This window comes from Mus caroli, unplaced genomic scaffold, assembly GCF_978045245.1.
Source record: "Mus caroli unplaced genomic scaffold, Mus_caroli_1 scaffold_2, whole genome shotgun sequence".
In the NCBI taxonomy this organism is placed as follows: domain Eukaryota; kingdom Metazoa; phylum Chordata; class Mammalia; order Rodentia; family Muridae; genus Mus; species Mus caroli.
The window spans coordinates 14,452,686-14,574,581 of NW_028227257.1; the positions used below are offsets into that span (position 1 = coordinate 14,452,686).

Here is a 121,896-nt window from a genome sequence, read left to right on the forward strand (position 1 = left end):
AACAGACTTCACAAGATTGTCCTGACCTCCACATGTTCGCATGCATGCACACACATGATTGCCCTCTGACCTCCACATGTTCGCATGCATGCACACACATGATTGTCCTGACCTCCACATGTTCGCATGCATGCACACACATGATAATGAGTGAATGAATACTCCACTGGCTTCTACCTGTTAGGCCTAGGGAATGGCAAGGCCAAGAGAAGGCTGAGGTCAGCAGGGCTGGATCTGCAGCCGTGAGCCGTGTGGCCTTCAGCAAACCCTTTTTTAGCCCAGCACTGGGAGCCTGAGGGATGGACAGTTCCAGCCTCTCCAAGGTGTTGGGAGGATTATACCACAAGTGGGCGGGGTCACCACTTAGGCTTGGCAGATGTGTGCTCTGTCTCTGTACCCTGCTACCTCAGTCCTCTCAAGGCCCTCATGAGTCAATCCTTGTTGTTCCTTTCTCTTCCCCACTGCCTCCTGAGTTCTGGCTGCTGCACCCCTGGAGTGCAGGTAAGCCCCTCCACACCTGATGCTTCCTAATCAAGAGGCCAGGGCCCACATGCTGCCCTGGCCCCCTACAGGGTCCCGGGAGGCTCCTAGCTAATTCCTTCCTCAATCAGAAGCTCTTGTAGCCTCTCTGCTGATTACCCCTTTGTTCCCTGCAGGGCTGGCTCCTCTGGAAGATGCCCAGACCCACCCAGCTCTCCCTGGGACTGGGAGCCTGGTCATTCCATCCAGCAGGTGTGTCTGTGCCATGGGTCTCTAGGTGAGCAGGGCCTAAGCACAGAAAGCCATCAGGAGTATGTGGAGACACACAGCTCAAGAAACACACACACACACACATGCATGCACTTGAGCAATTCCCGCAACATAGACTCCCCAAAGAGAAATATCAACACACAGGAGCAGCAAACTGAGCCTTTCTACGCATGCTCCAGTAAAGGGCACATACACCCACCAGGAGACACATACATTCCTGAAAACAAGATTTCACACATCATCCAGAAATATGCACACACAGAGGGACACACAGACACATAGACACACACATGAACACACATACTCAAAAAAGCACACACATATAAACATACATACATACACATAAACACAGACAGACAAACATACACAGGCACACAGAAGATACATACATGCACAAATACATGCACACACACTCAAATATAAGCACACATGCATACGCACACACACAGACATTCTAGCAGATGCTAAACCAAAGCCAGGGCCTCAGTCCTCCTCTCCCTCCTCTCAGCTCCTCGGAGGAGTCGGTTGATACCCAAGGCCCTGGGCCTGGACAAGAACAGATAATACAGAACATCTTATTTGCAGAGCTTCCAAGTCTGGCTCCCACCCTGACCCAGTAAGCCAGGGGCTGCACTCAGATATCAACCTCCCCCCGCCCCCCAGCCTTCAATTGCAGTGGGTACTAATGATCCGGTCCCTATCACCCCTAATGCCACAGTGACCTCCTGAGGCCAGCAGTGGAGGCGGGGAGGGCACCCCACCCAGTGATGCTGCCGCGCATGCCTGAGAAACCTCACTGCTTCTCCACGGGATGGCCTTGCCTGGGAAGATGAGTGATGTATCCCAACTGGCTTCCAGCTTCTGGGAGAAGGGGTTCCCTAGGAACTGTGGGTGGAAGGTCAGACAGACAGGCTCAGTGCTCTGGGCCCCACAAGTGAACTGAGGGCTTCAGCTCTAGACCACTCTCTGACTCAGTAGCCTAAAGCCAGTCTTCAGGGACCGGCAAGGGGGAGGGGCGGGGCTTTGGCACAGACTGCCTCAACCCTTACCCTGCCCCAAGACTGGGACTCAGTTGTGCTTACTGTGCTCTGTGCAGCCACACAATGGCATCTGAGAACCAGAAACTGAAGAATTAACACTAAACCCAGCTGGGATCTCCAAGAACCACAATCCACCATAGCCACCCGCCCTCTCACTTCCCTGTAGGCCATTGATCACTAATTAACTGGTGGCCGTGATCATATGGAACAGTTACAGATGGACATCACACAGGAGCCCAGTTCTGGCTCTGTCCCCTTTCTAACTTCTATCTCCTGGTCCAGGAGCTCTGCCAGGACACCCGGGTGACTCGGGCGGGACTCCATCAGAAGCCCAGTGGTCTTATTTCGAACCCTTGAGATGACAGCCCTATTAACTCCAGGGACTCCAGAGAAAGTTGAAGACCAAGGCACAGATCTGTCCCAAACCCTGACCTCCGAGGGAGGGTTACAGCCAAGTTCCTTCTCTGAACTCAGTGGAGTGGCAGGAGTGCCTTGCACCTAGATCCCAGCTTCCTCCGCTGCCCGCCCCCTTCTGGCCGGCCTGCCTGTCCCTCCACCATCTGCATGGATTTATTTCACGATAATTTCATTTTATCCCTGGCTTCAGAAAGATGGATTGGCCAGCAAGGTGACAGAATCAACATCAGGCTCATAAATCTGCTGCCCCCCTGTGAAGCTCACATGACGCCCTACTCGACGGGGGGAGGGGTAATGAGGCAACAGTCCATCTCCCTCTCTCCTGCACTGGGGGCAGGAGCAGCTGGAATGCTGAGAAGGGAGGAGGACCCCCCTGCCCTAAAGCCCAGTGGTGGTGGTCACCTCTGTTACTAACTAACCTGGGCTTCTTTTCACTTGGCTGGCAGGACACATCTTCCTGCCCCTCCCCAGCCCCCAGACACAGGAGAGGGAACCATGGACTGAATGGGCACTGGACAGGGCAGCTCTTCGATTCTCCTCTAGACAGTCAGCAGGAGGCATCCTGCTGCACTAGAATAGGGGATTTGTGGACAGCCAGCTCGTTTCAGGAGGAAACACACGCACGCACACAAACCCACAGGCAGACACACAGGCGGCCATCTAACCACTATGCACACACAGAATGCCAGCCCACTCACATTAACACCTGCTGGAGAAGCGATGACAGGCTCAATCCCAGAAGTGTAGCAGCATCAGACGAATAGAGAGATTGGGTCTCTGCTAAAGCTTGAAATGGTACACACCCACTTCTGTGTGACCTGGGGTCACTTGCTCAACCTCTCTGAACTGACCTGACTCTCCCAGGATAACCACACATAGTCAAAGGATGGCTGATAAGACTGAATGAGGTAATGTAGAAGATGATTCTGAGGCAAACCGGCTTCTGGAGTCACAGTTACTGAACCAATCACACACAGCACCCCCTCACCCCCTCTCTAGTCTGTAACCCCCCTCCCCAAGCCTGATTCATCTCTTTTCCATATCTGGGCAGTCCCTGGTGCCCCCCAAGCGCAGCCCAAAGGAATGTAGCCCAGAGCCCCTCAGGTTTGAGGTCCCACCTCCCCGACTCCCTGTGAGGTTGCTCCTTACAGTCCCGAATCAGAGCAGAGTTGAGGTCACTGGGTCTGTGTTAGCTGAGAGCTTGGACCCCACGGGCCCATGTGTCAGAGCAGAGATCCCAACGGGGTGATCAAGTCTTCACCCAGGACAATTCTAGGGCCAAGCTGCAGCTACCCAGAACTGAGCCCCCAGCTTGACCCTAGTGGGATGACCATGTCCTCCAGATATTAGAGCTCTCCAGTATTGCAGACTTCTGACCTTGAGTACAGAGCCTGCACTTGGCAACCATGGGGACCAGAGAGGCATCTTCCTAGTCAGCTGGGTCTCCTGGGACCAACAGCACCTCTGCCCCACTCACTCCCCCTCAGTTCCACACACTTAGCCTGCACCCAGCTCAGGCTCCATCCACTCACACAGTAATGCTGTCCCGCGATCCTCCACACTGGCATCCCTTCCCCTCCAGACCCCTGAAATCCTACTGAAGGCAGAACCCAAAAGAGGTGTCTCTGCCTTCCCGCCTGCCTTCATCACTCCTGCCCTAATTAGTATTCCGAGGAGAGGCCTCTCTGCAGGCCCCAGGATTTGTTTGCCAGCCGGCCAGTTCCCTGTCTCCCCAGTTCGGAGTGAGTAATTCCGTCCCTCCCAGGCCCATTTAAGGGAGTGAATAATTAGTTACATTCAATTAGGCCTCTTGCTGCTACAGTGGCTCCTGCCTGCCTCACTTGGGGGGACAGGCTAGCTAATGAGATGGCACACGTCTGACACAGGGGAGCGGGTGTTAAACACAGACGACCCCCTCAGCCCTCGGCGGGGTGCAGAGAGCTGGAAGAGAACAACCGGGGCCAGAGAAGTCAAGGATGGAGGCAAGAAAGTAGTAGAGGGAGTGAGTGGATGGAAAGAAAATGGATGATGGAGAGAGAGAGAGAGAGAGCCCCCCTCAGGAGGCTCCAGAGGAAGACCAGAAGAGAGTATGCCTCTAGTCCAGCAATATCAGGGTTCCCTAACTAGTCAGGAGCCTGCCATTACAAATGGAACCTGGAGTGATTAAAACCATGTTGTGGCTCTATATATTTATTGGCACGGAGAGACATCTGGTGTATCCCACTAAGCAAAGAAAGCTGCTTACAAAACAGTGCATGTAATAATATCTCAAGTTTAAAAACTATTTGTGGCACACAGAAAGCAATTCTGAAAGGACCGTACCTTATGATTGGCAGGATGGTGGGAGGCGCACAGGTGGCCTTGTTTTCCTGGCCCTGTGCATCGCTCCGATGGGGGTGTGATTCTGGAGTATGGCTTTTATAATTAGCCAAAACAATAACACTTGTTTGAGAGAGAACCCGGGTGTGGTGAAGGGGCTGGAGATGAAGGAGGTGGGCAGGAAGTGGGAAGGAGAGAGAGAGGGCCAGACGGTCCCTGAAGGAAGTGGGAGGGAGGCCTGGTGTGAGGAGGAGGAGGAGGCAGGGGCTAGCTGAGTGCCAAGGCCCAGCGGGACAGACAGACAGACCGGCACATCTGCAGAGCAAGAGACAGAAGGCCTGGTGCTGGAGAAGAGGAAGCACAGACCCCAGCCCACTGCCCCTGGGGCAACACCTGCTGGGTGATCTTTCTAGAATCCCTGTTTTACCACCCGACTAGTTTCAGAAAAGCCTCCTTCAGGAAGGACCTCCCCACCCCAAACTGCAGCACGATTCCCCACCCCCTTTTTAAATTAAAACTGCATCTCCCCACCCCGGCGGGTGGGTTTGTAATTTTCTATGCCCGGCTGACTCCAGGGGAGAGCAATCCTCCGGGGCACAGCCTTTAATAACTTCTGCTGCCCAAGGAAACTACTGCAAGCCTGAGTCTGCAAGAGGGCATCTGTGTGCGCCCTCCCTGAAGAAGGACCACCTCAGGGTACATTGTACCTAGTAGGGCTGCCCAAAAGCAGTGAAACCCAAGTCTTGGGTTTCAGTGCCTTGGGCCCAGGTCATTGTGTGACAAGTTCAGCCAAAGCCCCTAGGGCTTCATCCAACCTCCTGAATGGCAGAGGATGAAGAGAGTGTGCTTAGAGCACTCTACCTGACCTGTTCATGTTCCTATCAGAATTACACACACACACACACACACACACACACACACACACACACACACTTGTGTGCCAAAGGATTGACTACATTGAGATTCCCTGTCTTTCCATCCTAAACCCTCCATATCATGATGTCTTTCGCAATTAACAAGACCTTAAAACTATAAAATTAACTGCATTTGCGTGTTGGGAAACAACGCAGAACCCTCTCATTCCTCCTGAGAAGCACCCTTAAGAGCCAATAGACTCTGCCCCAGGGAAGGGATCTTGGCCCAGGTGGCCTCATCTTTTCTAGTCTCCAGCCCTACGTCCTCTACTGCTTGGTTGCCCAGCTCAGACTCCCCTTTGTCCCAGTCTTGATGGGAGAGAACTTAGATCTCAGCTCTAATCCGAACAAGTTGTTTGGCCTCTAAGCCCCATCTGTGAAATGGGTGCAGTACGCTCCCACACCTCAGAATGAGTGTACAGACTGAGACTGCCTGTTAAGTTCTAATCAGAGCTGAGGAGTGAGGAAGGCAGGAGGACAGGCCTCATTTCCAAAGCGTGGGCCCTGTGCAGAGCCAGCTCAAAGCAGAGGACTGCCTAGCAGCCAGCAAGGACTTTAGAGTGTTACCTTGCTGCCACCTGCTGGTCACTATCAGCATCACAGGCACCCCTCCATCTCTGCCACCCCAACACTTGCTGGTCCTCCCTTTAACATTCAGGCTGGACAGGACCCTTAGAAAACCAGTCATTCATTCATCAGGGATGTGTGACAGAAGCCCATACTGTAGGGAACTCCCAGCATCACAGACAGCTCAAGGCTAAGCTGCTGTAGAAACAGAGCTTGCCCACCTCTTCCCTCTGGGAGAGATGCTAAAAGATACAAAAGTTACTTTGCTATGCTTGGCTCTGCAGACTTTCCAAAGAAACTTCCAGAAGCCGACCAGACACATGAATGTAAGCAGACAGTGAGTCAGGGAGTTGAGCCAGGGAACACGTTGAACGGAGAAAGTGACAGACAGAAAGCAGCAGGACCATGCGCAGGCTGTGGGCGTGTGAGGTTACATCACTCTAGGGAAACGGGGTGTGGTCACCCCTCAGGGATAGGAGGCAGCTCAGCTGACATAGTGTTTGCCTGACATGCATAAAGCCTCAGGTTTAGTCCCTTGAACTGCACTGAACTGTTTATGGTGGCTCATGCTGATAACCCCAGCACTGGAGGGTCAGCTTGCCCTCCTCTGCCGTGTGGTGAGTTTCAGGCCAGCCTGGCATGCATAAGACACTATCTCAAATAGCTGGACTGATAGTGTGTGCTCCTGGGCACTAACTAACTCCTAACTGTTCCCAGCCTGGCCTGCAGCCACCACAGCCACAAAAGTATCCAGTACGGGGGAAGCCCCAAGCATCAATCCCAAAGCCAACAGGAAACCCACTGCTTACTCAGCAATGTGAGCCAAGGGCAGCTGTACTCAGAGTGTGTTCTCTGATCAGGCAGTATCAGGACCACCTGGGGAACTTGCTGGAAATGCAAATTCTTGGTCCTGGTCCCAGATCTGAGCCAGAAACATGGGAGGTGCGGCCCAGCAATCTGTCTCTCAGCAACCCTCACAGTTGGTCACTTTGTTCCTTCAAATCCAAGAACCTGTAACCTGGAGGAGAGTCTGGAAGCAACCACCGCCACCAGCACCTGCCATGAGGGTGTGACAGCTGCCCTCTAACAGAGGCAAAGGTGGCAGTGACTGGCCCAAGATCACTCAGGTAACAGGTGGGAGATGAGTCTTTTGCCTCTATCCAACACACATGCACGTGTACGTGCGCACACGCACGCGCACACACACACACACACACACACACACACACACACACCCTGCCATGGAAGTTAGCGCCACCAACATTTGGGCTCTAGGCAGGGGATGAGTATTAGACCCTAAAGTTCCCCTCCCCCTCTGTCATACTTCCCTCTGCTTTCTAAACTGAAGCTTCCACCTGGTGCCACCAAATGGCTCTAGAAGCTCTTCTGGGAAGACTGCCAAAGCCAGGTGCCCTTCTCTTGGCTTTCAGCTGCACCCTCGTCCCCCAGCATCCCCAGCCTCCATCAGGACCAGCCACTGCCAGCTCCACCCTCTAAGCAGTGGGATCCAAACAGTCTGAGACCCACTGGTTAAACCGCAGTAGGAGTCTGCGGGAACCCTCTTTAAAGCATGTCTCCTCCTTCCCCTCCTTGTCCCCCGGCCTTCCTTCCCTCCCCTCTGCTCCCACTCCATCTGCTGCTCCTCCTGGCTAGGCTCCCCTACAGTTGGCACAGCAGGAAAAGAGAACAGGATGGTCTATTTTTATCCCGAGATGTTGTCGTGGGGCAGGAGAGGGCACCATCTGACTGGGAAGCATTGGGGAGGTCAGAAGGCAGTGGGGGACCCAGGATCTCCCTGAAAGCTGTCGCCCACCATGCCTAGGTTCTGGAAAGCAGAGAGCCAGATCTTGGAGCAGCTTGGAGCCGAGAGTTCATGGGCCACTGCACAGCCCTGTGTCACCGATGGCAAGTCACTCCATCTCTCTCTACCCATTTGCGCCCCTGCAAAACAGGGGGGCACACCAACCCTGCCTGCCCTGCAAGGCTGCTTCTGTGTACCTGAAGCCTTGCAAGCTTGCTGCTGGTTGTGACCACACAGGCAAAACTCCCTGGAGACACAGCAGTCTGGGGACACTCTTACTTAAGCTCAGAAAAGACCCTAATTCTTTCAACCTAACAGCAAACAAGACAGCAAGCCCAGCATGTCCACCCTTCATCTCCTTTGTACGTGTTTGATGGTTTTTTTTAAATTATATAATCATTATATGAATCTTCTGTTCTCTTGGAAAAATAATGAAGCATTATTGGAAACACAACACTCCCACCCGCCCACCTCAGACCACACCATTCTTTTTTTTAAAAAGGTAGTTCGTTTATATTATGTGTACAAGTGTTCTGCCTGTGTGGCATACGTGTATCACATGTGTGCACTGTCCATAGATGTCAGAAGATGTCAGATCCCCTGAAACTGGATGGCTGTGAGCCCTGTGTGAGGGCTGGAAACTAAACCCAGAGCCTTCACAGGAGCTGCTGCTCCTAGCCCTGACCCATCTTGCTAGACCTCTGTCGAAGCTGGGATTTTCAATGCTTCGTTTTACCCACACAGGCATTCACGGTATCTTAGCTTTCCTTCCATATCTATACACACTGTGTTCAAATATAATATGCAGCCTGCTTACATACTGTTACATCGTATATAGAAACCATTTGAAGGATGTGTGGCTTTGTGTGTATGGTTCGGTTTGTTGGGAGAAGTTGTTGCTCTTTAATGTTTGTTTTTGAGACAGTATCATTGTGATGGTTTGTAAATGCTAGGCGCCCAGGGAGTGCCACTATTAGGAGGTGTGGCCTTGTTAGAGTAGGTGTGTCACTGTGGGTGTGGGCTTTAAGACCCTCACCCTAGCTGTCTGGAAGTCAGCTTCAGCCTAGCAGCCTTCAGATGAAGATGTAGAACCCTCAGGTCCTCCTGCGCCATGCCTGCCTGGATGCTGCCATGTTCCTGCCTTGATGATAATGGACTGAACCTCTGAACCTGTAAGCCATCCTCAATTAAACGTTGTCATTTATAAGATTTGCCTTGGTCATGATGTCTGTTCACAGCAGTAAAACCCTAACTAAAACAATCATGTAGCCCAGGCTGACCTTGAATTCACTATATATCCAAGGCTAGCCTTGAACTCCTAGTCCTCCTCCTCCTCCTGAGTGCTAGGGTTACAGGCATGCACCACTGTTGGGGTTTGATCTTGCTGTGTATTGTAATGGGTTTGTGGCCCCAAGACCTGGCGTCTGTACTGTAGACAACCCCCCAAGTGACCCCAAGTTATTTCTGATTGGTAAATAAAGATGCCAGCAGCCAATAGTTGGGCAGAAGAGACATAGGTGGGGCTTAGTATTCCTGGGCTTGGCGTTAGAAGAGAACCAAGAGGGAGAAGAGGTGAATGGAGGAAAGAGAAGCCACCATGGATTAGGAGAGTTTAAGAGAACATGGACCTGGGGCTGGCCAATCGGAGATAAGAGCAGCCCCAATGAAACATATTAAGTAGTAAGCAATAACTGGGGGTTATCGATAGGAAAGTAGATTCTAATAGCATACAGGGTAGGCAGGTGCCCAGTTCTTGTGCTGTTTAAGGTTTATTGTAAATATAAAGGTTGAGTGTGTCTTTTATCCAAGAACTAAATGGTAACACACAGGTAGAAACCCCAGGGCGGGATTAAATAATTTCTACAATACACCGCCACATCCATCTTAGGATATGTGCACATGTGCACACACGGGGTACATGTACCACAGAGCACACATGGAAGTCAAATGACAACCCTCTGGATTTGGTCCTCTCCCATGAAGTCCCAGGGATCAAAATCAGGTAATCAGGTTTGGGCAGCAAGCTCCTTTACCCACAAAAGCCATCTTACCTGCCTTGGAATGTGTTTTAAAAGCTGTTTCTCTACCCATCATTCCACTACCTGTTTTCTGCCCCACCTGCTAGAGTTTCTGAGATGCCATTGTATAAATAATTACAGATTTATTTAGCCAGTGCCCTGCTGATGGGCAACCAGGTGCCCTCTAGCAGCATAAGCTGCGGGCCACGGACTCCTGTGTCCATAACTCCTTACAGTGTAAGCCACAGCAAGACGTCTCTGGGTCCTGCACTGCTGCACTTGGTAGGTATCACTGTGGACCCCCGATGCCCGAGCTTTCCCTCCATCCTTAAAAAGCAAGTTGAGAAATGATACGGGGCAGGCATGAGAGTTAGCTGCACTGGGCTCTGTCTTGGCTCATCTCAAACTTCAAAGGTTAGCAAGCAGTCCTCAGAACCAGGCCCCTGCTCCCGAGCCATCGCCATCGCCATCGCCTCCAAAGCGGTTCCAGAGTTCAGACCAGGGGTCTCAAGGCTATGCTGTCTGTCAGCTGCCGCTCCTGCACTGAGATGCGACTCTCTTTACCATCCTCCTGTGTGACAGGCTGACACCCGTGCAGCGTCTCCTGCACTGGAGCAGCGGTGTTATGACCGGGATAATCTTCTATCTCCACGGGATCTTGCCGTACAGCCGCAGGGGGTAAGATCTGGGGAGTCAAGGTATAAGATCCAATGTCACCTCTAGCCACAGAGCCATCCTGCCTCTGAGGAATAGAATCCCTCCTTCAAGTCCTTTCCAATGGGGTGGGAGGATGGGGGGTGTACCAAAGCTGATTTCTTGGATGCCTTCTGCCCCCTGCTGGACACATGAAATTTGGCAGGAAATTTCCAGAGCCACTGCCGACCAGCAGGAGAAACTGCCCCTTTGGTTCCACCTACTGGCCCCTGAAGGCGGGATCCGCCCCCCTCCCCCACCGCCGCCCCCCATCCCCAGCATTCAAGGCTGGAGGAAAGCACAGCCAGACTTTCTCTGCCAGTGGTGCCCAGCTCTGCCCTAAGGGGAAGTGACTGTGTAGGAGGAAGGGATGGAGACTGAGAGCAGGGCTGGGTGGGGGTGTGAGTAGCCTACCTATATGTTCCAGGGAACGGACCCTAAACCTGTTTAGGCATGTGTGCGCGCGTGTGCTTTCGCGGAGTGTGGCGTGGTATTGGGTGTATGCTCATGGCGTAGAGGGTCCACACACCCATGTACACATTATTAGAGGCTAGAGGTTGACATCTTGTGTCTTCTTGCACTCTTAACCCTTATTTTCCGAGTCAGGGTTTCTCTTGGAACCTGGAGTAGCCCATGGTTGGCTAGCAAGCTCCTAAGATCCCTGTGTCCATCCCCCCTCCGCCCCCCCCCCCCGCCAGCGTGGGCATGACGGGCCTTTTCCATGGGTCCAACTCAGGGATCCAATACAAGCTCTCTGCTCACTGAGTCTGTCTCCCTACACCGTGAGCCTCCCCCACTGCCCACCAATCACTCTTTCCAGCATCTCTCCCTTGGGGATGGCTTACCTCATTATCCTTTGGTTTCTTGACCACCTTTTCTAGTGAGAAGAAGAAGGGGTGTGGGGCATTGCGAGGGTGAGTCAGGAGGCTGGTTCGACAGGGCTGAACCCTCCCTCCCTTTCCTCTCCTGAGCACTCACTGATATAGAGAAACACCCCGAAAATGGTGATGAGGATGCCCATCACGACGGGAATGACCAGCAGGGCTCGCATCCGGGACTTTAAACCTGGAGAAACAGACTTGAGTGGACCCCACTGGCAGATGCTCCCACTCCGTGGCCAAAGCATCTGTACACTCCCAGAATCCAAGTCAGAGCTTTTAAGCAGTAGCATTGTGGGTAATGTGGTCACTAGGGGAACTTTTAAAACGCTTTATGGTATGTGCCAGTGTTTATAAATTGAAAGAGTCCATCTTTGTGTGGTGGGGGGGTACGGTGTATGTGGACCTGGTATGTGTTTAGATGTGTGCATCTGTGCACACATGCAGAGGCCAAAGGAGGATGCGGGTGTCCTGATCCACCATATTGCACCTTCTGCTGAGACAGAGTCTCTTGAGCCTGGAGCTAGTCTGGGAGGCAACAACCTACAATTCTCCTTCTAGTGCCACCCCCCCACACACACACACGTGGTATTAAGGTCACAGTCACATGTGGTGTGGCCACACCTAGCTCGTGCTTGCATAGTAAATACTCCTACCCGTTGAGCAGTCTCTAGCCCTGGGAGATTGCAGTTGGAATGAGAAGCCCCCAGTGAGCCAACTTTCCATCTGGTGTGTTCGTCAGCTGTGTGGTGAAGGGACAGCCTGCCTGCCTGCTTTACCCCTCCCTACACTGTGCTGTGCAGCACTAGCCCCAAATTGTTAGTTACATCGGCTATGGAAGTATGGCAGACAGAAACAAAGTATCTCTTGTGTCTGCACTGCTATTTTAAGTGACAAATGAAAAGGGGTGCATACACACACACTGTCATAAAGGTAAGTCCTCTTTGAGACAGGGTCTCACTAAGTGGTTCAGGCTGGCCTTAAACTTGAGGCTCTCATGCCTGTACCACCACACCCAGCTCATGGGTCGGGAGGCAGACACCAGTGAAACTAACACAGGTTCATAGGTGGCTACCTGGCTTTTAGATAAACTTGTATTGGAACCAAGGCCAAGGTTAGGATGAAGAAGGTAGGCAGGGTCTCGAGTCTGGCAAGGTCAGCTCTTACTTTTTTTCTTTTTAAAGATTTATTATTATTATATGTGAGTACACTGTAGCTGACTTCAGATGCACCAGAAGAGGGCATCAGATCTCATTATGGGTGGTTGTGAGCCACCATGTGGTTGCTGGGATTTGAACTCAGGACCTCTGGAAGAACAGTCAGTGCTCTTACCTGCTGAGCCATCTCACCAGCCCAGCTCTTACTTAATTTAAAATTTTGCTATGTTGTGCATCAACATGTTTTTTGGTTCCAGATTTTTTAAAACATGTTTTTGGTTTTTCTAGCATCATCTCAAAATGTTTTCTCTTGCTTACTGTCCCTTCTCGATGTCTTCTTAAATGTTACACATGAACTCGAGTGCTTTTCACACTCCATCCAGTCACGCCTTTCCAAGACAAAAAGGCAATCTTGAGAAAAAGCAAAGAGACTGCACTTTTATTTTCTTTTTTACTTTGTGGCACTGGTCTAACCCAGGACCTCACACATGCTGGGCAAGTGTGGGGGTCTAATCCAGGACCTCACACATGCTGGGCAAGTGTGGGGGTCTAACCCAGGACCTCACACATGCTGGGCAAGTGTGGGGGTCTAACCCAGGACCTCACATATGCTGGACAAGTGTGGGGGGTCTAACCCAGGATCTTACATATGCTAGGCAAGTGTGGGAGTCTAACCCAGGACCTCACATATGCTGGGCAAGTGTGGGGGTCTAACCCAGGACCTCACATATGCTGGACAAGTGTGGGGGGTCTAACCCAGGACCTCACACATGCTGGGCAAGTGTGGGGGTCTAACTCAGGACCTCGGCATGCTGGACAACTGCTCCACTACTGAGCCCCACCCCCAGCTATCTTCTTACTTTTTTTTGATGTCTTTTAATTTGTATCTATTTTTATTTATGTATATCAGAAAGTGCTAGAGTGCATCATGTATGTGCCTAGCGCCAGCAGAAACATCAGATCACCAGGAGCTGGAGTCATGGACAGTTTTATACTGCAATGACATGGGCTCAGGAAACTGAACCCAGGTCCTCTGTAAGAACAGCAAGTGCCACCTCCCCAGCCCTAGAAACATATTTAAACTTTTATTTATCATTATTGTGGGTGTGCATGTACATGATGTGTGTATGGTGTGTACACATAATGTGTGTGCATGATATGTGCACGATATGTGTATGATGTGTGTGCATGATGTATGCGCACTCACATGTGCTGTGCTGTGCTGCTCTGCGCTGTGCTGCACTGCGCTGCGTTGCACTGTGCTGTGCTGTGCTGTGCTGTATATGCAGCGGTCAGAGGACAACTTTTAGGAGCTGATCCTCTCCTTCCACCTTTCCATGGATGCTGGGGATGAAAGCTGGGCCATCAGGCAAGAGCGTAACTTACTGACCCATCTCAGCAGCCCTTTTCTATGTTGAACCAGTGTCTTTCTAAGCTGCCCAGGCTAGCCTTGAACTTACAAAGCTCTTGCCTCTAGTTAGCTGTGCTGACAGGCCCGCTCATCAGACCTAGCTCTCTTACCCTTCTCTGTCTTCACTCATTCAAAGGTGGCCTGGTCTCTATTGTTATCTGAGGCTGTGATCAATTAGGGGATGGTCAAGTTTTACGTCCTAGCATCCAAACTGAGGTTACCAGGCGACACTGTCACAGTGAACCTGAACCTCAAGCCAGGGGCAGCAGCTTCCAAACTGCAAAATTCCATTGCCACTTACACCACCCAGGTAACGGAGGAAGGAGCTGCTGTCCGCCTATTTCACAATTGAAGAAACTGAGGCTCAGACAAGGGATGTGACTTACCCAGCTCCCAAGACAGAAGCTAAGGTACTGTACCCCAAACTGCCTCTTGGTCTCACTCCTACCCCCAGTCAGTGTTCCTGCGTGCCTCAGTCTCTCCCCAGTTCCCTGCTTCCCAAACACTTGGCAAGGCCATTCTCCCCTGGACTCACCACAGATGACATTAGTCTGACTCGTTCCTTTCTGTAGGACCTCCAAGTTCTTATCTTCACAGCTGCACAAAGACACATGTGTACACATGTATGTGCATGTACACACACACATGCAGACAGACAGACAGAAACAGGGCTCCCCACCATAAGACTTCCAAGCCCAGGGGAGTCACCCAGCAAGTAGTAAGTCCTTGTTCACTGAGCACGTGACTTAGAGTGCAGCATCCCAAGATGATCATTAAGTGAAGAAGAAGAAGAAGAAGAAGAAGAAGAAGAAGAAGAAGAAGAAGAAGAAGAAGAAGAAGAAGAAGAAGAAGAAGAAGAAGAAGAAGGGAAACCCACAGAAAGGAAAGGTTATGGTCATATTGAAATGGAAATGGCCAGGAGTGTAGATGGTTAGAAGGCAGCAAGGGGAGGGCATGAGTTTGGTCTCAGGTGGGGCTTCTCAGCCTTGGCATCTGCAGGTATTTTGTGCTGGGAAATGGCCTTTGTTTCACAGACTATTTAACAGCACCTTTGCCTCCACTAACCAAATGCCAGAAACAGCCTCCTCGCCAAGTACAGCATCCAAAAGATGACCAGATGTGGCCAACGCCCCACAGAGAGCCAAACTGGTCCCTGTTAAGAAGCTCTGCTTTCAGGGTCTTCTGGGAAGACTTCCCCATGAAGGGGGGCATCAGAAGGCATTGAAGGATGGGAAAGTGGGACCCAGCTAAGTAGGAACAGTGTGACAGGAGGGGAGTCACATGGTGACAAGTGCGGTGATGAGCAGCTCCAGGGAGGGCAGCTGCAGGCAGGCAGCTAGGGAGTGACCTGACTGGTGAGAGGACCTGCTCCCACACAGCTCCTGAGGGAGATGTTGCAGCAGAGTGGGCAGCCAGAGGCAGGACAGGAGTGGAGATGTGTGGTGTGGATGGAAGGTCCTAGGAGGAGGGGACAGAGGGGACATGGCAAGGGACATGGCGAAGGAAAACCGGAATGTGGTGGAAGAGAGGCTTCAGAGAAAACGCGTACGTGCTCTAGCCTTGTGTGAGAAAGAAAAGGCCCTCAGCACCTTTACAAGTCGGCTGAAGCCTCCCGAGATTAGGGGCATCCCTGAGGGTCTCACACAAACTGAGGCAGATTTGGGGGTCCCCAGAGAAGATCAGAAGGGTCCCCAAAGGGTATAAAAGTTGAAACAGCAGCATGCACCAGCTAAGTGGGACAGTGCAGCGGTTGCACATTTGACTCCGGGACGGGAACCTCTATGAACAACTAAACCCACCAGTGAGGACGGTGAGTGTGAGCTGCAAGCAGGCACTATTTCAACCACAAGAGAAACCAGTGTGGGGTGTGTGTATGTGCATGCGTGCGGGTGTGTGTGTGTGTGTGTGTGTGTGTGTGTGTGTGCATGTGTGTATCATGGCAGAGGGGAGTGGTATGTCAATGTGTTTGTTTGTTTGTTTGTTTGTTTATTAGCAGTCTCTCTGTCCTTCTGTCTCTCTGTCCCTCTGTCTCTCTGTCCCTCTGTCTCCCCCTCTCCCCTCCCCTCACCTCTCTCTCTGTCTCTCTCTGTCTCTTTCTGTCTCTCTGTCTCTGTCTCTCTGTCTCTCTCTGATTGTCTCTTTCTCTGTCTCTATCTTTGTCTCTCTGACTGTCTCTGAGTCTCTGTCTGTCTTTGTCTCTCTGTCTCTCTGTCTCTCTGTCTCTCTCTCTCTCTCTCTCTCTCTCTCTCTCTCTCTCTCTCTCTCTCTCTCTCTGTGTCTCTCTCTCTCTCTGAAGGAGTAGTGAGGAAATAGCCTGAGGTGACACATGCATCCATGCACACACATGCATTGCACATGCATATATATGCTCATACATGCATGCACACACACATGCATGCATGCACATGCATACACATGCACACATACACATACCCACCAAGAAAGTGAACTGAAAAGGGGAGTACGAGTGTCAGGATGACGAGTGTCATCACGAGTGTCAGGATGACGAGTGTCATCACGAGTGTCAGGATGCTTTAAGAAGAGACTTCAAGAGGATATGGAGATCAACAGGCTTCTATTAACTAAGCAGAAGCAGGCTAAAAGGACGGCACAAAGTGTCCCTTAAGCCAGCCACAAGGTCACATTCACCAGTAAGTGACCCACCATGGGGGTGGGGAAAGTCAGGGACTGAACAGCAGGTGGCTAAAGAGACTGAGACAAGACCCACCCTATCATTGGTTAGGGAGAGGTGACCCTTATACCTTGTCCAAGGATGACACTTTTCGAAAAGTGATGACTGATTGGAGAAGAAGCCGACTGGGCAGGGATGACAGACGGTATCATTGGTCTCGGTGGCTGGGAGGATGCGGGAAGACGCATGAGCAGACACCTGGGCCACGGTGTCTGACTCCCAAGGGAGCCAGCAGACAAGCAGGGCAGGACAGGGCACCCCAAGGTAACACAGCCCCTGAAGGCCACAACCCCGCAGGAAGCTGCCCACAGCCCAGGTCCGAATCCAAATGAAAGATCCCAGCCCAGGTGGGACTTTCTCTACCCTCAGCTTCTGGAGGCCAGAGACCCAAAGCTCACCCCAGCTCTCCCACCCACAGAGCTGTTTCCCCAGGCAGGCCACTCACCCATCTCTATAACTCCAAAGCCAGGGATACAGGGCGTGTGCTGAGCACATGCCTCACAATCCTTGCTGGTGCAGTGTTGGCCTTCCTTACAGGCACAGACAGTGTCTGATTCTGAGGTGCCCTCCTTCTTAACCCGAAGCCCTTGATCTGAGCGGAGATGAGAAGGAAGAATGGGAAAACCCGCTGGGCTGCAGCCAGGACCCCACTTCTCACATCATCTGCTGGTTTTCTCACTCGTCCTAGTACAGATGTCAGTCAACTAGCCCCTTCAACCCAGACTCCTGCTCACAGGCAAGACCCTGGCCACTGACAACAGAGGGATTTCAGCATTAGGAACATCAACCCAGTTCTCAAGTACCCCTTCCCAGGCAGCCCCACGCACTGGGTTCGCAGTGTCTGTGCTGGTGACAGCGGATCTCCCTGTTCCACTGAGCTGAGAATTCGCCTGAGTCACATGGGTGGCATTGGGTCTTCTCAAAAGCTGTGCAGTGGCTTGTCAGTCGGCTTCCTGAAAAACAGGAGGATATGAGGCAGGTGGGTACAAGCAGGGCAGGACAGGGCACCCCAAGGTAACACAGCCCCTGTTACAAGCCCCAGTCGGCTTCTTCTCCAATCAGTCATCACTTTTCGAAAAGTGTCATCCTTGGACAAGGTATAAGGGTCACCTCTCCCTAACCAATGATAGGGTGGGTCTTGTCTCAGTCTCTTTAGCCACCTGCTGTTCAGTCCCTGACTTTCCCCACCCCCATGGTGGGTCACTTACTGGTGAATGTGACCTTGTGGCTGGCTTAAGGGACACTTTGTGCCGTCCTGTGACAGACTGTGTCACAACCCAGTGAGCCAGGACTGGAGGTGAGGGGGTTGGAGCTTGGGAATGGATATCTCAGACCCTACATGAGTAAGGAAGATGGAAGGGACGGGACAGCTTGGGGTATTCTGGCATCAAAGAAGAGGGAGAAACGGGTCATTTTAGACTTGAGTTCACAGTCTATATATGGGGTCTGCATCCACCAGCAAGCCAAGAGGGAAAGGGTCTTGGTACAGGGCAGGAGGGCTAGCATCTCACCCGGCTGGCACAAATCGCAGCACTGGCCATCATGGAGGTACTGTTTGTCACTGCACATAAGACACTGCCCCAGATGGACCTAAAAACAGAAGTGGGCAGCTGGAAGGGATCTTCCACGGGCATGTTGAAAGTTAACCAAGACACAGGCTGTAGCTGATGTGGAAATCCAAAGCAGAAAAGTGAGCCCCCACAATGTGAGGTCTATTTGTTTTTGTTTGTTTTTGTTTTTGTTTTTTACTCTGCTGTCACATTGTCTTACTGCCATCTCCCAAAGCAAGAACTCAGAACCCTCTAATCCGAACAGATGCACAGGACTCTTCAGTGCTCCCAAAGACACAGCAGGTAGGGAGAACTCCAGTTCTTCCTCAAGAGTCCCGAGACTGCTGGCTCAAGCTGGCCTAAGCCCTTCTCCCAGTTTCTGTCCCCAGCTCCCTGCCACCAAAGGGATAAGAATCACCCCACAGAGGGCAACACTGAACAGAGTCCACAGGGGCGGGACTCCCAACATTTGTTTCTACAACATCCGGGGACCACCCATGCTATGAGCTGCTTCTTGCTAATTTAAATACACTTCTTTTAACTGTAAATCTTCTACTGTTGCCTCAAGAGGACAGCCAGTATCACTTCCTATAAATTAAAAGAAACCCTAAAAATACACTCAACAGATTCATAACAGGGTTATTAAGCCTCGACACGTAGCTTTCTTTGCTGAGATCCTTCGCTCTGTCTGCTCTTGATTTTACTTTTAAGCCTGGGGTGGGTTGGTAGCAAGTCTTTCAAAGGTGTTAACTAGCCAACGGTGGTGGCATAAGCCTCTAATCCCAGCACTCAGGAGGCAGAGGCAGGCAGATCTCTGTGAGTCCAGCCTGGTCTACAGAGTGAGTTCCAAGACAGCCAAAGCTACACAGAGAAACCCTGTCTCAAAAAGAGAAAAAAGGGGAAAAGGCATTAACTATGATCTAGCGCCAGAGACTTACTCCTTGAAGAACCAAGGAGCGAGATAGCTCAGCCAATCAAGGCGCTTGATCCCAAGACTGATAACCAGAAGTTCAATGCCCAGAAATGGAAGGAGAGAACCAACTCTCAAAAGTTAGCATCTAACCTCCGTGTGTGTGTGTGTGTGTGTGTGTGTGTGCACATACATACAAACATACGTGCATACATACATACATACATGTAATTTTTTAAATGAATAAGAAAAGGATTGGGAGGACCTGGAAAGATGGCTCAATGGCTAAGAGCACTGGTTACTCTTTCAGAGGCCGCAAGTTCAGTTCCCAGCATCCACATGGCAGCTCACAACCAGCTGTAACTCCAGATTCAGGGGATCTGACACAGACAAACATGCAGGACAAAACACCAATTCACATGAAATAAAAACAAAATTATGTTTAAAAAAAAAAACAATGAAACTCTAGGAGGAAAGGTCTGAGCCCACTTCCTAGTTGGGGAAAAAAAAAAAAAACTATGAGAACCCACCAATCCTGAGCATGAAATCTCACAAATCCCCGCCCTGGAGGACTCAACCCTGGAGAACTCCTCCCCCAGGAAACCCTGCCTAAGCAGCCTGCAGCTCAGCTCTCTGCTGCTTCGCCCCTGGGCGGAGGCAGCCACTCTTGTGTGAGGTTTGTCACGCTGTGGGACTTTGTGATACTCCGTATCCCCTGGCTGCCAGGATGCTTTTCCCTTCAGAGCTGCAACACCTCCACAGGGAAGCCTTTCGGGATTTCTCCTCACATCTACGACACTCAGAGAAAAGTTTCCCTCAGAGCGGAGCTGTAACACTTCCAGAAAGAGTCAGCTGAGCAGTGGTGGCACACACCTTTGATCCCAGCACTCAGGAGGCAGAGGCGGGTGGATCTCTGAGTTCGAGGCCAGTCTGGTCTACAGAGCAAGTTCTAGGACGGCCAGGGCTACACAGAGAAACCTTGTGTTGAAAAATACAAACAGGGCTGGAGAGATGGGTCAGCAGTTAAGAACACTGACCAAAGGTCCTGAGTTTAAATCCCAGCAAGCACAGGGTAGCTCACAACCATCTGTAATGGGATCTGATGCCCTCTTCTGGTGTGTCTGAAGACAGTGACAGTGTAATCACATAAAATAAATAAATCTTTTTAAAAAAAAACTTGAAAAAATATTTTTAAAAAAGAAAAATACAAACAAGAGAGAGAGGTGCCGGAGAGATGGCTCAGCTGGTTAAGGTTCTTGCTGCCAAGCCTGACAGCCTGAGTTCAGTTCCTAAGAATCACATGGTAGGAAGAGTTAGCTTCCCTAACTTGTCCTCTGACCTCCACACACACACTGTGGTACTCAAGCATGCATGCATGCACACAAATAATATATAAATAAATAAGTATAACGAAAACTACTTTTTTTTAAGTGTAGAAACTTTTTTTAAGAACCATAAAGTGTTTTGGTGTGTGTGCACATGCAATGCCCACTGCCCTGTCTGTGACTTAGAGCGTGCTCTTGCCATAACTGGAAGTATACGGAGGTCAGTGGCTAACACTGCTGTCAGTGCTATCTCCTACTGTGCTTAAAACACCATCTTTTTGTTTGTTTGTTTGTTTTGTTTTTTGAGACAGGGTTTCTCTGTGTAGCCCTGGCTGTCCTGGAACTCACTTTGTAGACTAGGCTGACCTCGAACTCAGAAATCCACCTGCCTCTGCCTCCTGAGTGCTGGGATTAAAGGCGTGTGCCACCACGCCCTGCAAAACTGCATATGCCCAGCTGGCTGGCTGAAAGCTTCTGGGGTTCTCCTGTCTCACAGTAGGAGCCTTAGGATGTCAGACTTGGACTTCTGCCACCACACACTACCTTACATGGGTTCCAGGAAATGAACCCAGGTCCTCAGGCTTATATGACAAGTGCTTCAGTCACAACCCTCTCCTTGAGGTTTTAGGCGACGGTGTTTTGGGGTTTTTTTAAGACTTTAAAAATAATTAGATTTATTTATTTTATGTGTACAAGTGTAGTCTGAATATGTTCCACATGCGTGCCCGGTGCCCTTGAAGGTCAGAAGAGGGCACCGGATTTCCTGGAACCAGTGTTGAGGATGACTGTGGGCCACACGTGGGTGCTAGAAAACTGAACCTGGGTCCTCTCCCAGAGCAACAATATTCTGAGCATCTCTCTAGCCACAAGATTTATTTCATTTTTGATTATAGGTAGATATAGGAATATGAACATGTGTGGGTGTAAGTACCCTCAGAAGAGGGGATCAGATATCTCTTGGGGCTGTGGAATGTGGGAGCTGGGAATCGGATTCCAGCTCTCTGCAAGGGCAGCACATGCTCTTAACTGCAGAGCTAGCCCTCCGGCTTGCTCGTGTGCTCCTTGAAGCCAGGTTACATTTTAGAAACAACCACAGTTACCGATTGTGTGGAGTCCACGTTTGAGAACGGGACAAATCACTCCTTATCCCATCTGTCTTAGTCAGGGTTTCTATTCCTGCACAAACATCATGACCAAGAAGCACTTGGGGAGGAAAGGGCTTATTCAGCTTACTCTTCCACATTGCTGTTCATCACTGAAAGAAGTCAGGACTGGAACTCAAGCAGGTTAGGGAGCAGGAGCTGATGCAGAGACCATGAAGGGATGTTCCTAACTGGCTTGCTTCCCCTGGTTTGCTCAGCCTGCTCTTATAGAACCCAAGACTACCAGCCTAGAGATGGCACCATCCACAAGGGGACCCCCCCCCCTTGATCACTATTTGAGAAAATGCCTTACAGCTGGATCTCATGGAGGCATTTCCCCAACTGAAGCTCCTTTCTTTGTGATAACTTCAGCCTGTGTCAAGTTGACACACAAAACCAGCCAGTACACCATTCTAATTATTTTTCTTCTCTAAGACTATGTTTCCTTTGTTTTTATTATTCTTGTTGAATTTATGTACCAGCCCAATGTGGCTATGGCAGCCAGCGTGCACTCTTACCCACTAAGCCATCTCTCTAGCCCTGTGTTCTCATCTTTAAAATGAGATTGTAACACTTGCCCTGGAGGCTGACCCGTGAAGGGTGAGAGAACACAGGTGTGTGGCCTGGCAGTATAGCAAAGGTAGTATTCAGAAAATGGCAGCTTTAATCAGCACACATAGATGATGGGGGTCTGCCCTGGTGTCCTGCACCCTGGTAGCTGTCTAACTGTCCAGAATCCAGCAAACTGAGAACTCTCACTCAAACTGGGTATCTGAGCAAATCACTTAATGAAATGTACCTGAAAGCACCTGCCCCCAACAGGGCATCATCCCTGGGTTTTATCTTCTCTGAGACTTCCCACCTCCCTCCCTCCCTCCCTTCCTTCCTTCCTCCCTTCCTTCTAGAACAGTGGACATCCTCAATGGCACCTTTGGAAAAGACACTTTCCCTCTGATGGCCAGTCAGCCCCAGTTTCCAGCCCCCAGAGCATTGTACCTTCCTCCACAAAAGGTCTCAGGGCCACAGCTTGAAGACCCCTTGCCGCGTGAGTGGCAGGCTCAGAAGTCAGGCAGACATAGCTTCATATCCATGTCGAGAGGCTTTGGGTAAAACCCCTCCCCTTTCTGAGCCTCATCTTGGTCATCCGTGTAACAGAGACGTTGGGAGACATCAAATGAAGGTGACATGCAGTCTCCCTCACAGCCCCCTGCACAGGAAGAGGTCAGTAAAGAGCACCTGCTATTTCTCTCAGGGCCCAGCCCCTCCCTGGAGCCCAGATTGGGACTCACAAGGGCAGACTTTGTTCTTGAGTGGTCCAGACTAGCCTTCATCACACCTGTTTCTTCCTCCATCTCTCCCAAAGGCCCTCATCCACTTCTCGCTCACCTCACCGTCTTCCTGCGTCCAGTCTCCCTAAAAGTCTTATTTAGAGCAGTGGTTCTCAACTGTCCTAACGCTGGGGCCCATTACAGTTCCTCATGTGGTGCCCCCAACCATAACATTATTTTTGTTGCTACTTCATAATTGTAATTTTGTTACTGATCTGAATCCTAATGTAAATAGCTGTGTTTTCTGATGGTCTTAGACCACCTCTGTGAAAGGAACCACTGGCTTGGGGTAAAAATTGAAAGCTAGTAAGGCAACTCTCTCGCTTCTGCTCCTTTCCTGTGGCTAACCTCACGGTGATTCTTGGCAGGCCACATGTCAGAGTCTATGTCCTCTGACTGGAGATGTGGCTCAGTTGGTATAGCCTAGCATGCATGAAGCTCTAGGTTCTATTCTAAGTGCCACATAAAACAGGGCATGGTGGTGTATGCACTAGGGAGGTGAAGGCAGGAGGATCAGAGATTCAAGGACAAGAGAGATGGCTGAGCTCTCAAGGTGTTTGCCATATAAATGCATGGGCCAGAGTTCAGATTTCCAGAAACACGCGCAAACACCAGGTCTTTGTAGTGGCCTCCCTGTAACTCCAGCTTCAGAAGGCAGAAGCACAGGGTCCCCAGAGCCCTATGGGGAGCTCTGGGTTTGCTTGAGACCCTGTGTGGATGACTAAGAAGGAACCATGTCCAAGGATGACTCATGAGATGAACTTCAGGCTACCGCATGCAAGCACACGTGTGTTCCCACACCGATGTACGCATATATACAAACCATGCGTGAACAGAAGAATGTGAAAAGTCATTCTCAACTAGACCAACCTGGGATAGGTGGCATTGGCTGATGGACAGGGATGTGCTTAGGCCACTGACTGTCCCAGCTGCAGAAAACCAGTCCTGAACCATGACACCTTCAGAACCCCTGAAGTTACCGAAGTCCCTGTCTCCAACCAGAACGAATCTACCCTGCTTGAAAGCTAGGGGAGCCTCGCCAGAGGAGAGGGGCCGAGACTCGGGTGGTCAGGGGATTCCCAGGCTCCAGAATGAGGAACTGCAGAAGTGCATGTAAACCAAAAGCGAATCAAGTGCCGGCTTCTAGAAATCCCCAAGATGTGCTTGATTGGGTCTGAGCCCTGCTGGTGCCTGGGGAAACCTAGTCTGGTCTCTTATGCTTCCTTGGGCTCTAAAGCTATTCCCCCTCCTCCTCCCCCTCCTCCTCCTCTCCCTCCTCAGTGTCTCCTGTACCACCTTAAGTTCATGAGGCAGAGGCACAAACTTGGGGATTTCTCTAGATTGGCTCAGCTATGATACAGGTATGGTGGTTAGTAAATTACCTCTTACCTAAAAAGTTCCTGGGGTCTTGTTTGCACAAGATTCCCTAGACAAAGTGGCCCCAACTGGCAAGGAGAAGATAACCACAGGTGGCAGACATCTGTCCACAATGGGAAAGTGACAGGAAACAGGCCAGACCCGCCCTTCCCCCTAGCCAGGCTTTCCTGTCTGCTAACCCTTTCCAGTCTCTGCAGTCAGCTCCTGAGCCAAGTCTTGGGTCAGACAAAGCTGTCCAGGCACCGCTGTGGAGGAATGCTCTCCCTAAACTTCCCCTGTGGGCTTCGTGGAACAGAACCCCGACCTTCTGGAAGGAAAGAGGAGCAGCCCGCCTCATTTTTTTTTTTTTTGTCAAGACTCGAGAGATCTTGCCCATCCTACTCACCGCTTCCCGCCTTTCCCAAATCAAGTAGGAAGATCTCTCATCTCCAAAGTCTTGTCTCCCCTTTCCATCTCTCACTCTCCAAGCCCTAATTCCCTTGGAGGTTAGAACAGAAGCCACTCACCGCTGTCAACAAGCAGCCCCAGAGCGCGCACAGCCGAGGCAAAGACAGCATCGCAGGGCAAGATCAGAAGAGCCAGATAACAGGGCTCCTGCTGAAGCCACAAGTCACTCCAAAGTCCCTGCTAGGAGTCCCGCCCAGGAAGAGGGCGGGGTCTTCGGGCACCAATCGAGGTGGGCCTTTAGCTAGTCACTGAGCAGGGATTTCCCCAGGACCTTCCCAAGAGTCTGATTGTCCCCAGGAGTTTAAGGGATGGGCACCAAGGTGGCTGGAGGAGGCAGGGTCCCAAAAGGAGCCCTTTTCTTACATTACCCGACACCCCCGCCCCAGTCCTCCTCCTCGCATCCAGGACCTCAAAAGCCACCTATAGCAGGGCTAAGGACTCTCCTGATTGCAAGATAGCAGAGGGGTGAAGGATTACTATAGGGACTGGGGAGCGCCACAGGGACACTATTGTTACCCCACCCTACCCCCAATACCCCTGGGAATCTCTGCAGAACCGAAAGCATCTCCAGAGAGGTCTAAGGAAGTCCCCAGTGTCACCGCAAAGTCAGAAAACGGGAAAGACCACAGCTGAAGGGCCAGGAGGCGATTCAAGGAAATGAGTTCCCGACCCAGTTTCTCTTTCTTGAGAAGGAAATTCCCATGAGTAGGGGACAGCATCCCATCCTCTTAGCCATGCGTGCCACCCACGTGTCTCCACCAACTTCTATCCCATCCCAGCTCCATCCAGAGGCTGGAGACAGGCATTTAGTGTACGGACCAGCCTTTCATAGGGTCAAAGGCCCCTTGAGAAATGATAGAAAACTAGAGACCCTCCCTACTCCTCCATTAACTTTCGGGGGGCGGGGGTTGGAGGCTGAGGGGTGTTCCGGAAAAAGGATCTGAACTCTCATGCTTGTATGTCGGGCATTTTACCCTGAGTGTCATCTCTCCCAGTACCACCCACTATTCATCATTCATATTTATCCCCTCCCCCTCCTCCCCTCTTCCTTCTCCTCCTCTCTTCCTCCTCCTCATACCCCCTCCCCTCTTAGAGTGTATGGGTGTCAGAGAACATCTTAGGGGAGTTAGTTGTCTCCCCCCATCATGTGGGATCCTATATCAAACTTAGGTTGTTCTGTTGTCTTTATACCCCATGCCTCCCGCACCACCACCACCATTTTTGAACCAGAGTTCACATCTGCTCTGCAGCTAGGATGGCTTGGGTTCTGGTCCAAGCTCTAGGTCTGATGCATCAAGTTCACTTGAGTGGGACTCTCCTTCTCAGTTCCCTCCCAGGAACTTGAACTAGCTAATGCTTGAGATACTGATCCTGCAAACTGAACATCCAAGCCATGCTGAGGGAGCAGGCTGCAAGAAAAAGGAAGCCGGGGAAGGCAGGCATGCTACATTAACCCCAGGCTTGGAGGCTGTCTTCCATGCTGCTCAATTGCTATGAAGACACCATGACCAAAGTAACTCTTACAGAGGAAGCGTTTAACTGGGGGCTTGCTTACAGTTTTAGAAGGCTAGCCCATGATCATCATGGCAGGAAGCAGACAGGCATGGCATTGGAGCAGTAGCGGAGAGCTTTACACCCTGAGCCACAGGCTGTAGGAGAGGGTGGAGGGAGATTGGACCTAGCATAGCCCTTTGAAACCTCAAAACCCTAGCGACACACCTCCTCCAAGACAGTCACACCTCCTCTAAGAAGGCCACACCTCCTCCAAGACGGCCACACCTTCTCCAAGACAGCCACACCTCCTGCAAGATGGCCACACCTCCTCCAAGACGGCCATACCTCCTAATCTTCCAAAACAGTTCCACTAATTGGGAACAAACATTCAAACATAGGAGACTATAGTTCCATCCTCAATCAAGCCACCACACAGCCTTTGCTGCAAAGGCACAGTAATAGCTTCATTTATCTTCATTCCATACCCAAAAGTCTCAGAAGAATTTGCCTTTGTGAGGCGCACAGGGCCAGATGATTGACTGTGGAGCATACCTGGGGTGTCAGGTTCCTCTACACTGTCTGCTGCTTGATCCGGAGTCCCCTGTCCTGTCACCTCTGCAGCTGTCCTAACTCAGAGCCTCACAGTTAGTGTGTGAATAGGTTGTCAATCCTCACGCCAGGAAAAACCTCTGTCACAAAGAAGATGGCCAGACAGACACGCCTCCGGTGGTCTCAGTACTGACCTTAAGCTATGGCGGCCTCCTATGTAGAAAGCATTGCTGGCCACATTCAAAAAGGCCAGAAACACTCAAATCAGGGCCCAGGAGTCTCCATTAAAGCCACCCGAAGACATCCAGGATGAGGAGAAAATGACGCTGTCCTTCTCTATGTTTCATCCCCTTTGGACAACAAGTCTGGTTTTCATTCCTGGAAGCTGGGGTGGGGGTGGGAGTGGAGGTGGGGCGAGCATTGCTAGATAACTTCAGCTTTTGCTTATTTCTTATTTGCTTGATTCCAAAATTGGGCCCTTCGCAAAACTGCCTGGGGGAAGCCAGTCCAACAGAATTAAAACATTAATTATATTACATAAAACATATCATAGCGGCAATTAAAGCATCTTAAATTAATGTGTGAAAGAATAAATAGTAGCCTTCGGGTTGCCCCATGGGGTGCAGACCAGACAAGATAAAAGGAAGATATTTCAGTTCATACACATCCCTAGGAGACGCTTGTGGTGAAGCCCAGGGAAGGAACGGGAAGGGTGTGGGGCCGAGAGGAGTGCGAGGAGGGGGAGAGGTAGTGAGCTGCTTCGAGGGGAGGGGGCAATGGTCAGCTTTCCATGGAGAGAAGGGTCCAGCAATAGAGGTAGGATGAGGGATGCCAAGAAGAACAGTGAACCAGGATTCCAGATCCTGGAGGAAATGGCCTTTGTGAGAAGCAAGGGTGGGGGTTTGGGGGCTGGGGAGGAGGCACAGGTGCACGCCTGGAGGTCAGAGTTCACAGCTTCTGGTATCCAAAGGACAGGCTCCATTGAGGAGTCTTTAGCCTGCATCCTGCCGCTCCTCATCACTTAATGGCACCGTTCCCTCTTCCTTTTCCTACATACTATACTGTACTCATGTGCACATTTGCATGTGTGCGCTTGTGTATGTATGCATATGTATGTGTGTATGTGCATAGGTCTATATGTGTGTGGGGTGTGTTTGTATACATTGTATGCATGTTTAATGAAAAAAATGATATAGAGCTAATCTTTTTTTCAGTTTTTAACTCTGTCGTGTATTTATCAGGGGTTTTGTGGTAGATAAGTTCATAAAAATATAATTAATAGGCCAGGAGATGGTGATAGACACAGGCCTTTAATCCCAGCACTTGAGAGGCAGAGGCAGGCGGATCTCTGAGTTTGAAGCCAGCCTGGTCCAGGCTTGAGTTCCAGGACAGCCAGGGCTACAGAAACCCTCTGTGTGTGTGTGTGTGTGTGTGTGTGTGTGTGTGTGTGTGTGTGTATGTAAAATCCAATGTGAACCCCACCACTTCAGAATGGCTATTCCAACTGTTAACTGTCCATGGAGATGCATAGACTTCGGTTCTGATTAATCTCACTACATGACTTTTTTTTATGTGCAAGTTCATTACAATAAAGTTTTATTTAAGAAAAAGAAAAAGAATATTAGCTATACTGTGGCTCATGCCTTTGACCTCAGCACTCGGGAGGCAGAAGCAGGTGACTTTCTGTGAGTTTGAGGCTAGCCTGGGCTTCACAATGAGTTTGCATCGGCTCCCTGGAACCGTCCCAGCCCTGGGCTTCCAAGTCTGCACCTCTAACCAGCCTTCCAATTCATGTTCCATGTTGTCACCTCCACCTAACAATACCCTTACCTCCTGTCACCTCATTTTTCAGAGCTGGGTTCAGTGTGCCTCCTCCAGGAACTCCTCCCCTACCACAGCCCACTGGAGCAAACATACCCACCTCCCCAAGCTTGCGCTCCAAGTCAGCCCCACCCCGTTGTACTTCAATTATTCTGTTTATTTGTGGAACCTGTGTGTTGAGGCAGCTCGACTCAGTCGGGGCACGATAATGAAGCGCTCACCCTAATCTCTCCCTCCAGCCATGCTCAGCCCAGTTTCCCGTTTCTGTCCCTTAATGACATTTTGGGCAGATTGCATTACTTTTGGATCTTTCTGTGTTGTTAAACCTCCGTCCTTTGATGCTTTATTCTCAAACTCAATTTAAATCTCATTTCATCTTCCCCGCTCAGCCAAGGATTGACTTGAGCCAGAAAGAATCTTGTCAGCTAGAAATACAAAGCAGGCAGGCAGAAAAGCCTGGCTGGGTGATGAGCCTTAGCTCACGCAAAGGAAGAGGCAGAAGAGGCCAGATATCTCTGATGGAGTGTCTGGCCTCCGCAAAGCACTCTCTCCCTGCAGGTTGACCCTCCTTGTCTGCAGCGGCCAAGTGCTGGTTTCCCGAGGGACAATGAGTGACTTTCATGGATCTCCCTCTAGACAGTTCTCTGACAGGACATCCAGCTTAGATTCTAACAGTCCTCTCTTGCCATGCTACCACCCGGAAGCTGCAGTGGAGCCCTCTTACCCAGAAGTCAGCCTGCTTAGATGAAAGCTCAGAAAAGCACTCGGGCCTGGCTACTGTGGCATTCACTTGGCTCCCAGGAACGTAAGCGTCTGGGCCAGCCGCCCTGCCATGTCTGCTCTATCCAAGTCTCTCTGCCCAGATAGGCCCTGTCCACTGCCAGGAAGACCTCAGGGGGATAGCATCCCACACCCTTTTCTACAGTGGCCCTCGATCTCCACAAGGTCCTTTGAGCCTCCTCCACTCTCGACTCTCAGCCTCCCCTCTGTTGATTCCTTTCCCTTCTACTGAACACCCTGCTGTACTCAGCAAAACAGAAGACCCCGCCCTCCCCAGGATTATTAATTAAAGTGGGCAGAGATGATAAACCGAGGTTGTGGCTAGTGGGTGTGGAGTCAGCTCCGCCTCTTTTAGTAAAGCCTGTTGGAGAGACCTGGCTCCCCACAACACAGAACCTGGCGGATTTCCCTGCTGATTCCTAACAGAACTTCCGCTCCATAACCTTGGTAATGGCGACTCCTCACATCGGACTTGATTCATAGAGAGAAGGAGGTCCGTGTCTTAGTCACCTCCTTAGTCAGGGTTCCTGCTGCTCTGGTGAAACAGCATGACTGGAATAGCACATTGGGGAGGAAAGGGTTTATTCGGCTTACACCTCCACAACATTGTACATCATCGAAGGAAGCCAGGACAGGAACTGGAACAGGGCAGGAACCGGGAAGCAGGAGCTGCTAAAGACGCCATGGAGGGGCGCTGCTTACTGGCTTGCTCCTCATGGCTTGTTCAGCCTGCTTTCTTACAGAACCCAGAACCACCAGCCCAGGGATGGCACCACCCACCCTAGGCTGGGCCCTTCTCCATCAATCACTAATTAAGAAAATGCCCAAGCCGGGTGTGGTGGCGCACACTTTTAATCCCAGCACTCGGGAGGCAGAGGCAGGCGGAATTTTGAGTTCGAGACCAGCCTGGTCTACAAAGTGAGTTCCAAAACAGACAGGGCTATACAGAGAAACGGTGTCTCGAAAAACCAAAAGAGAGAAAGAAAGAAAGAAAGAAAGAAAGAAAGAAAGAAAGAAAGAAAGAAAGAAAGAAAGAAAGAAAGTGCCCTACAGGCTTGGCTTGGCTACAGCCCCATCATACGGAAGCATTTTCCTAATTGGGGTCCCCTTCTTTCACAGACTTTAGCATGTGTCAAGTTGACATTAAAAAAAAACAAAACAAAAACAAAAACAACAACAGTGGCTGGAGAGATGGCTCAGGAGTCAAGAGCACTGGCTGTTCTTCCAGAGGTCCTGAGTTCAATTCCCAGCAACCATCTGTAATGGGATCTGATGCTCACTTCTGATGTCTGAAGACAGCACAGTGTACTCACATACATAAAATAAGCAGATCAATCTTTAAAAACAAGCAACAGAAATAAAACTAGCCAGCACAGCCATCTGTTGCCATCTAGACGGCAGGCCCAGGCCGCAAAAGCAAAAGCGTACTGAATAAGTACTTATTAAGTAAACGCAGGCTGTTGAAACTAAAGGAGTCCCTCAGCGCCTACCTGCCTGGGCCCCAGGGCTCATAGCTGGCCATCCCCTCTGGATGACCGTGCTCTCTAGCTGGGATTCCCACATATTTCCCTGTAACTCACCAGTGTTGAGCTGGGATCTGCCAAGAGGAACTGGGGCGCCTAGGAAAGCACACAGCGAGAAATCTGGAAAACCCAAAGAGTCAACAAAGCAGAAGGATGCTTTGACAAAAATGTCGTCGGGCTCTGGTTAAAATGACTTACTGGCCGGCCTGGCTGGTTCTGACTCCCAGACATGGACCGCAGCCTTCTCAGACTGTGGGGTCTGCTACAAGGGATGGATGTGATGGTAGAAGAAGTGCTTCAGATTTCCTGCTATGATCTCCAGGCCTTCTGCACCCTGGCTTCGGTGGGCCTTCACCTCTGGTGCCTGCTCACTAGGGACCTGCAAGTGTCAGGCTTTCTTTGTTCTTAGCTTCGAGCTTTGTCTCTGTCCCTCTCCAACCCATCAGCCTCCTCTTCCCTAGCCTGGTCTGACAGATGGTATCTCCCAGGGAGGCCTATTTTGAGACCCTCATCTAAAAGGGAGTTCCTACTGCCCAGCCCCCTCCCACTCCCCACGCCGTCCTCGTGTAAAAGACAGAACTCTCAACATAGACAGAAGATAATGTTTTTGGAAAGGGACTGAGCAAGAGGCTGGTTTTCCAGACTCGGGAGTTGGAAATAAAGAAGTCCTTTCAGCCATCCCTGCACTGGCCAGTACTCAAGACAGTCCTGTGTTCCCACCTCCTGATCTTTACACCCATGTTTGATCCCCTCCCTCAGTAGACCAACAGAAACTAGTGAGTCACAGGAGGTCACAAGGAGTATAAACCCCGACGTTAGGCTGGAAAGATGGATCAGTCAGTGACATACTTGCTCCCAACACAGGAGAACTTGAGTCCAGATCCCCAAGTAACCCTAGGACTGGGGAAGCAAAAACAAGTGGATCTCTGTGAGTTCGAGGCCAGCCAGGGATACACAGCTAGACTCTATATCAGAACAATCAAACAAAACAAAACAAAACAAAAATGAGGTAGTGTGTGTCTGTAATTCCTGTGCTGGAAGTCAGAGACAGGAGACTCCCCCAGACTTGCAGTCTAGTCAAATTGGCAAGCTCCAAGTTCAGTGAGAAACCCCTGTCTCAGGAAGAAACTAAGGTACAGGGCCGGCAAGATGGTTTAATGGGTAGCGGTGCTTGCTGCCAAATCTGACAACATGAGTTCGATTCCCAGGACTCGCATAGTGGAAAAAGAGAGAGCCAACTCCTGAAAGTTGTCCTCTAAACTCCACAGCCATGTAGCGTCACTCTTGTTGAGTGACATACACACATAAGTAAATATATAAATATGATAACAAAAACGTAACGTGCAGAGTGACTGAGGGAGATACTGAAGATACATAATCCGAGTCTTCTTATTCAGCAATCTTTATGCTGAAGAACACTCAGTTCTGTGTTTTTATGTGGCTGCATAAAATGTGTCTAGTGTTGCATGGCAAACACTTTACCCACTGAGCCATCTCCTCTGGCTCAGAGTCATGTATCTTGATTCTCTAGTGTCCCTGCAGGACATGTTAGTTCTCTAAAGATATTATATTAAACAGGCACTTCATATGGGTATGAACTATTGCAAACCAAAAATAATCCATTGTCCTATCCCAAAATTAAGTCAATATTTTCATTTGTACATTTATGTACACATTTTCATCCTAGCCTGTTGGTATTGTTAGAGTTCTCTCTCCCAGGGAAAGCGTGTAGTCCCTGTGTTGTAAGATTTATAATATATAATTTATTTGTTTTTATCTTATGTGCATTAGGGGTTTGCCTGCATGTGTGTCTATGTGAAGGTGTCAGATCTTCTGGAACCAACTTTACAGACAGTTGTGAGTGCCACGTGGGTGCTGAGAATTGAACCCAGGTCCTCTGTAAAAGCAGCCAGGGCCCTCAACCTTTGAGCCATCTCTACAATTGATGGTGGTGGTGGTGGTGGTGGTGGTGGTGGTTTTCTGTGTAGCCCTGGCTATCCTCAAGCTTGCTCTGTAAACCAGGTTGGCCATGGACTCAGAGACCCTCCTCCTCTGCCTCCAGAGTGCTGGGATTAAAGATGTGCTGTGTGCCACCACCGACCGACTATAAGATGTATTTTTAATTGTGTGTGTCTGTATATGGTATGCACTCATGAGTGTAGCGCCCAAAGGGATCAAAAGAGAACACTGAATCCCCGTGTAGCTGGAGTTACAGGTGGCTAGGAGCCCACTGACCTGCTGGGAACCAAACTTGGGTCTTCTGCAAGAGCGAGCAGTCTGTGCTCAGGGATCCATCTCTAGCCCCACATCTTTCTTCCTTTATCTATCGCTACTCTCCCCTCTTCATGACATCCCATTAGGTATCATTCTACACGTTAAAGAATGTTCTTATTCATTTCCTAAGAAAATGAGTCTATCATTTTCTGAAACCATTTCCCACTAAATAACACACCACAGAAATTGTTCTAAGTCAGGAGACACAGATCTGAAGTGCCTGTTTGAAATAGTTCTGTAATGCTCTGTGTGGTGAACTTGTCACAGCTGGTTCAGCTGCTCTGCTGTGGACTGGAGCCCAGGTTGCCTCTCCTGCAGTGGGCACTGCACAACACAGGACCCTTGATCACGCATGCTTGGGCCCTTGTATTCTGTTATCTGCACAACTGATTTCTAGAAAGAACCTGCTGTGTATGCAAAGTGCCAACAAGCATTTCCAAAACGCTTTGCAAGGGAAAAAAGTTGGAAAATTTACATTTAAAAAGTAAAAAAGGCTGCCAGGTGTGGCTGTACACATCTTTAGTCCCAGCGTTCCAGAGGCAGAGGCAGGTGGATATCTGTGAGTTCAAGGCCAGCCTAGTATACATAACCAGTTCCAAGATAGCAAGGGCTACATAGGGATTCTCTGTCTCGAGTAATAAATAAATAAATAAATAAATAAATAAATAAATAAATAAATAAATAAATAAATAAATATTTTTAAAAGGATCAGGGTGGGGGGCTGGAGAGACGACTCAGAAGATAAGAGCACTGACTGGTTTTCCAGAGGTCCTGGGTTCACTTCCCAGTAACCATGAGGTGACTCACAACCATCTGTAATGGGATCCAGTGCCCTCTTCTGGTGTGTCTGAAGACAGCAACAGTGTACTCACATACATAAAATAAATATATCTTTAAAAAAAAAAAAGAAGAAGAAGAAGAACAATCTTGGACTCTCTCCATTACTAAATGTTATTGTCCATTTAGTATTTGAAAGCTCAGTGGGTATCAAACACTATTGCTTTGATTCATATTTCTCAAAAGTTATACTTCTGCTTTATCAGTGGAATTAATGTTTTTCCTTTTGTGGGTCTAGGGCTTGAGCTTAGGGCCTTGCCCCATATTCTCAGACTCCTTTCTAAAGAGAAGCAGTTACTCAGGCTGCCCTGCAGCTCACTCTGGAGCCCAGGAAGGTCTTGACCTCATGATCTCGAGGAGCTGGGCTCACAGGCCCGCACTACCAGACCCGGTGATGGAGGAGAGTGGCTTATGTCTTACCGCGTCTGCATCTATGAACTAATGATCCTTTTGGAGATGGTTGCCATTTGACCTCAATCATGGGCTCATTCAATCGCTTCATGGAACGGTTGATGTGGGTCACACGTTAGCACTGTAGTACTGCGCTAGACAAAGTCCCAGCACTGATGGGTTCTTCGGAGGAGACCCATACTAACCTCTTCCCCTGTCACTGTATCAGAATTATCCCTGATGTCTAACTGTGGTCTCTGGCAGCCAGTGACCACCTTGGCTTGGTTTTGGGGTGTAAAACAGTATTGAGCACTTAGCCACCGCTTTGTTAAAGTGTGTGTGTGTGTGTGTGTGTGTGTGTGTGTGTGTGTGTGTTCAGTCCAACACCCTACCTTGCAGGCCCCCCCATCCACAGTCAGCACTCTTGAACATATCTTGAGCCACTATGACAACCTGTTCTGGGGCCATTAAGGGCTTCCGGGGCATCTTTCGCAAGCTCTGAACAGGGGTAGAACTGCCAGAGTTAAATGCCCATGAGAACAGCCTTTTACCATTGGCTGAGGAGGCGCTCTAGGTGGGTGCCTTCATTCCTCACCCCCTGAGGAAGGCTAAGGAGTAGGTTCTGCAGCAACCCCTCAGGCAGGGAGAAACTCCAGGTCCCCATGGTGTGATCTCCGCATTGGCCCCACAACCTGGAATTACTTCCTTCTGTTTGCCCAGGTCTCCAATCAAGGCTTTCTGGCTGTCATCTCTATTGTGCCACAAAACGTATCCCAGGAAGACACAACACAAGTCTACCTGCCCGACGACAGACCAGAGTACAGATACCACCAAAGTCCAACTTGGTGAGCCATGAGTTTTATTGGGATTATTTATCGGAATGTGGGGGAGGGGTTACTCACAGGAGCAGAAATGACTCAAAGACAGCAGTGTCACCAAAGCCCATGCCAGTACCAGTGAGTGACAGCTCACAAAGCTGGGAACCTGGAGCACCCTGCATAGCCTGCAGGCAGGCCAGCATGTCAGAAGGTGTCCTTTCTAGGTGCCACAGTAGCTCTGAACCTCATCCAGGAAGCTTGGCTGCTTTCTGCTTCTTCCGGGCAGCTGTTTTGGTCTTGGTCTTGGTCTTGGTCTTCTTTAGAGCTTTTCCCCTTTGGAGAATTTTCTTGGCAGTTCAGCTTCACTTTGAGGATCTCAGGACTCAGCTTTTATTTTGACTTTGGCAGGGGAAGAACCTAGCGAATCTGGTCGGTTTCAGGGACTTCCTCGTGCTACTTTTATTTGTTTGTTTTTCCTTTGGTTCTTTTGAGACAAGGTTTTTCGCTGTAACAAGCCTTGGCTGTCCTGGACTCCCTTTGTAGACCAGGCTGGCCTCAAACTCACAGAGATCCGCCTGCCTCCACCTCCTGAGTGCTGGGATTAAAGGCGTGTGGCTCCACAACCAGCTCTTCTGAGTGCTTAAGGAGTTTCTCTGGAGGATGGAATGTTTCAATCTCAGCTGAAACCACTACACAACCACCTCCTGCATCCCTGGGAGAACTCTGAGCTTCATCTCACTTTCCACTTGGAGAGGCAGCTGCTAAGATCCTTCAGAGATGCATGAAGAGACAAGAATCAGATGACAGAGCCCATAGTCATCTCTGTGACCTCTGACCCTCGAGTGAGTTCAAAACCACAGTGCTACCGTGTGGCCCCACCCTAACCTCTGTTTCTCCTCTGTGAAGAGAGAGAGAACACTGCACAGTTATCGGACAGGCTGGATTGCGTACTTTTATCATCATAGTATCTAGCACAAATGGTATAAACCATTGATGATAAACATCCATTTCAGGGGAATCAGATAGCTCCCCCATGGTCCTGGGCATGGAGTGTTCTCATATCCATGTCAGAAGACTGTATCAAGCTCTCTAGGGTCCGGGGATATTGAAGCCTTAGGGCTTCTGTAGTCTTGGGGGTTAAATATTCCTATGTATACTAGTGCTTTGGCCCATCTGTGATGGCAGACACATTCCACATCTATGCCATCCAATATGGACACTTGAATGTGGACATTACAATTAAGCAAATGGATGTCTTTGTACTTACTTTGTGCCTGTGTGTGTGCATATATGTGTGTGTGTGTGTGTATGAGCATGCATGTGTGCATGCATCTCCCCATATATAGAGGACAGAGGACAGCTTTTGATGTCACCCTCAGGAAACCAATCTACCTCCCTTAGGACAGGGTCTCTCCCTGGCCTGGAGCTCACTAATTGGGCCAGGCTGGCTGGCCAGTGAGCCCCAGACACTGGCCTGACTCTGCCTCCCCAGCCCAGGATTCCAAGTATGTGCCACCACCACCAGCTTTTTCAAGTGTGTATTGGGGACTGAACTAAGGCTCTTGAACATTTAAGGCAAGTGCTTTACCAATGGGAGCATCCCAGGTAGCCCAGTCCTTGCTTTAATAAGGGTAAGCAGCCACAGATAGCTAGCAGGTACCATCTTATGTGACAACTCCAGGCTAGTTGGGCAGTGGTGGGCAAACCCCTTAGCTCTTTCTTCCCCTGCTCCCCCCCACCTCTTCTTTCAGCCAGAGCTATTCATTCCCTGCTCTGGAGGACTCTGCCTCTCTCTCTCTCTCTCTCTCTCTCTCTCTCTCTCTCTTTCTCTTTCTCTCTCTCTCTCTCCTTTGTATGTGACAGGTTCTGCAGAAGGAAGCAGTCGGGACTGTGACAAGCGCTGTATTTTCATATACTCGGCAAGGTGAGACAAGCGCCCCCCGTGACCTCTGAACTGAAAGAGAAGATGAATGGCGCTATAAATACGGCTGAATAGAGAATTGCTTCCAGACGGTCCCATTGTTCAGCTTCCTGGTAGTAGTCATTCACGCTGAGATAATTCCCAGCTCCTCAGATCCTCTATCGTTATAAAACATCACATTACCTCATCTTCATCTCATTACACTCACGGGTCACAAGACGACTTTCATCTCGGGTAGCTCATCACTAACTGTTGTGAAACAGAGCCGCTTCTTTCTGTTTCAGTGGGAGCCCAACAGAGAACTCCTTCCTTGTGAGCTCTTTTATCTCCTGCTTCTTACTTTTGACTCTTCTGTCTAAACAATGGGGGCTAATGGAGTTCTCCTTATGATAGTGTGTATTTCTCACCTGCTCGCATGTGACTCCACAACAGGAATGAGAAAAGTAGTTATTTCTTTCCACATCATCTAATCCTGAGGGATGACACAGCCACACTTGCTGCAGCCATACTCATGGCCAACCATCAACTCACCCAGGCTACGCTTCCATGGTACTCCCATTTAAAAAAAAAAGGCCACAAGGTACAGTAGAACAAAAGGGCTTTGAAGTCTCAATGACATGGGTTCAAATCCGGACTGTGACACTTAATGATGTTGCGCCGTGAGAGGGAGCAGAATGAATTCACATCTTTTGAGTCTCAGTTTACCCATCTGTAAAATGGAAGGAAGAATCACTGTTTTTATATGGGACATATTGAGAGCAAGGATCCCACCACAAGCAGACTGCCTTATGCCCTGGGTAATTATCTGCTCCTCTGAGACACAGTATTCTCATCCAGAAACTGGGAGAGCAATATCTGTGTTTCAGGTAGTTAAAGAGTATGTATACAGTGCTCGGCAAAATTCCTGTCTCAAAGAGCACCCTCAGTCTCTCATCTACCCCAAGAGAGGTCGCCATTAGAGACTAGCTTTGTTTCTAAGTGTTAGTGTGTTGTGACCTCCTCGGGCTGTCTGGAGAAGTCAAATACTTTCCAAGGAAGAAGGCATTGTGGGAATGTGACAGCCAGCCCTAACCTGTTTTTGCCTGCCCAGAAATGAACTGTTCTATCCCAGTCACTAGAGCTCAGACCTGAGAGATAATTCACACAGGTCCCTGTGAGGACTAGAGAGACTTACTGTGGAGGCAGGCATCCATCCCTTACGGCCATTGACCTTTTGCTCTGGAATGCTGAGGAGATCTCAGTAGCCTGCAGGTGAGATGAGAAAGGGATAGTGGGCCCTGAGGTGTTAACAGCTACCATTGCTTCTGAAAAACCTGCTTGTTGCTGTAGAGAAGGGATGGAACGGTCTTTTATTACTATATAGAGGGGAAGAAAGAAAGAACTGGGGGAAGAAAAATGGATTTTCCTGCCCAGCTGGGGATTCCATGGGTAGTTGTAACACATGCCTTTCTGACATCCGTCCTCAAACTCACCTGAACCCTCTTCCACATGGCTGTGGCTCTAAGGCTGCAGTCCTTCTGGTAGCAGTGAGAATAGATTCAATTCATCTGAGTTTGAATTGAGTCTGAGTCTCTGATTTCTCCAAGTGGGTTCAAACACCACACCATGATAGTGTCACGAAGAAAAGTAATTATACAGACAGACAATCGTCAAATTATGACAATAAGCATGTGGTCTGGTGCTCTGTGCTTGCTCATTAATTAAATGACTGATCTAGCAGCAAGTCTTCCATCATGAAAATGTAAGGACAAGTGGGGACAATAATGTAAGAAAGATGTCTGCAGGTTAGCGGCGCGAGCTGTTATCCCTGCTACTCACTCAAGAGGCAGAGGCAGGGGAATCAAAAGTTCAAAGTCAGCCAGAGCTGCAGAGTGAGTTCAAAGACAGCCTGGGCAATTTAGTGAGACCCGGTCTCAGAGTCTGAAGTCAAAAGAGAGCTGAGGGTGTAGCTCACAGTAGAGCACGTGCCAAGTGTGTCTAAAGCCCTAGTGGGTTCAGTCTCTAGTCTCACAGTGAGGTAGATATGTCTGAGCTCTGCGGGAAATGGAGCAGCAATTCACAAACAAGAGAAAGACTTGCTTCCGGTCAATAGGACATTCAAGTTCATGAACTCCAGGGCCAAAGGTACTTGTATCTCTCTGTCCTCACCAGTGGGCCCCAAGTCACAGATTAGGTAGCAACTCCAAGTCACAGGCTGCCAATTACCCATGGAACATTATGTGTCATGCACCCTGCTAAGTGTTTTGCCTATTTTTAATATGAAGGGGTTGGGGGGGGTTGTCCCCAAGGCCTCATGGTAGAATATGGAGGATCTGAGGACTGAACCCAGGTACTGAGTCACAGTCTGTTCTCCTAGCTACCCTGGCACACTGCCTTGCTACCCAGAGTGTGAGAGTTAAGGTCAGTGTGAAGCCTTTAGGATTAGTTGGACTTCCGTTAGAGTGGGAAGAGAAGGAAGGAAAGATGGAGAAGGGAGAAGGAATGGGCCAAGAGAACAAAATGAGAGACACAAAGACCTTGAGGTACAAAGAGCATGGCATGTGTTGGGCCTGACAGGACCAGAGTGTTTGCAAATTGAAAGCTCGGAGGTCAGTGGCCTCAAGTAAGCAGGAAGGCAGAAAGAAGGCTGGTCTTATGGGACATTGAAGACAGCTTTATGTTCATTCTAGAACGACGGGGACAGATTCATCTTGCAAAAAATATCCTAGCTGGCCGGGCATGGTGGCGCACACCTTTAATCCCAGCACTTGGGAGGCAGAGGCAGGCGGATTTCTGAGTTCGAGGCCAGCCTGGTCTACAGAGTGAGTTCCAGGACAGCCAGGGCTATACAGAGAAACCCTGTCTCGAAAAAACCAAAAAAAAAAATTATATATATATATATATATATATATATATATATATATCCTAGCTGGTATGGCGGTGCACACTTTTAATCCCGGCAGAGGCAGGCATATTTCTGTAAGTTCAAGGTCACCCTGATCTAGATAGCAAGTTCCAGGCCAGCCAGAGATATATGATGAGACCCTGAGACCCTGTCTCAAAAATAATGAATAAAATTATAATTTTTGTATATGTAAAATTGAATTATACATGCACATGCACACACACACACGCACATACACACATGTGCATGTACGCACACACATATACATGCATACATATATACATACATATATATACACACATATATACATATATACACATATATATACATACATACACATATATGTATATATGTATATATATATATATATATATATATATATATATATATATATGGTGGAGTGGACCATGGAATTATGGAATTTTCAAAGATAGCCCCAGCGCTATCTTATTCTGAGTGCTCTTCTCAGAATGGGGTCCTCACGCTCCTCCCATTCAGAGGTAATGGTTCTGACTTCCTTGCTTGAAGCTGGCCAGGCTTGTGTGATTCCTCAAACTGTCACACACGACGCAAAATATAGCTCGTGTCTGGTTCTTTCAGCTGTTCTCTTGGAGCCCTCAGCTATGTGTAAACAGCAAGAGTGCTCTGGGGTCCCATGAAGCCTGAGCATGTGGAGTCCTGATGTGGAGAGACTCTGGGGCGATGTGAGGAGAGAGACCTGGCCAGCCCACAGTTGCTCCAGTAGCCCCTGTCCCTGAGGCAGCCACTAACTCTGAGCTAGAACTGCTGGGCCAGCCCTTCCTGATTCCCAGAAACCATGCACATGAAGGAAATGGTGCCTTCACCACTGGGTTAAACCTGGGACGTTCCTCTTCAGATTCCGTCTGTACTGAGCAGCCAGTTCTCCAGTTGAAAGCTTCAGAGGGGCCATCTAACCTAATGAGTTAGGGTCACTGACAGAGGACCCTGAGAGATGCTGGCCTGCCAGGAATACTCTTTGGTGTGTTATCTTTGCAATTTTAATTACCCAGCCCAGTAACTTGCAAACATGGGAGAGCTTTTTCAGATTAAAATGCAGACCCCTGGGCTGTAATCCCAACACTTGGGTGGCTGAGGCAGGGTCGCTGGCTCAAGGCTTGGGTTGTATAGGGAGACCCTGCCTCACATAAAAGCGGGTGGGAGCAAGGAGATAGTGCAGTGGTTAACGTCTTTACTGAACAAGTATGAGGACTGAGTCCAAATCTCCAACCTTCACACAAAACTGTAGGCATGGCAATGCACACCCATGATTCCCACACACGGAGACAGACAAAAGAGTCCCTGGGACTCGATGGTCAGCCAGCCTAGCTAACTAATGAGCTCCAACTTCATTGAGAGATCTGTATCAAAACAAAACAAAAAACAAAACCAAAAAACCCCAAGGAGGATAGTGATAGAGGAAGATACTCAACATTGACTTCTGGCCACACACACAAGAATGGGCTTGTACATATATGCAATGCACATATGTGCATATGCCACACATACCCCCACATAAACATGGGCTTGTACACACATGCACATACATGCATAAAGCACACATACTCCCCACATAAACATGGGCTTGTACACGCATGCACATATATGCATACACCACACATACCCCCCCCAAGCATGAGCTTGTACACATATGCACACACAGGTACAAACACACACAAAGGAATCCTCAGACTCTACCTCAGGTTCCCTGAATAAGAATCTCACAGAAATGGGGAGCCGCTGGCTAACTGTCTTGTCTTCTTGTTGTATCTTCCGCTTTTCTGTCTGATTATGGTCTCTTTACATGTCTCAGCACAGAGACAGCTGGGAGCTGTATCTTTTGAGAATTTCTGACGACAGGGCACTGAAAGGATTAACCTGGCCATCTCAGTAGCATATAGTCTTCTTAAAGATAGTTCTTTTTAAGTGTTTCAAAAGTACACCCCATGGCTCTGCAGACAGACTAAACACATTCCATTGGGTGTAATAGCAATCAAAGAGGAGATAGTACTGCATCAGCAGATAGCCATGAACTTAATCCTCTTTATAGAATAAAAATATCATATGGTGAAGAAGACAAGCAAAAATGGTTCTGGGTGAGCAAGACATGGTTCTGTGCATCTATATATAAACCCCCGCACCTAGGAGGTAGAAGGGTCAGGAATTCAAAATCATCCTCAGCTCCAGGGTGACCAAGACCAACCAAGCATACCGACACTGGGCAGTGGTGGTGCACATCTTTAATCCCAGCACTCAGGAGCCAGAAGCAGGCAGATCTCTGTGAGTTCAAGGTCAACCTGGTCTATGGAGCTAATTCCAGGACAGCCAGGGCTGCACGAAGAAACCCTGTCTCAAACTCCCCCACAAAAAAAAAAAAAAAAAAAGAAAGAAAGAAAGAAAGAAAGAAAGAAAGAAAGAACATGCACAAAAATTATTTGAAGTGTTATTTGGTGTTAAATAGCTTAAGGAAAGAAGGAATCTAATTAGACTGACCTGTGGCTTGTCAAAATCAATTTTAATTAAAAGTTTAATTATTAAAGGGCAAGAAGTAAGTCATGTTAAGACTTACAGAAAAAATCATGTTTTCTACAGACGATAAAGTCTAAAGTTAAAAAAAAAAAAATTACAAGGGCTGCGTTTCTTCCCGTAGGGTTTGCGGCAACATTTACCTCCCCATCTCTTGTGCCTTCTAGACGCTGCTTGCTTTCCACTCCTCTCCTTCTCCTCCTACCCCCAGCAAATGCCCGAGGAAAGCACCTGCTGGAGGAAGGATTTATTAAGCTCACAGTTAACAGGGCTTCCCAGCCCATCACAGCAGAGAATGCACGGAAGTAGGAGCGTGAGGTTTCTGCTTCTCAAATTTTGGTGCATCAGAACTTGAAGGCTCCAGGGATCATTCCCCACCTCCAGATAGCCCCTTAGTCCCCGAAGTTTCCATAACTTCCCCATACAGCAGCAACATCTGGAGATCAAGTGTCCATACTCATGAGGGACACTTCATATCGAAGCTATCACGCTTCCCTTTAGCCCCTCCCCATCTCCTTTCATCTCTCTCTCTTCTGCCCTCTCCCTGTCTCTCCTCTGCCTCTGTAGCATGTCTCCTTCTGTGACTCTGAGATTCTCACTTCCCTTTAGAAAAACCCGTGCAACTATACGGGCCTACCTAGACAACCTAGGGATAGCTCCTACATCAAAACCAAGGAGACAGATTCACAGGTTCCAGAAATGAGGACACAGGCATCTTTAGCAGTCATTATTCTGCCTACCACAGTGGTACAAAGCCACACTGGCATAGGGGTGTGACCAGATACCATCTCTAAAATCAACAGTGTTTTACCTTTAGCTTACGTTGCCCAGGCTGGCCTCCAACTCTCTGTGTAGTGGAGGATGACCATGAACTTGTGATCTCCTTTCACCTCCTGAGAGCCAGGAGTATAGGCTTGCAAGACCACACCAATTTCTGCGGTGCTAGGGATGCATTGCCACACTTCCTGCACGGTAAGCAAGCATTCTGCCAACTGCCTCACACTCCAGTCCATACCTTCACTTAACAACTGTGGTGGCTTGAAAAGAAACTGTCCCCTTGGGTTCATACAAAGTGACACTATTAGGAGGTGTGTCCCTTTCTCCTCCTGCTTGCCTACCCAATCCACATTAGAACTCTCAGCGACCCCTTCAGCACTATGTCTGCAGCACTGTGCTGCCATGCTTCCTGCCGTGATGATAATGGACCAAACCTCTGAAATGTAAGCCAGCCCCAATGAAATTGTTTCTTAGTAAGAATTGCTGTGGTCATGGTGTCTGTTCACAGCAACAGAAACCATAATGGAGACAATAAACTAGTTGACACAATTCCTAAGTTTTTAAATTGAGAATGTATTTTAAATATTTATTTTTATTTTCTGTGTATGATTATATTGCCTAAATATTATGTCAGTACACCATGTTCATAGGCAATGTTTGCATAGGCAAGAAGCCGGCAAAGGATATTCTGGAGCTGAAGTCAAAGACAGCTGTGAGCTAACATTTAGGTGCTGGGAACGCAGCCTAGGTTCTCTGCGGGAACAGCAACTGCTCTTAACTGCTGGGCCATCTCTGCAGCCCATACCTTAGGACCTATTTTAGAGAAGAAAGGATAAGTGTCTGTGGATTATTAATTTTTTGGGGGGGGTCTTTCGAGACAGGGTTTCTCTGTATAGCCCTGGCTGTCCTGAAACTCACTTTGTAGACCAGGCTGGCCTCGAACTCAGAAATCTGCCTGCCTCTGCCTCCCGAGTGCTGGGATTAAAGGCGTGCTCCACCACGCCCGGCTTCATACATTCTTATAATAATTTTTTACAACCGTTTCGCCTGTGTGTAAAGTTAGTTTCTACTTGCAGCCCAAGAATGGCTTCTTCCCACCGGCACACATCACAGTGTGCAGCTACGCACTCTAGTGCAATTTCTTCTTAGTCTGAGTTCTATCTTTCCAAGAGGACAGAAGGTGCTAAGATTTGCTAAGATGGTGCCTAGCACGTAGGTACATATCAAGTCACAGTGTCTTTCAAGCAATTATTTTATAATTAAAAAGAAAAGTTTTGAGGCAGGGTCTCCCTTGCTGACCTGCAACTCCTTATTTATAGGCTGGCATTGAATGCACAGTGGTCTGTCTGCCTGCTTCTGTCTCCTGAGTGTTGTTATTTTTTTTTAAAGATTTATTTATTTATTATATATAAGTACACTGCAGCTGTCTTCAGACACTCCAGAAGAGGGCGCCAGATCTCGTTACGGATGGTTGTGAGCCACCATGTGGTTGCTGGGATTTGAACTCTGGACCTTCGGAAGAGCAGTCGGGTGCTCTTACCCACTGAGCCATCTCACCAGCCCCCGAGTGTTGTTATTAAATATGTACAGTGATGCCAGGCATGGTGGTGCACACCTTTAATTCCAGCACTTGGGAGGCAGAGGCAGGCAAATTTCTGAGTTTGAGGCTAACCTGGTCTACAGAGTGAGTTCCAGGACAGCCAAGACTACACAGAGAAACCCTGTCTCGAAAAACAAACAAACAAACAATATATATATATATATATATATATATATATATATATACACATATACCTATATATACATATACATATACATATATGTATGGTATGTCACTATATATATAGTGATATACCAGATGGCTTTTGTGTTTTAACGTGTGTGTGTATGTGCACATACATGGGGTTGAACTCAGGTCATCAGACTAGGCAGCACACACTTTTCTCTCCAGAACCACCTTACCAGCCACGCTTTGAGGTCTTTGTAGCAAATGTACAAGAAACAGTGAGTCAGGATCCAATGTTCAAAGAAACTGGACTTCTCACAGTGTTCAAATTCCACAGTCACCAGTTTAGTTGGCCTGTACTGTTCAGGAGGAAGACGAGGCCCTACGGCATTTGAGGCATGAGGCGATTCATGTAGCCGTAGCTTTGATTCATGGAGAGCATTTACAACTGTAAATTCCAGTCCCTGTGATAAACTCTAGATTAAATGGGGGGGGGGGGGACCACACCTTTTTTATCTCAAGAAAAAACCTGTAATATATCTCCAGGAGCCTCTTGGCTCCTAGAGACAGCTAGGCAACTAATAGGATACACAATGCATTTAAATGCAAATTTAAACCCAGCTTTTTCTTCACCTCTCTGCTCTCTTTGTTCCTTGTGATCAGGTTTGGGCACTGCACATTTTCCATCTACAAATGCTTGGCCGTTCGGGGCTTTATGTTTTACAGGGATGAAAGTACTGGGGGGCTTGTTCTTGTTACACAGTTATGGGTGAGGAAAGGGGATCTAGACAAGGGAAAGGCCAGACAGAAGTCCTGCGCGGGGCTCAGGCGTGGAGCCGGTCCTCCACTGAGACCCCGTTACTAGGCAACCGCTGGCGTTCTCAACCGCCGCCCCAGAACCATCGCCTCACCCCCGTCGCCACGGAGATGGACGCCTCAGCTCAGCCCTGCCGTAAACCCGCAGGCTCTTTACGACACTGCCGCGGCCGCCGCTGCGTGCGCGCCCTCTGCCCCTACCTCCACACTCCGCCCCGGCCGCCATTGCCTCGTGCCCGCGCTAGTCGGTTGGTGGCGCCTTTGTCCTACGGCGGGCAGGTGGGCAGAGGCCGAGGCGGCAGCGGCGGGCCTGAGGCGGAGGAGCGGCGGGGAGGCGGCCGCGCCGGTAGCGGTGAGTGCCGGGGAGCGGTGGCCGTCCGCCGAGGCGTAGTACTGATGGGCAGGCGGTTGGGGGGGCGCCGGGGACGCTGAGGCGGGAGGGCCCGTTCGACGCGCGGCCGCGGCCTGCTCTCCGGGCACGCGCGAGGCTGCGCATGCCCCGGAGCGGGGCGCGGCTGCCTCCGGCTCCGGTCCGGTCCGGTCCGGTCCGGTCCGGCCCAGACCCGAGTCTGGCGGACCCAAGTAGACGAGCGAGCGACTGACTGTGAGCTGAGGTGGGCACCGCGGCTCGGCTCGGTCGCAAGCTGCTGAGGCTTCTTTGTAGGATCGAGCACGCCCTGCACTCGAGAGTCTGTGAAGTCGCTCGCCCGGGGCTTTAGTGGGCGAGGGGGGGGGGGGCTCTTGTGATTCAGTGGCACTGACGGGCTTCGAACCCGGGTCCAGGATACCGGTCTCGGCGGCGGTGTCCTGGCGCCAAGCAGCCTAGGGAGCGCTGTCGCCCTGGGCGTATTCTCGAGATGTCAACTTGTGTGACAGCTCGCCCATTCTATGGACGCGGACCCTGGGCCGGGAGAACCGGGCGAGAGAAATTGTGCCGGAGGTTCGTACGGACACGGCGCCGGAACCTACTGGCTTCCCAGGGTCCTAGCATGGGCCCTTCCCGCACCCTGGTAGCGGGTCAGGAGCTTGGCTTAGGACCACGTCTCCCCAGCTTCCGTCCCTCGCGCTGCACCTTTACAGTCCGCCTACATCTGTACTAGATACCAAATGTTAAATGTTTTTCTTTAAACTGACTCTGACCCTCCCCCCTTAAATGCATTTGTTTAAGGCGGAAATTTTGAACCCCAAACGGTATAATGGAAAGCCAGTTATTTCTCTAACGCTCATTTAAAAAAAAATAATAAATACCTGTCTATTAAAATAAACACTTGTGTCCTTGTTCCTCCTGAAGTTGTGCGCTCCAGGCTTTGGGAACCGCTGCCCTTGGAGTACGGGGTTAATTGTCATGTTGTCTTTCATTGTATATGGAATTTACCCCCCTGCGGCATTCCAGCTCCCATTGCAATGTCCCGGGGTGTCCCGGGATCTTCAGGGTGATGATTAATATTCTGAGCTTTCTCATTGTAAAAGGTTGTCCTTTAGAAGCGCTAATCCCAGGAGCTGCAAGAACCATCCCTCGGATGTACTGGGTGTGTCTCCTCGCTTTCTTACAGTATCGTGGTGTGGTAGCCACCTTGAAAGTTCATGAAAGGATGTTTCTGCAAACCCTGATGTGGCTTTTGACCACAGAACACTTAATCTTGTCTGTATCCGTCTGAATGTGAAAAAGCAACTTTGTATCAACATTTTGGAACAAGGCTCTAGTTTTGCCTTGTGGGGATTGGAGACCACTTGACTGATGGTTAGCGTGCATGCCTGCCTTCCTTTTTGGTTTGTCTCTTCCATTTAGCTCGTCTTTCCTCATTCATATATTTTTTGAGCCCCTAGACATGCGTTAGTCTCTACTGAAACGTAGGAGACTGCTTCTCCTTGTATAATGTGCTAGCAAAACAACCACATTGCAAGATTAAATGGAAGGTATTTTTCTAGATATCAGCTGTTCCATGTCCCATTAGCTATCTGATCATAAATTCAGTTTTTAAAAAGTGTGAGAGCAGATTTACTTTATTTTCTGAAAGGAAATTCAGAAAAGCCAACTTGGACCATTCCAGATACCCCAGCACCAAGGGCTATATGACAAGAAGTCTGTATTTTGGGGGGCTGACCTCAGGTTGAGCACAGAGTAGAACGAAACATAAGATCATCCGTTGGTCCCAAACTTCTCAGGAGCAATCCTGTACAAAGAAGCAAGGGGAATTTGATTTGACTTGGGAGTCCCATTTCTGAACATCAGCAAGTGGAGCCTCATCTACCAGTGCCCCAAGCTAAATAAACAATGCTTTGCTCTGAAACTTGATTGTAAATAACTATTACAGGCATTCCGTGCCTGCTGCCTGCAGATGGCAGTGCCTTTAAAAGCTTGCTGCACTGTGAGAACTGAATTCACCTGTGCATTTAAGAATGGAAAACCTTTTACAAAAAGGAAACCTTTGGAATGTGCCCTTCAGTTTTCTTCAGGTTTTGACACCCCACATGACAAATGTTGTCTCTGTTTCTAAACTCACCATTGGTGCTTAGTTGCAAAGGGAATCTTCAGCTAGCAGTGCACATGGTAAAAACCACTCTTTTGTTCTCTAAGTTGGTTTGTAAGATGGGTGCATTGGTGGTGTTATATGTGTTACAAAGTTTTGTGCATAGACAGAAATGAGAGCTCAGTAAGTTTTAAAATTTCTTGCCCAAGAACATGTTCAAGATATTGTTGGAGATGAAAGATTTCAAAAGAAAAAGTAGATGTGTTGTATAGTATCCACAGTCCAGGAGTTCTGAGGCTTCTTTGTATGCTAACCACATGCAAATATGTTGCAGAGATGACAGCAATCTCATTATGACTTTCCCTTTGTCTTCCCATGAACTCTTCTAGTTCAATGTTCCCCCAAAGAAGAATTCTTTCTACTCTATTGCTTCCTGTGTTTTATGAATGATTAGTCTTTGAGGCTAATACTTTTAAAGCTCTCTTTAAAAGTCTTTTTAACAAAAGTTTGTGTGTGTGTGTGTGTGTGTGTGTTAAAAGATTTGTTCTATGAACAGCATATACTGTTGGCTAGAGTATTCTGCTTAAACAGAGTTAAACTGTCAGATAGCTAAAAGAGCAGTGCCCAACGGGAGACGGTCCTCTGTTACTCTCACTGATAGACGCTTTAATGAAAGGTACGGGTAATAAGGCAATAAGTACCAGGGTTCCAATAGCCTGTTTATTCCTTCAGCTTACGCAGTATAACATACAGTTAGGCCCTTTATTTGGAAGTCTCCCTAAATCCTGTTCAGCTAGAAATAACCCACAAACATTAACTGTCAGAAAGAAAATGATGTGACAGTAGCTAAACATGGAAACACACAATCCCTGAAAAGTGTAAAGTGTAATCACACTGTGACTTCCAGAAGAAATAGGACCATCAGCACAGATTTCCAGAGGCCTAAGTTAGTTAACTACATAGTTATGTGCTCTGTGGTCCTCGTCCTAGACGATCTGATGGCTTTCCTTTAATATACTGTTGTGGGTCATCCACATGCTGTTTGTATTCTGATGTTAATTCTGCTTCCCTAAGGGGTTGCCTCTGAGAGCAGCCCATCAAGTGATCTTCTGTGAGCCTTCTCTCCATTTGAACTGGTCAGTAAACACCTGTGATTGGGCAGGTAGAAGAGGATGAGAGGGAAAGGAGAGGGGACTGAAGAAGAAGAAGAAGCCATGATGGACCAGAACCACTTGGCCAGGAGAAACTGCAAGTAGCAAGGTGTCTTATAGCTGGGGAATAAGTTAGGATAGTATTAGATCTGCCCAATCTAGGCTTATAGCATATAATTATAATAATTGGATTGTGTGTTTTTATATGGGCTTATTGGAGTTGGAAATTCCAGCAACAAACTGAGTTTATTGTTTTTGAAGCATGTTATCCAGCTCTCTGGCAATGAAGTGCAGACTGCTAACTCTCCAAGCCATAGCTAGGAGTTATTGCTTTGTTCCTGGGGTCCTCTTTGAAGCATTTTGTTCTACTATCTAAATGTAACTTTTGGGAAAAAATTAAAATGGCCACATATCTACTGTCACATCCACACTGCTAATTCAAAGTGTAGTAAATCTGAAGTTACCAAACAGATATTGGGATCTTGGTAGACATTCCTTGTCAGGAAAAGGCATTTTTCTGAATGTAAGGAGTTAGTTATCAAAAGGTCCACAGGCATTCTAAATATTTCATATTCTCTCTAGTTTAGACTATACTACAACTTAGTCAAAAAGCCAAGGAGAATCTAGTTTAAACTATTAAGCTGATACCATTTTTTGTTTCGGCTTTTCAAAACAGGATTTCTCTGTGTAGCCCTGGCTGTTCTGGAACTCACCCTGTATGCCAGGCTGGCCTTGAACTCACCAAGATCCTCCTGCTTCTGCCTCTGCAGTTCCATGATTAAGGGTGTGGGCCACCACTGCTAAATCATTTTTATAATTAAGAGCTTTTGGAGACAAGTACAAGCATAAGCCAGCAGTTGTCACTATCAGTTAGTGATCCTGGCTGTGACTAGGTTTCTTTCTGACGGGTGATGTTTATTATTTCTATTTGAATAGGGATTAGAGGGAAACTTGTAAGTGGAAGGTCTAACCATATGTTGTACTGTGTAGCTAGAGGAATGTATAGGTAACAGACTAGTACTTCCAAAATATTGTTGAAAGTCTTCTGAGAATTTAGTTAAACTATGGAAGACTGGTCCCAACAGATTCTGTAAACTTAAGACAGGGCCTAAGAATCTGATTTTTGTTGTTGTTGTTGTTGTTGTTGTTTTTTGTTTTTTTGAGACAGGGTTTCTCTGTGTAGCCCTGGCTGTCCTGGAACTCACTCTGTAGACCAGGCTGGCCTCGAACTCAGAAATCCACCTGCCTCTGCCTCCCAAGTGCTGGGATTAAAGGCGTGCGCCACCACGGCCCGGCAAGAATCTGATTTTTAATGAGCTTTCTAGGAGGTACTAACACATCATCATTAAAGCAGTGTGACAGGGAACTTTATGTCTTGTTTCATGGACATAGAGTTTTGGTTTTGTAAGATGAAAAAGTTGTGAGAATCTCCTGTCTGACTGGAGTGTATTTGTGCCTGCTCAGGTGTCCACTTAGGAGGAGTGGCTTGAGTAAAAATGTTAAGAAAATGAAGAATAGCTGACAGTTTTCTTTATGAATAGTGAACTAAACTGATGGCTGTTAAGGTATTAGAAGCCTGGCTAAAGAGAAACTCAGTGGCTGATGTCATTTTGACCACTAGATCATTTTATTTTCTATTATTAAAGGTAAAAATCATAATCTTTTGAAATTTTCTGTACCTCTTTTCTTTCACTGTTAAGTCAATGAACCCTAAAGAATAGTACATAGCAAACTCAGTAGAATATTCCTTTTATCAAGAAACACAGACACAGAGAAATCAAGTGATTTAATTCCTTATATAGGGCTACAGCTCAGATCTAGGCCAAAGAAGAAAAGGGACTCACTAGTCACAGATAGACAAGAGCTCACTGACTGTATTTATGTGGAATCCAAAGCTGTCTCACAGAAGGAGAAAAGGACAGTCACTGCAGATTGTAGATTGGAGAGATGATGGGCAAGGACGAAAAAATGCTGGTAGGAATGAGTAATATTTAAAGTGATGGATGATAATGTGGCTCAGTTATTTACATTGTTCGTGTGTGTGTGTGTGTCTGTCTGTCTGTCTGTCTGTCTGTCTTAGGGTTTTACTGCTGTAAACAGATACCATGACCAAGAAAACTCTTACAAAGATAGCATTTAATTGGGGCTGGCTTCCATGTTCAGAGGTTTATTATCATCAAGGCAGGAGCATGGTAGTATCTAGGTAGGCATGGTGTAAGAGGAACTAAGGGTTTTGCACATCTTGTTCTGAAGGTAGAGAAGACTGGCTTCTAGGCAGCTAGGACAAGGGTCTTAAAGACCACACCCACAGTGACATATCTACTCCAGCAAGGCCACACCTGTGTACATGTGTGTAGGGCTGACCACTTGGGATTGGATAGCCCTTTGGGGCTTGTCTCTAAAAAAAAGTGTTCTGTTTCTCTGAGCAGCCATTGGTTGCCTATAGGTAGCTCTTCAGCTAGGGGTAGGGCCTTGTGAGATTTCCCCTGTCTACACAGGTATGTGAACTGATGTTGTCTTTATGCAAATATTGTTGAGGCAGTAGTATTGTTGAACTTTCTCACAGAAGGTGTCCTGGTTCTCTGGTTCTTCACATTGTCTTTCCATCTCCTCTTCCGAGATGTTCCCTGAGCTTTCCTTAGAGGGATTATGTTTTAAATGTGTCATTTAGGGTTGGGCATCCCACTCTCTCATAGTCTGTGCATTTTGGCAGTTTGTGGATGTCCGTATACTCATTTGCTGCAAAGAGGAGCTTCTTTGAGGGGAAAGAGCTACACTTACTTGTGTTTGGTTTTTTGTTTTGTTTTGTTTTTTGTTTTTCAATTGAGCTTCAGAAAATAGAATAAATTTAAAAGTTAAGCTCAAAAAGAGAGAGAGAGAGGTGACAGGGTTAGCTCAGTGTTGAGAGTGTTACCCATCCTGCTCAAGGTTATGGGTTCAATCCTCTGTGCCCCAGCATGCTCGTGTGCTCGCTGCACTCTCTCTCTTTCTCATACACACACACACAGAAATCTCATAATTTAAAAGAGTAGGAAATTAATGTTTTAATAGGCTTTTGATTGTTTTGTTTTTTGTTTTTGATGCTTTTGTTTGTTTGTTTTGTTTGTTTGTTTGTTTTTGAGTCCTTGGAGCCCAGTATTTAGGAGGCTGAGGCAGGAGAACTTGGAGTTAGAGGCCAAAACAAAAATAATTTTTGTCTGGGGAGTAGAAGTTGATAGTAGTAGTATTTAAGTCAGTACTTTGTACATCATTGAGTATCTGGGAGGCATTTAAACATTGGGCGCCAGCAGCATACTGGCCCTTTTACAGGTTCCCCTGGGCTGTGATCAGCCCTAGTTAGAATGTTCTAAATGGGAACCATGCCCCTGTTGGGGGCAGTTTAGCCTGCTATCTAAGCATTTTATGTTGGTGACTTGGATCTGAGTTCCAGATTTGCCTTTTGTGGGCGGGTATACAGAGTGAGCATGAGTGTGTGCCTCGGGATGTCAGAGTAGAACATAGGGCATTTCCCTATTGCCTTGAGACAGGGTCTCTTCTGAACTAGACTAGATGGCTGATGTCGGGATCTGCTGTCTCCACTTCTCACAGAGATGGGATTACAGGCTGGCACAGTACTTAGCTTTTAATGTGAGTATTAGAGATCTTCAAACTTCTAAACCTCCAGGTTTGTGTCTTGATAATACTATAGCCTAAGATAAACCACATGGCTTTGATGACCTTTGTCTGCATATTGGATATTCTTTTTTTTTAAAGATTTATTTATTTTATATATGCAAATATAATTTGCTCTCTTCAGACACACCAGAAGAGGGCATTGGATCCCATTACAGATGGTTATGAGCTACCATGTGGTTGCTGGGAATTGAACTCAGAACCTCTGGAAGAGCAGGCAGTGCTCCTAACCACTGAGCCATCTCTCCAGCCCCTGGATATTCTTTTTTGAGACGGGGTGACAGTGTATAGTTCTAGCTGAAGAGTTGTAAAAGGACTGGATCAAATTGTGCACATGGTGTTCTGTACAGGCCAGGGGACAGAATGAGCACTTTGTAAGTTCCTGTTTCCAGGAATGTTATGCTAATATAACTTAAAAAAAAAATAAATACAGAAGTATGAGGGAATGTATAGTATCCAAATAGTGTCATCTTCTTGTAATGCCAGTTTAATCACTCCTGATTGGTTTTCAACTAAACTCTGGGACAAGTTTGATTTTCTTTGTTGGCAGTTACTAGAATTATATGGGCTTCTGGAGTCTTTCAGCAGTAATAACAGTGCTGTGAACCATTCTAGTCTCATGGTTCACACCGCTGTGGTTACATCCTCATTGTTTTCTGTTGCTGTAGCCTGCTAACTAGAGAAATCCAGTTTTAAGGTTGTTTTGAAGGGCATTTCTGTGGTTCCACAGTAGAGAGCTTGTTTCACATGCACTGGCCTTATGTTCAATCCCTAGTACTGCAGAAACACAGAAAAACTTGTTTCATAATGGTTTCCTGTCAGAGTATATGTATGTGTGCGTATATGTTGTCAAAACAGTTTGTGGTACTATGAATGTTAGTATGCATATTTATAACACTCAAGGACCCCTGTACAGCCCTGCCTCGCATATTAGTTTAAAGTAAAACTGTAAATTGGAAACTATACACTCTTTGAGAATTCTTCACCCTGATCTTTCATGTTTTAAAATGGCTCTCCTACTTCTTGTAACATGTTTTCTTGATTATTTTCCCAGTTTTTCCTTTTGCTGTAAATCCCTTCAGATGTTGGTTTTCTTTTCTTTCTTTTTTTTTTTAGATGTTGGTTTTCTTGACTTAAAAATCTTAATGAGAAGTGCTTTTCACGGTGAAGCTTTCAGAAGACTGCTTGGGAATCACAGGTGTTCCAGCCAAGGTTTTATATCTCCTGATTATGGTGATACTGAGTAGCACTCATTTTGCTGATAAAAATTATTAAACTGTACAAAGCAGCATCCAAGCAAAAGTGGAGAAGATATTGAAAGACTAACTTTGGGTTTTATAAAGGTGTTTGATCAAAATAGCATGTCATACCTTTCCCTTTTGTATTCAGAAGAGGTATTCCACCTGTTTTGGGGGGAAACTCCCAAGTTGCAGCTGCCCCGCTGTTAATTAACTTCTATCCAATCATAATTCTTTATTTCACGTCCCCAAAGAGCTCCGACTCTTGCTGCCTTCTTTCTTTTCCTTTAGATTAATGTCATCTCTATTCCTTGCTGTTGTCTGTCTGCCTCTCTGATAAGTCAGGAAGAAGCTGTGATTGATGCAAAGCTCCTTCACTGCTGACTGCATGTGCATTTCCAAAGGAGCTCCCTAAACCTCTGCCTCCGGCCGGCCGGCCAGCCGCAGAAGCTCTGTGTGTGTGGTAGGATGCGTAGGTAGGTAGGACTTAATCACAATGTTGGTGATGACATTTTCACCACCTCTGAAAGCCTCTCACACCTACCCTAACATGGGCAGTCCTCCTGAATGAGATTCTTAGCCAGAAAATTCCTGTTGATTGTCTCTGTATGTCAGCCAAGCTGAAAGATGAAGGCATTGGGAAATGAAGGTGAAAAGTGAAACACTTAGCATGCCACATGCAAGGGGTGCCGGCCACTAAAGTAATGAAGTCATTTATGTTGAGGGTGCCACTCGGGGGCAGACAACTTGGCTAGGTAGCACTACAGAGCAAAACAAAACTGGGTGTCGTGGTTCACACTTGTAATCCCAGCACTTGGAAGACTGAGACAGGAGGATTGTCTTGAATTTGAGGCTGTCCTATCTCAAAGAAGAAAGAAAGGGAAAAAAATTATTCAAGAGTTAAGAGTCTTGTTTTTCTGTTGAAGAAACATAAGCCATAACACCCACATATACCATTGCTTTGTAGTATGCAAGGAGAATAGATGCTACAGAGCAATTGTGATAAATTAATCTAAGTATATAATGTTATATAAGCATAGAGTCTTAAGTGTTCTTTAAATAACCTTTCAATTGCAGAATTGTTTTTGACAATTTAAACATAAAATATCCCCCTTCCTGCCTGGAACCAGTGTTGCCTCAAATTTTCATAATATATAACCACTTTGATCTCCTAATTTCTATATAGGCAGTACTCACAGACTGGATACAATATAATACCCTTTCATATGCAGAGGGAAAGCATAGATTTGGCAGAAACTTACTAGTTAACATAGTACCACAGGGAGCAACATGGCACCTAAAAAAATCCCAGCACTCCAGGGTATCAGGCAGGAAGATCTTGAGTTCAGAGCAGCTTATGCTACAAAGAAACAGCACCATTTATATATATGTACATACCGGGTGTGTCGGAGTGATAGTATGAAAAGTATGGAAATAGTTAAAGGTATTTATTATATTTCCTCCAAATCCTGGCTGTCCTGTACTTAAAGTGTGCAATAAGCAGGCTAGGTCAGGAAGCACTTGCAAAGATAAACTTCTTCTTCACAATTATACATCAAAAAATTAGGAATTGGAGAGATGCTTAGTAGGTAAAGATACTTGCTTGCCACGCCTGACAGTCTGAGCACAATCTTGGAACCCATGTAGTAGAAGGAAAGAACTGACTCCATGCACACAGTTTTTTAAAAATGTTATTCACTGTGATGCTTGTCATATAATGTATGATCTGGATGTTTGTGAACTTAAAGGTCTGTAAATTACAGAATTCTGACCAGCTATTACTAGTCAAGTCTTACATAGAAAATATATCTTGAGCTGGATATGGTGGCACATTCCTTTAATCCCAGCCTTTGGGAAGCAGAGGCAGGTGGATCTCTGTGAGTTCTAGGCCAGTCTGGTCTATAGAGCAGGTTTCAGGACAGCCAGGGCTACACAGAGAAACCCTGTTTGGGAAAAACAACAACAAAAAACAAAAAAGAAAGAGAGAGAGAGAAAGAAAGATAATATATCCTGAAGGTAATGAATGATTTGGGCAGAATTAAATTTGACTATGTAGATTCATATTCTCTTCAGTTTTCTTATACTATAGAGACTTCAGATTTAAAGTGGAACTACAGATCTTCCTCACTTGGATGAGAATTTTAAAATGATAGTTTACAGAGTGAGAGAAGCCTGTAAGCAGACCATTTTAAGCTTTTCATAGTGCTATAGTCTTGGACATGATAAGAAACTTCTGGGATTTTAAAAAATGCATAATTACTATTTTAAAGCATTCTATTAAGTGAGTGTTTAATACCTTTTGAGTCATTAGCTATGATGCTGCTAAGTGCTTGACTGGGACAAACGGAAGGACAGAAGCTGCACTGCAGTAGGGGCAGTGTGTGTCATCTGCCAAGAGTTTGGAGATTCTAATGCGTCATTTGTTTCTGAGATGATCAGGTGTTACTTTGAGACATAGATTGGTATGTTTCTTTAAGTATTCAATTATCTCTTAGAATATGGTGTCTTGTTACTCACTTCAGGCTTTGAAGAGTGAGTCTGTTTTGTTTTGAACACAGCAGGCTTTAACTGCATGTAGTCATTGGCCTTTCTCTAAGCTCTTAGAGATGCTGGTGCCTCCCTTATTCATCTATGACACATACGTGTCCCTATCTACATGAAAATTGACTAGAAACAGTTTCTCACAACCGAAATGCAAAATGCTTGTGCTTACCTTAGCTTATAGATGTAAACAAGTTATATTCTTTGATCTTAATAATGAGTTTCTTTCCTACATCTTAATCTGGAAGATTTCCATTCAGTGCAAAGTAACCCAAAGTACATTTTAAAAGGCTGTGCTTTATTAAATAGTGATGTTTTAAGACCATTAATATTAGCTTCTTTATAGATAAAATAGAATTATTTACCGCTTTGCTTTTTTTTCCCTCCCAAACCACACTTATCTTTCCTTCCAGGAAAAAATAAATCCAACTGACAACCACCTCTGTCTCCCCTTGGACAGAGAAATGTTAGGTTTAGGGTTTGGTGGGGTATTGAGATATTGATATAATCAAATTTAAATTATGTTTTAGGTATAAAGCAAAGGGTCATCTTTATCTGTAAGTCGCGTCACTGTACTTCATAATAAAACTGCCCAGTGCCAGTGTGTCTCAAAATGGATTTCCTTGTGCCAGCTGCTTAACATTATAGGTTTTGGTTATTTCTTTCTCTCTTTCTTTTTTCTTTTCCTTTTTTTCTTTTTTCTTTTTGGTTGTTGCTTTCATTTAAAATGTGCTGATGATCTTGTTTTTATTCCGTAGCATTGAACAGATGGGTTGATTATTCTTTTCAGATATTAATAAGGCAGCGGAAAGAAGAAATATGAATACGGCTCCATCAAGACCCAGCCCCACACGAAGGTAAAGTACCCTGAAGCAGTGAGTTACCTTGGGAGAGCTGGGCTCTGGGGAGTTAAGCCCAACTTCACACATCAAGGGTCTTTTCTCCCCCCCAACAAATCAGAAACGCTCAAGCAAACAAGAACCTTGTCTGAAGGGCCTTGCTACCTTTTAAATCATACATCAGGAGATGCAGAGGAAGCTTTGTGTTTTCCGTGACAAAACCAGCAATTGCAGCTTGCAGCATGAGTTGCAGGCAATTGGAGGAAGAGGATAAACCTCTGTCTTTCCCCAGCTCGCGTGTCATTGGGAGCCTTCAGAGCAGGAGGAGGGCCCCAGGGTCGAGCTGGTGTGTACCTGCCATGTTGCTCTGCAGCAGGCAGCAGAGATTTGACTCTTCGTTGCAAATTGCTGCCGGTCCAGATGCTAACCCAGGTTTGCGGAAAGAGCTGCTTGAGAGATGCTGCTGTGCCTGTGCTGCAGATCCCGTGTGCTCGCATGTTTGGGTTACTTGTTTGAAGGGAAATAAAAAGGGCAAAACACTCCACTTCTCAAAAGTCTTCCTTTTTCTGAGCTTTCCTGAACACAGAAGGCATTTTCCCAATATGTTCTTCTTCCAATATAGACAAGTCATAGCTTTGGTGTGTATTCTCAAGATACAAGGAGAACTTTGCTAGTGTTCCATTGGGATTGTATACACCATTTGTGGTCCCATAGCAGTGCATGTATGGGATGCAACTAATGGGATGTAGTTCATATCTGATGTTTCTCAAAGTTCTCAGGTGCACTCTGGATTTTGCCTGTGCTCCTAGGTAAAATGCCAGATTTTCACAGAAACTGCAACCCACAATAAGAAACCTTCCCAGCGAATGGCTCATAGGGAACAGGAACTTGACACCAACCCTGTAGCTTGAGTTGGATCCCCAGGATCAACTCAGTGGAAGGAGAGAGGTGATTCCCATAGTTATCCTCTAACTTCTACATATGTGCGCCGTGGCACCCCTCCAGAAGGAGGGAGCGGAAATGTCAACTAAGCCTAGTTGTCCAAACAAACCTTACTGTACAGCTTTACTGGCCCAGAGAGCTGGGAATGTACCTGACTCCATGAGCGCTTGCCTGTGACGTGTAGCTGTCCTGTTTTTGGACAGAGCCACCTGTGTGCTTTGTGTTTTTATTTTCACTTGGACATGAAAGGAAGGTGTTTTCTAGCTGTCAAAAATATGTTCCGTGTGTGTGCCTTGCAGAGTTCACGCCGACACTGCAAGCAAGACAGTGATTGTAATTTCAGCTGAATCTTTGTCCATGCTTGGCTGTACAGGGGAGTTAAATCAAATAGCACAAGTCCAGCTGTGCCACAGATGTCACATCCGTGTCTAGCCACTCATTGGTGTCACTGTGCAAGAAGGCACATCACATTCTGTTTCTTCTAATGCCCCACTGTCTGTGACTGGCTGCAAGGGTAGCTCAGTTGGTAGATAGAGGGCTTGCCTCAGCCTCGTGAGCTTTGGGTTCAGAGTCCAGCACCATATAAACTGTGCGGTGGTACATCCTGTAACCTGAGAATTAGAGGCAAAGAAGTTCAAGGTTATCATTATCAGATACAAAGTGGGTTCAAAACTAGCCTAGGATATACTAGAGCTTGTCTCAAAATAAAAAATGATTGTGGCTTGCAGGTAAATACTGCTTTGGTTGACTTACAGGTATGTGTGAGTAGCCTGGAGGACACAATTTCTTAAAACTTAAAAAAAAAAAAAAAAATTGCATGTCATGTCTGCTTCCATCAGGCTGCATCTAACTGTGGTTTAGATTTAAGGCATTCCCATCTCTAGTCTTAACTCGTTTCCTCAGTAAACATCCAGTGGGGCAGCCCAGAGTTTGCATATGATGGCCAGAATTACGAGGGTTTGGACAGAGTTGTAGTTGCTAATGACTTGAAAGAGGAGACGTAATGTGTCTGATTTCCAAAGAATTATAGTGTGTATTTTTCTCAAATATGGCTAAAAGGAGTGTGGATTTATAACTATGAAGACATTGACTCTACTAGAAAAATTCTCCCCTGTAATGCTTGTGATCTCTGGATAGTTATCAGCTATGTTTTTTAGACTGGAATTGAAAAAGAACGTATACACATACACACACTCTATAGCATACTCGTTCTTGCTTCTGTTAGGACTTGAAAGGGCTTTTTATATCATCCTAATAATGATATTTACCCAGGAGCTTCTCCCATTTCTAGTTGATCATTAATAGTCAGCATTGCAGTTTTGGAAGAATGAGCTCACTGTTTTGGAATCCAATATAACCATTGCATGACCACTAAATTAAAGAGATTGTGTTCATCCCAACCTACAATGGGGCTCCATAGTGTCATGTATAAGGGAAGCGTCTTACTCTCTCTTCTGTTGCTGTGCAAAGACACATGCAGGGGCAACTCTTAGCAAAGAGCGCATTTGATTGGGAGAGCTTTTTAATGCATTATCATCATGGCAGGGAGCATGGCAGCACACATGACACTGAAGCTACATCCTGTCCACAGGCTGAGAGACTGAGCATAGTGTGCCCGTCCCCATGTCACACTTCCTCCAACAAGGCCACATCTCCTAATCCTTATAGTCCTTTCAAATATATGTGACTTGGTGACTAAACATTCAAATATATGTACCTGCGGGCCGTTCTTACTCAAGCCACCACAGGGGGGAATAATATTTTTTCCTTTTTAACAGTAGCTTCCCACAGCAAACCAACATAAGCAGCGTTAGAGAGATCCCTTCAAATAATCTCCCTACCGGATAAGTAAACGTGCAGTCACCTTGATATATACCTCAGAACTAAGCATCAAACTGAGATTTCTCGAAGGCTAGTGATCTGATTAACAGGTCCTCTTGTGATGTATGACTGGGTTCCTTGGCATGCTATTTATTTAGCATGATCAAGTTCCATATGTTTATGCTTACTTGTTTCAGGATGCTCATATTCGGTAAAATTTGTTCTGAACACCACCTAAACCCCAAATAAAGAAGCCCAAATTTTACCTTAAAACAAAACAAATGGATCAAGGCAAGGTACTGAAGTAAAGCATGAGGTTTTGGTTAGTATCCTACTCATGCCTAATTTTCTGGGCATACCAGTAGAACAGCAGTGGACTGCAGGACAGGGTAGATTAATCTGGAAGGATAGTGATTTCTGGACTCTTGGGCGCATGCATCCAGTCAAAACCTTGGAGTAATTGCAATCAGCAATTGAACTTTTACTAGAAGGTCTTATCCTGTGTGCCCCAGCATGGGGTTGCACTGTTCTGGGAGTAAGGCTTGACACTGAACTGGTAACCAGAAGTTCCTTTTAAGATACACCTTTATGTCATTATGTTGTCTACTTTAAAATAAAAATTGTTTTTAGATGTGCTGGCAAGACCTTCATAACACTTGTTTTGCTGGACTTTAACCCTGAGTGTCAGAACACCTATCTTTGGGAGTTTTCACAGGATTATCACTTCTTTAGAAGACTACAGTTCCGCTGGGCTTGCTCTGTGTTCAGTAATGTGCCTCCCTCATGACTCTAGCTGTTGAGGTATGATTCTGACACTGCCTGGCCAAGCGTGAAATCTGCATGAGGGACCCAGTGTACAACCCGTGGGCTGCTTCCTTAGACCTTAGTTAGTGCATTGCTTATCTAACCAGGTTGTTCATTGCTGGGAAACAAGCATCGGTCTGCTCTCAGTGACTGACGTAGAATTCTCACATCCCAGATTTTTGAAGTTGCCTTTTTCAGTTTACTTTGCAAATCAAATCTTAGAGCACACCCTTGTGTCAATTTGGCCTCCAAGTCCTGTTTCCTAAGCCTTCCCATATGACCTAAAGCAAACACAGAATTACTGACCACACCTAAAGATCTTCAGAGGATTTTCCTCCTTATAACTGCAAAGGATGTTGAACACAGTCTCTCTCTGGTGGAAGCTACTGGGGATTGGTGTATCAGAAATAACCTGGCTCTGAACAGATGTTCTGTGTGACCTGGGGTACTTTCATCATATCCATGTGGCTTCAATTTCTTCGATAACTGCCTGTTCCTGTGGTATGAGAGTGCCCCAGTTTTCAGTGGCCTCACAGTGGAAGACACTGGGCTGTGATTTACTTCTTCTCTTACACCTGAAGAAAGGAATCAGCTCTCACGAAGTGCCATGTCTAACAGCAGAGAAGTCAACACACACCAGGGGAAAGCTTGAACACTCAGAGCTCGCATCTCTGAAGTGTCCAGCTCTTCACATCGTTTCCTACCTGCACTGATAGAGCTCTCCGGGTCCTTTACCTTTCGCCACATCTAACCATTTAGATAATGGTATTTGTGGGTGGAATCTGTGATGGGAATTTGAAGAGCTGATGAAGGATTTTTTTCTCAGAGTCAAATGAAGGTTCACTCTGCAGTGGACACAGGAAAAAAGGAGTGAGTGACAGAAAAGAAGGAAGATGGGACCTTTCTGCTGAACCCTCCATACAGTCAAAACCAAGGAACACTGTCCCGGATCTAACATTTCAAGATTTCTGAAAAACAGCTCAAGTCCATCTCAGGCTCTTAGGCCATCTGTCAGTTCTCTGTATGCTTTCAAAAATGCCAAGTGCCCTCCAAGCTCCTTTAGTCCCCAGCAAAGGAAGCCTGTCAGCCAGAAGCCTGCCACTACTTATTGAGCCATGGTCCCTCAACCACCCCCACTGCATCTCTGAAATGGTACCCGGTGATCTGATTCTCTTTTTTAAAAAAGAACATTGGCCTCCTTCCCTGTGAATAGATAAGAACGTGGAACAAAATTGTGTGCTGACCATGAGCTTCCTTCTAGCATTTGGTGCTAGTGTTTAACTGCCGTGTTCTGTTCCTTCTTGGTGTCTAATGGTGTGGTACGTGACTGTATGCTGTCCTGGCTGTCCTTTGTAAAATACCTCTGGGTACCCTGCAGTGACCTGCGAACTTTCTGTGTTCCAGACACTTGCTTGTAACCTGCTTATCTGAGGCCAAGCTCCTCGTCTAGGAGGCTTGTCCTCTCCTACCTTTGGATGCTGGGCACAGCACTAGCCTTTTATTAACTGTGGTTTTTGTTTTGAGAAAGATGGTGGGATAAGAAATGGTGCTGTTGCTCTGAGAACTTTGTTGTTTGGGTCCTGACGTGACTCTAAAAGGGTGTTTTTGTTTTGTTTTGATTTTGTCTCCAGAAGAACAGCAGTCAGCCATATTGTTCATTTGGAGGAATGAAAATGTTTTGCCTTTTGTTTTTGATAATTACTGTCTTTACCACCACATGCCTTTGCTTCCATCCATTCTCCTTTGTGGACGTTGCCCTTTCTGTATTTTTACCCAGAAGAGGATTATTAGCTTTGCTGCCCGAGGACCTCAGAGTCTGTGAGGAAAGGGAAAAGAAGGTTGTGCCATACAAGAAGTATGGACCTAGGCTGTGAAAACAGGGTTCTCATGGTTAACCTGCAAAGGCAAGGTCTACCAGGTAAGATGCCTCAACAGAGTAGAAAGAACAGGAACTGCTGGGTCGGAGATGTAGATTGGTGGCAGTTCTTACCCAGCATGTAGGAGCACCGAAAAATAAAAACAGTAGTAATAAGCACCAGATAGGACGTTTATAATTGTCGTGAAGCTGCAGAGAACATGCAGTGACATACTTATCCACATTCTTATAGCCTGAGGCCGTGTGTGGCTTGTGTATGATCTGGCTCCTGATATTTCAGCCCTGTTTGCCAAGAACACTTGAACTCTGATTCCACTTCTAATAACTACTCCTAGTCGCTTCCCAAGGCAGGGCTATCTACCGATCATTAATAATCTAAAAATGACTTTGTGTTTGTCACTTTCTATTGTGTCCTGACTGGTTGCCCACATTTTACACTAAAGCAGATGTTTCGTGTAGCAGAAGGATTCTGTGATACAGTAGGGAAGCTTGGGCAGTCTTAGTCTGCATGTGCTTCTGGTAAGAACAGCTAGCATTCATTTAAACATCTGGCTACTGTATGGCTATGCCCACAAATCAAAGAGTAATGATGAACCTTAAAATAGAGGACCAGAATAGCCATAGCTGAGGCCGAGAGCTCTCTTAACCTGGAATTTGAGACCAGCCTAAATAACCTAACAAGTCTCTTGTCTCAAAAAAAAAAAAAAAAAAAAAAAAAAAAGGATTTTTAGAAGCAAAATAGCATTTAAATTGCTTTTGTTGTAGCTGTGAGGACGAAGGGAAATTGAGGCTTTCTCACAGGCCATTCACACTGGTAAATGCCTAGTATGTACAGTGGTAATGAAAGGCAAGCCTCACCAGAACATGGGGCCTGCTCTTGGAAGGCTTAGAGTTCAGTAAAATAGTTGAATTTTTTAATATTTCCTAAACTCTGATGAATCCTAGAGACACAGCCTTCAAGACAGCTTTCTGTTGATAGGGAATCTATGTAAACAGATACCACCATTTGCTGCCTAAGGAGAGGCTGTGTTCCCAGAACATTTTGCTGGGAAAGTTTTTGTTGTTTTATAAACAACATAAAGTGTACTTACATCCAGACAGCTGTTCTGTGATACAGAACACTATTAGGCGTGTGGTCCAGTGTCGAGTAAAATGTTGTGCACTGTTTGGCTGTTACCTCAGGACAGTTTGCTAAATGAAGCAATGGTATGTGTAGGAACACATCCCTCCCAACATAGTTCTGTGTAGTATGTTTCTGGTGTAGAATCAAACTGACATCTTTGTCTCTGTAGAACTTGCAGTCTACTAGAGAAGATACCTAAATGGACGGATGAGTGGATACAGCTCAGTGGTAGAGCCCTCACTTTAACATGCATGATGTTTTTGAGAATGACCCTAGTACCTGTTAAAAATTAAAACCTTGACATTTAGAAGCAGAAAGAAATGTTTGCCCCTCCTTATGAGGTGTGGTTTCACTGTGTAGCTGGTCTGTACTACAGCAGTGTGTACTAGGCTAGCCACAGAGTCATGACAGCCCTTGCACCTTAGCCTCTGAGTGCTAAAGTTTCAGATGTGTGCTGCCATACCTGGCAAAACTTTTTTTTTTTAAGATTTATTCTTATTTATATTAGTACACTGTAGATGTCCTCAGACATACTAGAAGAGGGCATCGGATCCCATTACAGATGGTTGTGAGCCGCCACATGGTTGCTGGGAATTGAACTCGGGACCTCTGGAAGAGTAGTCAGTGCTCTTAACCTCGTGAGCCATCTCTTCAGCCCCTAAAACTTTTACTTTTAAACTAAGAAAATCAGTCAAGCATGGTGGCACACATCTGTAACCTCAGCATTCATGAAGATCATGAACCTAAGCTATGAGACTCTGTCTCAGATATCAAAAAATAAGCTTAAGAGAATCAAGGAGTAGGGGATGTATCTATCTATACTGAAACCTAGAAAAGGAACATGGATCCATTCCTGCTGCACAGAAGGATCAGGACAGATCTAGACTGGTTGTAGGTGAAAGGTTCATGTGGCAAGAAAGTGGTTAACTAAGGAGAAAGTGCAGCAGGGCTAGAGATAAAGGGAGAGTCAAAGGTCATTCAGGCTCTTCCTGGCCTTGGAGGAGATTTTTTAAATTGAATTTAAACACTATGAGAAAGTATTTAAAAGGCTTTTACTACAGAAATGTTCCCTCAGGAGCCACCTTTGTAGACAAAGACGTGGTAATTGCAGAAAGGACACTCTAAAAAACTTCTTGCTCAAGTTTGGAAGCAAGGTCTGGAGTTAGTATTCATTGGTACCAGTGAAGGTAAAATGGGCAGAAAAACACCAGTTTTCTGAAGGAAACAAATGTCATATAGGCATATAATTGGGAGTGTGAATGATGACAGCCAGCTTTCTGGCTTGAGTGACTGTCCGCTGTGTCATTTACTGAGGTGGAAAGCTAGGGGAGGAGCCTGTTTGTTGGGGCACATCAAAACTTTAGGGCAGGTTTTATGGAGAAGGTAATCCTGAAAGTGGGTCAGACATAGACATTGTACAAATAGAAGCCAGGTCAGGGTGAGTCACAGACATGGAAAGTTTAGCAGGGAGAAAGCAGTTACTAGGGAACTTTGAGGAATGCTCAGAAATGACGTGGGCTTTCCTGTGAGGGTTGAGTACACGTGGATTCATCTAAGAAATAGAGAAAGCACATGAGCAAATGCATGGAGATAAGTATTTGTGAATTAAGTCAAAAAAGCAACTTAGGTTAAACCAGGAAATTAGGAAATAGTGATAAAGGCTCCTGTTGGGAACAGGAACACTGTGTGTTCGTTCAGATGCTGACTCCTGCCCAGAGATCTGGTTGCATGGTTCAGACCCTGGCATTGTCATCATGATTATTGGGTCATCTCCTGTCTCAATGATATGTAAAACTTCTTTTCCATTACCTCTGATTAATTGGTTAATAAAGAGCTGATTCAGCCTAGAGCTGGACAAGAGAGAATGGAATGGGACTTATGGTCCCAGTCAGGGGGACCCAAAAGAGAGGAGAGGAGGAGGAAGAGAAGGACCAGGGGGATGGGCCATGAGGACACATGGAGTAGAGCAAGCCAGAACAAGACTCAGATTGCAGGGAAAGGACCACGTGGCTAGGAAGTAGGCAGCCATAGAGGGTTACAAGAGATGAGTATCTGGTCAGCATAGTACCTACAGCTTGTCAGTAGATAGGTCTCTCTGTCATTTATTCAGAAGCAAAAATGGGATAGAGTGGGTGTAAAAGGCCCTGTTGTTACTGGGAGCAAAAGGGGTGAGGAGAAGCCCCTAAAATTTACAGGACCAAATTTGTTAGGCTGCCTGGGGCTCCTGGAGAGCCAAGGGATGGTGGGTAACTGGTAGAGATGGGCGTTTAGTATGTATTGAAATAATTGAAATCAAGATTGGTTTTGGGTTTTTGGTTTTGGTTTTGGGGAAATTCTTTTCATGTCAGTACAGAAACAGGCTTACATAGGAGTGATGCATTTGAAGGGACTACAGAGGAAAGATCCATGTGACTTTAGTGGAGATGGGGAAGAAGAGTCAAAGCTAACTTAAGGACTTAACCATTGGCAACTGGAAGAAGTGGAAGTGCAGATGATCGGCTAGGTTAGACTGGGACCGTTGTCATTTAAGTCTGTCTGAAGTCAGTGTCCGGTGAGTGAATTGCCTCAAGAAAGGTATTGAAGTGGAGCTACATAAGCACATTGCTGACTTCAAACACTTAACATGAAACTCAAAACCTTGTACAAAATGGAACTTCCGAATTCCATGGAACTCCTTGTATTCGATTGGGAGAATCAGCTACCAGTAGCAGTACACGAGCTGGCTATTTCAGAATTGTTAACTTTACCAACCAGATTTTGCTTATTTTTTCCCCTTGATTTGAACATCCTGCTAGGAATTTTAAGTGGTTTTTTTTTATACTGTAAAAATTCTTTCATTGATTCCTTTGTATGAGATTGTATCTGAGCAGGATATCAACAGATGGGGTGACTGGCCTTAAAATTCTAGCTCTTAGTGTCGAAGTGTTGTATTGGAGAGGAAAGACTTGAAGGGTGGCACTTTCTCCCATAAAGAGCTGAACAGTTTTCCTTTATGAACCTTGGCCCTTACTGAGCCCTAGTAGTTCTGACCCATAAAGCCTTCTTTATATACTGGTAATAGAGTAAAATAGACTTTAGGGGAAAGTGCTTTCCCTTCGAAAACCTGTTGTAACGGAGGAGATAACTCAGCTTGTTTAAGAAGCTGAGTTATGCCTAAAGCCTGATAACTACTCATACTCCAGCTTTTGTTCATGCATATTGAGGTTCTAGAACCTAGGCCTAACAAGATGGGTGATTTCCTAAAATTTGTAGTTAGGTTCTCACTGTTTGAATGCTGTACCTTAGAGAAAAATAGTTGGAGGGAGGTGGCATTCTCTTATACAGAGCTGAAGGGTTGGCTGCCCAGTTTCTTTCTCTTAGTATGTTTTTGCTAACTCCCACAGGGATCCCTATAGCTTTGGAGATAGTCGCGATACAAGGCGTGATCGCTCTCCAATTCGAGGAAGTCCAAGGAGAGAACCCAGGGATGGCAGAAATGGCCGGGATGCCCGTGATAGCAGAGACATTCGAGATCCTCGGGAGTTGCGGGACCGCAGAGACAGCAGGGACATTCGGGATCACAGAGACAGCAGAAGTATACGTGAAGCCCGGGACCTGAGGGATTTTCGGGACTTTCGTGATCTAAGAGACTCTAGAGATTTTCGAGACCATCGAGACCCTGTGTATGACAGATACAGAGATATACGAGATTCCAGAGACCCTCTGTACAGGTACGTACGTGGATGCACTTTCTGAGAACTCTACATGAGTGACCTTATATTTCCTGTTCTTATCAAGTCGTACTCAATACGTTTGCTGAATGTATGAATAACTGATGTATTGTACTTATTTAAAGCATATAGAGGGGCTAGAGAGATGGCTCAGCAGTTAAGAGCACTGACTGCTCTTCCAGAGGTCCTGAGTTCAGTTCCCAGCAACCACGTGGTGGCTCACAACCATTTGTAATGGGATCTGATGCCCTCTTCTGGTGTGTCTGAAGAGAGCTACAGTATATTCACATATAATAAATAAACAAATATTTAAAAAAAAAAAGGCATCTGGAACTGGGCATCAGTAGCATACACCTTTATTCCCAGCACTTGGGAGGCAGAGGTGGGCACATCTCTTGAGTTAGAAAACAACCAGGGCTACACAGAAAATCCCTGTCTCAGAAAATCAAATAAGCATCTGGATCTAACTGTGTTGTGAAAGACGCTGCTGTACAAATGAAAGCACAAGTGGAGCATGAATTCGGTTGGCCATGCAAGAACACAAAGATATGCGGGTAGGCAGGAAATGCATGAAAGATGGTCCATATCATAAGTCATCAGGCAGATGCCAATGAAAGCCACTTGAGAACCCATTTCACACCTGGTGACTTTCAGGAAAGATACAGGAAATATTTATTAGCAAGATAAGTACAGTTTCTTAGACTTGGATGGTTAGACGGTTCATGTCCATGTGGTAGTACATACCTGTAATCCTAGCACAGGGAGATGAGGCAAGAAGTCTCGTTTAAACCACTGTGAAAAATGGCTCAGGAGTTCCTCAAAAGTTCAAAAATGTAGGCTTCTAAGAAGACTATGTGGCCAGTCAGGTATCTACTGCACAGACAGGAGGACCAAAGTGCTAATCTCCAGTACCTACAAACATACCAAGCATGGTGCATGCATCTGTAGCCTCAGCACTGAGGCGGTACAGACAAGTGGATCCCTGCAGTTCTTGGCCAACCATCTTTGACAAACAGATGAGCTCCAGGTTCAATGAGAGACTCTCTTATCTTTCTCAATAAGAATAACATTAAGAGAGATCAAAGGGACTGGAGAGATGGCTCGGTGGTTAAGAGCACTGACTGCTCTTCCAGAGGTCCTGAGTTCAATTCCCAGCAACCACATGGTGGCTCACAACCATCTGTAATGGGATTTGATGCCCTCTTCTACTATGTCTGAAGACAGTGACAGTGTACTTATATTCATAAAATAAATAAATATATTTTTAAAAAGTGGTCAAGGAAGGTACAGGACTCCACCCTTTGGTCTCTATACACTCATACACAGTGTTATACACCACATACACACATACATACACTAAACACCACATACACAGTGTTAAAGAGTTGAGGAGGATTCAGATAGTCATGTGTGACTGTGTATAGCAGCACTAGCCATATAAACGACAAGGAACGGAACCCAGATACCCATCAGCAAATGATAGGAAGGTTGTTCAGTCATGTTTATGAAATGCTGATAGATGTTAAGACAGAGGTGAACACTGAAAACATTGTGCTATGTAAATTAAGCCACACACACACAAAAGCACAACAGCTACCATGTAATTCCACTTATTTGACATCCTTGGAATAGACAAATCCATAAAGTTAAGAAATACATGTTGGGGCTGGAGAGATGGCTCAGTGGTTAAGAGCACTGACTGCTCTTCCAGAAGTGTCCTGAGTTCAAATCCCAGCAACCACGTGGTGGCTCACAACTATCTGCAATGGGGTCTGATGTCCTCTATGGGTGTGCCTGAAGACAGCTACAGTGTACTTGCATATAATAATAAATAAATCTTTAAAAAAAAAAAAAGAAATACATGTTGTCAGGGGCTGGGGAAAGCAGGCAAATGATGTAGACTTCTGTTTGAGGTTATCTAACAATTGGAAATGGGTAGTGGTGACAGCTACATGGCACTGGGGTTACAGTGCAGGTGAGGGTGCACTTAGATGGTTTAAAGTAGTGGTGATACACACCTGTGATCGCAGCACAGAGAAATGAGGCACAAGAACAGGAGTTCAAAGGCAGCCTTAGCTAAAGAGCAAGCTCAAGGCCACAGGAAACCCTGCCTAAAAAAAGACTATAATGACAAGTTATTGATACATATTCTACAGCAGGTTTTTAAAGCATAGGGAAGAGAGATGGAGAAGGTATAAAGGTATAAAGTCCAACAACTGTTTTCCATTTGCCCAAGTGCTGTCTGTATACCATCTCTCTTCACCTCAAGTCCTCGTCGTTTTGTGAGGTGAGTTAACTCAGTCACAGCCCCAGAGACCGTGAACATGTCCTGTGTATAACCCTGCATGGTAGTTCTTATGACTGCCTGGAGGGACTTGAGTTTTGAAGCATTCTCTCCATCTTATTTTTGCCACATAGGGCCGAGTTGTAACGTGAGAAATTGTCCTTGACTTTTCAGGAGAGAAGGCTCATACGACCGGTATCTGAGGGTGGATGACTATTGCCGGAGGAAGGATGACTCGTACTTTGACCGGTACAGAGACAGCTTTGATGGACGGGGCCCTCCTGGCCCAGAGAGTCAATCTCGAGCAAAAGGTGAAGTCGCAGCAGTGTGTTCCCATTACTGGAGGGGGGAGTCACCAAAGATTTGTGGACACCAGCACCTCTACACAAAGGGCTCAGTGACTCAGCCAGGCAGTCCACAGGTGTTAATGTTGATGTTTAAATGCAAATTAGCATTATGTAGTTTAATCATCCTACAGGAAATGAGAAGTTGTAATGTGGAGAAATGAGGAGAAGGTTGCAGGTGAAGGGGCTGGGACTTCCTTGCCTTGTCACTTGTTTTGCAGGTAACTGACCACACATACAGGGTGGGGTTTCATGTGTCTTTGTCATTCTTACCTAACAGCTTCTCCCTTAGCTAAAGGTAAGACGATCTGCAAAGAGTGTCAAGCCGTTTTGTACTGGCCAAGTAGAGATGGGGGAGACTCATCTACTCTTGCCCATTTAACTAATACTGGGAATTGGGAAATTTGATTTGTTTGTTTGTTTCAAAGAAAATCCAGACAAATTTACATTGGAAACATTATAGAACTGGAAAGAACGACAGAGTCCAGTGTTGGAGAGATAGACAGCTGCTGATTTGGGGAAAGTCTGCTATAATCCAGGCCTGGCTCCACCTCCCTGGCATCTTGTCCAACTTTTTCTTTTTTTCTAAACAGGAGTAGACCTTGCTGATTGGAGGTCACAGTGTTAAACTAGGCAGACCTTGAACTCTGCAGTCCTCTGGCCTCAGTCTTCCAAGTGCTGGAATTGTACAGACATGAGTCACCACACTGGGTGATCCACCTTTTTAAAACATAAATAACTAACTTCCTTTCTTGGTCAGTTTAGTAGTAGAATTATATAAAGTATTACAGTGGCTGTGGCCTGTCACCCAAGGTTTTATCTTGATGGATTTAAGATAGTAGAAAAAAGTAAAATATGGTTAAGAATGAGAGACCTGGGGATTAATTCAGAATGTCTGACTGCATTATGGAAGGACAGCCCTTACGTTTCCCCTGCTGGTGTATTGCAGAGCGTTTGAAACGTGAGGAACGACGTAGAGAGGAGCTTTATCGTCGGTATTTTGAGGAGATCCAGCGACGCTTTGATGCTGAGAGGCCTGTGGATTGCTCAGTTATTGTGGTCAACAAACAGACTAAGTAAGAAGCCCGTGCTTGTTTCTCCTCGGTATGGAAAAGGGGTCAGTGCTTAGCAGCTCCAGAGGCTCACCGACTTGGCTGCCCCACTGTTACCTGAGCTTAAGCTAGAGCTCTTCCACTCAGTGACAGGAAACCCAACATAAAGGTTCAAACATGGCCTCCTCTAAAGTCCAGCTGTGCGCAAGACATGCCCCCTGTCAGTGTCTCGGTGCTGCCTTCCTTGCTTCTGCCCTCTTCCTGACCATGTTTTCTACTTGAAGAGTCAGAGTTACAGTGACTTCTTAGCTTAGCAAACCTACTAAAGACAAGGCTTCTCTTTTCTGATACTGTGTGTGTGTGTGTGTGTGTGTATACATGCACATAAGTGTATGGGTGCTGCAAAAGCCAAATGACAGCATAGGCTCTCCTCCTTCCTTATTCCTTTGAAAAAGGACTTCTTAGCCAGGCACTGGTTATGTACTTCCTTAATCTCAGCACTCAGGAGGCAGAGACAGGCAGATCTCTTTGAGTTCAAGGACGGCCTGATCTATAGAGTGAGCTCCGGGACAGCCAGGGCTTCAGAGAAACGCTGTCTCAAAAACTCAAAAAAGAAAAAAGAAAGGGCCGCTTTCCAAACCTAGAAAGAACTACTGGTACTCTGCTAGGTTATCAGCCATAAAGCACCAACAGTTCTCCTGTCTGTCTGTGGGATTACAGACGCGCTTGATCCTCGCTCTGCAGCCGTCCTCCCAGGGTGTGACCAGACATCTTAGAGTTTTCCTGAGACTAAGCTAGCTCACTGTAACTCCCAATGCTAATGTTGTCACTGTGGACTGGGGCCCGGGATACTGTGATTTACTAGGGCCGGGTTATATACCATAGACTTAGAGATGAGATTAGCCTTGCAGAATCATGTGAACTGAGAATAAGAATGGAAGTGTATTCTAGTCAAGAAAAGGAATAGATCTCCCCCCTCCCCCCACTTCCACAAGGGGCAGCCTTGAATCCTGGAGGAATTCAGAAAGTTTGGCCCTACAGAAGTGTTAGGTGACCTCATTAACCAGGTCAGAGTCCTAACACCTCTCTGTTCCACTCTGTTAAGCTTTCACAATTGTCTTGAGCTGTGTTCTCCTTCTGCTGTAGTTAGTAAATCTGTATATTTTCTAGCCCTGTACAGTTACAGAAGCTCATTTCAAAGGAGCAGTGGCTAGGTAGGAAATCTGTTAAGACACCAGCCAGCAGGTGAGAGTTCACAAGTGCCAAATACATAGTCATCATTTTCTAAGCATCTACCCCATATTGCCTACTGGGTGCTTTACATAAACGATTTATAGTCTTCACTGTAGTTCTATGTGGGTCACTTAGCGAGGGGTAGGGGTCTGTGCATGTGTGCATGGGACTGTAGTAGTAACAAGCAAATACTTTAGCCATTGCTGCTTATGGGGCCTCCTAGACTAGTGAGGAAGGGGACAGAACTATAGAGATAATGAGTCCTGTGAGGGGAAGGACCAGAGGGTTAATTTAAATTGGAGGCAAAATCAAATGACAGGAACTAAGTCACGTTCCTGTGTTACTGGCTCCAAGTTTGGTAAGAATTAAAGGACCTACTCGTAGCTTCCCTTCTGTCTTAGTCAGGGTTTCATTGCTGTGAAGAGACACCATGACCTTAGCAACTTTCATAAAGGCAAACATTTCATTGGGGCTGGCTTATAGTTTCAGAGGTTCAATCCATTGTCATCATGGCGGGAAGCATGGCAGCATCCAGGCAGACTTGGTGCTGAATGCAGCAGGAGGAGATTGTGCTACACACTGGGTGGAGCTTGAGCATAGGAGACCTCAAAGCCCACTTCCACACTTCCTCTAACAAAGCCACACCTCCAAAGAGTGCCACTTCCCATGGGCCAGACATGCAAAGCATCACAACAGCTTTACAAGTAAATGCTGGAATTGGAATCCAGGCTCACATTTCTACCATCCAAGCACACTGTGTTCCCATACTGCCTCCCTGAGAATTGAAGAGTACAGCAGGCCCTAGAAAGCAGTTGTAGACTAGAGAATCAGAAGAGAGGTACCAGCCAGTAGTGCTGACACCTATAGTCTCAGCACTGTAGAGCAAGGGTAGGATTACTTCACATTCAGGGGGATCCTGTCTTGTTTCAGAATCCCAGGACTGCTCCACTGCATATATAGTATGTGTAGCCAGTGTAAATAAAGCCCTGCTGATGGAGGAGAAAGAAGTTGAGACTTTGACCTTCCAGGTAGAAACTGCCCAATCAATGTCATTGATCATTAATCAAACAAATTCATCAGATGCTCTGAACAAAGTCAGATATGAAAGGTTAACAGATCCTGGTAAACTAGACCCTAGGGAGGAGCTGCACATTAGTGCCATCGCCGTCGTTAGGGACCTTGGCTTTACTTCAAATCTAGGACCAGAGTTTTCATGCAGGCCCTTATGATTGCCCAGTAGGTGTTGGTTTTTATTCAATCATCAAACATGATATTGATGAACAACATGACCATTAAGCCTAGACTGTTGACATATAGGACTGTCAGGGGACCTATGGGTCACAGGACAAAGGTTCTACTGCCTCAGAATGAATCTAATGCTTAGAGGAAAGACAAATAAGGTTGTGAAGAAACAGCTTCAGTTTTTGGCTTATCCCATTACAGTCTTCATGAAGAAAGAAGTGTGAGCATCGGCAATGATGAGGCTAAGGATAAGGAAGAGGGGGAAGAAGAAAGACAGTCTGCTAGAGCCCAGAACGCACACTGCTAGTTCATTGAAAGAGGCAGAAGAGGAGGAGGGTGATGAGGAGAAGAGGAGGACTGTGGAGAGGCACAGTGGGGAATGGAGTCTGACCATCCAAGCAGAGAGGCAGGCAGATCTACATTTGAGGCCAGTCTGGTCTACAGAGCGAGTTCCAGAAAAAACCTGACTCAAAAATACCCAAAACAGAGAAGAGTTTGATTAAAAACAAAGCCTATTTTGGGGGGCAGAAGTCCTGGTGGTGTCAGAGTAATCTTCTCCTTAGGCCCTTCACCAGCAGTTGGGAAGAGCACTGGCCACAGAGCCGCAAGGTCGCCCCTCATTAGCACACCTGTGAAATGGTACATCAAAGCAAAATTTGGAAAGCTATCAGAAAGAGTTTGGACAAAAAACATGCTTAGAACTTCTTGTTCATTAAACTGGCAGAAGAACTGGAGAGCAAACACAACAGTTAAGAACACTCACTGACGCTTGGTTGGGAGGCAAAGGCAGTCGAATTTCTGAGGTCGAGGACAGCCAGGGCTACACAGAGAATTCCTGTGTTGTCTCAAAAAAACAAAACAAAACAACCACTAGCTGACTGCTCTTCCAGAGGAGCTGCAGTCATTTCTCAGCACCACATGGAGGCTGACAGCCTTCTCTAACTTCAGTCCTAGAGGATCCAGTGCCCTCTTCTGGCCTCCTGGGACACAAGGGGGTTCAAGGTACACAGATAGACAAGGCATATAAATAGAAACCTTTTAAATGTAGTAAATAAACTGGTAGAGGGTAAAGAGAGCTACAAAAAGTTTTATGAGCAGTTTTGAAAACCTGTAAGTCAGAGTGGATGAAGACTATCCAAGTCAGATGTCTTCACTTTTTCTGACACTACTTCTGGGGATAAGATGGTTTCTTCTAAAGACCAGAGTGAAGAAAACTAGAAACACATCTGTGTTCTCCCTGGGAGCCCTCTGTGGATCGTCATCAAGGAGAGGCTCAGAGTGACCTGTGTGACTGAGCTCACTGATGGACCAGCATTGTGTCCATAGCTGAAGAATTTGGAGGGGAAGATGTGTTAGGTACCAAAGACTGCTTGGAACAGGAAGAGAAGACCAGGTTTGAAAACTTAGTAAAATTATAAAAGATCTCTTAGGGAAAAGGTCAAAGGTGGTGTGTCAGCTCTCTTGGTGACATCATGCTGCTGTCATGAGCACATATGGGTAGATAGCAAATAATGGAAAAAAAACATAAAGGCTCAACACCTGAGAGACAACTCAGCCTTAGGAGTTAGAAAATGGCAGAAGACCCCCATGGAGAGCTACCTGACTAGTCCATTATGGAGAGAGACCTTAAGGCATGAAGCAGGCAGAGGCTGAGGCAAGGCAGGTCTGGAGAACCTGGCTACTTAGTGTTTGGAGCTGTGCCCCTATCCTGTGACTTCAGTGGAAGCTCCCTAGAGCAGTCTAGAAGGTCCTAGAGGATGCTCAGGCTGCCTGTTGTTGGGTGTGAGTCCACTGCTGACAGTACCAGCACTGTTGTGGCAAGTGCCCTTTGGAGTGACTACACATCACACATGGAAGCAGCAGACAGGCTTTGCCAGAAGTCACACTGACACACATGCTCGGTGCCCTTCACTCCCTCTGAGGTCGTTTTTTCTGAGTGGGAGTTGGGCAGTGCTAAACATCTGGATGGCATGTGGCTGACGATGAAGCTGCAGCTTCTTCCTTTTAAGTGAGACTGGTGACTCTGGCCTCGATGTGAAGCCAGTGATGCTTTTTCGAGTGTCACTTCATCCTGTAACCGTTAAATAGTCTAATGACTAATAGTTAAATAGTCTGGTGACAGCTTGTTAAGCTAAGCTCAGCAGGAAGCACTCTCCTCAGGGCTTGCTTTACAGAGTACAGGGAACAAAGTGCTGATCTTCCCAAGGTCTGACCCGGCTGGCTGCAAGCAACCCTGCGAGCGAGGCTTCTGAAACACCGTGTCCAGTCAGAATCAGCTTTAACAGACAATGAGGTGGGGAGGAGGCATGCGGCTCAAGTTCTGCTCTAGTGGCTACTTCCTGCATGCCCATAGCACTAGTTAAAATTATTCTAGAAACTCAAAGGTAGTACTAGGTAGGCTAAAGTCTGAGTTCTGAGGAGGACAGCTGGCTAAGGTTCAGAAGTTCACAGCTTGAGCTGTGGCGAGGAAGTGCTCACCTGGGTCCTGTTTTTTCTCGTAGAGATTATGCTGAGTCTGTGGGGAGGAAGGTGCGAGACCTAGGCATGGTCGTGGACCTGATCTTCCTCAACACAGAGGTGTCCCTCTCACAAGCTCTGGAGGATGTCAGCAGGGGAGGCTCTCCCTTCGCCATTGTCATCACCCAGCAGCACCAGATTCACCGTTCCTGCACAGTCAACATCATGTTCGGAACACCACAAGGTACAGAGGTAGTCCAAATTCCCAGAGGTAGTCACCAGCACAGATTCTGTGCCCTGCCCATGAGAAGTGGGTTTTGAGAAATGGCTGACGTTTCAGTTCCACTGTGGCAGCCCCTTCCTTTGCTATGGAAAAGACTTTGATCTTTTCCTTGGTGTTTTCTGACACTGTTGTAGACCTGCTGGCCGACTGTCAACAGCCAGCTATTGTGGGGAGGTGAGCTGATTAGTAGTGGTCATATAAGTTCTCATGTGTTAGTTCTCCCACTGTGTCCCATCTCAGACCACCAGCGGGACATCACTGAAGGAACTCTTGGAAAGCCTGGCTCTCAGTGAGGTCTGGCTTAGGCATCTGCTACCTGACAGGGGTGAGACTCTCACAAACAAGCTGCTGTCTGTCAGTGTGCTAGAGTAGTTAAACTGACAGGAGAGGCTCTGGTTCACTAGAGGAAGGCTCTTGGAGTGCTTTGAGCCCAAGCACTGAGACTCTGCCATCGGTGCCCTGACTGTGGCTCTTAAGCCTAACTTCCCCTTTTCCACCTGCCTATGATCTCCGTTGACCTGGCGCTCACACCCATAGTCACAGGCTTGGTAGAATTGTCCTTAGCTTGTATCTAGATATTTATGTAAGGTTCCAAGAAGTGTCCTCAGTGCCCGTAAGACTGCTGCCCCACTAAGAAGAGGTGGTTATTTAGGGTTACAGTTTAATCTTAGTCCATGACCTTTGAACTGATGAATTAAAAAGCTGTAGTGGCTCTGCCCTGAGCACAGCAGGGAGCCAGGCTTCACACAAGACTCTCCAGTCTCCTGCTGCCGTGTGGAGGCTGCCCAGCTGCTCCCCAAGTGGCCTATTCGACACTGTGGGAGGCTGTTGTGTTCCTTTGGTTTTTACCACAGGTCTGTGATCCACTGAAGAAATAGCTCTGTAGGAAGAAGGTGTGTCCCACACTGAAGAGCGAGCGATGCTCTGTCCCTCAGCCCACCCCACTCTAGGTTCAAGACTTGTTAGCACTGCAGTGCTTCTCTGCTTTGAGGTTGAGAAAGGCTTGGCAAAGCACAGCAGTGGGCACTTGGATCTGTCATGGGAGAAAATGACTGGTGTCATTCCCTCCTGTAGAGCATCGCAACATGCCCCAGGCAGATGCCATGGTGCTGGTGGCCAGAAATTATGAGCGCTACAAGAATGACTGTCGAGAAAAGGAACGTGAGGAGATTGCCCGACAGGCAGCCAAAATGGCTAATGACGCCATCCTCCAGGAAAGAGATCGTGGGGGCCCTGAAGAGGGAGGTCGTGGAGGGCACCCTCCAGCTATCCAGAGCCTCATCAACCTCCTGGCAGACAACAGATACCTCACTGCCGAGGAGACGGACAAGATCATCAACTACCTGCGAGAGCGGAAGGAGCGGCTCCTGAGGAGCAGCGCCGACTCTCTGCCTGGTGAGCTACGTGGCAGGGCCGAGGTGAAGTTCTCACTCTGCATTTCTCTCATCCCGTGCTCTGTTGGGAGGGTGGCATGCCCAGGGTTCTCTGGGGTGGGCAAGGGAAGTGAGCCATCCTTTGGCTTCTCCCACAATCCATGCACGCTGATGATGCTGTAATGATGATCTCCATTCTCTGCTGAGCTCTGCTCCCTAGAGTTGGGCTGCTGGGGCTTAATCTATCTAGTATTGTTGGCGTCCTGGGAGCCATAATGGATGCCCCTTGTTTATTTGTTTTGTTTTGTTTTGTTTGTTTTAAGCAATTCTGTTGGGCATTGGGCTGCTCTCTGTGAAGCAACGGCCCCTTTGGAATGTGATGTTACTGTCTTGTACTGTATGATTGTTGTGGTGTGTGATTGCTGTTCTTGTGGCTGCTAGGCCTCCTGCCCTTAGGGGGCACTCTCAACCAGATGCCTCCCTCTTCTGTCTTCCAGGCCCGATTTCCCGCCAGCCACTCGGGGCGGCCTCGGGTTCCTCGCTGAAGTCACAACCAAGTTCACAACCGCTTCAGAGCGGCCAAGTGCTCCCTTCTGCTACACCCACTCCAGCCGCACCCCCCACCTCCCAGCAAGAGCTTCAGGCCAAAATCCTCAGCCTCTTCAATAGTGGCGCAGTTGCGGCCAACAGCAGCTCTGCATCCCCCTCAGTGGCTACCGGAAGCTCTCAGAACCAGAATTTTTCCACAGCAGCAAACAGCCAGCCTCAGCAAAGACCGCAGGCCTCAGGAAATCAGCCTCCAAACATTGTGGGACAGGCAGGGTCTGCTCGGAACATGGGCCCTAGGCCTGGGGCTCCTTCCCAAGGGCTCTTTGGTCAGCCTTCCAGTCACCTGGCACCCGCCAGCACCATGGCTAGCCAGAGGCCTGTATCTTCCACAGGTATTAACTTTGACAATCCAAGTGTACAAAAGGCTCTGGACACCCTGATTCAGAGTGGCCCTGCCCTTTCCCACCTGGTTAGCCAAACTGCAGCACAGGTGGGGCGGCCCCAGGCCCCCATGGGATCTTACCAGAGGCATTACTGAGGTTCTACTGGTCTACTGTTCCTAGCCCCCCCTTCTCCCTGGCCCCTCCCACTTCATCCTAAGTAGAGTTGTTTGGAAGTGTTCGGAACACTTTCCAGGTCAACAGCAAATATCCTAAGTTTCTCTCACCACTCCTTCCTGCGGCTGTTGCTTATCACTTAACAGAATCAGAACTTAGACTGCATTCGGGGCTGGATCTTTTGTTTGGGTAGAAGATAAGTGTTCTGGGATCTGGGCTCAGCTTCTGTCTGGGATCGCTCTGGCACCTGCCTGGCAGATTTGGAGGAACAGGAAGAAGCCAAGCGCAGCTGCCCTATGGGAACACCATTTTTGGAGGCAGTGGTCACAGCCTTAGTTTTCACCTCCACAGCAGCCAGAGCTGCGTCCTGCCTGGCTCCCAGTGAAGCCAGGTGGTCTTGGCAGACAGTGTCATCATTGTTCCATCAGAGAATAGAACTCCAAGGACTCAAGAGTGATTTCTCTGGACTGTCAAAGTGCCATGTGGCCAGAGAAGAGAGGACTCTTGTGACTGCATCAGAGTGGTCCCTTGAAGTTGGTTTGGTTTCGTATTTTTTTATTTTCCTGGAGGGTCTCCAGACAAGTGAGCAGCTCTCTTGGCACTTTGACATGAACTGTGACCCTGGGGCCCACTGCTCTCCACAGCGTTAGCCGCACCTTTCTCTCCGGCTGCACCTCATGCAGTCAGCACTGGGGGCAGCTCCAAGCTCTGGAGCTGGACCTGGGTGGTTCGTGATTTCTTTTGAGCCCCAGGCTTTTGTTTTCATTCAGACTCTTGTTCTGTTTTCTGATGAGCAGGAGACAGGGACCACTTGATGATAGACTGTGGTCGTTGGGTATGTTCTCATACAGAGACAGGGTGATGTCAGAGAAGGGCTCTGGCTGCTGCCCTGAATGGAGCCAGAGGAAGAAGCACCTTTTGCTTTGGGAAAGGCTGCTCATTAGATGTAGTGAGGATCAGGTCAGGGGAGAGTCAGGCCTGGCTGGGCGGCAAGAGTGCTAACTCCAGTCCAGTCCCTGCCAGAGGCTGAGCAAACCAGTTTCAAAAGCTAAGTCCCCAAATGGCAGCAGTTTATGTTCTGATCTGTTTGTGTTATACGGTGGGTCCTCCTCCCCCTTTGGAACTCTTGTGTTGTTGATATAATGAAATAATTACTTTTTAATTAAAATGAAAAAGTCAGACCTGTGCTAATCTTTCTTGGGTGTGTCTGCAGCAGCACCTCTGCTGAGCACTTTCCCCAAGAGCAGAGTCTCTGTGCCCAGCCTAAACTTGCTGTTCTGCCCACCAGTGAGAAGTGTTTATAGGAATGCCTACAGCAGACTCACGCTCTGTGCCTGCTGCTAGAGACGGTGTATTGCAGGTGTCCAAGATATGTTACGGGGAAGGAAGCCACTGTGAGGAGCCTCTCTGGGCCATGGCTGTCATTCCTCTTTTGCCTTCATGCCTGTTGCTGCCCATTGTGCAGGAGTTTGGCATAATCTATAGTCAGAACATGGAGGCCTTGAAGAGCCTTTAATACACTTGGCATGACTGTCCTGACCCTCCTCTCAAGAAGAGAGTTGCTGCCTCCCAGAGGGCACCATGTGACTTGACACCTAGGAAACACCTCCTACCTCAGGCCCAGGGCCCCAAAGCTGCTGTGCTCACTTCTGTAAGCAGAGCAGAGTGTTTCCCACCTAATATCTAACTGGCCAAGTTCCAGCCCAGCCTGGGCTCCAGGAAACCCTGTCTCGAAAAGCCAAAGCTTCATATGCTGACAGTGAAGTGGACTCCCTCCTGAAGTATCTAAACCGTACCCTTCAGGCTGTCAAGGGTGTAATAAAATTATTTTTATTGCATTGTGTGCAGACAGGTATCTAAAAAATTAACACAGTAAAAGCCTTAAAGCATTAAGTGGGAGCATTCAACAGTAAAGGAGAGAACTGACCCTCTCCTTTGCGTATTGGCACAAAGAACACAAGATCAATACCGAGTCGGGATGCGAAGTACCGAAACACTAAAATCAAAGGCAGGCCTAATAATAGTAACAATAAATACTCTTGGTCTGGCTCGCGGCCGCTCCTATTTACAAGGGGTTTGGACTGCATTGCATTGCCCTGCACATAGGTCTGCTGAAACAGAAGCGACACTCTTCTCACTACCAGGCTATTCAAATATTGCACTCAGAGTAGAAGTCACCTGGATGGACATGGAACATCTAGCTACAGTGATTATAGAGGTGACTTGAACGACACAAGGTTCATAACAAATATTGCACATGGAGCACAGAAAACTGGGGGTTTTGTTGTGGGCTGTTTGTTTTCATCAACGGAAACTTTGCTCTTGCCAACCAGAGTCTGGGCCCAGGTCGTGCAACTTTGGTTCCCTAATTGGTGTCGATGCTGCCTCCTCCCCAGCTACCCAGCCCCTCTCTTGCCCCAAAAGGTAAAACCACGGCAAGGGAGGGCAGTCTTGAAGGATGGCGGGCCCTGGGTCCTATACTTCCAACTTGATGGCTACTGCCTGGAAGAGTACCCAGTCCTCATCAAGTCTTGAGAGGGGCTTGAGCCAAGCAACAGGGCAGTGGCCCTCCAGCCCTGCCACTGGCCACACCTGAGCCGTCTTGATGGCACCAGCTGCAGCTCTCTGCCTTGAGCTCAAGGAAAAAGAGGTGGTGAGGTCAGCTAGTGGTCCTGGCCCTGGAGTGAGCATGATGTCTAACTAGGTGCACAGGCCAGGGCCCTGGGGCTGGAGGCACTGTACCCAGTCCCAGAGGGCGCTTAAAGGAGCATGCAGTGCCTGTCCTCTTAGTAACGTGCCCTGGGGCAAGGGAACCAGCCAAACGCCTCTCTAAGGGGCTAAGGGCACCCCCTCACAGGTGGGGCTGGTGGAGCGGAAGCGCCAAGGATGAATTTGGGAAAGCCAAAGGCCGTGAGTCCTACTCGGAAAAGGTCAGAGAAGCGCTAGGAACAACTGGGCCCGTGTAAGACTCTATCCCTACTCCAGGACCTGGTATCTGGAGAGATGGTGGCTAAGGACCTGCTGCTAGGCAGCAAAGCTCAGCCCCAGAACAACCAGGCAGCTGGGTCCCCAGGCAGGACTTGCAGAATGGGGACCAAGAGAGGGAATATCAGAGGCTGCGGGAGGCCTCCTGGTGAGTTGGCCCCAAGGCTGACATTGGCCCCTCGCCTGTCCCAGGAAGGAAACTGGGGAGGGTGTACCCTCCAGCTCCACGAATTCAGTCTTTGGCGAGGAGTCACGGGACAGGGGGAGCAGGCGGCAAGCCAAGAGAGGAGAGACGCCTGCTCCTCCACGAAGGCACCGGGCAGGACTTCCTCGGTGGTCGCGGGCCTCAGTTTCTCCCCCTGGAGGGGCGACCCCTCCCCTCCTGGCCGCCTGGAAGCTCACATCCACTGAAGCCGGCCACCGTCTCACCTTTGTCCGCCAAGAACTGGAGGGAGGAGAGGGAAGCCTAGGCCGTGGACAGGAAAGGGAAAGGAGAGCGCCGGCCTTAAAGCACTTGGCTCTCAGCTCGGGAACGCAGGGAAACCTGACTCCCCGGGCTTCCGCCTTCCTGCGTGCCCGCAGCGGGGAGAGCGCGGCCGTGGCGAGGAGTCCGTTGCGTTTCTAGTTACAGAAATATGGGGACATTAAAAATACACGCGATGTCTCCTGTACACTATGTATAGCGCGACCGAGCGGCACCCGGGCTCGGCGACCAGGGTCCCGGGGGAGCTCGGCGGGGCGTGGGGAGGGACGGGCTCGGGGCTGCCCGGCGCGGGACCACCGTTCCGCTCCTCTCCACGCCTCCTCGCCACCTTTATTGCAACGTCTGCTCCGGCGGGGCGAGGCCGGGCTCAGAAAAGGGGCCCACGGGCCGCCTTGCGGGTCAGCCCGGACGGGCAAGGCCTCCGGGCTGCAGGCAGCGGGAGGGAAAGGGGCCAGGGCACGGGCAACGGGGTCTTATGTAAACGGTGACAGCGGCGGGGAGGCGCGGCGAGGGCTCTGGGGGCCGCGGGCCGGGCGCGCTCGGGCCGGAGTGGCAGGTCCTGGCCTTCAGGAGTAGATGGTGATGACCTCTCGGCCGCCACCGCGGACCAGCATCACCCGGTCCAGTTGCTCAGTGAGGACCTCCAGGAATTCCATGTCTAAGAGCTGGTTAAGGAGACAGCCTGCGACTTCTCTCAGCCTGCGTCCCTGTCCTAGGGTTTTCATCCCAGGCTAGAGGACCCACCTAACGGTGCCGTCCACCTCCCTCTTCCCTTTAACTTAAATCCAGGATACAGTTTTCATCCCCATTGCGGTTGCGGGGAGGCCCGGGCATGTTGAGCAAAACTAGCTTGGCATCCCGAGATTTATTGACGATGACCTCGTTCAGCCGCACAGCTGTGTGCATGCGCCGCACGTTGGACTGGTTCCTGCAGAAAAAAGGAGAGGAAGTGCGGATGTTAGCCCAGGCCAAGAAGAGTTAGGTCGGATCGCCCTCCCAGCCTGAGTCTGGCTGCTCAGCCGGTACTTGCCAGCCTGGGACCTCCCCCAACCCCATAACACTCCAAGCTGGGCAATGGCCAGGGACACCCCTGAGGGTTCCGTGGAGGAGGGACCCTAGAAACTTAGGAAAGACGATGGAGCTGGTGGCACACTTACAAGTTTTCCCACTCCCTTCAGGAAACACAAAGAGAAGCAAAGAGAGAAAGAAAAAGAGAGGGGTCAGGAAAAGAGGCACCCCGCTAAGCCAGCCACCATCTTATCCAGGATAAGCACTGCCCCCCCACCCACCTTCACCTCTTCAACACCTGCACTTGGGAGTGCATCCTGACCTGGAACCATCATGCCCAGCCCTGTAAGTCTCGAACTGGGGAAACCAAAGCAAGTCCTGCCCATGGTCATCAAACTGCCAGATCACGACCTTCCTGCCCAGTTATTCTGCCATATTAAACACCTTTAGGCCCACCCTCCCCCCACCCCCCATGCAGCCCCAGGCCCATACGGCTTCATGCTGAAGAAGTCCTTGATGCCCTCGGAGGAGACGGGACTGGGGCCTTTATTCTTCTCTGCCACTGACTTATCCTTGGTCCAGGTAAGATGCACCTTCTCTGGGTCTGTCTCCCCGTCCCCCTCGGGCTCCTCCCCTGGAGATGGCGAGCTGCTAGGGCAGCTGGGAGCACTCTGGTCATGGATCAGCTGCACCTGAGGTAGGGATGACAGGTCAGCAGGTGACACTTTTGGTGGCCAAAGTTTCTACTACCACTAGTCAGAGCCACCCCAGCCACTCACCTCCTCCTCTGGCTTCTCCTCATTGTCACACGCTGTCTCTTCGGGAACATTGAGGCGGAGCCGGGGGTTGGCTGGATTCTTCCTCCGAATGGAGCCCCGAGACTCATCTGTGATGCTCTGGATCTGGGGAGTGACACAGGTTGGTGCCAGCTCTGCTGGGGGTCACCACCCACGCCCTGCCAAGAGCCATTACTACAGCAGATGCTTATCAAGGTTACACACATGCCTGAGTGGCACTCATTGTAATAAAAACAGTGGAGTGCCTCAGGACCAAACACCTACTGCATGGCTGCCCTGGCCTCTGGTCTCCAGAGCACAGGCCTTCCTGCCATCGGCAACCAGCAGTTTAACACCTGGCACAGCAAGCCTGAGCCTAGCACCATGGTCCCAGGCCACTCTGGCTGGCCCCAGCACACAGCATTTCTTATCACTTCTGCTATCACCCTGGGTGACACCCCTGTCCTTCAAGGGCCCATCACTCGTTTCCCTGAACGCCTCTCGGCCACATTCTGAAAGACAGATTCTCCCCACCTGAGAGACCTGAGAGAACCCGTGGTTCGCCTATGGGACCTGCTACTCATGCCCCAGGAGTTCTGTCCACAGCCCTGGCTGCCATCCCTCACTTCCCCCAGGGACTCCGCTCCCTGGGGTGGATCTTTTTATCCATACTCCAGGGGGCCAGTGATTGAAACTGAAGAGACCTTATCCCCGTGGTGCTCAGCAGTTCCTCTCCTGAGAGCCCTTCACTCAGCCCCTAGGAGGCTCGCCCCTGACTCCTACCCAACATCCATGTCTTTAAATACCCATCTGTTACCCACTCGACGAGTCTGTTACATGAACCCTTGTCTCCCACACTGGCAGCACACACCCCCTGAGAACTTGTCATCCGTACATATTTAGCAGCCACTATTCTTCCTCGGGCCTAGAAGTCTCCTACAGAGGCGAAAGTCTGTTTCCATGCCAAAGTCCCTGTGAGGGGGCTGGAAAAGCGGCAACAGCTCCATGTAGCCCCACAGCAGGGGAGCTGGGCATTAGGAGGTGATGGCAGCTAAGGTGAATACAGCATTCTTGATGGCCAGGCACACGGCAGCCCAGAACCTCCCACACCTGTGCAGGCCCACAGTCTGAAGTAGCTTGTGGCTCTGAGCACCTCATCAGGGGACCCTTACCTCCCGTTCCCGCTCATTCTTCGTGAGGTGCATCTGTTTGAGGATCTGAGATCGTTGCTCCATTACTAATGTCTTCTCGTAGGTGTATGCCGAGATGTCGCTCTCATGCTATGCGCAGGGAAGAAGAGCAGCAGCAGCTGAGAACTAAGGAAGGCCAAGGTGGGGGAGGCAGGAGCCCTCCCTCCCACCAGCCTGCAGCTTCCTGTCACATGGCCTTGCACCAAGGAGGCCAGGGATCAAACCGTGGCCTGGGAGAACAGGCAGCTCGTTCCCTGTGCACCCAACACAGAGGCAAGGGTGTAAATTGTAAAGCGATGAATGTATTGATTAATTAATTAATTACCTGAGCAAATGAAGAAGGAAAAGAAGGGAACAAGAGATGAATGAACACATCCCAGGATGAATGGGGTGATAAGTGAACGGACACAGGGTAGGTTAATGAACACAGCGTGAGGCATAGACACGCTGTGCCCACAGGGAACAGAGCATGCAGCAGCCCGCCTGGGTTTGAATCCTGCCTCTGCCGCTCATTGTGTTGTGCGGTCAGTCACCAGACCTTTCTGGGTCTCAATGTCCTAGCTGGGAATGAAAACATCAACATGTGTATCTCACTGGAGGCCATGAGAGCTCCGACTTGCCAAGTGCGCACAGCAGTTGGTCACAGAGTGAGCACTCTTCAACATGGCGGCTACTCTTGCGGCAGATGGCTGGCTGGCTGACCCCTTGGGTGAGTATGTAAGAGGCTAAGACGAGTTCACAGGGGAAGGCGACCTGTATCATCCACTGACGGCTATGGCTATCCAAGTGGCCCTGATGGGTGCCGTGGCCAAAAGGAAGGAGCCCCAAGCTGGGACCTCAAGAACTTCAGAGGCTCCTAGGGACCTACCATCTCCACCACCTCCACCTCTGCAGTAATGCGTAAGTGGTACAAAAACGTGGTCAGGTCCTTCTTCATCTGGATACTGTTATCGTCCATCTGGGCCACGGTGAAGATCCGCATTTTGCATTTCCTCCAGACCTGCAAGGATCAACGGCAAATCCCGAAAGAAAGGTCCCGTAAGGGAGAGCAGAGGGCTCGGAGGCTGCGCTTGCCTAGAGCCCGGGGGCTTCCCCATGGATGGACCTGCATGGACACTGACCCTTCCCCGCACCACACACATCCACGGGCACCCACCTTGTGGTGTCGCAGCAGGAAGGGCAGCAGCATGAGCATGCCCCCGTCGTGCACAATCCACCACACGTCAATGCTGCCCTCCGAGAAGCGCTCAGGGTTCCCGGGAAACATGGAAACATTCTTGGTGACCAGCAGGGCGAGGTGGCCGGCTGTAGTTTCCCGGACCAGTTCTTGGAAAGACCAAAATAGAACCAGAGGGCAACCGCGACCAGGTCTCCCCATACCCGGGAAAAGCCACAAGGTCTCCAGGCATACAGCGCCCACCACACTCTGTCTGACCCTGACCTTGAACTCCAGTTATCAGAGTACCAGCACAACCTAGACCTTGTCATCTACTAGCTATTTAACTGTTAAAAAGTATTTCAGTCTCTCGCTCCTGGGCTCAGTTTTCCCACCTGTTAAATGGCAATAATGTCCCCTGTTCTTTTTTTTCTCTCTCTCTCCTCTCTCTCTCTCTCTCTCTCTCTCTCTCTCTCTCTCTCTCTCTCTCTCTCTCTCTCTCTCTCTCTCTCTCTCGTGTGTGTGTATGTATGAGGGGTATTTATGTGGGCACACATGTAGATGTGTAGATGTATATGGATGGCAGATGTCAGTCTCCAGCACCCTTGCCTGTTCCTCAGGAGCTGTCCATCTTGTTGGGGGTGTTTGTTTATTGGTTGGTTTGTGACAGGGCTCTAACTGACCTGACTAGATGGACTGGCTGGCAGCTTAGTCCCAGAAAGTCTCTTGTCTCTGCCCTCCAATACTGGGGACCCCTGGATTCCAGGATCAAACTCAGGTCATGCTTTCATGGTAAAGGCTTGAGCCCTCCCCTGCCTATGCCTCCTTTGATTATCAAGAACCCACCATGTGTGACATCACTGAATCCTTCAAAGAATCAGAACTGTTTGGAGTTAGCAGGAGAGCCTCTGGCTGTCTCAAGCATGACTTCCCAGCTGTGTGACCCAGGCAGATAGATTCTCTATGCCTCTGTTTCTGTCTCACACTAACATGGAGATGACAGAGCCTAGTGCTCACAGACATGAGAGCATGAGAGAAAGCCTCAACTTACCTAGTATTCTATAAGCATTGGTTGGACACATCTAGGACAGTTCAGACCCCTGACTACAGTGACTATGAAGCTGTAGCCCTCGCTCTGCCCTGTCCTACCCTGTCTTCCTCCCCGGGGCCTGACACAGAAGCTGGCATGTGGTGTCACCTGTATGTGCTGAGACTCGCACGCATGCACACACACACACACAGTGCTCAGGAAACCCTCAGAAGCAAAGCATCCCAGAGCCAGCCCTTCATCCCTGAGCCCTCTGTATCAGTACCGATGAAGTTCCTCCATGTCTGATGATCCTCCTTCTGCCTCCAGTTGCGAGGCCAGCCCACCAGCACGGTATTGTGTTGCAATCCCCCGAGGCCCCCAGACTGGATCAGGTGGGACACACCATCACGCAGGTTGGAGGAGATCACTACCTGGCAGAAGCCCTTCACCTTCTCAGCCTCCATCAGGCGCCTGATAGACTGTGAGGAGGGTATATGTGTATAAGGGCCAGCCTCAGACACCCTGGGCTGGGGCTGGGGCTGGGGCTCACAGACTCCCTCCTATCTTTTCACCCATCCATCCCTCTCTCTGTCCCTCTCTGCACCCATCCCATATTCCTGAACCTCAGCTCTGATCTTATCCAACTCTAGGACCCAACCCGGCACCCGGCATCTGTGGTCCCTGTCCCTGCTCCTCACAGATAAGCCATGCCTCCGCCTCCTCCGCCTCCGCCGCTGCTCTAACTTACCCTTTGCTTGGCACACTCTCCACTGCCACCCCACCCACATGCTCCTGACCCCATCATCCATTAAAACCCACCTCCCTTCACTCAGAGGCCACCCTCTCCAGACAGCACCCTCCTTCGAGAACACAGTAAAGCCAAGATGTTCTGCGTGGCCACACATGATTATTTGTAACAGAAATAATGATAAGCGTTTTCAGTGCTCACTTAGCCCGCACTGAGGGAAGGGTTTCTGTTACTCCCATTTTATCCATGAGGAAATTGAGGCTCAGGGAGAGAAAGTCTCACTTAAGGACAGGTTGCTAGTGTGAGAATCGGACGAGCCAGGAGGCTGATTTCAACTGCTCTGCCCTCAACCACTGCCCTGGTGTCAAACACACAGAGGCTAATTTCCATCTCCGCCACCTCCTGGCTGTGGCTTCAGGCAAGTCATCTAACCTCTACTCCTATCTCCCCATGGTGGGGCAGACCTACTCAGGAATCAGGAGAATTACACAACTCGCTTCATGAAAGGGCTCAGGACACTGCCCTGTATCATAGCCCTAATGTGTCCTATAGCTGGTGTCATTAACCTGGCGCAGCACTCAACGGTGCCTAATGGGACTGGAGCCTCCAGAGTGTGGATGTAGCCTGTGGCTAGCCTGCACTCGGTCTCTTGCTCTGCCCCATGCCTAGCCTAGTGCCTGGTACCCAGCATGCTCTCTGCTAGTCCATGTTGAGCTGTCCTGACCAGTTGGGGCCTCCAGCTCCAAGTCCTGATAGATTGGTGTGAACGGCTCAGTGAAGCAGAAACAACAACTGTCACAAGCCATTAGGGGTGCCCCTCCCCATACCATGTCACCTCCCTTAGTCCCCCTTTTCTCTCTCTACTCCCAGCTACAACCTTGAGGGGAAGACAGGCATGAGTCTTAGGTAGAGCCCACTTCCTCTTCTACCCACTGGTTCTAGACACTCCTACAGTTCATGCCCCACTCACAGTGGTTCTGTAAGCTCCTTTGTGAATGTAACAAAAGCAGGTGACCCAGAGCCAGGGGCATGTGCAAATCCTGGCTAGACTTCCAGCCAACCTTGTGACTTCAGAAAGCTGCCATGCCTCTCTAGGCCCTGGGTTCCTCCTACAAGATCTTTGAATTTGTTTTTATTTTTGTTTTTGTTTCATTTTATTTATTTATTTTTGGAGACAGGGTCTCTCTGTGTAGCCCTGGCTTTCCTAACTCACAGAGATCCACCTACCTCTGCCTCGAAAAGGCTGGGATTAAAGGCATGCATGCAGCACCATGCCCTGCAGATCCTTGAATTTGAAAACACCTTAGAAGATTTCCTCCTCCAGCAAGATGAGTAGTTTCTGACTTTAGGTAACCTGGCCTCTAAGCCTCAGTTTCCTTATCCACAAAATGGGCCCTTCTGTCTATATTAGCCATTTACAGCAAGTAAGTATTCCATGCACTGAGCCATCTCCCCAGCTCCTATGGGATGCCATCTAAGGCACTCGCTGACCCTCAGGCTCATCTTCTAAAGACAAACTCCCAAGTGCCCTGTGATCCCAAAGGCACAGGCGGGGGGGAGGGCGGGGGGGCGGCTGGGGGGCAGTGACAAAGACCAGCTCCCTTCAGATCCTGGCTTCCCCACCCTGCCCGGCCTCTCCTCACCTCCTCTGCCCGCTGAGCCTGAGGGTGGTTGTCCAGAAAGGTGCCCTCAAGGACCGAGCCCACGATGGTCAGGCCCTTCCCTGCCTTGAGCTGGGAGGTCAGGGAGAGCAGCTGCGGATGCACCACGTTCTGATCCTGGTCCACACGCACCAGCACCAGCAGCTGGGGCCTGAAGAGGGTGCAGGTCCATGTGACCCACCTACCACCTCCCTCCCACCCACCCACCCTCCCAACCGCATGACCCCACATAAGTTTATCCGTTTGTCTTTATGCCCCCTCCACATACACACACACACACCTGGGTCCCATCAACCATAGCCTTCTGTGGCAGCAGCAACCACTCTTCCTGGAGCAGCAAGCCCTCCAGCCATCTCCCCTACCTCTCCATCCATCCATCCACCCGCCCACCCGTCTCTCCATCCACCCCATTCATCTATCCATTCAACCACCCACTCATCTATTTCATCCTTCAGTCATCCAGCCAAATCCAGATGAATTTACCTACAATCCATTATTCACTCAGTCGCCCGCCCACACGTCCACCCACCCGCTATCCATTCACACATCCATCTCTTCACCCGGACAGACTCCTCTCTGTGCACATGCTTAACCCTGCATCCTCCCAACCATGTACCCACCACTCCTCTATGCCTTCAGCTTCACGTCCCTCCAACTATCCACCACTTTCACACAATTGACCAAGAAAGAACCTACTCTAGGCTGGACCCTGTGCTGTCTACTTGGGAACTTACAGACAGCGCCAAGAGCAGCATCTGGGAACCCCTGGTTAGTAACATGGCTATGATTCAGAGTTCAACCTGACCCTTGATGGAACCAGGAAGACAGAAACTGAGCTGGGTGTGTGCAGGAGCCACTTAGGAAGCACCTGACTTGGGAGGCAGAAGGGGAAGATTCTAGAAGCTCTGGGGCCCCTCATCTTCAGTAGAAACATTGGCATGAGCCTGGAGACCCTACCACCCTCAAAGCCAAGGTCAACGCCACAGAACTGATGTCTATCTGCCTCTCTGTGTGCATCTCCACAGATCTGTGGAGCTGGCAACACCCCACCCCCACCACCCAGAGCTAGGAAGAGAGTTTGCCAGGCTACGTAAGCTTAAGAATTATTTTCCACAAGGAATGGAATGATCAAATAGACAAACACAGCCAAGAGGCTGCCACGGTGACTAGGTTTGGAGAGCAAATGTCTGGGTCTCAGTTCACCATAGTGTTGTAGAAGAGAGGATCAGGCGAAGTGGGGGTCATGGCTCCGATGAGGTACCTACCACTCAGCCAAACAGAGTCAGAGGGATAAATCTGGTCCCTGCTCCCTTGCCATCCCTACCCTGAACCCTCAGCAGGTACCCTCTTACCACTTACCTCCAGTTCTTCGTATGCGGAGGTCCTTCCTCCAGGCGCAAGAGAGCATAGCGCGCTGCACTGAGAGACAGGCCTCGGATTCCATCCCCCCACTCCTTCTCTGCCCTGGGGACCAAGAAGGGGATCACATGAGTCCAGGAAACCGGAAGCAGCAAGGGGAAACGTCTCACAAAACGGGCAGTCCCAGGACACAGATATTTCTCCCCCATCGCTCTGGCTTTTCTGACTTAGTCAAACAGCCATTGTCCCTTTGAAATCACTCCTAAATCTACATCCTCTCTTACCCGTTTCTCAAGCCTTGGCCTCATGTCCAGACCTAGCCCACATCACCACCGCCCCATCCCTGTTTTCCAGCCCTGGACCACCCAGTGACCCCCCTCACCTTCTGTGATGCTCACCCTGCCCGCCCTCAACCGTTCTGGCCTCCTCCGCACCTACCCCCGGTACTCGATGTACTTATAAATGAGTCCAGCAATGAGCATGGCCACCAGTGCGTAGTACCAGGAGCAAATGAACATGAGGGCTAGGCAGAGGCTCATGCCCAGGAAGGAGAGAGTCCTGGAAAAGAAAGAGAGTCTGCCCCTGAACCCTGGCAGGGCTGACGGGTGACACTGGCTTGGATAGCAAGAGTAGGGTGGCAGACAAGGCCTGGGCAAGACACGGTCATACAGGTCTAACTCCCACCCTGTTGTCTCCCAGAGCCCCGTGCAGACATGGGGCTTTCTAAATGAGTAGCCATAGACAGAACACCAATCCATGCCCCCACCGATTCCCGAGTAACTTCCCCGCCTCTGTCCCTGAGACCATGCCTGTCAGTCACCCTCAGGCAGATGGGTTCATGTGATTTCTGAGACAGAAAGACAGGGACACACTGGAAACAGGACCTTCCAGAAGGAGGCCAGCAGCAAGAACAGTCCTATGAAGTCATGTGGCCTTCAGTCCATTATCCAGTAGTCTTACTGAAGACCATAGGCCAGTCATGGTCCTTCCCATCACAGGAGAAAAGCCACAGTGACATGTTGAGGAGGTCTATGACCCCCCTCAAGGGCCGAGTCCTCCCTGGTAACCCAGGAAGGAGTGTGACTATTGTGCCCATTTCCCAGCAGGGGGAAACTGAGGTTCCAAGAGACCCTATCACCGTCCCAGACTCCCAGAGCCAGCAAGTGAAGAGTCAGCCTGGGAATTTGAGTCAGACGGACTCTAACCTTCATGCCACATTGTAAGAGGTTGAGCACTCCAGAGCAGGAAGAGATGGTCACTGAGGCTACTTTCTGACTGTCACATTACTGCCTATAACCCGAAGACCCTCTCTATGACCTTCTTAGAGCTAACCGGATATAAAAGCTGGAGATGACAGGATAGCCTGCTCAATGACCTCGGATCTGAGGTGGGGCTGGGGAGAGGTAAGCTGTAGTCCTGTTGGAAAGGGGGGAGGCACCCACCAGTGGTAATAGCGAAAGCGTGGCCTCCAGTTGGGCGTCCTCAGCAGCGTCTGCACCGCGCAAGCCAAGTTCACAAACATGTAACACATTAGGAAGAACCTGCAGTACGAAGGGACCTGAGGTGAGACAGAGGCAGGGGGCGCAGAAAGAGAAACTGAGACCAAAAAGGGAAGACAGGACGTTGAGGGGAGAGAGATAAGAAGAGGGGAGAAAGCATCAAGTCATGTGGAAAGGCCGGACCCCACAGCACACACCCTGATGTGTGTGAAGGTGAGCCTGCACGGCAGAGGGTGGGCTTCTATGACCACTGCAGAATTTGTTGCGGTTGTTAAGGGGGCTGGGGGTGGGGGAGACCCAAGAAGAGGCTCATGAGGCCGACAGGCAGGCTCCAGACCTGGTACGCACATGGAAAGTATAGGGGCGACCTCATCCAGGGAGGCTATGAGGATGCCGATCTCACAGATGCAGGCAGTCAGCAGCAGCGCCCAGGTTGGCTCTCCATTAGCTTTGCCGTGGCCAAAGACCTAGGAACAGAGCAGCCCTCACTCTTGGGACACTGAAATGACTCTCCCTGCCCCAAGAGGGTTAGGCGAGGTGTGTCTGTATGATCTACAGACAGAAGAGAGCATTTCCTTGCCCTGTGGCTGGCTCTCTGAATCCCTGACTGGCCCCTAGAATGGAGAAGAGCTATCCATTTTTCCCCTAAGAGCAGACAGTGTTCACAGACAGTACTGTAGCTGTGGGACAATCCACAGGAGGGAGCTCAGGGCTGGTGATGGCCCAGGTTCAGTGTCTCCTGGACAGGGGCCCAGATGACGGATCTTTCATAAGGGGTGGCTCTGTCACACTGACCTGCAGGAAGGGCACTATGCCATCCCGGGAGATGGCCTGCAGCAGGCGTGGGGCCCCTGTGAGGCTCTGTAATCCAGCCCCACAGGTAGAGAAGAAAGAGCCTATGACGATGACCCAGGGAGAAGGCCAGGCCAGGGTGCCCACCACCAGGTTGCCATTCACAGCTTCCCCAAACCTGGAAAGAGACAGGGAGGGCACAGAGACACTGGGTGAACGACACCATCTGGATTCCAGAGTAGGTCACCCCGGACAGATGGCATGCCCAACAGGGTGCTGGCCACAGGGTGCTGGCCACAGGCTTCACAAGGGTCAAAGGAGAGACAATACCAAGCATCCTCAGAGCTGTTGTGTGTGTAACCTCGTGTGCATCGTGTAAGCTGAGGCTGGCCACGAACCCTACCTCATGCAAGGCAGAGCAAATGGGAAACAGGATGTGAAAAGTGTGCCCAGAACACGGTGTGAATGTGGTTATAATAAACAGTTGTTAGCATGATGGTCTTGAGCCAATCACTTGGGCTCTACAGGACTACAGCATCTCCACATGAGAAATGGAGACTCTGGCTTCATTGTGTGCTGTGGTGTTAAGAATAAAAGGGGAGGGGCCTGCAAAATGGCTTAGCAGGGAAGGACCCTGGCTGCATGCCATGACCCACCCCCATGGTAGAAGGAGAGAACTGACTCCCACAGTTGTCTTCTGACCTCCACATGTGCACAAATATGCACATGTGCACACACATACATACACACATGTACATCCATACAATAAATTAATGTTAAAAAAAAGAAGAAGAAAAATTTAAGCCAGACATGGTGGTGCACACACCTTTAATCCCAGCACTTGGGAGGCAGAGGCAGGTGGGTCTGAGTTCGAGGCCAGCCTGGTCTACAGAGTGAGTTCCCGGACAGCCAGGGCTACACAGAGAAACCTATGTCTGAAGAAAACTGATGCAAAAGAAATCCCTTGAGTCCAGGAATTCCAGAGCAGCCCGGGTAGCTGAGCAAGACCCTACCTCCAAAAGACGGGGATGCACACAAGAGATGGATCATCTGTTAGGAACACTGGCTGCTCTTCCAGAGGACCTGGGTTCAGTTCCCAGCACCCACATGGCAGTTCACAAACTTCCTCTAACCCCTGACCCAGAGGACCCAGCAACTCACTTTTGGCCTCCGTGAACACCAAGCATGTATGTGGTGCACAGACATACATGCAGGTAAACACTCATACACATACAATAAAAACAAATACATTTCTTTTTGAATGGTGACAGAAAGGAAAGTAAGTGGGGAGAAGGGAGGGAAGGGGAGAGGAAGAGAAGGAAGAGCAGAGGGGGACCGCTGCCTCAGTGGCTGAGTCCTGTGCCCCAGATGTGCTCATAGGGGCATTGCTGAGGCACTTCCAACAGCGGGTGGAGAGCTGCGGATAAAGGGACAGTCTTATGCCAGGTCTATGATTAGATGAGATGCATGGAGGTCAAACTACTCTAAAATAACAGTCAGATGCAAAATTTTCACACCTGAGCTTAACCCCCAGAATCTCTGGTGGAGGGAGAGAACCAACTCTCGAAAGTTGTCTTCTGGCCTCCCATATGTGCCATGGCACACATATATCTGCACACACATGCACACAGCCCCCCCACCATACATACACACTAATAATAAATAATTAAAAATAAATTTTGGGGGGGGTAGTTAAAACAGGGCCTCTCTACGTAGCCCTGACTGTCCTGGAACTATGTAGACCAGGCTGGCCTTGAACACACAGAGGTCTGCCTGCCTCTACTCCCCAAGTGCTGGGATTAAAGGCATGCACCACCATGCCTGGCAATAATTAATTAATTTATTTTGGTTTTTAAGACAGGGTTTCTCTGTGTAGCTCTGGTTGGCCTGGAACGTGAGTTCTGTAGACCAGGCTGACCTCAAACTCACAGAGATCTGCCTGCTTCTGGGTTGGGATTAGAAGCGTGTGCCACCACAGCCCAACAATAAATACAAATTTTAAAGCAAGTGGGAAGGCAGAGTGAGGTGAACATCAGGCAGCATCCACAGGGGGCGGGCACCAGGGTCGGGTACCAGTACCCCTGCTCCCAAAATGCCAGGCTCTGTGGTGCTCACTCATCAATAGATGGACAGTACCCACTGGCAGCAGGCACTCACTCTCCTGAAAAGTCAGACTCATGTCTGGTGACTTACAACCCCTTGAGCACACCGGAAGTGCTCTGGACCCGGATGCTGCACTGTATTGTTTAGGAGACAAAATGGCCAAGAAAAATCTATGCAAGCTGAGCCTTAGCCAAATGCTTGTGATCTGTGGTTGGTGAAGAACAAATTACACTGTACAAAAAAAAAAAAATCCAAAAAACCCCTTCCAGCCCTTCCTCTGAGGAGCCTCTGCTGAAGCCCTTCAAACGTTAGATAAAGAGCTGAGGGGAAGGAACTGCTGGCCATCTCGTGGGAGGTCTGCGACTAAGGGAGATGAATGGAATCCAAACTGCCCTAAAACAGCAGTAATGTATGTAAATTGCCCACTTGACCAGGTCACACTGCGCCCCTGTGTACTCTTGTACTCTCTGTAGCCCTGGGCTCTCTTCATCATGTCTTGCATCTAAGTCTGTTTGTAAAATGCGGCCATCACCCCATGGAGCTCCTTCCAGACAAAAAACAAAAACAAAAACAAAAACAAATTTAAAAAAAAAAAAAAACAAAGGAAAGAACCTGTATTTCTCTTTGCTTCCCTCAGAACTTTCAAGGCAGTGAACAATACACAGAAGTATTAGGTGAATGAATGAATGAATGAATGAATGAACATATCATATCCCAAACCAAAGGTAACATCTTTTTTTTTTTTTTTTTTTTTTTTTTTTTTTTTTTTTTTGGTTTTTCGAGACAGGGTTTCTCTGTATAGCCCTAGCTGTCCTGGAACTCACTCTGTAGACCAGGCTAGCCTCGAACTCAGAAATCCCCTGCCTCTACCTCCCAAGTGCTGGGATTAAAGGCGTGCACCACCACTGCCCAGCAGGTAACATCTTTTTAAGGAGACTTTTTCCTTCAGTGACAAGAAGGAAAAAATATTCAATGAGAGGAAAATGAGGGGTCTCCCACCCATGAGCCCTTACACACACACACACACACACACACACACACACACGCCCAGCACCAGGTCTGTTTCCTCCTGAGCCCACCCCTCCCCCAGGACAAAACCATTTCCTTTCCTTACTTGTCCCGTAGGACGACCCCCTCGATGCAGGCTCCAAACAGAACAACAGAGCTGATGTCTATGGCAGACAGTGAAGGAGAATCCTTAGCACGGTGGTATCCGCCCCCAACCGCATCCTTAGCCACCAGTGCAAAATCTCGCTCTCTCTTGCTCTCTCTCTCTCTCTCTCTCTCTCTCTCTCTCTCTCACACACACACACACACACACACACACACACACACACACACACACAGTAGACACAGCTCAGCTATGCAGGATACAGACAGCAGAGGTGGTAGCAATGGCCAGTATAGTTCCAGTAGGGATAGACTTCTGGGCATCCCGCAGGTCTCCAGATCGGTTTGAGCCAGCCATGATCCCTGTAGGCAGAAGAGCAGTTCAGATAGTAGCCAGGGCCACTGAGGAAATGACACATATTGGGGTTGGGGGCCCAGTCCCCTCACCCTGTCATGCCGACTCACCTGAACAACCAGTTCCGACTTAGGTGGCAGGGTCATCAAACTAAGAAGCCCTGGTCCTGGCGCTGACTCCCCTGTCAACGCCCACCGCCTGCCCGGGCAGAGGCCTCCCTCTCCAAGCTCCCGCTCACCTGTGACTGAGGGGAAGTAGATGCCAACGAGCAGGGTGAAGTAGGAGGTCATATCACTGAAGACATAGGGGTGGTCCATGTCTACGGGGGTACTGTCTGCCAGGCCCACGGAGGGCATCCCGCGCCTCTCCACAATCACCCCTTTGGTCAGGTAAGAACTCCACAGGTTCTCTGTGGGAAGATGAAGGTAGTCAGGGAGATGACCCGCAAGTTGGGAGCCAGAGCTCAGACCGGGAGGAGTGGGGAGCAGAAAGTCAAGACCAATCAACTCTCACTCCCCCCTGCCGATGGCCCTCGACACCCCACCATTCCCCAAGCTCCTGCTTTGTACCAGGGCGTGAGCACAAATTTCAAAGTGGAATGGGACTGAGCCTCTCTGCCCTTTCAATTGTCCAGTCTAGTGGGACAGGCACAGAGGATCCTCCCTGAGACTGGCTTCCACGTGTCCCCAGGTGACCTAATCAGCTCTCAGGCCCCAACTGGCTCCTGCATCTCTCATCTTGGCAATGGCACTGGCATTAATCAATCCAAACGCCCTGGCATTGCTCTCAACTATGTCTGTTCCCCTCCCTGCTTCAAAGCATCCCTACTCCTGTCTGTGACCACTCACTAGTAAGTCTCTTCTTCCTGTCCCGGGGCTCCACTGCCGTGCACCTGTGGTGGGCGGCATAGATGGCTCTGGAGAGCCATCAAACAGCCCTTTAGGGTGTTAGACAGAAGCCTGGGAGCCACACACTCAACATCAGAAGCATCCCTCTGGTTTGTGTCATTTTCTGTGTGCGCGGGTGTTTTGTCTCTGTGCATGTCTATGCACACCACACATGTGCCTGGTGCCTGCAAAGTCCAGAGGCATCAGATTCCCTGGAACTAGAACTGCAAACGCTTGTGAGGTTCCATGGGATTGAACCCAGGACCTCTGGGAAAGCAGCAAATTCTCTTCTCCTGAGACATCCATCCAGTCCCAAGCCCCTCTGGGTTTTTTGTTCGCTTTTTGGTTTTTGAGATGGGGTTTCTCTGTGTAGCCTTGGATATCCTGGAACTCACTCTGTGGACAAGACTGGCCTCAGACTCAAAGAGATCTGCCTGCCTCTACCTCCAGAGTGCTGGGATTAAAGGTGTGAGCCATTACTGCCCTGTCAATCCCCCTAGTTTTTTTTAACCCCGCCCCTAGTTTTGATGACTAAAATATCTCCAGGGACCAGCAAGATGGTTCAGTGAGTAGAGGCACTTGCTGCCAAGTCTGATAATCTGGGTTCAATCCCAGAGACCCACATGGTGGAAGGAGGAAACAGAATCCAGCAAGTTGTCCTATGGCCTCCATACGCATACATGACATGCATGTACACACACACGTATACACAAGCAAAATAAAATAAAGTAAGAGTGTGTTTATTTGTATGTGTGTCCAGACATGATAAAACACCTCCAGGGCAGAAGAACAACTCCAACAGAGAACCCCTACTCCGTTCCCACTGAAACCATCACTGTTTCTCAGTACAGAGTCATCTTTGTCCTGGGCTCAAAACACTGGCCTCCTCCTGCCCCCACTGCCTCCTCCTGCCCCCCACTGTCTCCTCCTGCACCCCACTGCCTCCTCCTACACCCTACTGCCTTCTCCAGCACCCCACTGCTTCCTCCTAGCCTCCACTGCCTCCTCCTGCCCCCCACTGCCTCCCCCTGCCCCCCACTGCCTTCTCCTGCACCCCACTACCTCCTCCTAGCCCCCACTGCCTCCTCCTGTACCCCACTGCTTTCAGGATGTAACTCCTCAGCCTGGCTTCTAGGGCCTGCTAGTTTGGCTCATGCCATGCTCTCTAGCATCATCCTTTGCCCCTTTTCTTAATTCCAAGTCACACAGGGTGACCTGGGATCAGAGGTCATGCTATGCCTCTCATGGCCACACACATTAGACAGGCTGCTCTTTGTTCTGTAATTCCCTTATTCCCCAACATAACAGATGATCTCCCTTGGCAAGTGAGGGAAGCCCTGTTCTTGTCACCTGAGGCACACGGATGCTGTGTCCTCATTGTTCTCTAGTCACTGAATACACACCCATACGGATCATAGTTTACTTAGTAACACACTCTCTGTCACTAAAATCCCCAAGACCAAGCACTGAGACATGTGTGTACCGTGGTCCTGCTGAGTTAGCAGTGTTGAGTACTTAGTGGGTAGAGAATACTTATTTGACAGGCTTTCTCTCTTAATAACAGTGAAATGAATTCTATACTTGTGCCTCTACCTCGCCATAATTTTTAAGACAAATCATGGCCTACCAGATGCTCAATTAAAGCTGACCTTCATTGAACTGGATCCCAAGGGACACCCCTAATCCTGATCACTTAACCTATGATCCCCGCAGCACTCCCTAGATCCAGCCCCTTCCCCTCAGACCTTTGATGAGACCACTGGCAGCACCAGGAATGCCCTGGATCTCTGTGACATTGTTTCGGGTGAAGTACTCATCACAGGTGGCATTGAGGAGGCGGGAGGAGCAGAAAAGGCCCCAGAGCCGTGTGGTCACTGTCTCATTTCCTTCCCAAGCCAGCTTGGCACAGACATCAAAGCCATGGCGAGACAGCGTGCGGTTCCCCAGGAGGCAGATCCTAGGGAGAGACGAGAGAAAGGAGGATGGGATGAACATGACATCTCCCTGATGTCACAGGAGAGCCACTGAGAGCATCAACGATGCAGATTTCATAGTCCCACACCCAGAGATTCCGAGTCCGTCTAGGCCATGGCCATCAGGGTTTCTGTAAAGGTCCCCAGGCAATTTGAGTATGCAAATGAGAACTAACCATCTGGTGCTGTTCAGCACCACGGACAGCGGCCTCGGTGTCCTGACCTCTTAGCTACTGAGCTAAAGGGGAACTGAACCCTGGGCTCTCCCTCTTCTGGGTTCTTCCCCGACTTTGAGAATGTGTTAGAAACCAAGACTGTCCACTCCAGGAGGTTGGCCCATCCAGAAGGTTCCCTATGACACTGAGCGTACTCCTCCACTAAGCCTAAGTCCTCCACCCGCAAGCAGTTGACACACTCCAGAGAACTTCCCACCTCCAAAACTGTGACCCCATCCTGAATAAACTCCCCTAAACAGAAAGCTTTCACCCTTCCTGGGGATGTTGCTCTCAACCCACACGCTCCAGTTCTGAGAGGTGAAGAGAGAGGAGACCCGGCAGAGACTCTCACTATGCCGGCCTGAGCTGGACCAGTGAGAGCCATGATACCTGCAGACCCAGAAAGACAGCACTCACGGGAAATTGGGTGGGTCGAAGGCAGACTTGATGACCCCTGCATAGATGGCCAGGATGGACAGGATGACGCAACCCAGGAAGACCAAGGCAAACTTGTTGACGTACTTGACACCCACAAAGACTACGGTGGCCATGCAGGTAAGCACACAGGTGCCGTACACCCGCATGTTGTTCAGCATGGCGGCTGCCTCCCCACTGGCATCTTCTGCCTTGAAGATGGCCATAGCTGGGAAGAGATAAGCCTGTAGGAGTAGGGCAAAGGAAGTTAGACAGGTGACCCAGGCCAGCTGAGACTCACCCCAGGGAAATGGTCTCCAAGGTGGGAAATGGCATCCACTAATAGGTCACTGGCTAAAAGATGCAGTGGATTCTCGCACAATGTCTATGATGACGTCCATGAAAATGCCACTCAAAGATGCCGGGAAAGGCTCTCCACTGGCATTATCTTTTATAACTATTAACTATAACTATTATTTTTATTATTTGTAAGTATATTTAATATGAACACAGGGCCTAGATTCAAACCCTGGTAATGAATCTGGAAAAGGCATGAATTTATATGAACTGATTCAAAACCTGTCCATGGCAGGCACAGTGCTACAGACCCATAAGCCCAACACCATGGAAGGCTGAGGCAGGAGAATTTGAAACCAGCCCGAGCTACATAGCAAGACCTCATTCAAGAGTTTAAAATTTATTTGCAGTGTATTGGGGTGAATACGGTCAGGTTCTAAAAGCAATGTATCTTATGATTTCACTTTTGTAAACTTATACGTGGAAATATTTATTCATTTGTGTGAAATGTATTTGTAGGGATGTACAAATATCAGTGGTACCAGGCATATCTGTAATCAGAGCACCCTGGAGGCTGAGGCAGGAGAATCACCAGTACCAAACAAGCCTGGACTATAAGGACTTTAGACCCTGTCTAAAGAAAGCAACAAGCTGGGAGATGTGGTGTACACCTTTAATCCCAGCACTTGGGAAGCGAAGGCAGATGGATCTATGAGTTTGAGGCCAGCCTGGTCTATAGAGTAAATCATAGGACAGCCAGGGCTACATAGAGAAACCCTGTCTCAAAAAAAAAAAAAAAAAGGCGGGGGGGAGGAAGAAAGGAAGGAAAAAGGACAACAGATGCTTTTATTGAATAATTGAAATATGAGTTTTTACATGTTCATATTTTCTAAAAATGTCTACATTAAACTTAAAATGCTTATATTTGTTTAAGTTACTTTTTATTTATGAATAAATGGAGTGTTCAGACTCTTAAGGAAATATTTGGAGATGGACTTAGGTTCTACAAACGCAGAAAAATATCAAACAGAAAGACAGAAGTGTGAGATCCATACACTAAAATGCTTCTGATTTCCACTGGATCAGTTTTGTCCTTTACTCTGATACTGTTCCAGTGACAGTCAGTGGGCAAGCTGTTTGATAACACATTTGGAAATGCCATGTCACCAAGGTCTACAATGCTCTCACCAGAATGCCCAACTCAAGGGCCTCCTAGTCTCTGATTTCTTCTCTCCTGCCCCCAACCAGCGGTTCTGCTCCTTTAGTTCTAGTTAGAGGGATGCAGGCTCACACTCCTCCATATGTCCCTGAGACTCTCTACCCTCCCCATCTGTAAAATGGCCTTATCCTAATACATGAAAGATTCCTGGAGGGTGGGGAGGGGACAAACAAACAAACAAATAAAACCTAATTGCCTGAAAACCTTAGATCTTAGAGAGGATGGGGGGAGGAGTAGAAAACATTAACTCAAGCCAGGCGTGGTGGCGCATGCCTTCAATCCCAGCACTCTAAATGAGGCTGAGGCAGGCGCATTTCTGAGTTCGAGGCCAGCCTGGTCTACAGAGTGAGTTCCAGGACAGCCAGGGCTATACAGAGAAACCCTGCCTTGAAAAACAAAACAAAACAAAAAAAAAAAAAAAAAAAAAAAAAAAAGAAAAAGAAAGAAAGAAAACATTAACTCAACACCTTCTTCTCTTCTCTTTCCTTTTCAATTGTGGCAGGATCTCTTGTAGCCCTGACAGGCTTGAGAGTCACTATGTAGCTGATGGCGATCTCAAACTTCTTATCCTCCTGCCTCCACCTCCCAAGCATAGAGACTTTATATGGTTCTAAGAAGCAAAGCCAGGGATCTGAGCATGCTAAGCAAAAGGTCTTCCAACTAAGTTCCTTAAACCAAGGATCCAGTATACACACCCACCCAAACAAAGAACAGGAGGCCTAAGCCAGCCACACTATCCCTCAAATAGCAAACACACCTAGTTTCCCTCTGCCCCAGACACTACTCCTAACAGATCTCTCTACAAAGGTCCCTCGTGGTTCTCCTGTAGTCTAAGAACCGTCCACCAAGATCTGCAACTAACATCCAGAGTGCTTTGCACGGCCCCTAGAATGTCATGGGCTGTCACTATTCCAGCTGTTATTTTAACGCTTCCAAATCCACCTCTGCCAGCATGCCTGTAGCTGAGTGACCTTGAGCTGGCTTTATCTGCCTTTTGGAACTTCTCATTTGTAAAATGCCATCATAATACTTAAACCTCTAAGGATTCGAGATAATGACTGTAAAGCATTTGGAGCAATGCTGAGAACTCAGTGGGTGCCTGATAAACCACAGCTGTTTGTGTTACATAATTATCGTATCTCGTCTCCCCAACCAGACTGGGAACTCTTTCGAGACAGACCACATCCGACTTCTCTTTGGCCTTAAGCAGTGGCCTGGCCTGTAGCAGGTGTCCAGGGAACACTGCTTAAGTGGCTGACAACCTGGGCCCCCACACCTCCTCCCCCGCCCCTCTCACCAGCAGGATCTCGATCGTGCCAAGGATGTACATAGCCCCAGCAAAGGTGGTGCCCAGGTAGAAGCAGAGGCCCACGGCGCCCCCAAACTCCGGGCCCAGAGACCTGGAAATCATGTAGTACGAGCCACCAGCTGCAGAGAAAGCCTAGTGTCAGCAAGAGGGACAGAGGGCCCTGGGCAGCTCCGCAGTGATCAGGGATCAGGGACAGAGGGCAGAAGAAGGTTTCTCTAGACCTCGGGCTGCAGCCCCAGAAAGGAGTCTATGGGAGACCTAGCCAACCACTCTGCATGGAGTTTGCTGCATTAATTATTACCATGTTGCTAATTACTCCTGAAAAGAGGTCATGGCTCAAAAAGTAGGATGGTAGAGAAAAGGGTCTCGGTTTGAGAGGGAGTGCCCTACCCAACACCATCATCTGCCTCCTTCCCTAGCCCCGACAGGCTCTCTCCTACCCACCCCACGAACAATCATAGCCCAAATCTTGGTCTGCAATACTGTCTTGGGTCTTGGGTCGTGGTGACCCACAAAGTCTGGCCCACTGCTCCCCTCCCCCCACTGTTCCCTGTCAATCATTAGGCCTCCGGCCCTCCCCAACTCTGCAAAGGGCCCAGTCACATACCAGGCACAACACCATTGGTTGCGATTGCACTCATGGAAATGGCTGTGAGCATCGTCTGTAGGAAAGAGATCGTCAGAGTAGTGGCTGCTAGGGGCAGCAGTGGTCTGGCTGGTGGCCAAGCCAACATACCCTACAGCCACCAGCCAAACCCACAGGCTCTCCTCTCCTGAGCTTCTCTCTGGGACTGTTCCAATTTCTATTCATGCCAGCCAAACCTTTCTTAAAAAAAAAAAAAAAAAAATAACCTCCTATTCACCGTGCAAATAGGAGGAGCTATAGTGCCAAAAAACTCTGGTAACCACAATTTGTCCCCTAGGTATCCTATGACCCAAGAAAACTCAGTTCACGTCTCAAGCCTCAGTATCCTCATCTGTAAAATGGGAATAGCCCCAACACTGACATCTTCACACATAGAGTGGCCTCAAGGCTATGTGTAAAGACTCAAGAGACTAAGTTTGGTGTTCAATGGAGATTGGATTTTTGTTTCAATATGGGCTAGGAGAATCTAATTGGAAAGTTATCTGTGAGACATAATCTCATTTCTCATCAGTAGGGGCTTTCCAAAACGTTAGCTCATTCAATTGGCTTGAATTTTGTTTTCTTCTCTGCGTTTATCATTTTCATCAATGGATCGGCAGTACTTGTGTAATCACACTCATAAACACACACGCAGATCCAGGTGAAACCCGACTGACAGCCATCAGAGGGAAGCCTATGAGATCCAGGAAGGACCAGTCAGGCCTAATTTACTCTCAAAAATCATAAGCAGTGACTCCTATAAAAAGCTCAGGTTGCAAGCTTCCCCCACTCCCACCCCCATCCCCACCCACCCACCTCCAGGCCTCAGCCAATCCCCAGCTGCCTTCCCTGAGCCGAGGGGGAGGGGGGGGTCACTCACACAGGAGCAGCAGATGAAGACCATACAGAAGGACTCCATGATGCCCGCGATGCCCACCACCCACGTGAGCCGCAGGAAGAGGATGACACCAAAGATGTTCTGCAGGCACGGCAGGTACACACCCATGAAGGTGCCCATTCGAGGAGCCTGCCAGAGAGGCCAGCATCAGTCTCTGCCCTGCCTGCTCACTGCCAGCTGCCTAGCCCAGGGCTCCTCCATGTCGTTCCTTCCTTCCTTCACTGCCTCTCCTCTCTTGCAGCTCCCCTCCCCTCACTCTTCCCCCAGGTTCTTACATGCTTTTCCTACTCTCTACCAACCTCCAGACCCCTCCCTTCGCCTTCTTCACGCCTCCTTCCTCTCCCCATACAGTCACCCCCCTCCCCTGCTTCTCCATCATTCACCCCTCCATCCATATCCCTTTTCCTCCCCCACACTCCCTCCCCCAGCCCCCAGAGCCCCACCTGCACCGGCTTCTTTTTTCCACCCTCATTATTTTCTGCTTCTTCATGCTCTCTACTTCCCTGGGGTAGGTTGGTGTAGTTGGCCAGCCCACTGAGCAGGGAGGATACCATGGGGCTGGTGTCCATCTCCTCCTATGGAGGAAAATGGGGTCAGTGTTAGGAAGCTGGAGGAGCAGAGCAGCAATGGAGTGAGCTGGATGTAAGGAGATGGGGATGAAGGTCAAGCCCCTGGATTTGGGATGCAATGGGAACAGAGGAGCAGGGAGCAGGGGGACGGGCGGACGGAGGTGCTGAGACAGGATAGGAGGACAAGAAACCAAGAGGGTAGCCAGTTGTGGTGGCGCACACCTTTAATCCCAGCACTCAGGAGGCAGAGGCAGAGGCAGAGGCAGAGGCAGAGGCAGAGGCAGAGGCAGAGGCAGAGGCAGAGGCAGAGGCAGAGGCAGGCGCATTTCTGAGTTCAAGGCCAGCCTGGTCTACAAAGTGAGTTCCAGGACAGCCAGGGCTACACAGAGAAATTCTGTCTCGAAAAACAAAAAAGAAAGAAAGAAAGAAAGAAAGAAAGAAAGAAAGAAAGAAAGAAAGAAAGAAAGAAAGAAAGAAAGAAAGAAAGAAACCAAGAGGGTAAAGCCAGAAAAGACCAAGGAGGGATAGGGAGGCTGAGGGAGAAGGTGGACCTGAGGGAGGGATAGAGAGGTGGCTTCTCTTCCCGAGGGAGGAAGAGAGAGAGCACTGATGGAGCCGGCATGACTAACAGCAACCCAAGCAGCCCACCTCAAACAGGGCCATGTTCCTGCCATCGTACTCTCTGCCCTTCTCCGTGTCCGTGCTGTTGATGAAGGGACTGCTCTCTTTGGGGTTGCCATCACCTGAGAAGGAGAGGAGTCAGGTGTGACACCAGTCACCGTGCCCTCTCCACCCTGCTTACAGCTCTATGACCACGTTAACTGTCTAACCAGCAGGTCACACGCTGGAGGGACTGGGCTCGAACTACCTTCTTGCATGGTCTTAGTTGGCAGCATGGATAGAGAGCCCAGTTTGCTGCTGGCGTGGTCTGAGTGCCTGGCAAACGTAGGAGCCCTGACACCAAAAAGTCACCTGGGTTGTCTTCTTGGGTATAAATGAGCCCAGCTTAGTTCATAGGTGGATGTTTGATCCCCACACACACACTCGGGAGGACAGTATAGAACCTTGTAACCTGAACTCCCAAGGATACCCCCTTGGCATCTTATATTCTCCCATTCACTGCCAGACTCCCATGTGCCAATCAAATGGGCAGAAGAACAAACAACCAGAGAGCCAGGGGAGAAGAAGTGGTAGACAGGACTGCTAAAGTCTGTGAAAGAAAGTGACATCAGGGATGCAGGAGGGCACACAGCCCAGCCTGAGAGGTCACAGGAGGCTCCCCAGAGGAAGTGACGTGTCAGCTGAGAACTGAAGGATGACTGGGGTGGGGGTGGGGGTGGCAGGAGGGTGTTCCAGGCAGAGAGAACCCAGAACAGTGTGTTTGATGTCCCAGATGTGGAAGCCAACAGGACAGGTTAAAACTGCTGAACAAAGCATGATCCGGCTAGAGACTTAGGAAGGGGTGTACCGGGGCCTAGGAACGAACCATAGCTTTGGAAAAGATGACTCAGGGCAGGCAGTGTGAGACTTAAGGAAGTGGCAGGCATCTTGAAGAACTTGGCCCTCGGCCAGAGGACAATGGACAGTCATTGACGCTTCAGGCCAAAGAGTGTCAGGACCTGACTTGGGTTTTGCAGCAAGCCTTCTGGCTTCATGTGAGAGCTGCAGCAAGCAACTAGAGCATTTCCATAATCCAGGCAAGGGCTGACAATGACCTAGGCCCAGCAATATGGGGCAATGGGAAGACTCGGGCCTCAAGCACTACAGAAGCATGTTGTGCCAGATGTTTGGGGAGGGGGAGGGAAGACTCTAGGATAAAGCCTAGGATTTCTAGCACAGGTCAATGGGTGGGATGAGGCTGGAGCTTAATGAGGTGGAAATGTAGAAGAGAGGAGTTTGGGGTGGGGAAGAGGCTGAACTTAGCTAAGGGTGACCCATAGTAGGGTCCAAAAACTGCCTGGGCACCTGGAGGGAGCAATCTCCAGAAAGAAGCTGAACACTGTAAGGGCCAGAGGTCACCACACAAATGTGTTTAAGCAATGTGCCAAGCCAAGGAGAAACACTCTTGATGCAAAGAAAGCTCCCTCCAAAAAGATATGGGTTTCCTTCCCATGGACATAATTTGGTAGTTGCAACTGTCAACCTCCCTCAGCAATGGAACTGAAGGTCAAATGGCGGGCATCTTCCCAAACTCGAAGGAGAATCACCATTGTCCAAGTTTCCAGTAAAGCTGAGTCCCTGTGGCCCCTGGATCTCCTAGCCCTCATCTCTTGACATCCTTATCTGTCCACCTCTCTGCATTCTCCCTGCCTCCTGGGACCTTTCTTCAGCCACCCAGTTGGGGACCCATCCATCTCCAGAGCATAATGTATCCCAACTTGACTGAAAACTGCAGGGCGGGGGATGCCTGGTCCAAAAACACCCACCTCCACTTTGCCCATTGAGACAGAAATGCCGATTTCCTAACTAGACCCCAGCCATTCTTTTCTCTCACAGGGAGGAGGTGGCAGGGTTGGGGTGAGTTACTGGAAATGGCAGGCCCATCCTCCCCATGGAAGCCATCACATAATAGATGTTCAGGAGATAATATTTGGAGGAAATTTCTCCAAGGCTTCCAGAATCTGAAAAGATCTGTCTGGGACCAGAAACGGAAGAAATGAAAGTGAAGTGGGCACCCTCTCCTTTTAAAATGTTGACCAGATAGATGCCTTCTTCTCTTGAGGCAGGATACTGTGGACTAGAGATGATGGGGTGCAAGAGAAAAACCCCTAGTGTTCAGGAAAGGGACTGAGCTTGGAAAACTTCAGTACCAGCCTCTCTGGCTCTGGCTCCATCCTCTCACTCCCATTGCAAAGGGATGCTAACTTGACCTAACTCAGAGGATGGTTAGGGACTCAGCTGGAATAGCGCACACCATGGTGGTGACACAGGTGTGCCTACTGTTACTATTGCGACTAACATTCTTAGCACACCTGGTACCCATCCAGCCTGGGCTCCTTGTCTCACATCCTTCCTTTAGCTGAAAGACTTCAGGGCTTCTCTGTCTGTATGGCTGGGTGCCTTTCTTAAAACCATCCTTTCTTGGGTCTGGGTCCACCATCAGGAACGCCCCTCCCCTCTGTCTTTCGCGTTCCCTCTCAGGCCTGCTTTCTTTGCCTCACCAAGTGGCGCTCAACGGGCTGGAAGGGGGACATCCTGGCCGGAGACCCCGTAACTAGGAGGTCTGGCGCCGGTCTCCATGGCGACAGCGAGGACCGACCGCGCAGCGCGGAGCCGAGCCGGCCACGCGCCCGCAACCACTTATGTAACGCGGCGCGCAACGCTTAGCCAGACTACAGGCCCGATCCCGGCCAGCAGAGGAGCGCAGAGGAGGGGGCAGCTTGGTAGGCTCGTCCTGGGTCCCGCCTTTCCATCCGCTGCCTGGGCCAGAAGCCAGGCTCCCGGCCCCATCAGCCAAGGGCTGATTTTGTCCCCTGCCTGGAACGCTAGACTCACTCGTTAAGGGGGATGGGGAGCAAGCGTCTGCATTCTCAAAGGAACAGGGCAACGAGGGGGAAACTAGTCCTAATTCCCTAGAGCCTGGAGTCTGGGTGATGGGGGAGAGCCTAGAGGCGCGAAAGAGACTGGCCAGACCCAGGCTGAGCCTTCCCCACCCCCGCCCCCGTCCCCGCCCCTTGGGAGCTCTCAGCCTGAATCGGCTTTCAATTAAGCTGCGGAGGCCAGAGCTCGCCCGGAGGAAACAGACGCAGGCTAAGGAGCCTCCCCCGGGGCCTGGGGCTGAACCTGGAGGGAATCCCCACGGCAACTTGGGGAGAGAAAGGGGGCATCAGACCTCAAAGGGAAAGAAGCTCTAGGTGCCAGGGATAACATCCTCGGGGTCTTCTTTGACCCAGAGGAGTCCTCATACTCTCCCTCGAGGTCAACACCCGGATCCCTCCATACAGTTCCAAGAATCTAGGCTCAGAGTCAGGGGCTCTTGGTCCTTCTTTGATCAGACCCAGGAAGTCTTCAGTGCCTCCTACCACCTTCATCAAGCGTCCAGGATAGACCTTCCCCCCTCTGGGACACAGAATACTTGACCCAGGTTCTGGACACTCTAATTCCAAGCGCTGGACTCTATATATAGAAAGAGAGTCTCCAGATGGGCCTGCTACACTCGGCGTCTAGAAATTAACAGAGAGGCCTAATAACTGGAAAGAACTAGTAGTCAGAACCCCACTTCCAGTACACATGTGCGTCTTTACTAGGCCTTTGGGGACCCCAAAGAAGCACGGAGGTACAGTGAAGGTCGGTGGAGAATGCAGATGCCAAGGAATCCACTGAACCCATTCTGGGGAGCAGGGGTGTCTCATAGTGTAGGTATCTAAGGGGGATCCCGGGAGGAAGTGGCATCCCTTCCTTTAGCTTCAGGAGCACTGCTTCAAGATGCCTGGAGCTGCTGCAACTGGACTTACAACTCCCCTCCCCCTGCAGCCAAGGGAGCACTGTCTGATGAGGTGACCCCAGGGTCACTGGAGAGATGGATGAGCTGGCCAGCAGCAGTTCTGTCCTCAGTATAGGACTCAGCCCTGTGGGAGAATGGGAAGGGGGCGTCTCGGACAAAGGATCAGGGACACTGGTGCCCCCAGCCTTCCCACGCCTCTATTTGGGTCTGACTGTGATCCAAAATCAAAGACCTCAGAGTCGAACCTGCTAATGTCTGCGAGCTCATGCTTTCAGCTCTTGGGGTCTTGGACCATCTCCAGGGGAATCTCGGCCCAGAGGGTCAAGCAAAGCCTGGGGGAGCGTTTGAAGGCGCTGAGCGCAGACAGCAGGCACTGGAGATGCGCTAGTGCGCAGGGGACGCAGCGCCGCTTAAGGGTGGGGGCTGGGGGCGGCTGACAGCCGTGATGGATGGCTGAGACCGCTGGGGGGCAGCGAGGGGCCTGGGAGCCCGAGGGGGTGGCTGGCCCCAAGACCTCGGAGCAGAGAAACAGCAGTAAAGGGTGACGGAGAACCGGAACAGCATAAGGATTTGCTCCAGAGCCCCTCAGCTCCTGGCAAGTCTTCGCACCCACCGCAGCGAGTCCGCAGTGTCGCCACAGCGGTGGGGAGTCAGCCACTAGGACCCCGTTTCTGAGGCTTCACCAGGATAGCTAAGAGAGCTAACTATAAAGGCTTCCCCCCCTGCCCCGCCCTGAAAACCACACTGTCGCCCTAGGGTACCAAGAGAAGGGGGGAAAGAGCAAAGAATAGGATCTTGCTTCCTGTCCTGAATAGGAACCCACGGAGAACCGAGAGGAAGAGGAAATCGGCAAAGTAGACCAGAAAAACCCACAGAAGTGGTAGCTTCAGGTTGAGATAAGGACTTCAGGAAGCCTTGGGGGAGGGGGTTCTGGTTGCACCAAGTGTCCCCTTAAGGAGACACTGCAGCCCAGACGAGAGCTATCATATGCCTCCAAACCCCAGAGCCATCACAACCGCACCCCCCCCCACCTTTTAGCTGGAAACTCAAGGCGAGGAACTGCAGCAGACTGCGCCCCTAGAAGCTACTGGTCCCTGCTCTGCGCCAGGACGCCCCGGTCCCCTCTCCGGGAAAGGAGCCTCCCTCCTGCACGTCGAACAGCACGTCAGCCCTGTTCTAGCTATTTCATCCCCTTCCCACGGCCTCTCCGGTTTAGCTAATCCAAGTCTGCCCCCAGGCCGTGGATCATTCCAACCCCCAGTTCCCAATCTGCCTCGGAGCGCGGCGCATTCCAGAACCGTGGACAGCGCCTAGCGCATTCCAATGGAGCTAGCCTCCCTGCAGCCTCCCGCATCCGCCGGCCCGGTCAGCCCCAGGCTCTTCTCTGCAGGAGGCGGCCCCGGCTCTGCCCCCCACTCCGAAGCTGCCCTCCTCCTTCTCCTCCTCCTCTTCTCCTCCTCCTCGCTGCCCCCTCCCCCGCCGCCCCCGGACCACTGCTTACCGGGGTTGGCTCCCCCATCGCCGTCCTCGCAGTCCGTCAGGTTGTTGAGCATGGTGGCTGCGCGGCGCCGGGCTCGGGATGGCTGCGCCGCTTCGCCCGCGCCCCTCTGCCCGCCTTCTCCGCTCGCTCGCTTGCTCGAGCTCTCTCGCTTGCTCTCCGCTCCACGGAGGAAGAAGCTGCAGTGCCCGCCCGCCCGGCGCACACACACTCGCACACGGACACACGCTCACACCCGCGCGCGCCCCCTCTCAGTAGCGGCGCTGCTCACCTCATCCCGTATGCAGGAGGCGTGAGCCACTGGCGGGTTTTCTTTGGAGGGGGGGGGGGACCGGAGGGAGGGAGGAGAGGGGAGAGAGGCGGGCAGAGAGCTCCGGTGGCCCCCTCACGGGAAAACTGGGGGCTTGCGCGGGTGGTACGGAGGGGATGCTGCGGGGGACGCGGCCCTCGCTTCCCTAGAGCAGACGCATCCCCCCCCCCACTCTGGCGCAGGCGGGGCCCGGCACGTGGGCAGGTGCCATCCCGCGCCCTAAAAATAACGGCAGGGAACTAGGTCGCGGCCGTGGGGAGGCGGCCCCGCAGCGGCTGCCTGACTGAGGGTCCGCGGTGACCCCTGGGAGAAAGATGTGGGGGACTGAGGGGCGGGGGCTGTGGAATATAAGGGCCCCAGGGAGCTGTGTACCAAACTGGTGAGGTAAGGCCTGGAGGAAAGAGAACCAGACCTTTTCCCAGATCGGTGTCCTAGAGCCTGAAGCCTAGGAGAAAGATGGGGCCTAGGCCCCCATCAATGGGGCACTGTGCTGCCCCGAGGGGACTCAGGTCAATGGGTCTGTTTGGCCCATTCTGTTTTTAAATCGGTGGCTGCCACTAGAGGAGTTGTAGAGAACTCTCTCATGGTGCTCAGGCTGGTTGGAGTCTCAGCATCCTAACCCCAAGACAAGTCCCTGGAGTCCACACCACAGACAGGGGGATTTCTGATGTGGAGTGATCTATGGATGAAATGCAGTGAGGAACAGGCAGCACTGAGGTCCTGTAGCACTTCCTTCCCACCCGAGATGGTGCAGCCTCTAGGGAGGGTATGCTGGCCCCAAGCTGGCCAGGAACTGAGTGGGGGAAGGGGAGAATGAGGCCACCTGCCGGTTGGGGACCAGATTTTCTCCTGGGGCGGGAATGTCTAATCCTCTAATCCAGGATTGCTTTCTGAGGCTTCCAGACCGGACATGCTCTCCTGTCCTCCTCTCCTGAAACCAGCCCCCCCCCCGAAGCTTGATTACCCTGGGACCCCGAAGCCAGACCTGGACCAATGGTGGAGATGCTTCAGAAAGTGACATTTGAGGTTTAGACCCTTTGCATCTAGATCTAAACATACTAGCAATGGAAAGAGGAAATAGCTATGCAGTCACGCTGGTTCCCAGCTTGAGTCCTCAAAATCCCTGGAGAATTGTAGGACAGAACTGTTCGTCTTATCTAACGTATAGCTTTCATTTCATAAATGAAAAAAAAAAAACAAACAGAAACAAAAAAACTAAGCACCCAAGAGAAAAAATGACTGCCTAGGCACACAAAGCCAATGAATAGCAGAATTCAGTCTAGAACCCATTTCTGCTTATTCCAACTTAGGTCTCTCCTCAATAGAACCTCTTTTTAAATTGATCTTGCCTCCAATGAAAGAGACAAGAATACAATCATATCTACACTACCAGCTGCCTCTGATTCTCTGCTCCAGGAAAAAAAATTAGCAGAGTTTGAGTCTGGGGTGAGCTTTCCCCCTTCTGTGCCCAGGTTAGAAATATGCAGGACTAGAGGTGACCCCTTGGCTGGAGCAGAAAGCCTCCCGTATCTGCAGAGATATTCTTAATAGGCAGGCATTTTCAGGACCTTGGACAGAGTTGGCGGACAAGCAGGCTCTATGGAATCTGTCAGAGGTTTCAGACTAAGCCAACCGTGGGGTCTTCTTCGATGGACTCAAAGGTGTTTCTAAGGGATTTGCCAACATGGTGCCTACGCCATTTGGTTTTGAGAACACCCAGATAATCCGTTACGATGGAGAATTAACATTCAGACAAGATGTGAGCATTTGGCAGATAGTGTGTTAGCTCAGTAATAAAGACACAACCAAACCTGACAAGCCAAGTTCAGACCTTGGGACCCATACCGTTAAAGATGAGAACTGACTCTTGCAAGTCATTTGCACACATACACAATAACCTAAACAACTTAAGTGTAAGTACTTGATACCCTTGGTTGTCCCAGAGTCAGTCAGTTATACGTCTCTCTCTCTCTCTCTCTCTCTCTCTCTCTCTCTCACACACACACACACACACACACACACACACACACACCAATCTGTATTATTCTGTAGAGAAATGTTAAAGGGTAAAATGTGAGGTACGTTTGTCTGAGCATATTTGTGGAGGCGAGGACCATTAGGGCAAGCTTCTTCATCTCTGGCCCTAGTGCCATTGCTTCTCTGATCACCCTGGGAGTAAACCTATCCGTGGGGATGTGTAGATCCCTATGAGAAACAGATGAAGGCCAGAGTGACTGCCTCACTGCCAATCCTCACTAGAGCTCTGACCTGGAAGGCCACTCAAGATGTGGGAAATACAGGTTCTATCCTATCCTCTGCTGCAGAATTCTGCTTATTCCTGGTCAAGATCGAGTCCCTCTCTCTGGTCTTCAGCATCTGCATCCATAAAATAAAGGAGAGATTCCTTCCTGTCTTCTATGAGTCTTAGATTAAGGCCATAGCTTTGTGTGTGAGAGCTTGTCTAATATGTACAAGGCTCCATGTTCAATCACCAATACCACAAAAGTATTTGGGTGTACCTAGCTGAGGGTAGGGGTGCACACCTATTAGGAGGCGCAAGCAGGGCTCTCAAGACAAGTTTGAAGCTAGCATGGTCTACACATGAGTGCCAAGCCAGACAAAACACTGCAAAGTGAGTAGGTCTTTCTGGGACGTACGGACCAAGCAAGGGTAGAGTCCCAGAGGAAGACCCTAAGCCCTTCAACTGACGCAACTCAAGGAGGCTGGGTCACTTCCCTCACCTTCCTAATGAGGTCTTCAGAAAAGAAAAAACTCACTGTAAGCTCCTACTCAGCCAGCCTTGGTCAGTAAGAAGCGGCTCCACTCTGAGGCCCAGGAACAAGACCACCACTCAGTCCCCCTCCCCATGCGGGGGGATGGGGGGGAGACCCAAAGCCCTAGGAAGATGGAGCAGCAGAGGAAAACTGGATAGAACAGCTTAAGGGACAGCCAAGCAGGGTCCTATTTTTGAATTCAGAGTCTCTAAAATTCATACGCCCTCCCACCTTGTATCTCTCAGAAGCTCAGTGAAGCTGCCTCCCTGCAGGAGGACTGGGGTGCTAGAAAGGACTTCATAAATTATTTTTTTCCACTTACCACTCATGGTGAAATTGGAGTCTAGAAATGGAATGGAATGGAATGGGAGGCTGAGTTACAAATGGAGACTAGAATCCAGTACCTGACCCCTAGGCAGGCCCTCGCTGCTAAGCTGAAGACCCAACTGTATCTTGTTTCCACAGGCAGAGTATTCCCCCAATTCAGCTCCCTCACTACCCATTCTTATTACCCCATGACCTACCCACCTCCTGTCACAGAGCTAAGGCTCCACCCAAGGCCTCTCTCCACCCTTCCTCCATGCTCTCTCCTCCAGACCCAGATCCCAGCAGTGAGTTGAGTCCAGTGCATAGCACACCCCACACATACAGGGCTTGCCGCAGAGCACGTCAACCACCACCGTCTCCGTGGCAACCGGGGGCTTAATTAACAGGCTGCAGCCCCGTCACCATGGCAACAGCACCCCAACAGCCCCCTATTCCCCTGCAGACTCAGCCTATCTTCCCAATTTCCCAATCTGGACCCCTTCTCGAGTAATTCAACCCTCCCCTCACCCCGCCTGGGAAAGCTGGGGCCTGCAGATAGCTCTGGTTCATTGAGAAGAGAGGAGGGGAGAGAGGGGGATGTGAAATAGAGAGGGAGGGGGAAGGGAGAGAGAGAGAGAGAGAGAGAGAGAGAGAGAGAGAGGAGAGAGACCTGTCGCCATGGCAACTGCAGCCCTGTTCATAACCAGTTTGTTGTCATGGAGATTCCTAGGGCTCACCTTGGGCTGAGGTGGGCAGTGAGGTTCTGAGTCTTGATTGAAACTGAAGAAACCAATTGGGCAGAGGTATCCAGCACCTCTCTCTCTCTCTCTCTCTCTCTCTCACACACACACACACACACACACACACACACATCCCAGCATCATTCTTTCCAATTTACAGATAGAGAGACTGAAACATGAGATCTGAGTCCTAGGGAGGCCCCACCCTTAAAGATCACCCAAACCTCTCCCTTGATTTTTCTGTTGTCTGTTTGGAGGGTTTGGTTTGGTTTGACTTGGAACCAGGGGCTTTATTACCAAGGCTGAACTGCCTTAGCCACCTGGGGTTACAGGTGTGACTACCACCACAAACTCACCATCACTACTATTATTGGAGGAAGGACTCTTTCTACTCTCTGCTACAGACAGGTAAACTGAGGCCCAGGGAGGGAAAGCAGTGTGTCTGAGATGATGCCATAGAGCTTGGCCCAGAGCATGTGGAGCCCATCTTATGGTCTTCTTCATCCCTCCTCCATAAAGGCACACCCCAGTTTCTGTGAGCCTGGCCAGCCCCAGGGTTCCTTTCCATTGTCCAGGCTCCCCCTGAAAAGTCAAAGCAGGGGGTGTAAGTGAAAGGATATGGGCTTGTCTCAGAGATGCAAGACTTTGTCCCATGTCTACTTCTGTCCCAGGAGGTCACCATCAACCTTCCTTCCCTGGACTCAGAAAGGCAGCTGAAGCAAGTGAGTATAGTCCAGGGTTAATGGTGCACTCAAGGCTCAGCCGCTCACCTGCCCTCTTCATCCCTGGAGCCCATACAGCGGGTGACACGCCAAGGGGCAAATCCTATCTCCTGGGCCCACTGTAAAACAGGATGCTCACAACACGTGTGGTTTGCCAAGCTCTCCCCTTTGGCACTCCCAGCCTTATACATGCTGTCACTGCTCCCGTTGGGCCTGGAGACAGAGGTGGGGAGAGCATCTCTTTGGGCCACTGACTGACTGACTCTTATGTCTAAAGACTGACACAAAAGCAGCTGTGGAAAAGACAGCAGATGCTAAGTCCCCCCGGGAGCGTTCATCTAATTCTCAGTTCAGTGACCTTCATGCGGGATGTGCTTGAGGTCATCTGAGGGCTTGAGTGGTAAGAAAGTCACCCAAATCATGGCAAAAGGGGACTCTGAGTGACCTCAAGGATGCAAACAGGGAAACAGACTGCCATGTGTGTCACACACACTGGCAGGACAATATGTCATGTAAGAACTCACTGAGTACCTGACAGGCCACGCAAGCTGCCGAGAGATAGTCACATCAAGACATGCGCACACAGCCTCAGCCACAGGCACACAACGTTCCACACACTTCCCACATACAATTTGAACAGTCAAATTCCAGGTCTATATTTTACTTCAGTGGTGCAGGTGTTTGGAGGGTGTAAACGGAAAAACTGAGCCATCACCTTGGGACACGAGTCCCCAACATCTTATTCCCAGGCCAAGGTCTGAGGAACAGGAGGAGAGGTGGCAAACAGGGAGGAGAAGGAGAAGATTTAGAGCCACATACTCTGGTCTGATGAGCCCTGGTCACTCACTGCTAGGCTTTGGGCCTAGAACTGAGAACACAGAAAGAGACATGGCCTCTGTCTTTAATGTGCTTGAACCAGCATCCACTGGAAATGGGCTCTGATGGACAGGCTGAAGGGGAATGATGACCTCTTCCTGGGAGCGAGGGAAAGTGGAAAGGATCACAGAAGCAGTGGGACGAGAGCTAGAACTTACAGAATGAGCTGGAGTTTTCCCAGCTTGTGGAAGTGGGGCAGGGTGGGGGTGGGGTAAGCAGGATGAGACATACCAGATGCAGATGAAGAAGGAAACTGAACGACAGGCTGAAGGGTTTGGCCTTTATCCGACAGTGATGGGCATCTTACTGTGGGATGGGTAGACCTGGCTGGCTGCTGGGAGAGCAGAGAGGAGGAGGCTGTGGCCCTGGATGTGTGAGCAACATTACAGGCTTGGACCAGGCCGGTGGGTGGGTGGTGACCGACAAAGGAGAAATGTAACAGAACTCGGGATCAGTTTTGAAGGTCAGTGGCCAAATCACGAGAAACGATTGGATTTGATGAGAAGAGAAAACGGGTGAGGAGGTGTTGAAATTTTTGATTCTGAGCCGTTTGATGAGCCATTTTTTAAAAGGAGAAACAAGGGAAGTGACAGCAAAGAGGGAGAGCAGGAAGAACCCCGAGTGTTCACAATCCGTGAGGTGGTTGGGTCACCTGACTGGAACCTGCGGGAGTCCAGACCTGGAGTTGTCCATACCTTGAGGAACCATCTGAAGGAAACCCCCCAAAACAGGCTTGTTAGCTCCAGGCAATGCGAGCTCACCCGCGGCTCATGAGCGACCCCTAGCGACCAGGGAAGTCTCTCTCTCTCTCTCTCTCTCTCTCTCTCTCTCTCTCTCTCTCTCTCTCTCTCACACACACACACACACACACACACACACACACACATCTCTTCCCGGCCTTGGGGCCGCTCCAAGCCTATTCGACCCTCTCTCCTTCCAAAGGAGAAGGGCACAGAGCTAGGACGAGGGGAAAACCCTGGAAGTGACCCTTGCAGAGGGGATTGTTTCTGTAACCAGGATGTCACTTCTTTTCGGGGAGCCAGAAGGATCCCTTGGCCCTCTCCAGTGTAGCTGAGTGTGACTTCATTACAAGATCACTTGAACTGTGCATCCCCATCTCCAGCTCAGCTAGCTCCTCCCTCAGACGGAGATGAATGTCCAAGGACTGGGACTGGGTCCTTTGACATCCTTCCCAAACCTAACTGCCTACCATTCAAACTAATTTTCCTGTCTGCGGTCTCCTTTAGGGGATACCCAGGCATTCCGACTCTCTACGAAGAGACAGAAGACTGGAGAATCCGCTGGGCATGAAGGATCCGTTAACGTAGCTTCTGCCTCAGCGACCCCACCCACCCAACCTGGCCCTACTTTGATCCTTCCAGCCCAACCCGTTCTGTTTGCCCCCCCAAATCGACCTAGGCCTGCTTCACCGCAGCTCTGGACACCCCAATCTCATAGTCCCCGCTCCTTGGTCCCACTCCCTCTCCTCAAGGTCCCCACCTCCTTAATGCTTGGGCCTACTTCCCTCCAGACCCAGACCCAGGCCCTCAGTCTCCAGCTCGCCCCTTCCTCTCTAGCCCCTGCCCCAGCTCTTTTCCTGACCCTACTTGCTCCCCTGTGGCCCCGCCCTCCTGGATCCGGTCACGCCCCCTCGCCCTTCCCTCTGGGGCGCCCCAAGTCCTTGGAGCCGCACTACTGTCCGCTCCCTGCAGCCCCCTCGCCCAACCCAGGCCCCGCCCCACTCTGCAGTGGCCCCGCCCTCTCGCCCCGCCCCCAGCAGTCCCGCCCCCCCCGCGGCCTCTACCTTTGACGTCTTCCCTCGGGAGCCGGCGGGGGTCGGCCACCGAATGCCGGCGGGACTCTGGGTCAGCGGAGGCGGCGGACGCTGCGGGGGGCAGCGAGGTGACCGTGAACCTGCGGCTCATGGCGCGCGGGGCGGCGGGATCGCACAAGTGGCCGCAGCCGGGCTGCTGGAGCGCCAAGAGCTTCCACCGCCTGCCGCGCGCCGCGCCGGGTCCTAGTGCCCGCTGTGCCCAACCTCCCCAATCTGGCCACTTCTCCTTGTGGCCCCAGACTCTTGAGTTTCACCAGAAGAGCCCCTGAGGAGCCCACCCATATATGAGTCATTTCTCACGGAGGGCTTCCCCACGTCTGCTAGGTTCTCCTGAACACCTGGGCTCGTTCACTCAGCACAAGTTGATGGATCACTGTTGTAGGCAACAGAGACCTCTGCCCGTACAGTAGTGACCATCAACTGGCTACTTGCCTTCCTGGTTCTCATGTTCTAAGGAGGACATCAGAGGAAGTGTGTGAACAAATAGGTAGATATGAGACTATGCCATATCTTAAGAAGGAAAATTGGGGCCACTGATGAGGAGAACTAAAGGGTGACCCGAGAGAAGGGATCTCAGAACGCATAAGACTTGAGCTAAGACCTCACTTGTAATGAGAACTAACGACGCAAAGATCTCTGGGAAGAAGAACTCAGCAGAAGCAGCAGCAAATACGTGGGTCTAGAGATGGAGCTCGGAGGGATGCTTGCCTGGCAGGCACAGGACCCTGATTTTAAGCCTAGGCATTCTTGAGTAACAAGTACAAAAGCCTGGGGTGAGAAGGAACCTGGGCGGTTCACGAACCAGCAAGGATGGCCACTGTGTTAGCATCGAGTGAATGTGATAAACATGAGAAAGACAGAGCAATCAAGCTCTTGAAGGTTGTGCGTGCTAGTTGTTTTTTTTTTTTTTTAAGATGTATTTATTTATTATATGTAAGTACACTGTAGTTGTCTTCAGACACTCCAGAAGAGGGCGCCAGATCTCATAACGGATGGTTGTGAGCCACCATGTGGTTGCTGGGAATTGAACTCAGGATCTTTGGAAGAGCTGTCAGTGCTCTTAACCGCTGAACCATCCCTCCAGCCCTGTGTGTGCTAGTTTTATTTCAACGTGGCAAAAACTAAAGTAATTTTAGAATCGAGAAACCCAACTGAGAAAATGCCTTCACCAGATTGGTCTGTAGACAAAGCTGTGGGACGTTTTCTTGAGTGGTACCACCCCTGTGCGGGTGGTCCTGGGTGCTATATGAAAGCAGGCTGAGCAAGCCATGAGGCGCTAGCCAGTAAGCAGTGTTCCTTCATGGCCTCTGCTTCAGTTCCGGCCTCCAGGTTCCTGTCTCCAGCCTTTGCTCTGACTTCCCTCAGGGATGGTTGTGATTGGGACTTGTAAGCTGATATTAAACAAACAACCTTTTTTTCCCAGGCTGTTTCTAGTCAGAGAGTTCCTGTCACAGCAATAAAAACCTAAGACAATTTTTAAAAGGAGGAACCTGAGGGTTTTTTTAAAGGTTTATTTTATTTTATTTATTCTATTTTATGTATATGAGCACACTGTAGTTGTCTTAATATTGCCAAAACAGGGCATCAGATCCCATTACAGATGATTGTGAGCCACCTTGTGGTTGCTGGGAATTGAACTCAGGACCTCTGGGAGAGCAGTGCTCTTAACCGCTGAGCCATCTCTCCAGGCCCCTGAACGTGGTGTTTCTAATCCAAAAGGGAAGGCATGGGAAGTTTTGGTCCAGAGGGAGAGTGAGGTCTAATTTATAGTTAAACAAGATCAAGGGCTCTGGGATCCGAGTAAAATAATGGAGAGATTACTCAGAAAAGTACATGGGGCATACAGGGCCTGCCATCGTATGGTTGGTGGCACAGAAGCATGGGTTATCCCTGGGGCTCAGTGGCACCTAGCCCAACCAGGTCCTAAGTCAGAGAGAGAGAGAGACCCTGCCTCAAAAACAAGATGGGGCAGAGGGTAGAAAGATGGCTGGCTCATCAGCTAAAGACTCTTGCCAACAAGTCTAACAAAGTGAGTTTGATCCCTGAGCCACAAAACGTAAAGAGGCAGCTCCTGCCAGTGATCCACTGACCACCATGCAAGTGCTGTTAGCATGCGGGTGCCCATTTACATACACATAGCCAGTTCAAGAACTGTAACATGTTTTAAAATCAAGATGGAGAGCACCTGGAGATAATACCATAATACCCAAGGTGTCATGACCTCTGGCCTCTGCCTGCACCTACAGGTGTTTATGCGAGCACACACACACACACACAC

The 121,896-nt window shown here is 49.2% G+C and overlaps 3 protein-coding genes and 1 pseudogene across 6 annotated transcripts; 1 reads left to right on the forward strand and 3 right to left on the reverse strand.

Moving 5' to 3' along the window:
* Positions 1-9,571: 9,571 nt before the first annotated feature.
* Cd40 (CD40 molecule) lies at positions 9,572-24,923 on the reverse strand. Its single transcript, XM_021155570.2, has 9 exons — positions 24,796-24,923; positions 18,169-18,247; positions 17,485-17,610; positions 17,103-17,249; positions 16,728-16,821; positions 14,501-14,562; positions 11,498-11,584; positions 11,365-11,396; positions 9,572-10,511 (listed from the first exon to the last, which is right to left on the reverse strand). Exons 1-9 carry the CDS (start codon positions 24,844-24,846, stop codon positions 10,320-10,322), a joined length of 870 nt encoding a protein of 289 aa, XP_021011229.1. The 5' UTR covers positions 24,847-24,923; the 3' UTR covers positions 9,572-10,319.
* A 21,194-nt stretch (positions 24,924-46,117) lies between these two features.
* Ncoa5 (nuclear receptor coactivator 5) lies at positions 46,118-81,290 on the forward strand. 3 transcript variants are annotated; one of them, XM_021180231.2, is made up of 8 exons: positions 46,118-46,242; positions 57,754-57,820; positions 67,752-68,078; positions 70,537-70,673; positions 71,656-71,782; positions 76,735-76,934; positions 78,048-78,368; positions 78,844-81,290. In XM_021180231.2, exons 2-8 carry the CDS (start codon positions 57,783-57,785, stop codon positions 79,431-79,433), a joined length of 1,740 nt encoding a protein of 579 aa, XP_021035890.1. In that variant the 5' UTR covers positions 46,118-46,242; positions 57,754-57,782; the 3' UTR covers positions 79,434-81,290. The 3 variants fall into 3 exon arrangements, with proteins under 3 accessions (XP_021035890.1, XP_029326774.1, XP_021035899.1); XM_029470914.2 differs by having other exon boundaries at positions 78,048-78,391; positions 78,844-79,162; XM_021180240.3 differs by lacking the exon at positions 46,118-46,242 and adding an exon at positions 46,417-46,504.
* LOC147005732 (uncharacterized) lies at positions 46,132-46,881 on the reverse strand (annotated as a pseudogene).
* Positions 81,288-119,761, reverse strand: Slc12a5 (solute carrier family 12 member 5). 2 transcript variants are annotated; one of them, XM_021180201.3, is made up of 26 exons: positions 119,589-119,761; positions 106,763-106,857; positions 105,989-106,120; positions 105,528-105,674; positions 104,630-104,684; positions 104,011-104,141; positions 101,201-101,442; positions 100,341-100,552; positions 97,947-98,117; positions 97,618-97,716; positions 97,358-97,415; positions 94,144-94,318; positions 93,697-93,815; positions 93,292-93,390; positions 92,288-92,407; positions 91,850-91,954; positions 90,473-90,641; positions 88,365-88,560; positions 87,052-87,221; positions 86,764-86,895; positions 85,878-85,985; positions 84,709-84,831; positions 84,422-84,621; positions 84,079-84,093; positions 83,716-83,849; positions 81,288-83,579 (listed from the first exon to the last, which is right to left on the reverse strand). In XM_021180201.3, the coding sequence occupies exons 1-26, from the start codon at positions 119,707-119,709 to the stop codon at positions 83,488-83,490; spliced, it is 3,420 nt and encodes a 1,139-aa protein (XP_021035860.1). In that variant the 5' UTR covers positions 119,710-119,761; the 3' UTR covers positions 81,288-83,487. The 2 variants fall into 2 exon arrangements, with proteins under 2 accessions (XP_021035860.1, XP_021035876.1); XM_021180217.3 differs by lacking the exon at positions 119,589-119,761 and adding an exon at positions 112,060-112,501 and having other exon boundaries at positions 81,289-83,579.
* Between the last annotated feature and the right edge of the window lie 2,135 nt (positions 119,762-121,896).

Coding starts and splice junctions, on each gene's coding strand:
- Cd40 (XM_021155570.2), bottom strand. CDS start 24,846: ATGCTGTCTTTGCCTCGGCTGTGCGCGCTCTGGGGCTGCTTGTTGACA. Junction 14,563..16,727: donor AAGTGTCATCCTTGGACAAG/GTATAAGGGTCA, acceptor GTCTTTGTGCAG/CTGTGAAGATAAGAACTTGG. Junction 10,512..11,364: donor AGAAACCAAAGGATAATGAG/GTAAGCCATCCC, acceptor TTGACTCCCCAG/ATCTTACCCCCTGCGGCTGT.
- Ncoa5 (XM_021180231.2), top strand. CDS start 57,783: ATGAATACGGCTCCATCAAGACCCAGCCCCACACGAAG. Junction 57,821..67,751: donor AGACCCAGCCCCACACGAAG/GTAAAGTACCCT, acceptor TAACTCCCACAG/GGATCCCTATAGCTTTGGAG. Junction 76,935..78,047: donor CATGTTCGGAACACCACAAG/GTACAGAGGTAG, acceptor TCCCTCCTGTAG/AGCATCGCAACATGCCCCAG.
- Slc12a5 (XM_021180201.3), bottom strand. CDS start 119,709: ATGAGCCGCAGGTTCACGGTCACCTCGCTGCCCCCCGCAGCGTCCGCC. Junction 106,121..106,762: donor GGAACATGGCCCTGTTTGAG/GTGGGCTGCTTG, acceptor TTTCCTCCATAG/GAGGAGATGGACACCAGCCC. Junction 84,832..85,877: donor AGAATGAGCGGGAACGGGAG/GTAAGGGTCCCC, acceptor GTCACTCCCCAG/ATCCAGAGCATCACAGATGA.